Here is a 108,317-nt window from a genome sequence, read left to right on the forward strand (position 1 = left end):
TATTAGTTAATAAGAGACATTAGGCGTTCTCGTTACAAGTAGCTCAAGTCACCGTGACATTTACGCACATTTTGCAAATACTATTAATGAGAATCAAAAGTATTGCAACCATAACAAGCAGTATAGCAACAAATAGTATAGACATGATTCCCACCCAATGATGCTGTCCCGGATTACAAACGAACCCCCACCTTTCATACTTCCCAAGGATAGATTTTTTATGTCGGCATTCATGGTTGTACGTGTATCAAATGTTCTTGTGAAGTACGATTACTCTCCATTATAGATCTTAGGCCCAGAGACAAAGCAGGACTGGGGTGTTAAATCTAACAACTGTCTTTAAAGCCTCAGCTCGTATGGATATGTTTAGTTGGATTATTGGGCAATTGTTCATCAAAATAAAACCGCGGGCCGGTAACCCGCTCTGTAGTACGTTGCTTCTGCAGATTTAACTACAGAATATAAAATGGAACGTAACGTAATTGATTCTTCAGCATAAAATGTTTTCCCTTACCATTTCTCAATCTTTGTCTCTATAAATTTCCCCCTTTTCGGCAATCTTGCGCGTTTTACCTAAGATCCACATCTTGTCTTGTTAGCATTGTATGCCTATCGCGAGACATCTGCTCTTCTAATCTAAGTTTAATTTGATTAATATTGCACATAATGATACAAAGAAAATCATAACACATTGTACGGAAAGCTACAGCGAAAACTAAGCTCCCCCCAACCCCTCCAATACCTCCATGTAACCAAGAAATCGTCCCCTTAGTTTAAGAGATTATTATTATAGATAATTCTGAACAAGTATTATTTCTCGCTAGCCCGCAATTATCCCAATTTCGGCGTTAACTCAACGCTAAATTTTAGAATTCCAAATTATATTTCCCTCTCTATTTTAATTTTAATCCCTCTGATAGGTTTCAGTGTGTTGTCTGTATCCGGATTGTTTCATTAATTTGTACTGAAGAATTTGGGACTTTTCAATATGGATTTTTCACTTGCTGAAGGAGAAGTGTTTGGTTCAAGAAAGGAAGGAACACAGAACTATTAGACTGGACTGTTCAAGACATCATTTTCGGAAGTTTGACCAAGTTCCAAAGGTTTTCCTTCAGGCTGTTTCGCAGCCTAACTGAGACGATGTACTTCCGCGGAGATAAGGGGCGATGTTAAAGGTAAGACAGCTACCCAGAAAAGCCTTGAAAATTTGTGGGAAACTGTCATAAACATCACATGCCAGAGCATCGGCTTGTTTGAACCATGGGAATAGGAAAGAGTGAAAAGTACAAGCAGCTTGTTTTGGCCAGCGAGAATGGGATAAGAGCAAACATTTTGAAGTGAATGGAGGAGACAGACCAGACACAGACTAGGAGAACACCAAGAGGCATGTCAACGGAAAATTAACCCCGCAGTCTCCTGAAGGAGAATAATTTGACCAATCCGAGTTTCGAGTTGTACTACAGACTAATTTGCAAGCATCTCTATCTGTTAATCTGTTGAGTTTTAATGTCAATAAAACCAATGTTAGAAAAGTTTAAAGTGTTAGTTGGTCTTACCTCTGGATTATTCTAAAGAGTAAAGATAAAGGCAAACCCTCTGCCCTCGACAGGCTGTATAAGATTAATTTCTCTATGGAGCATGTGTCAGTGCTAGTTGGCTCACGCACAACATACACTGGTATCCCAAGCCCTACACTCCTAATTTAGTTTAAAGTAATTTTCAGGATTTAATTTTTCCATGCCATTTGCAATCTTACATTCTCCTGTAAAATCACCCCTCGGTTCCCATTATTCCATGCTGGAAAGTACAGGCTTGAGTAACTATATAATGCCCCCAGCAGGTTAAAACCAATCTGTAATGCTGTTAAGTTCTCAGTCCATTCACATGAATGAGTACCACTGTAACGATAATACTGTGTCAAAATCAGTAATGCTTGTAATCGATACTAAACTGGGGGGTGCTGTTGCTCCTTTTCTCAAATCTTGCCTGCAGTTCATATTTGTTTCAGAAGTAGCGCTGTTCCCCTTTAAGTATTATCTTCCGGTATTATCTCTGGATGTTATTAATGCCACAAAAACATTATTAAATCGTGCCAAGAGGAAATGGCCACTACAAACAAGGTGCTTAACAATTTTAATATGTTAAATCTCTTATGATTTTGCTGATATTTAACCGGAGGAAGTTGTATCGCATTCAAATATTGTCGTTCTCACAAGGTGGGCATCTCAGTTTTGTATCTGCCAACTCCTCAGCCTGTAGTACAGAGAATAAAATCAAAAGATGGAATAAAAATAGGGACATTATGACTTTAAAATGACGAATAAATTACATCGTTGTGTCCTCCTCCAAATACCTTTATCTTCTAAACTACTTAAGCCAAAGACTACCGTCAGGAATTTCATTGGGGTTCTCCCGATTGGAGGCAGTAACTTTAGGGGAATATCAGCGGAAAAACCATCTCTGTAGTTTTGGGCATCTCCCGCTGAAGTTATGGTGCCCAATCAGGAGAACCCCTGAGGAAATGCAATCCCTGCATTTGGTCTTGACTCTGGATGCACAATGCCACGGAAGATTGATTATACATGTAATAAAAATCTTATATCTGCATGCACTTCCGGCCTACAAGATCTTTTTTTTACTGTTGCCACAATTTTATCACAATTTTCTGTCAATTTATTCCCATTATAAATCCTATATCCACATCTATAATGGAAACTGCCCATTTAAAGTTGTAACGTTATAATTACAGCCCGTGGCAGTGGCGGCTCCGTAGTGTCTCCGGTGTGCACCTCCCAGCCCCTTGGCCTGCACTGCAGAGAACCTCCTATGCTCCAACCAGTTCTACGTTTCCGCTTCTCAAGTTGCTGGGTGTTTTGCTATTTAAGTATAGATACTAATATCAAATTAACATATTGTATCAAAATAAGGGCAGAATGCATGACTTCAAATCGAGTCTGAAAAGTGCCTCCACGGCTTGATTCAATTATCCCTCGTCTGCTAATCATGGGGGTAGATCTTGACTTTGTGCGATAGAGTAAAACAGGTGATAGCGAGTGGGCAGCCCGTTTTACAACTCTTCAGATTTTTATTTCCATTGACTACCCATTTAAATAAAAATCGGGAGAGATGTAAAACGGGCTGTCGACTCGCCATCGCTTGTTTTACACGATCGCAAAACGACAAGAACCACCCCTCCATTTCACTTGGACTAAACTTGGTTTTTACAGCCCATGCACAACGCCATGGGAGATCGACTATTGCTTCATATTTATTCAATATAAATTGTATCAAGTTTAAACACATAATATATCAATAACGTAATACTAGATACGAGCAATATAAGACCAAATATCGATGTAACATATGCAGAATTTATATAATCAGACACCAAATACCACCACAAGCTCCGAGTCACGGTGACTTTAGACTACAGTGTAAAACGCGCGATATCGGCTTGGCCGCCCGTTAAACACCTCTAACGATTTCCAATCGCCAAATGAGTGTCATCATTCCAAGTTCATGGACTGTCAGCATCCCTCTGACAAAAGTTTGTAGCGCATTGCAATAGCGCAGATATAGCAGACACATCTGCCAAAGAATATATACACTCGACAGAGGGAATCGTCTCCAAAGCTACATTCTCAGAAGGAATTGATAGTGAATTGTTTTACCCGCCTGGTGCTTTCAATCAGAGATCTCCACTACACCATCTCCAATAATGGCCCGTGAATTTTAAGATTTCAAAATATATACGAGTGTAAAACGATAATGGAGCAAATCCTGCACAGAAAGCCGTCTGTCCTGAGGTCCCGAAACGAATTTTTTAGATGGTCGTTTCAGGTGGAATATTTCTCTTCATTTCCCATTGCAACTAAAATGTTCATGAATATTATGATATAAACATGGAAAGTGTTTTGAGATGTACAAGCACTGTGAGACTGCGCACGAAAATATGCAATTAAATGAAAAATGCTACGGATTGGATCAAAATGTGCAACAAAAATGTAGGAGGTAAATTATTTCTATTTCTCTTTTTGTTTATTAATAAATCAAAGTACGCAGAAACACAAAACACGAATACAATTCGTTATCTTCCTGGTAATTTGAGATTAATTCGACACCAGTCAGAATCTGACAGCTTCTGATTGGCGTCAAGGTGCAGACTGATTTGCATAAATAAGGAAAACGCGGTCGCACCCCTTCACACGGTTGATAAGCAGAGTTCGAGAGGAAGTTTAGAACCCATTTCATCTGCACATTGTCGCCGTGTCTGAGCTTCCGTAATTTTTTACAATGTCTTACTGGATCCGCATTGTCAGTACGCTGGTGATTTGCGTAGTTTGTGAGTAATTTGCTTTCAATGCCTGATTAGATTTCACCTTGATGAATATTTGCTGTGAGGTTTCTTACCCCATTTTCATTACAAATGATTGCTCTCATTGTCCTGCCTCTTTTCCAATCATTCTCCTTATTTTCAGATTTAAACGCCTCGTTCGATGTCAACTTCTCCGGGAAAAAACGTCCAACTGAGTTGTACACTGTCTGGTGCCAATTTAGGAAGCAACTGGGTCTCCTGGTACCAGCAGATTCCAGGGAATACGCCCAGGCTTCTAGTCTGCTATTGGTCCGGCAGCACCATTTACAGGGGCCCGGGTATTTCAGAACGGTTCTCCGGCTCCGTATCAGGCAACACGGGAATATTTACAATGTCTAATGCACAATCTGAGGACGCTGCGGACTATTACTGTGCTATGTGGTCTAACGGTATATTCTTCGGGAAAGGAACACGACTGAGTGTTGGCAGTAAGTAAAAGCCTTTCATTTGTACAGTTCTGTTTTTGTTTACTTTAGAACAAAACAATAAGCTGCATGATGTATATTATTGGCTCGATTTAATTCCATTTAAAAGTGACATTTTCGAATGAATCATATTTTTAACGGGCCTCCCCTGGTACTTCAATTGGAAGTAACATTGCCTAAATGGAGAACTGAACGGTCCAGTTTTAGAAGGATTCCACCTGTTATTACTTCCGGTTGCATCTGCGCTGAATTAACTTATCACAAACCAAGATAAGAATTGGACTCCACATCGCCGAATTAGGCTGTGGGAAAGATCGTTCAAGTTAGTCGCTCTTGATCGCTTCCTAGTGACTCAGTTGGAAGGTGCGTTTTGTGCATCTCCGCCGATGATAGAATCGAACTGCGTATGATGCCCTGTCACAAATCCTACTGACAGTCACTGTGTAAGCTCACAGGAGAAGTACAGGAGAGTGACTGGCGTCCGTGCAAACACAGTCCAGTGGAGGTCAGCTTTGTTTAGGAGAAGAATGCAAATTAGAAGGAGACAAATTCTACAAAGTATCTTAAATTCAGGCTCCAATGTTATACCCTGGAAGTTTCCGAACGGCAATTTGATTTGAACCAATTCCTGAACTGCTTTAGCATTGATTTGAAAGGACTAATATTAATCATAATCAAAAGACTGGAATTTCTAAAATACTTTATGAAAACTTATTTTATATTCCTGAAATGGTAATGGGTGTCAATACTGACAATGTAAATGGAGAAAATTAGCAAACAGTAGAGATTTCCTCTGGCTTTGTGTTAGCTACATTATAACCCGTTCATGTCCAGCGCTCTTACATTTGCCCTATAATAGCCAGAAGATTAAAGTTTCCAACAACGTTTACGACGTGATTAATAAATGGAAATTGGAAGATATCCCCTTTCCACCAATTAAAATTATTGTAGCTGAAATATTCCTATGGTTGAGTAAAATATTTGGGATGGGGGAAATTATGCTGATCCCTATTTTAGCGGCATCATGCGCAACAGTAACCACCTGCTAAAAAAAATAGCACGCAGAGGAAATGTCTGAATAAATGAACCAACGGACGCCGTTCGGCTGCGGCTATGTCAAAGCAATCCATTTCCGCGTTCAACTGGCACTGTGCGTTAAACTGGTGGGGACGACTTTTATGTTCAGTATTGGTTTTTCAGATATTTAAAGGGGAGTAACCACTTTAGTTTAAACAGCTTAATGCCTTTGTTAAAATAAGAAGAATTTCATACCAATGTTTTAGCGCGTTGATATACGAATTTTCAGAGCCAAATTTTACTCTGAATGCCGTTTTAAACCAAACGTGGGCGGTGAACAAAAGATGGTGCCGGGCAAACAGTAAATCCCCGATTTATTGACGTTGAATTCCCCCTCGCTTATAATTCTGTACTTTTTACAGTTTCATATACTAGCTTGCATATTTCTCCCCGCTCTTCCTTAAAACTATTTGGAGATCTGTAGTATATCTGAGTAATGAGACAGATTCCTTCCTAGCCTTCATCTCAATCCAATAACATTGATAATCGCTGTCTGCTTAATATGGATTTTGAAATGTATGTTTCATTTTTTAAAATCGCGTTGCTTTTGGGGTATGATGTGAGATAATAACGCGGGCTCACACTCACAGTGTGTGGAATGTGGGTATCCTATAGTGAAAAAAATTGTGGAATGCATCATGGGGTCAGCGCAAGGAAACATGGACAAGTTTCAACTTAACTCAACAAAGCAACTGTAAAAATTTAAAATCCTATCAGTAAAATTAAAGTGTGTGTTTAATATGAGTTCAGCACCAACCTTTAATAAAACTCGTTTATATTCTGCTTGAAGTATTACAATAGAAAGGCTGGATTTATCGGCCCAAATAATGACGCGGCATATAGACTAAAGTTACTTGTAAAGGCAAGATTCACAGGTCCACTGCAGAATCCTGATCCAAACTGTTAGTTGTTTCAATGCACCGAGTAGTAATTCGAGAAAGCAGATAATACAAACATGATTATAAATGCGTTTACGCTGCAAATTTAGTGTCGGCGCGAAGTGATTTCTGCTTGCCAATGACAAAAGCAGTTAGATTTTACAGCGGAATAGATGTTTTATCCGTATTACGTTGGCTGTATACCTGTACACTCCGGACATAGGGGTTGTCCCTATATTCATCCAATATATAACTCATATGTTGGTCTCTCCTTTTGCGGATTTAACAATGGAACCATGTGAACGCATCACAATAAGATTTAAGTAGGGTCAATGGGGTAGGTCTTGACTTTGCGACAATGTGAAACGGGTGATAACGAGTCGGCAGCCGGTTTTGCTCCTCTCCAGGTTTTTATTTAAATTCAAATCAACAGAAATAAATTCGGGAGAGATGTAAAACGGGGTGCCGACTCGCTTTCAACCGTTTTACTCTATCGCACAACGTCAAGATCTAACGCAGTATATTTAATGAAAATTATTGACCGGTGTGCTAGAGCTGGTAAATGTTTAAAGTGCCCATAGTATGACTGGAGTATTTTGAAACAAGTATAAAGCAAAGGGATCCATTATTATATTAAATGCATTGATGGAATACGAAATATTCTATTTTGATAAAATCTAAACCTTCAACCGAAGCAATTCCCCAACGCGACTAAACCCTGTTCTTTTTTTAAAAATAGGTCCACAGGAACCATCGGTGTCCGTTCTTCCGCCTTCATCGGATGAAATCACAACAAAGAACATGGCGACCCTGGTGTGTTTGGTGAACCGTTTTAAGCCGGGTGCTGTGGAGATTGAATGGACTGTGGATGGCAGTGTCAGAGGGAATGGTGTTGAGACAAGTCGCATCCAACAGGAGACGGACAACACGTTCAGTGTGAGCAGTTATCTGACTCTGTCAGCCTCAGAGTGGAACTCACACGAGCTTTACTCCTGTGTCGTTAAACATGAGACTCAGGCAAACCCGCTTCAAACAAGCATCGCGAGATCCAGCTGTATCTGATTTCACAAACTGTACTTGACCGAGCTGAGAAAGTTTGTTTATTACCATTCAATTCTTTCATGTAACAAAAAGGGTAGAAATTTATTCCATTTCGGAGGTTTAAGAAAAATAACCATTGTGGTTTGAACTTTGTCTTTTCAGATCTGATAATTTTAAATACTCTTCCATCAAAAATTGTCAGTGTTAACTGAAAACACAATTTATGTTATAACATCCAGTAAAGATGCATTAAAAGGCAACAATATGACTATTGCATCCTAAGTATTTGTTTATTGCTAATCTATTCGAATATAGCTATTGAATAAAATCATTGATGCAATACGGGTTTTGGTGTCTTTTATTTCTGATGCAAAAGAAGTCAAATCTATAGTGAAAGTATTTTAGGCTTTATTGCTTTTTGTGTTATTAAAGCTAACGTAATAAAGTGTGCAAAGTTATCTCAAACGAAGCAGTGTGTGACTGATGTGTCGATACTGCGGTAGACATATACGGTGGGGCGGCCGTGGGCGAGTTCACACTCACACAGGTTAACTTGAGGGATTATTGATGTCGGTTCAATATGTCCAGTCGTACTACCCAACTCATAGCGGGTGAAATTGGTCTTGGGTAAATGCGCAAAATGGGCAATAGCAAATTGGGAGTCCGTTTTACACTGCAGCCCGATTCCCTTCTTCACTGACTTTAAGAGACCAATTTCACCCCCATGGTTTAACTTAATGGGGTAGATTTTAATCTTTCCGCCCTCAATAAAGCAGTAGATCAGCCGCAGTTTTGTAGCCGCTTGATTTTGATTTCCACTGAAATCAATGGGACAAAATCGGGCGGTGTCTATAACTGGCAATGATCTACAACTCTCTAAGGGCAAGTTGAAACTATACCTGGTATTATTCATTAATGTCCAAATAAGTATAGACAAAGTCAACAACAACTTGCATTTATGTAACGCTTTTAACGTAACGTAGGCGTCACAAGGAAGCCACGGGAGGAAATAATGGGGTAGAAATTCGTTTGGGCCTGTTTTCGAGCCTCCCGAAATTGGGCCTCGGGCATTATCTACAACATCGGGGCGAGATGCCTCCCGATCGCGGAACCACAGGCAGGTCACCGGAGGAGAGAAATTCATTTCGTAGGTTCCCAGAAGGGCTTGCATTGATGAACAGGCCGCGGGGGGAGGGGTCACCAGGTCTGTGGACTCAGGGGAAGCACTGCTGCTTATCCTGGCTACACAGAATATATTTTAAACTTTTCTTTAGTTGGCCGCCGCAGGGGCAACTGAAGAATCCTGAGCTGAGCATGCTGGATCGCTGCTTCCCTCATCAGGAACACATTTCGTTGAGGGGTCCTTCAACAGGTGTTAGGCCGCTCATTAATATATTTAAGGTCCCAAACTCCTCTTAAAAAACTAGCAGAAAGACCAACGCCTGCACAGCTTGGGCGTAGTCTGTCACTGCTAAATTAGTATGCTTTGCGCCCATATTACGCCCGGAAAACAGGCTCAAGGCATACCAATTCCTACCCCGTTAGGAGTGGTGACCAAAAGCTTGGCCAGAAGTGGGTTTTAAGGAGGGTCTTGAAAAAGGAGAGGCAGGTGGAGAGGCTAAGGTAGTGAATTCCAGACCATAGAGCCGAGATGGCTGAAGGCACAGCTCCCATTCGTGGCAGGAAGGGAATGGAGGATGTAGAAGGTACCGAGTTAGAGACTTGCAGATTGCACGGAGTGCTATAGGGTTGGAAGTCGTTATAGAGATACAGTGAGGTGAGGCCAGGAAGGGATTTAAATATGTGGATAACAATTTTAAATTTGAGTCATTCGATGACCACGCACAAATCTAGGTCAGCGAGCACAGCTTAATGGTTGAGCGGAACTTAATGCAGAGTATTGGATGTGCTGAGGAATATGGAGCTTCGAGAATGTGCGTTCGGCCGGGAGAGCAATGAAATCGTCTGCAGGTGAAAAAGACAAGGATCGGGGTTTCAGCAGCAGATGGACTGAGGCAGGGGCGGAGGCGGGTGATTTTTCAAAGGCAGAGACGGCGGCCTTTGTGATGTAGACAATATGTGGTTGAAAGCTCAGCTCCAATTCAAATAGGATGCCGAAGTTACAAACAGTCTGGTTCAACCTGAGACCAAAGAAAGGTGGAAGCGGTTGGGAGCATAAAGATTTTGTGGTTGGGCTGAACACAGTGGTTTTGGTCATGCCAACTGGACGGAATTGTGGCTCATCCAGGACTGGACTAAAACAAGCAGTATGACAATGCAGAGCCATAGCAGGGGTCGAGCTTGGTGCTGGAGAGTTAGAGCAGTATGGATGTGGTACCTGAACCCATGTCTTCAGATAATGTCGCCAAGTAGCAGGCAGGTAGGTGAGGAAGAGGAGGAGCCCAAAAGCAGATCCTTGGGGGGACCCAGCGGTAGGTTGGAAGTGGGTAAAGAATCCATTGCTGGAGATAGTCTGGCAACGATTGGATAGATAACAGTGGAACGAAGGGAAGGTAGACCCACCTAGGTGAACAACAGAGAAGAGGCATTGGAGGAGGATGGCGTGGTCAACCATGTCAAAGGCTGCAGAGGGGTCGAGAAGAACAAGGACCATTGTCACAGTCAAAGAGGATGTCATTTGTGACTTTGGTTAGCGTAATTTTAGTGTTGTGGAAATCTGACTGTAGAGATTCAAATGCGGAATTGCAGAAAATATAGGCATGTATTTTGGAGGTCACAACATGTTCAAGGACTTTGGAGTGGAAAGGGAGGTTGGATATGGAGCAGTAATATGCAAGGACAAAGGGATCAAGGGGTTATTTGAGGAGAGAAATGATAATAGCAGTTTTCAAAGGGAGGGGGACAGTGCTTGTGGAGAGGTAACCACTTACAATATTAGCTAGCATGGGGTTAGAATGGAAGTTAGGTGGTCAGCAGGTTAGTAAGAATGTGTCAAGGGAGCAAAACGTAGGTCTCATGGACAAGGTGAGCTTAGAGAAAGTATGAGGGGAAACGCGAGAGAAACTAGACAATGATATGGTTGCAGGGCTAGGAAAAGTTGAAGGGGAAAGCAGTGGAGACAGCTGAACGAACGGCTTAAATGTTAATTGAAAAAAGTTCATGAGCTCATCACACTAGTCTAAGGCAAGTTAATAGAGGAATATGTTGATTTGAACTAAATCGCAGGACCTACTACTTCCAAATTACCAGTGTATTGTCAGGAAATATATGCCACTACAGGCAGCATCATAATCTCCATGCAGGCTCATTCTGCTGCATAGGTAGGCTCAACATGCATGATCGCTCCGCCAGTTACACCCGCATATTGGAGCCTATTTGATATTCCTTTTTCACCAAAGTAAAAACCTCTACAATCAGAATAAATGGTGCCGGACAGCTGTGCAAAGGGAATGCGACCAAATCTTTGGGGCCTGATGAGTTGTATCTGAGGATTCTCAAGGAATTATGGGAGTAAATTGAAGGAACTCCAGCATCAATATTCCAGAAATCACCGAATACTGGAGAGGTCCTGGGTACTGTAGAAAGTCAGATATTTTTGAAAAGGCGGCAATAGTGAGGAAGGGTACGACAGGCCAGTGAATTTGCCCTCCATTGTGGGTAGAGCTACGAAAACCCTTACTAAAGATAAGATCATGGAGCATCTGGGTAGAACTAAAATCATGAAAGGTCCCCAATATGGGCTCTTGCAGGGCAGGTCTTGCCAATCTAACTTACTATTTTTCTTTGAGGGTGTGACAAAGGAGCTTGATCGAGGTACGGCAGTGTATGCAGTGTACTTGCATTTCATACAGTTCCTCTGAAAAGGCTGGTGCTGAAAATAAAGAATGCAGGAATCAGTGGGAATATTTTACAGTGGATATGTATTTGGTAGATCGATAAAGCCCAAAGGGCGGTGATACACGGATTGTTATCAGCCTGGGCGAATGTTACCACTGCAGCCACGGGCACAAAGGCTAAATTTGTAGCTGATACAAAGCTAATTAAGTTGGTAGACTCCAACGCTGAACAGGATAAGAAAGAAAAAAAGAAATAGGAGCAGGAGTAGGCCATACGGTCCCTCGAGCCTGCTCCATCATTCAATAAGATCGTGGCTGACCTTCGACCTCAACTCCACCTTCCCGCCCGATCCTCATGTCCCTTGGTTCCCCTAGGATGAGATACACGAGGGTTTGAATATACTTGAAAATTGGGAGACAGGTGACGGATGAATGTCAATACAGAGAAATGCAAAGTGCTTCATATAGGGACTCAAAAACACGGGAAAGAAGGAAGGTCTAATTGTTAGAGGTTGATTGCTATGAATAGTCAACTACTCGATTATCATTGATCATGCGAGTATCAGGATGGTAGAAGGAGAATTAGATGGACCGTGGTCTTTTTTCGTCTACCAATTCCTATGTTCCTAAACGTAAATTAATAAATACACTATAATTACAACAGATAATGAGGAAATATTCAAAAAAGAAATGATAAGAAAGGAATAATCAGCAAGAAAAACAAATTCCAAAACGAAAGGCGGTGGGAAGCGATAACTAGCAGGAGATGTCATCGATGTCGAACGGCAAAAACAAAAAAAAATGTTCATGATGGAAAGGTGAGAGTAAGAACACTAACGGACAGCCAAAGGAAACGAGTGAAAATTGGGAAGTGGCATGAGGTAGAGAACGCAACAATTGATACGAGAGACTGGAAAGATCGATTGATTAATAAAACACGAACATGGAGCAGGGGATTAGCCACTACTTAAGGAGGTTCAAATGATTGAGCAAGTTATCCGTGTTAACAATATTAAGCAAAGTACGATACGAGTACGGTAGCATACGAAGTGTAGGTATAGTAATTATAGGGTTAACAGGCTAAATTCCAGGTCCGGTCAGCAAAAGCTGTAAACTAAGAAATCTTGTGGGAAAGAGGTGAGAAAGAAATATGAAGTGGTGGCCGGACTCCAAGATGTCTGGTGGAGAAGTGATAAGCGTCAGGGTTGAGTGAAGGTTTGGACATGAGAAATGTCTTACGAGATAAGGTAGTACAGAAGTGCGAGGCCAGCCTTATTGTTCAGGCATGTGAAACGTCCAGCCAACAATACTGCAATACGCATGCAGGGTAAGGGGGCGTGGCCTACGTGACCCCGGGAATACTCACGTATTACCCCGACGTACGTCAGAACCTCACCTCGCGTAGTTTTAAGGTACTCACCCTACGTTAATCCTACACATTGAACAGTATAAAGATAAATGCACCAGTACACCTCAGGAACTCTAACTAGTCTTGCACTGGGCTACTGTATGCAGTCAGAGGACTCAGTTTGCGAACTTCCGACGAGTTCCTTACTTGTGGGTATAAAATTGATACCAATCTCATAAGTACCGCGTATGTTGGAGATGTATCATTTGATAAATGAAGTGTAGTGATCAGCTATCTTTCTGTCCTTTGAGTCCACGAGCCATATCCTTAAAAGGGTAAGGATTGTCCTAAAGTACTGGCGACAGCGGCAGATAAATGAGCATTTGAATGTTTAGTTTGGGACTGGCCACCTCTTCCAAGGCAGAATTCACATATTACCAGATTCGGGTTTTAGAATGGAGAAACTGGGGGAATACGTAAATCGGTACATGAAACGACAGGACCCCGGAAGGCAGGAGATCTGGTGGCGAAAGCCGCCTTCTTGAACCAATTAGCCCAGATTCTCGAAAACGATTTCTTGGATACCCCCAAGAAGGACTGGACTGAAGTTGCCCTCATACAAAAATTGTTTTCCGTTGCTAAGGCTCTGTCGGACGGGTACGAGAGTGTAGTGGTTATATTACTGGACTAGCAATCCAAAGGCCTAGACTAATAATCCAGAGACTATGAGTTCCAATGCCACCATGGTAGTTTGACAATTTGAACTCTTCTAAAAAACTGGAATTAAAAGATGGTACCAGTAAAAGTGACTTTGAAGCTGTTGGAGTGTGTATAAACCCACTGGTCCATCACTGTCCTTTAGCTAAGGAAAACTACCACCCTTACCCAGTCTGGCCTATATGTGATTCCAATTCCACGCTGTAAGGTTTTTTCTTTCCTTACTGGGCTTCAAAGGTAAGAAACAACGAAGACTGACTCAAGAATGTCTTAAAACATTCCAAATAATTTTATTAACAATAAAACTCACGACAGTTCTCCAGATTGGGTGCATCCCTTAAATAGAATGGCTTGCTGAACAGAGTGACGACGGGAATTTGGTGAGAGTGGGAATTCTCTGGTAAGTAGTGGGTGAGCAGTACAGAAAATTTGCTTTTATCAAACTAAAATTTAGTTAGTTTTCTCATGTAAAACAAGCTTTAAAAACCGCCAGTCTGTTGCAGTCGAAGTAATTGGGTCCCTCACCAGGTTTTAAGTATTGTGTTTGGAATACAATAATTAAGACCTAGTCAGGGGCCCAATTACGTTGACTGACTAGCTGCATCTAGTGTATTTCCGAAGGTATATATTAGAGGGATATCTGCAAAAGTACAGAGCTGCAGCACACAGCTGGGCGAGAGTAGCGTCAATCAGCTAAACAAGTGGTTTGCTAAATAGAGTGACAACAGGAATTTGGTGAAGATGGGAATTACGCGCAGAGGGGAAGAAGGTATCCCTGATACCTGTGAGGATAAGGAGGAGGATTGCGCTTAGGACAGCCACAATACTGACCTTGACACTGTAAAGCAGAGGGCTGTTCAAAGCGGGGAGGAGCAGAATGGAAACGTAGTATTATAGGGGATTCAACAATTAGGGGGATAGATAGCATCCTCTGCAGCGACAATCGAGAATCCCGAAGGATGTGTTGACTAACTGGTCCCAGGGAGAGGGATACCTCGATGCAGCTGGAAAGGAATTTGAAAAGTGAGGTGGAAAATTCAGTTGTTGTGGACCATGTTGGGACCAATGGCACAGCGAGAAATAAAGGAGGTAGTCCTGCTGAGGGAGTATCAGAAATTAGGAGCTAAATTAAAAGGCAGGACCTCAAGGGTGGTAATGTCAGGATTATTACCCAAGCCACGTGCTAAATGGCATAGGGAAAAACAGATCAGGAAGGTGAACACGTGGCTAATGGAGTGGTGTGAGAAGGAGTGGTTCCATTTCATGGGACACTGGCACCAAACTGGCACAGGAGGGAACTGTACCGTTGGGTCAGGATGCACCGGAACCGGGCCGGGACCAAGGTCCTTGTGGAAAGGATAAATAGAGTTGTAAAAGGGCTTTAAATTAGTAAATGGAGGGTGGGTTCAGTCAGAAACAATCGTAAAAATGAAAGTTTAAAGATGAAAAAAATGGATAAGAGCAGAGTTCAGGTCACAAGGTGATATAGATGCTCCAGGTGAAGGATATACTAAAATAACTGAAGTAGCTGCAGCGGGAGTGACAAATAAGAAATGAGTTAAATTAAACAACGTGAGAAAGGCAGGATCAGAGCAGAAGGGCAGTTTAGGGTCGCTTGCCCAAATAAGAATTTATACACTAACGCATGGAGTATAACAAATAAATTGAATGAATTAGAGTCTCATACAGCTTACAGGGTATGACATGGTGGCCATTATTGAGACATGAATGTAAGCTAGTCGTAATTGGGAGCTTATAGGGTTTTTAGAAAGGATAAGGAAACTGGAAGAGGATGGATAACCTTATTGATTAAAGATACTGTTACAACATTAGTAAGAGATAATATAGGTAAGGGATAGCAATCAGAGGAGACTCTATGGTTAGAATTGAGGAATAAGAGAGAACTTAAAACTTCAATGGAAGTTGCCTACCGGCCTCCTGGCAGCAGCAATGAAGTGGCAGAATGTATTAATTCAGAGACTAGAAAGGCTTGTAGCAAATGCGGAGTTGTTTTAATAGGAGACTTTAATTTTCATATGGATTGGGAAGAGCAGAATAGCTCAAGTCAAAAATGTAGTGAATTTCTTGAGTGCATTCGAGATAGTTTTCGAGAGCAATATGTTCTAGACCCAACAAGAGGGCAGGTTACACTAGATTTAGTAATAAGTAATGAGCCAGATTTGGTTAATAATCTAACAGGAAGGGAACATTTATCTAATAGTGATCATAATATGATCGAATTCAATGTTAAGTTTGAAAAGGAGAAACTTAACATGGTTACTAAGATTCTTGATTTTAGTAATGCTAACTTTAACGTATAATGATGTGGAGATGCCGGTGATGGACTGGGGTGGACAAATGTAAGGAGTCGCACAACAGCAGGTTATAGTCCAACAGCTTTATTTGACATCACAAGCTTTTGGAGCTTTGCTCCTTCACCTGACGAAGGAGCAAAGCTCTGAAAGCTTGTGATTTCAAATAAAGCTGTTGGACTATAACCTGCTTTTGTGCGACTCCTTACATTTAACGTATAAAGCAGAGACCAAAGACAACAAACTGGTGAAAACTGTTTTCTGGTAAAACTGCAGATGAACTGTGGGAGGTGTTCAAAAATAATTTAGCTTAATACAGGACCATTATATACCCAGAAGGGGCAAAAGCATTTCTTACCAAATAAAACAGCCACGGTCGACAACATAACATAAAACTAAAGGAAAGACTATATAAAAGTGCACAGAATAATTTAGATCCAGGGGATTGGGGGAGATATGAAGAACAGCAAGGGAAGGTAAAAAAGATAGTAAGAGCTGCAAACAGGGAATACAAAAAGAAACCTGCGAGGGATAGCAAGATTAACACGTAAAGATTTTACAATTATATTAGAAGAAAATGGGTAGTCAAGGGTAATGTGGCCCTTTAAAAACAGATGCGGGTAACGTTACAAATGAAAATAAGTAAATGGCAAACTTGTTGAATAATTACTTTTTGTCAGAAATCACAGTAGTGGAAGAGGATAATATACCTGACATTCCCGTGAGACTAATAATGAATCAAGGAATGGAACTCACTAACGTTAACGTTAGCAAGAAAAGAATATTAGAAAAATTAATGATACTAAAGACTAACAAATCCCCAGCACCTGATGGTTTCCACCCCAGAGTTTTAAAGGAAGTAAGTGAGGAAATTGCAGACGCTTTAGCCATAACCTTCCAAAGCTCTCTCGATTCAGGAATTGTCCCTTTAGATTGGAAAAATGTAAATGTAATTCCTGATGTAAGAACGGTGGGAGAGAGAGAGAAACCAGGAAATTATGGAACGTTTAGTCCAACATCTGTTACGGGGAAGTTATTAGAATCTATAAATAAGGAAAAAGTGCCTCAACACGGAGAGAAATTTGAGCTGATTGGAAAGAGCCATCATGGATTTGTAAAGGGTAGAACATGTCTAATGAATCAAATTGAATTTTTTGAGGAAGTAACTAAAGTCGTAGACAGGGGAATGTCTATGGATATAGTTACATGGATTACCAGAAAGTATTCGATAACGTTCCACATAATAGACTGTTAGCTAAAATTAAAGCTCATGGAATTGAAGGAAAATTACTGACCTGGTTATGACTTTTGTTAGATGGTGGAAAACTGAGAGTTGGGATAATGGGTATGTAATGGGTATGATTTGGAAGTAAGTGAATAGTGGTTCCCTCAAGGGCGTGTGCTGGGGCAAAAACTGTTCACTATATTTATTAATGTCTTAGATATTACAATAGAGAGCCATATATCCAAGTTTTGCCGATGACACAAAGATTGGTTTCATAGTATGTAGTGTCGATGGGAGCATACAATTACACAGGCAGTGATAGATCAAGTGAGTGGGCAAACTGTGGCAGTTGGAATTCAACGCAGGTAAGTGTGAGGCCGCCCATTTTGGACCAGAAAAGGATAGATCCGAGTATGTTTTAAATGATGAATGGTTAGGAACAGTGAGATCCAAAGAGATTTGGGGATCCATGTACACAGATCACTAAATGCACAAAAAAAATCAAAAAGTCTACTGGAATGTCAGCTTTTATAACTCGAGGGCTAGAATATAAAGGGGGGGGGTTCGACAGCTATACAAGGCCCTGTTTAGACCACATCTGGTGTAATGTGTTCAGTTCTGGGCACCATATCTTTGAAAGGATATATTGGCCTTGGAAGGAGTGCAGCGCAGATTCACCAATATATTACCAGGGCTCCATGGGTTTGAATATGAGGAGAAATTACATAAACAAGTCTTGTATTCCATGGAATATAAAAAGTTAAGAGGTGATTTCATTGGGGTTTTTCGGATTTTAAAAGGAATTGATAGGGTAGATAGAGAGAAACCTTTTTTCGCTGATGGGGGTGTCTATAAGAAGGAGACATAACATTAAATTCAGAGCGAGGCCATTCCGGACAGAAGTGAGGAAACACTTCGTTACGCAAAGAGTGGTAGACGTGTGGAACTCACACCACAAAATGCTAGCTCAATTAATAATTTTAAATCTGAGATCGATAGATTTTTGCAAGCCAAGGGTATCAAGGGATATGGAGCCAAGGTGGGCCGATGGAGTTAGGCTAAAGGTCAGCCATGATCTCATTGAATGGCGGAACAGGCTCGAGGGGCTGAATGGCCTTCTCCTGTTCCTATTTTGCTATATTCCAATAAAGATTCCATACAACCTTATGTGGGAAGTACAGCCCAGAAGCAAGATGATCATATCCTTCTCCTGAGAGAATGAAGGGATTAATTGTTTGTCGACAACTTCTTATTTAAACGCTGCTTGTGGTCTCCTGAAAACTCTGCCTGTTTTTACATCTGTTTTGCTCTTTATCTGTTGCTGGGCAGAATAATTTGTTGTTTTCCTTTCAGTTCTCACAGTCCAGCAGACAGCTGTCTTATATTTAACTTGGTTATCTCTCATTGTCAGCAGAACGAGTCAGTCCCCTTGGCTACAGACTGACGTCTTAAGGCAGTTTGGAGCAAGATCCAGCATGTAATCTACTGCGATAGGCTTTGCTCTGTTTGTCTTTGACATTAATTGAATTGTTTTGTATGTTGCAGTTTAACTTTCTGACTGAATTATTTACACAGAATATAATAATTACTACAACAGGAAATTCGTGTTTAACTAACTTGATTGAGTTCTATGATGAAGTATGGAGAGATTTGATGAGGGTCGTGCGGTTGATGTTGTGAAAATGGATTCAATCAGAAGAGATGTAAAACGGACTGTCGATTCGATAACAACTGTTTTAAACTGTCGCGCAAAATATACCGCATGTTGCACTTGGACTACGCTTGGTCTTTACTGCCCATGCACAACGCCATGGGCGATCGTCTAGTATCATCGAATCATAAGAATCATAGAACGTTACGGCACAGAGGGCGGCCTTTTGGCCCATCGTGTCCATGTCGGCCGAGAAAGAGCCATCCAGCTTAAGCGAACTTTCCAGCACTTACTCCGTAGTCATGTAGTTTACAGCACCTCAACTGATCATCGAAGTACTTCTTAAATGAGTTGAGGGTTTCTGTCTCTACCACCCTTTCAGGCAGTGAGTTCCAGACCCTTACCAGCCTCTAGGTGAAAAAAAGTCTCCTCAGCTCCCCTCTAATCCTTCTACAATTACTTTAAATCTATGTCCCTTGGTTGACTGACCCCGCTGTTAAGGGAAATAGGTCCTCCCTATCCACTCTATCTCGTCCTGTCATAATTTTTTGCCCCAATTAAATCTCCCCTCAGCCTCCTTTGTTCCAAAGAAAACAAACCATGCCTTTCCAATCTTTTCTCATAGCTAAAATTCTCCTGCCCTGGCAACATCCTCATAAATCTCCTCTGCACCCTCTCTAGTGCAATCTTTCCTGTAATGTGTTGACCAGAACTGTACGCAGTCCTCAAGCTGTGGCCGAACCAATGTTTTATACAGTTCTAGCATAACCTCCCTGCTCTTCTATTCTATGCCTCGGCTAATAAAGGAACGTGTCCTATATGACGTTTTAACCACCTTGTCTCCCTGTCCTGCTAACTTCAGGGATCTTTGGATGTGCATTCCAAGGTCTATCACTTCGTCGACACCTCTCAGTATCCTCCCATTTATTGCATACTCCCTTGCCATTTTTGTGCTCCCCAAGTGCATTACCTTACACTTCTCTGGATTGAATTCCATTTGCCACTTTTCTGCCCACCTGACCAGTCCATTGATATCTTCCTGCAGTCTACAGCTTTCCTCCTCACTATCAACCACACGGCAAACTTTGGTATCATCTGCAAACTTCTTGATCAAGCCTCCTACATTCAAGTCCAAATAATTAATATATACCACAAAACGCAAAGGGCCTAGTATTGAGCCTTGAAAGATCCCACTTGAAACAGCCTTCCAGTCGCAAAAACACCCGTCAACCAATACACTTTGCTTCCTGCCACTGAGACAATTTTGAATCCAACTAGTCACTATCCCTTGGATCCCATGGACTTTTACTTTTTTGCCCAGTCAGCCATGTGGGACCTTGTCAAAAGCCTTGCAAAAATCCATGTACACTACATCAAACGCATTACCCACATCAAACCTCGTTGTCATCTGCTCAAAAAATTCAATCCAGTTCGTCAGACACGACTGTCCCTTGACAAATCCATGTTGACTGTCCTTGATTAACCTTTCTAAATGACGATTTATGCTGTCCCTCAGAATCGATTCCAATAATTTGCCGACCAGCGAGGTGAGACTGACTGGCTTATAATTACTCGGTCTATCTCTTTCTCCCTTTTTAAACAACAGTACAACTTTCGCAGTCCCCCAATCCTCCAGCACCATGCCTATAGCCAGGGAGGATTGGAAAATGATGGTCAGAGCCTCCTAAATGTCCTCCCTTGCTTCTCTTAATAATCTGGGATACACTTCATCCAGGCCTGGCGATTTATCTACTTTCAAAGATACTAATTCCCTTAATACTTGCTCTCTCACTATGCTTATCCTATCCAACATTTCACACTCCTTCTCCTTAACTACAATGTCTGCATCGCCCCCTCATTTATGAAGACAGACGCAAAGTATTCATTAAGAACCATACCCACATCTTCCGCCTCCACACATAGGTTACCTTTTTGGTCTCTAATAAGCCCTACTTTTTCCTTCGTTATCCTCTTGATCTTTATGTATTTAGAATTGGGTTTTCCTTACTACATATTAATTATACATCAATTATATAAAGTTTAAACACATAATATGTCAATAACATAATGTCAGACACAAGTAATAAAGTACCCAATATGGATTTAAGATATGCAGAATTTATAATATCAAACACGAGACACCACCACAAGGTCCGACTCACTGTGACTTTAGAGCATTGTTTAAAACGTGCGATATCGACTTCGCCGTCCGTTAAACACCTCTTCCGAATTCCAATAGCAAAATAAGTGTCATTATTCCAAGTTCATGTGCTGTTAGCGTCCTTCTGACAAAAATTTGTTGCGCATTCTAATAGAGCAGAGATATCAGGCACATTGAATATATACACGAGATAGTCAGAATCGTCTCCCAAAACTACATGCTCAAAAAGAATTGACAGTGAATTGTTTCATCCGCCTGGTGCTTTCAATCAGAGATCTCCAATACCATCCCCAATAATAGCCCGTGAATTTTAAGATTTCAATATATATATAAATGTAAAATGATAATTGAACAAATCCTGCACAGAAAGCGGTCTGTCGTGAGGTCATGGTTCCGAAACGAATTTTTTAGATGAACATTTCAGGTGGAATATTTCTCTTCATTCTCCCTTGCAACTAAAATGGTCACGAATATTATGATATAAACATGGAAAGTGTTTTGAGATGTACAAGCACTGTTTTTAATTTAATTGCGCAGAAAGTGACGCAATTAAATTAAAAATGCTACGGAGTAGGTTAAAATGAATTACAAAAATGTACGAGGTAAATTATTTCTATTTCTCTTTATGTTTATGAATAAATCAAACTACGGAAAAACACAAAACACGAATACAGTCCCTTATCATCATGGTAATTTGAGATTAATTCCACACTCAGTAAGAATCTGGCAGCTTCTGATTGGCGTCAAGGTGCAGACTGATTTGCATAAATAAGGAGCACGCGGTAACACCCCTTCTCACGGTTGATAAGCAGAGTTCGAGGGGAAGTTTAGAACCCATTTCATCTGCACATTGTCGCCGTGTCTGAGCTTCCTTAAATTTTTTACAATGTCTTACTGGATCCGCATTGTCAGTACGCTGGTGTTTTGCGTTGCTTGTGAGTATTTTAATTTCATCTCGTGATTGGACTTCATCTTATAAAATATTTGATGGCAAATTTCTTACCCAATTTTCATTACAAATGATTGCTCTCACTTTCCTGCCTCTTTTCTGATATTGCTCCTTCTTTCAGATTTAAACGCGCAAGTTACAGTAAACCAGCCTCGTTCGATGTCAATTTCTCCGGGAAACAACTTGCAAATAAGTTGTACTCTGTCTGGTGCCAATTTGGGAAGCAACGGTGTCTCCTGGTACCAGCAGATTCCAGGGAATACACCCAGGCTTTTAGTCTACTATTGGTCCGGCAGCACCATTTACAGGGGCCCGGGTATTTCGGAACGGTTCTCCGGCTCCGTATCAGGCAACACGGGAATTCTTACAATGTCTAATGCACAATCTGAGGACGCTGCGGACTATTACTGTGCTATGTGGTCTAACGGTTTAATCTTCGGGAAAGGAACACGACTGAGTGTTGGCAGTAAGTAAAATCCTTTCATTTGTACAGTTCTGTTTTTGTTTACTTTAGAATAAAACAATAAGTTTCATGATGTATACTATTGGCTCGATTTAATTCCATTTAAAAGTGACATTTTCGAATGAATCATATTTTTGACGGGGCTCCCCTGGTACTTCAATTGGAAGTAACATTGCCTAAATGGGGAACTGAACGGTCCAGTTCTGGAAGGTTTTCACCTGTTATTACTTCAGGTTGCATCTGCGCTGAATTAACTTATCTCAGACCAAGATAAGAATTGGTCTGCAGGTCGCCGAATTAGGCAATGGGAAAGAACGTTCAAGTTGCTTGCTCTTGATCGCTTCTTAGTGACTCAGTTGGAAGGTGCGTTGTGTGCATCTCCGCCGATAACAGAATCAGTGACAAATCGTACTGACAGTCACTGTGTAAGCTCACAGGAGAAGTACAGGAGAGTGACTGGCGTCCGTGCAACTACAGTCCAGTGGAGGTCAGCTTTTTTAGGAGAAAAATGCAAATTTGAAGGAGACAAATTCTACGAAGTATCTTAAATTCAGGCTCCAATGTAATAATCTGGAAATTTCCTAACGGCAATATGATTTGAACCAATTCCTGAACTGCCTTAGCATTGATTTGAATGGACTAATATTAATCATAATCAAAAGACTGGAATTTCTATAATACTTTATGAAAACTTACTTTATATTCCTGAAATGGTATTGGGTATCAATACCGACAATGTAAATGGAGACAATTAGCAAACAATAGAGAGATTTCCTCTGGCTTTGTGTTAGCTACATTAAAACCCATTCAAGTCCAGTGCTCTGACATTTGCCCTATAATAGCCAGAAGATTAAAGTTTCCAACAACGTTTACGATGTGATTAATAAATGGAGATTGGAAGATATCCCCTTTCCACCAATTAAAATTATTGCAGCTGAAATACTCCTATGGTTGAGTAAAATAATTGGGATGGGGGAAATTATGCTGATCCCTATTTTAACGGCATCATGCGAAACAGTAACAACCTGCTAAAAAAATACCACCCAGAGGAAATGATTGAATGAATGAACCAACGGACGCCGTTCGGCTGCGGCGATGTCAGAGCAATCCATTTCCGTGTTCAACTGGCACTGTGCGTTAAACTGTTGGGGACGACTTTTATGTTCAGTATTAGTTTCTCAGATATTTAAAGGGGAGTAACCACTGTAGTTTAAACAGCTTAATGCCTTTGTTAAAATACAGAAGAATTTCATACCAATGTTTTAGCGCGTTGATATTCTAATCTTTCAGAGCTAAATTTTAATCTGAATGCCGTTTTAAACCAAACGTGGGCGGCGAACAAAAGATGGTGCCGGGCAAACAGTAAATCCCCGATTTATTGTCGTTGACTTCCCCCACGCTTATGATTCTGTGCTTTTTACAGTTTCATATACTAGCTTACATATTTCTCCCCGCTCTTAAATCTATTTGGAGATCTGTAGTATACTTGAATAACGAGACAGATCCCTTCCTAGCCTTCATCTCAATCCAATAACATTCATAATCGGTCTGCTTAATATGGATTTTGAAATGTATGTTTCATTTTTTTAAATCGCGTTGCTTTTGGGGTATGATGTGAGATAATAACGCGGGCTCACACTCACAGTGTGTGGAATGTGGGTATCCTACAGTGAAAAAAATGTGGATTGCATCATGGGGTCAGCGCAAGGAAACATGGACATGTTTCAACTTAACGCAACAAAACAACCGTAAAAATTTAAAACCCTGTCAGTAAAATTAAATTGTGTGTTTAATATGAGTTCAGCACCAACCTTTAATAAAATTAGTTTATATTCTGCTTCAAGTATTACAATAGAAAGGCTGGATTTATCGGCTCAAATAATGACGCGGCGTATAGACAAAAGTTACTTGTAAAGGCAAGATTCACAGGTCCACTGCAGAATTCTGATCCAAGCTGTTAGTTGTTTCAATGCACCGAGTAGTAATTCGAGAAAGCAGATAATACAAACATGATTATAAATGCGTTCACGCTGCAAATTTAGTGTCGGCGCCAACTGATTTCTGCTTGCCAATGACAAAAGCAGTTAGATTTTACAGCGGAATAGATGTTTTATCCGTATTACGTTGGCTGTATACCTGTACACTCCGGACATCGACTTTGTCCTTATATTCATCCAATACCTAAATCATTTGTTGGTCTCTCCTTTTGCTGATTTAACAACGGAACCATGTGACCGCATCACAATAAGTTTTAAGTAGGGTCAATGGGGTAGGTCTTGACTTTGTGTGACAATGTGAAACAGGGAATAACGAGTCGGCAGGCTTTTTTGCACCTCTCCAAATTTTTATTGAAATTCAAGTCAATGGAAATAAAATTCGGGAGAGATGTAAACGGGGTGCCGACACGCTTTCACCCGTTTTACTCTATTGCACAAAGTCAAGATCTAACCCAGTATATTTAATGAAAATTATTGGCCGGTGTGCTGGAGCTGGTAAATGTTTAAAGTGCCCATAGTATGACTGTAGCATTTTGAAATAAGTATAAAGCAAAGGGATATATTATTATATTGAATGCATTGATGGAATACGAACTATACTATTTTGATAAATCTAAACCTTCAACCGAAGCAATTCCCCAACGCTACTAAACCTTGGTCTTTTTTTTTTAATAGGTCCACAGGAACCATCGGTCTCCGTCCTTCCGCCTTCATCGGACGAAATCACAACAAAGAACATGGCGACCCTGGTGTGTTTGGTAAACCGTTTTAAGCCGGGTGCTGTGGAGATTGAATGGACTGTGGATGGCAGTGTCAGAGGGAATGGTGTTGAGACAAGTCGGATCCAACAGGAGACGGACAACACGTTCAGTGTGAGCAGTTATCTGACTCTGTCAGCCTCAGAGTGGAACTCACACGAGCTTTACTCCTGTGTGGTTAAACATGAGACTCAGGCAAACCCGCTTCAAACAAGTATCGCGAGATCCAACTGTATCTGATTTCACAAACTGTACTTGACCGAGCTGGGAAAGTTTGTTTATTCCCATTCAATTCTTTCATGTAACAAAAAGGGTAGAAATTTATTCCATTTCGGAGGTTTAAGAAAAATAGCCATTGCGGTTCGAACTTTGTCTTTTCAGATCGGTTAATTTGAAATACTCTTCCATCAAAAATTGTCAGTGTTAACTGAAAACACAATTTATGTTATAACATTCAATAAACATGCATTAAAAGACAACAATATGACTATTGTATCCTAAGTATTTGCTTATTGCTAATCTATTCTAATATAGCTATTGAATAAAATCATTGATGCAATACGGTTTTTGGTGTCTTTTATTTCTGAAGCAAAAAAGTCAAATCGATAGTAAAAGTATTTTCGGCTTTATTTTTTGTGTTATTAAAGCTCACGTAATAAAGTGTGCAAAGTTATCTCAAACAAAGCAGTGTGTGACTGATGTGTCGATACTGCGGTAGACATATACAGTGGGGCGGCCGTGGGCGAGTTCACACTCACACAGGTTAACTTGAGGGCTTATTGTTGTCGGTTCAATATGTCCAGTCGTATTTCCCAACTCATAGCGGGTGAAATTGGTCTTGGGTGAATGCGCAAAATGGGCAAAAGCAAATTGGCAGTCCGTTTTACACTGCAGCCCGATTCTCTTCTTCACTGACTTTAAGAGACCAATTTCACCCCCATGGTTTAACTTAATGGGATAGATTTTCATCTTTCCGCCCTCAATAAAGCAGTAGATCAGCCGCAGGTTTTGGAGCCGCTCGACTTTCATTTCCACCGAAATCAATGGGACTAAATCGGGCGGTGTCTATAACTGGCAACGACCTACAACTCTCCCAGGGCAAGTTGAAACTATACCTGGTAGCGTTCATTAATGCACAAATAAGTATAGACAAGTCAACAACAACTTGCATTTATGTAACGCTTTTAGCGTAACGTAGGCGTCACAAGGAAGCCACAGAAGGAAATATTGGGGTCGAAATTCGCGTGGGCTTGTTTTCGGGACTCCGGAAATTGGGCCTCGGGCATTATCTACAACTTCGGGGCGAGATGCCTCCCGATCGCGGAACCACAGGCACCTCATTGGAGGAGAGAAATTAATTTCGTAGATTCCCAGAGGGACTAGCATTGCTGAACAGGGCACAAGGGGGAGGTGTCGCCAGGTCTGTGGCCTGATGGGAAGCACTCCTGCGTATCCTGGCTGCACAGAATATATTTTAAACTTTCCTTTCGTTGGCCGCCGCAGGGGCAACTGAAGAATCCTGAGCTGAGCATGCTGGATCGCTGCTTCCCTCATCAGGAACACATTTTGTAGAGGGGTTCTTCAACAGGTGTTAGGCCCGTCATTAATATATTTAAGGCCACAAAAGTTGTGCGAAATATTTAGCAGAGAAACCAACGCCTGCACAGCTTGGGCGTGGTCTGTCACTGCTAAATTAGAATGTTTTGCGCCCATATTACGCCCGGAACGCAGGCGCAAGGCATACCAATTCCTACCCCGTTAGGAGTTTGTGACCAAAAGCTTGGCCAGAAGTGGGTTTTAAGGAGGGTCTTGAAAAAGAAGTGACAGGTGGAGAGGCTAAGGGAGCGAATTCCAGACCATAGGCCATCCAGGGCCTAGATGGCTGAAGGCACAGCTCCCATTACTGGAAGGAAGGCAATGGAGGATGCAGAAGGTACCGGTTGGAGACTTGCAGATTGCTCGGAGTGCGATGGGGTTGGTAGAGGTTCTCGAGATACAGTGAGGTAAGGCCATGAAGGGATTAAAACACGTGAATAAGAATTTTAAATTTGAGGCATTCGGTAATCACGTGCCAATCTATGTCAGTGAGCACAGCTTAATGGTGGAGCGGAACTTAATGCAGAGTTTTGGATGAGCTGAGGTATATGGAGGGTCGAGGATGTGCGTTCGGCCAGGAGAGCTTTGAAATACTCGAGTCTGCAGGTGAAAAATACATGGATGGGGATTTCAGCAGCAGATGGGCTGAGGCAAGGGCGGAGGCGGGTTATTTGACAGAGGTAGAGATGGAGGCCTTTGTGACGGAGAGGATACTTGGTTGAAAGCTCAGCTCCAATTCAAATGGGATGCCGAAGTTATACAACAGTCTGGTTCAACTGAGACCAGGGAGAGGTGGAAGCGGTTGGGAGCATAAATATTTTGTGGTGGGACTGAACACAGTGGCTTTAGGCTTGGCATCTGGAGTAAATTGTGGCTCATCCAGGACTGGATTAAACAATCAGTAGGACAATGCAACGCCATTGCAGGGGTCGAGCTAGGTGCTGGAGAGTTAGAGCAGTTTAGATGTGGAACCTTCAGATAATGTCGCCGAGCAAAAGCATGTCGATGAGGAAGAGGAGGGTCCCAAAAACAGAACCTTGGGGGGCTCCAGGGATGGGTGGGGAAGGGAAGAGAATCCATTGCTGGAGATATTCTGGCTATGATTGAATAGGTATCAGTGGAACCAAGGGAAGGTAGTCCCACCGAGGTGAACAACAAAGGAGAGGCATTGGAGGAGGATGGCGTGGTCAACCACGTCAAAGGCTGCATAAAGGTCGAGAAGAAAATGGAGCAATTATCAACCATGGTCACAGTCAAAGAGGATGTCATTTGTGACTTTAGTTAGGGTTATTTTGGTGTTGTGGTTGGTGTGGAAATCTAATTGTCGTGATTCAAATGCAGAGTTGCAAAAAATAAGGACATGGATTTGAGAGGTGACAACATGTTCAAGGACTTCAGAGTGGAAAGGGAGGTTGGAGATGGAGCGGTTATATGCAAGGACAGAGGGATCAAGGGTTTTTTTGAGGACGGGAGTGATAATGGCAGTTTTCAAAGGGAGGGGGGCCAGTGCTTGAGGAGAGGCAACCACTTACAATATTAGCTAGCATGGGGTTTGAATGGAAGTTAGGTGGTCAGCAGTTTAGTAAGAATGTGTCAAGGGGCATTAATAAAGGAATATGTTTATTTGAACTAAATCGCAGTAACTACTACTTCCAAATTACCAGTGCATTGTAAGGAAATATATGCCACTACAGGCAGCATCTTAATCTCCATGCAAGCTCATTCTGCTACATCGGTAGGCACAACATGCAGGATTGCTCCTCCAGTTGAGCCCGGATATCGGAGCCGATTTGATATTCCTTTTTGACGAAAGGAAAAACCTCTCAAATCAGAACAAATGTCGATCAGCTGTGCAAAGGTAATGCGACTAAATCTTTGGGGCCCGATGAGCTGCACCGGAGGATTCTGAAGGATTTATGCGAGGAAATTGAAGGAACTCGAACATCAATTTTCCAGAAATCACTGAATACTGGAGAGGTGCCTGGGGACTGTAGAAAGGCAGATATTTTTGAAAAGGTAGCAAAAGTGATGCAGGGAGCTACAGACCAGTGAATTTGCCGTCCATTCTGGGTAAAGCTATGAAAACCCGTAGGTTCATGAAAGAGAGGTCTTGCCAATCTAACTCACTGGTTTACTTTGAGGGTCCGGCAGTGGTTGTGGTGCACTTGGATTTCATAACGTTCCTCTGAAAAGGCTGGTGCTGAAAATAAAGAATGCAGGAATCAGTGGGAATATTTGACAGTGGATATGTATTTGATAGATCGATAAAGCCCAAAGGGCGGTGATACACGGATTGTTAACGACCTGGGCGAATGTTACCAGTGGAGCCACGGGCACAAGGGCTAAGTTTGTAGCTGATACAAAGCTAATCAAGGTGGTAGACTCCAACGCTGAACCGAATAAGAAAAAAAAGAAATGGGAGCAGGAGTAGGCCATACGGTCCCTCGAGCCTGCTCCATCATTCAATAAGATCGTGGCTGACCTTCGACCTCAACTCCACCTTCCATCCCAATCCCCATGTCCCTTGATTCCCCTAGGATGAGATACTCGAGGGTTTGAATATACTTGCAAATTGGGAGACAGGTGACAGATGAATGTCAATACAGAGAAATGCAAAGTGTTTCTTATAGAGACACAAAAATACAGGAAAGGACTATTACTTAAATGTTTCAATTGTTAGAGATTGATTGCTATGATTAGTCAACTATTCGATTATCATTGATCATGCGAGTACCAGGATGGTAGAAGGAGAATTAGATGGACCGTGGTCTTTTTTCGTCTACCAATTCCTATGTTCCGAAAGGTAAATTAATAAATAAACTATAATTACAACAGATAATGAGGAGATATTCAAAAAAGAAATGATAAAAAAGGAATGATCAGCAAAAAAATCAAATTCCAAAACGAAAGGCGGTGGGAAGCGATAACTAGCAGGAGATGTCATCGATGTCGAACGGCAAAAACAAAACAAATACTCATGATGGAAAGGTGGGAGGAAGAACACTAACGGACAGCCAAAGGAAAAGAGTGAAAATTGGGAATTGGCATGAGGTACAGAACGCAACAATTGATACGGGAGACTGGAAAGATCGATTGATTAATAAAACACGAACATGGAGCAGGGGATTAGCCACTGCTTAAGGAGTTTCAAATGATTGAGCAAGTTATCCGTGTTAACGAGAGAAAGCAAGGTAAGATACCAGCACGGTAGGTTACTAACGAAAGGTACAGTAATTATAGGGTTAACAGGCTAAATTCCAGCTCCAGTCAGTAAAAGCTGAAAAATAAGAAATCTTATGGGAAAGAGGTGAGAAAGAAATATGAAGTGGTGACCGGACTGCAAGATGTCTGTTTTCTTTTATTCGTTCATGGGATGTGGGCGTCGCTGGCGAGGCCAGCTTTTATTGCCCATTCCTAATTGCCCTTGGCAAGGTGGTGGTGAGCCACATTCTTGAACCGCTGCAGTCCGTGTGGTGAAGGTACTCCCACAGTGCTGTTTGGAAGGGAGTTCCAGGATTTTGACCCAGCGACGATGAAGGAACGGCGATATATTTCCAAATCGGGATGGAGAGTGACTTGGAGGGGAACGTGCAGGTGGTGTTGTTCCCATGTGCCTGCTGCCCTTGTCCTTCTAGGTGGTAGGGGTCGCGGGTTTGGGAGGTGCTGTCGAAGGAGCCTTGGCAAGTTGCTGCAGTGCATCCTGTGGATGGTCACAATGCAGCCACTGTGCGCCGGTGGTGAAGGGAGTGAATGTTTAGGGTAGTGGATGGGGTGCCAATCAAGCGGGCTGCTTTGTCCTGGATGGTGTCGAACTTCTTGAGTGTTGTTGGAGCTGCACTCATCCAGGCAAGTGGAGAGTATTCCATCACACTCCTGACTCGTGTCTTGTAGATGGTGGAAAGGCTTTGGGGAGTCAGGAGGTGAGTCACTCGCCGCAGAATACCCATCCTCTGACCTGTTCTTGTAGCCACAGTATTTATGTGGCTGGTGCAGTTAAGTTTCTGGTCAACGGTGACCCCGAGGATGTTGATGGTGGGGGATTCGGCGATGGAAATGTAGTGAATGTCAAGGGGAGAAGGATAGACTCTCTCTTGTTGGAGATGGTCATTGCCTGGCACTTGTCTGGGGCGATTGTTACTTGCCAGTTATCAGCCCAAGCCTGGAAGCTATCCAGGTCTTGCTGCATGCGGGCTCGGACTGCTTCATTAATTGAGGGGTTGCGAATGGAACTGAACACTGCAATCATCAACAAACATCCCCATTTCTGACCTTATGATGGAGGGAAGGCCATTGATGAAGCAGCTGAAAATATTCGGGCCTAGAACACTGCCCTGAGGAACTCCTGCAGCAATGTCCTGGGGCTGAGATGATTGGCCTCCAACAACCACTACCATCTTCCTTTGTGCTCGGTATGACTCCAGCCACTGGAGAGTTTTCACCCTGATTCCCATTGACTTCAATTTTACTAGGGCTCCTTGGTGCCACACTCGGTCAAATGCTGCCTTGATGTCAAGGGCAGTCACTCTCACCTCACATCTGGAATTCAGCTCTTTTGTCCATGTTTGGACCAAGGCTGTAATGAGGTCTGGAGTCGAGTGGTCCTGGCGGAACCCAAACTGAGCATCGGTGAGCAGGTTATTGGTGAGTAAGTGCCGCTTGGTAGCACTGTCGATGATACCTTCCATCACTTTGCTGATGATTGAGAGTCGGCTGATGGGGCTGTAATTGGTTGGATAGGATTTGTCCTGCTTTTTGTGGACAGGATATACCTGGGCAATTTTCGACATTGTCGGGTAGATGCCAGTGTTGTAGCTATACTGGAACAGTTTGGCTGGAGGCGGGCAAGTTCGACACTTCTGGCTGAAGATGGTTGCAAACGCTTCGGCCTTGTCTTTTGCATTCACGTGCTGAGCTCTTCCATTATTGAGGATGGGGATGTTTGCAGAGCCTCCTCCTCCGGTTTGTTATTTAATTGTCCACCACCATTCACGACTCGATGTGGCAGGACTGCAAAGCTTTGATCTGATCCGTTGGTTGTGGAATCGCTAAGCTCTGTCTACAGCATGTTGCTTCCACTGGCTAGCATGCATGTAGTACTGAGTTGTAGCTTCACTGGGTTGACAGCTCATTTTTAGCTACGCCTGGTGCTGCTCCTGGCATGTTCTTCTACACTCCTCATTGAACCAGGGCTGATCCCCTGGCTTGTTGTCAATGGTAGAGTGAGGTATATGCCGAGCCATGAGGTTACAGATTGTGCTGGAATACAATTCTGCTGCTGATGATTGACAATAGCGCCTCATGGATGCTCAATTTTGAGCTGCTACATCTGTTCTGAATCTTTCCCATTTAGCACGGTGATAGTGCCACACGAGGACTGTGCGGTGGTCACTCCTACCAATATTTTCATGGACAGATGCATCTGCGACAGGTAGATTGGTGAGGACGAGGTCAAGTAAGTTTTTCCCTCGTGTTGGTTCGCTCACCACCTGCCGCAGGCCCAGTCTGGCAGCTATGTCCTTCAGGACTCGGCCAGCTAGGTCAGTCGTGGTTCTACAGACCCACACTGAGTGATGGACATTGTAGTCCCCCACACAGAGTCCATTCTGTGCCCTTGCTACCCTCACTGCTTCCTCCAAGTGGTGCTGAACATGGGGGAAGACTGATCCATCAGCTGAGGGAGGACGATAAGTGCTAATCAGCAGGAGGTTTCCTTGCCCATGTTTGACCTGATGCCATGAGATTTCATTGGGTCCAGAGTCAATGTTGAGGACTCCCAGGGCCACTCCCTCCTGACTGTGTATCACTGTACTGCCACCTCTGGTTGGCCTGTCTTGCCAGTGGGACAGGACATACCCAGGGATGGTGATGGAAGAGTCTGGGACATTGGCCGAAAGGTATGATTATGTGATTCGGCTATGTCAGGCTGTTGCTTGACTAGTCTGTGGGACAGCTCTCCCAATTTTGGCACAAGTTCCCAGATGTTCGTGAAGAGGACTTTGCAGGGTCGACTGGTGGAGGAGCGATAAGCGTCAGGGATGAGTGAAGGTTTGGCCATGAGAAATGTCTTACGAGATAAGGTAGTACAGAAGTGCGAGGCCAGCCTTATTGTTCAGGCATGTAAAACATCCAGACAACAATACTGCAATAAGCATGCATGTGAACGGGGAGTTGGTCTGCCTGACCCCGGGATTACTCAGGTATTACCCCGACGTACGTCTTAACCTCTCGCACTGCAGGCGTGATAAGGTACTCCCCCTACGTTAATCCTACACATTGAACAGTATAAAGATAAATGCACACTTGAACCCTAACTAGTCTTGCACTGGGCTACTGTATGCAGTCAGAGGACTCAGTTTGCGAACTTCTGATGAGTTCCTTACTTGTGAGCAAAAAATTGGTACCAAGCTCATACCTACTGCGTATGTTGGATATGTATCATTTGATAAATGAAGGGTAGTGATCAATATCTTTCTGTCCTTCGAGTCCACGAGCCTTATCCTTAAAAGGGTAAGGGTTGTCCTAAAGTACTGGCGACCGCGGCAAGACTCTAAGATAAGTGAACATTTGAATGCTTAGTTTGGGACTGGCCGGCTCTTCCAAGGCAGAATTCACCAGATTCGGTTTTTAGAATGGAGAAATTGGCGGAATACGAAATCGGTATATGACACGACAGGGCGATGGACCCCGGAAAGCAGGAGATCTGCTGGGCAAAGCCGACCCCTTGAAAAAATTAGCCCAGATTCTCGAAAAGGATTTCTTGGATACCCCAAAGGACAGGACTGAAGTTGCCCTAATACAAAGATTGTTTTCCGTTGCTAAGGCTCTGTCGTACGGGTACGAGAGTGTCGTGGTTATGTTACTGGACTAACAATCCAAAGGCCTAGACTAATAATCCAGAGACTATGAGTTCCAATGCCACCATGATAGTTTGACAATTTGAAATCTTTTAAAAAACTGGAATTAAAAGCTGGTACACGTAAAAGTGACCATGAAGCTGTTGGAGTGTGTATTAACCCAACTGGTTTATTATTGTCCCTTAGCTGAGGAAAACTACCACCCTTACCCAGTCTGGCCTATATGTGATTCCAATTCCACGCTGTAAGGTTTTCTCTTTCCTTACTGGACTTCAAAGGTAAGAAACAACGAAGACTGACTCAAGAATGTCTGAAAACATTCCAAATAATTTTATTGATAATAAAGCACTACAGTTTCCAGATTGAGTGCTTCTGCTAAATTGAATGGCTTGCTAAACAGATTGACGATGGGAATTTGGTGAGAGTGGGAATTCTCTGGTAAGTAGTGGGTGAGCAGTACAGAAAATATGTTGTTATCAAACCAAAATTTAAGTTAGTTTTCTCATTTAAAAATTCCTTTAAAAACTGCAAGTCGGTGGCAGTCAATGTAATTGGGTCGCTCACGAGGTTTTAATTATTGTGTTTGGAATACAATAATTAAGACCTCGTCACGGACCCAATTACATTGACTGACTAGCTGTAACTAATGTGTTTCCGAAGGTATATATTAGAGGGATATCCGCAAAAGTACAGAGCTGCAGCACACAGCTGGGCGAGAGCAAGGTGAATCAGCTGAACAAGTGGCTTGCTAAAAAGAGTGACAACGGGAATTTGTTGAGGATGGGAATTCGGTGCAGAGGGGGATGTAAGTATACCTGATACCTGTGAGGATAAGGAGAAGGATTGCGCGGAGAACAGCCGCAATACTGACCCAGGCACTGTAAAGCAGAGGGCTGTTCAAAGCGGGGAGGAGCAGAATGGAAACGTAGTAGTTTTTGGGGTTTCAACAATTAGGGGGATAGATAGCATCGAGAGTCCCGAAGGATGTGTTGACTACCTGATCCCAGGGGACGGGATACCTCGATGCAGGTGGACTGGAATTTGGAAAGGGAAGTGAAAGATTCAGTTGTTGTGGCACAGCGAAAAATAAGGGAGGTGGTCCGGCTGAGGGGGTGTCAGAAATTAGGAGCTAAATTAAAAGGCAGGACCTCAAGGGTGGTAATGTCAGGATTATTACCCAAGCCACGATCTAAATGGCATAGGGACAAACAGATCAGGAAGGTGAACACGTGGCTAAAGGAGTGATGTAGGAAGGAGGGGTTCCATTTCATGGGCCACTGACACCAATACTGGGACAGGAGAGAGCTGCACAGTTGGGACAGGCTGCACCAGAACCGGGCTGGGACCAAGGTGCTAGTGGAAAGGATAAATATAATAGTAAAAGAGCTTTAAACTAGTAAATGGAGGGTGGGTTCAGTCAGAAAGTAAAATGATAGAATAAAGATGAAAAAAATGGATAAGAGCAGAGTTCAGGTCACAAAGTGATATAGATACTCCAGGTGAAAGGAATACTAAAATAACAGAAGTAGCTACAGCAGGAGTGACAAATAAGAAATGAGTTAAGTAAAACAACGTGAGAAAGACAGCATCAGGGTAGAAAGACAGGGTAGGGTCTCTTGCCCAAATAAGATTATAATATATAGTAACGCATGGAGTATAAGAAATAAACTGAGTGAATTAGAGGCTCAATACAGTTTAGAGGGTATGACATGGTGGTCATTATTGAAACATGGATGAAAGCTAGTCATAATGAGGAGTGAAATATTCCAAGTTAGAGGATGTTTAGAAAGGATAAGGAAACTGGAAGAGGAGGATGGGTAGCCTCATTGATTAAAGATACTATTACAACATTAGTAAGAGATAATATAGGAAAGGAAATACAATCAGCGGAGACTCTACGGTTAGAATTGAGGAATAAGAGAGGACTTAAAACTTTAATGGAAGTTGTCTACCGGCCTCCTGGCAGCAGCAATGAAGTGGCAGAATGTATTAATTCAGAGACTAGAAAGGCTTGTAGCAAACGGGGAGTTGTTTTAATAGGAGACTTTAATTTTCATATGGATTGGGAAGAGCAGAACAGCTCAAGTCAGAAATGTAGTGAATTTCTTGAGTGCATTCGAGATAGTTTTCTAGAGCAATATGTTCCAGGACCAACAAGAGGGCTGGTCACACTAGATTTAGTAATAAGTAATGAGCCATACTTGATTAATAATCTAACAGTAAGGGAATATTAATCTAACAGTGATCATAATATGATCGAATTCAATGTTAGGTTTGAAAAGGAGAAACTTGACACAGTTACGAAGATTCTAGATTTTAGTAATGCTAACTTTAACGATATAAGGCAGAGACCAACGACAACAAACTGGTGAAAACTGTTATCGGGTAAAACTGTAGATGAACTGTGGGAGGTGTTCAAAAAATAATTTGGCTTAATACAGGACCAGTATACACCCATTAGGGGCAAGAGCACTTCTAACTGAATAAAACAGCCACGGTAGACAACATAACATGAAACTAAAGGAAAGACTATATAAAAATGCAAAGAATAATATAGATCCAAGGGATTATGGGAGATATGAAGAACAGCAAGGGAAAGCAAAAAAAGACAGTAAGAGCTGCAAACAATGAATATGGAAAGAAACTTGCGAGGGATATCAAGATAAACACTTAAAGAATTTACAATCATATTAGAAGAAAATGGGTAGTCAAGGGTAATGTGGCCTTTTAAAAATAGATGCAGTTAACATTGCAAATGAAAATAAGGAAATGGCAAACTTGTTGAATAATTACTTTTTGTCCGAAATCACAGTCGTGGATGAGGATAATATACCTGACATTCCAGTGAGACTAATAATGAATCAATGAATGGAACTCAATGAAGTTAACGTTAGCAAGAAAACAGTATTGGAAAAAATAATGATAATAAAGACTGACAAATCCACAGCACGTGATAGTTTGCACCCCAGAGTTTTAAAGGAAGCAAGTGAGGAAATTACAGATGCTTTAGCCATAATCTTCCAAAGCTCTCTTGATTCAGGAATTGTCCCTTTAGATTGAAAAATTGTAAATGTAACTCCATTATGTAAGAAGGGTGGGAGAGAGAGAAACCAGGAAATTATAGAACGTTTAGTCTAACATCTGTTGTGGGGAAGTTATTAGAATCTCTAAATAAGGAAAGAGTGCCTTAACACGGAAATAAATTTGAGCTGATTGGATGGTGCCATCATGGATTTTTAAAGGTTAGGTCATGTCTAATGAAACAGATTGAATTTTTTGAGGAAGTAACTAAAGTCGTAGACAGGGGAATGTCTATGGATGCAGTTACATGGATTTTCAGAAGGCATTCGATAACGTTCCACATAATAGACTGTTAGCTAAAATTAAAGCTCATTGAATTGAAGGCAAATTATTGACCTGGTTAGAATTTTAGTTGGATAGTAGAAAACAGAAATTGAGATAATGGGTACGTATTGGGTATGATTTGGAAGTAAGTGACAAGTAGTCCCCTCAAGTGTATGTGCTGGGGCAAAATCCATTTACCATATTCATTAATGACTTAGATATTACAATAGAGAGCCATATATCCAAGTTTTGCCGATGACACAAAGTTTGGTTTCACAGTAAGTCGTGTAGATTGGAGCATAAAATTACAGAGACAGTGGTAGATTAAGTGAGTAGACAAACTGTGGCAAATGGATTTCAACGCAGGTAAGTGTGAGGCCACCAATTGTAGACCAGAAAAGGATAGATCCGAGTATGTTTTAAATGGTGAAAAGTTAGGAACAGTGGAGATCCAAAGAGATTTGGCGACCCATGTGCACAGATCACTAAATATAATAGTCAGGTACATAAAAAATCAAAACGTCTACTGGAATGTTAGCTTTTATAACTAGAGGGCTAGAATATAAAGGGAAGGAAGTTTTGCTACAGCTATACCAAGCCCTGGTTAGACCACATCTCGGGAAATGTGTTCAGTTCTGGGCACCACATCTGTGAAAAAATCTATTGGCCTTGGAAGGAGTGCAGCGGAGATTCACCAAAATGTAAACACGGCTCCAAGGGTTTGAATATGAGGAGAAATTACATAAACAATCTTGTATTCCCTGGAATACAAAAAGTTAGGAGATGATTTGATTGAGATTTTAAGGATTTTGAAAGGAATTAATAGGGTAGATAGAGAGAAACCTTTTTTCGCTGGTGGGGGAGTCTCTCACAAGGAGACATAACATTAAAATCAGAGCGAAGCCATTCAAGAGAGAAGTTAGGAAACACTTCTTTACGCAAAGAGTGATAGAAATGTGGAACTCTCTCCTACAAAATGCAGTAGATGCTAGCTCAATTAATTATTTAAAATCTGAGATCGATAGATTTTTGCTAGCCAAGGTATCAAGGGATATGAAGCCAAGGTGGGTCGATGGAGACAGGATGAAGGTCAGCCATGATCTCATTGAATGGCCGAATAGGCTCGAGGGGCTGAATGGCCTTCTCCTGTTCCTATGTTGCTATATTCCTATATAGATGCCATACAACCTTATGTGGGAAGTACAGCCCAGAAGCAAGATGATCATATCCGTCCCCTGAGAGATTGAAGGGATTAATTGTTTGTCGACAATTTCTTCTTTAAACGCTGCTTGTGGTCTCCTGAAAAACTCTTCCCGTTTTTACATCTTTTTTTGCCCTTTATCTGTTGCTGGACAGAATAATTTGTAGTTTTCCTTTCAGTTCTCACGGTCCAGCAGACAGCTGTCTTATCTTTTAACTTGTTTATCTCTCATTGTCAGCAGATTGAGTCAGTGCCCTTGGTCACAGTCTGACCCTCTGAAGGCAGTTTGGAGCAAGATCCAGCACATGATCTACTGCCATAAGCTTTGCTCTGATTTTATTTGACATTAGTTGAATTGTTTGTATGTTGCAGTTTAACTTTCTGACTGAATTATTTACACAGAATATAATAATTACTACAACAGGAAAATCGTGTTTGACCAATATGATTGAGTACTTTGATGAAGTATGGAGAGATTTGATGAGGTTAGTGTGGTTTATGTTGTGTATATGGATTTTCAAAAGACATTTAATAATGTACCACACAATAGACTTGTAAGCAAAATTAAAGCCCATGGGATTACAGGGACGGTGGCAGAATGGATATAAAATTGGCTAAGGGACAGAAAGCAGAGAGTTGTGGTGAACGGTTGTTTTTCAGACTGGAGGGAAGTATACAGTTGTGTTCGGCAGAATTTTGTATTAGGACTGCTGCTCTTCTTGATATATATTAATGACCTGGACTTGGTTATACAGGGTATAATTTCAAAGTTTGCAGATGATACGAAACTCGGAAATGTAGTAAGCACTGTGGAGGATAGTAACATGCTTCAAGTGGACATAGACAAACTGCTGAAATAGTCAGACACATTGGCAGATGAAATTTAACGCAGAGAAGTGTGAAGTGATGCATTTTAGTGGGAAGAATAAGTCAGCCAATATAAACGAAATGGTACAATTTGAAAGAGGGTGCAGGAACAGAGAGACCTGGGGGTGTATATACACAAATCTTTGAAGGCGGCAGGAGAAGTTGAGAAATCTGTTAACAAAAGATATGGGATCCTGGGCTTTATTAATAGAGGCAAGGTAGTGATGCTAAACCTCTATAAAACACTGGTTAGGCCTTAGCTGGAGTATTGTGTTCAATTCTGGGCATCACAATTTAGGAACGATGTCAAGGCCTCGGAGAGGGGGCAGAAGAGATTTACTGGAATTGTACCGGGGATGAGAGACTTCAGTTATGTGGAGAGACTGGAGAAGTTAGGGTTGTTCTCCTTAGAACAGAGAAGGTTAAGAGGACCTTTGATACAGGTATTCAAAATCATGAACGGTTTTGATAGAGTAAATAAGGAGAAACTGTTCCCAGTGGCAGAAGTGTTGGTAACAAGAGCAAACAGATTTAAGGTGATTTTCAGAAGAACCGGAGGTGACATAAGGAAACATTTTTTTACGCAGCTATTTGTTATGATTTGGAATACACTGCCTAACAGGGTGGTGGAAGCAGATTCAATAATGACATTCAAAAGGGAATTGGATAAATACTTGGGGAAGAACTTTATCGTGCCCTGGGAAAAGAGCAGGGGTGTGGGACTAAATTGATAGCTCTACCAAAGAGCCTGCGCCAGTATGATGGGCCGAATGATCTCCATTTGTGCTCACCAAACCTGGTACCCAAGGGTAGATATTCCATTCCCCATGTCGGCAATATTTGTTGCATATGCATCAGATCTTCTTGTGAAATGCTACTACTGTCTATTATAGACCACAGGCTTAGAGACAAGCCAAGAAAGAAGTGGTCAAATCGTACAACTGTCTTTAAAGCCTCAGGTTGATTACTTGGATTATTGGGGAATTCTTCATCTAAGGTAAAACTCCAGGCTGGTAATTAACTCTGTAGTATGTTGTTTCTGTAGATTTAATTACAGAATATAAAATGGAACTTAACGTAAGTGATACTTTCACATAAAATGGTTTCCCTTAGTCTTTCTCAATCTTAGTCTCCAACAGCTCCCCTTTTTTGTGCGATCTCGGGGTTTTTACCGAAGATCCACACCTCATGTTATTAGCTTTACATACTCATCACGAGCCATTTGCTCGTCTAGTCTCGGTATAACTTGATTAATATTACACATCATGATACAGACAAGGAAAATCGTAATACATAGTACAGAAAGCTACAGTGAAAACTAAGCACCCCCGATACTACCATATTACCGAGAAATTGTCCCCTTACTTAAAAAAATTATTTTTCTGGAAAATTTTGAATCGGTATAGTGTCTGCCTCGCCCTCAATTATCCTAATTTCGCCGTTAACTCAAGGAAACTCAACGCTGAATTTTAGAATTTCAATTTATATTTCCCTCTCTACTTTAATTTCAATTCCTCTGATAGGTATCAGTGTGTTACCTGTATCCGGATTGTTTCATTAATTTGTAGTGAAGGATTTTGGACTTTTCAATATGGATTTTTCACTTGCGAAAGGAGAAGAATTTGATTCAACAAAAGATGGAACACAGAACTGTTAGTCTTGGCTGTTCAAGACAGCATTCTCTGAAGCTTGACCAAGTTCCAAAGGTTTTGCTCCAGACTGTTTAGCAGGCTAAATGAGAAGATGTACTTTCGCGGAGATGAGGGGCGATGTTAAAGATAAGACAGCTGCCCAGCTTGGCCTTGAAAGTTTGTGGGCAACTGTCGTAAACATCAGTGTCGGCTTGTTTGAACAATGGGAAAGAGAGTGAAAAATACCAACAGCATGTTTTGGCTACCGAGGATGGTATATGAGCAGTCATTATAAAGTGAATGGAAGAGACAGACCAGACACAGTCTAGGAGAACACCAAAAGGTACGTCAGCGGAAAATTAACCGCGCAGTCTCCTGAAACGGAAGCATTTGACCAATCTGAGTTTCGATTTGTACTGCAGACTAATTTGCAAGCATCTCTATCTGTCAACCTGTCGAGGTCTAATGTGATTAAAACCAATTTTTAGAAAAGCTCATAGTCTTGGTTGATCTTACCTCTGGATTACCATGAAGAGTGAAGAGAAAGGGAAAAAACACGACAGTATGTAAAAAAAATTGGTTTCTCTATGGGGGATGTGTCAGTGCACTATTTAAAAGTTAAAATAATTATTGAAACAGTGTATGCCCTCAGTCTCCTGAAAAACATTAACCATTTCATGTAGAGGTGATGTCCACGTGATTGATCATATCTGCGACCCATTCTTCAGTGCACCTTCATCGTATATTCCGCATACTGGTCGCCTCACGCACAACATATCACATCTGCAAACGCATAGGTATCCCAAGCCCTAATTTAGTTTAACATAATTTTCCGGATTTAATTTTTCCATTCAATTTGCAATCTTACATTCTCCTGTAAAATCACCCCTCAGTTGCCATTCTTCCAGGCTGGAAAGGATATGCTTGAGTAACTATATAATGCCCCCAGCTCGTTAAAACCAATCAATAATGCTGGAAGGTCCTCAGTACATTCAAATGGATGAGTACCACTACAACGATAATACTGCAGCAGTATCAGCAATGCCTGTAACAGATGCGAAACTGTGAAGTGCTGTGGCACCTTTTCTACAATCTTGCCTGCAGTTCATACTTGTTGCAGAAGTAGCGCTGTTCCACTTTAAGTATTATATTTCTGTGTTATCTCTGTTTTAATGCCACAAAAACATTATTAAATCGTGCCAAGAGGAAATGGTCACGACAAAAATGAAGTCGGAACAATTTTAAAACATTACTATTGGATTTCTTATGGTTTTGCTGATATTTAATCAGAGGAAATTGCATGTCTTTCAAATATTTTCGTTCCAACAAGCTGAGCATCTCAGTTTTGCATCTGCCAGCTCCTCAGCGTGTAGTGCATAGAATAAAATCAAAAGATGGGATAAAAATAGGGACATTATGTATGACTTTAAAATGGGGAATAAATTACATCTTTGTGTCCTCGTGCAATTACCTTCATTTTCTAACCACTTAAGCTGAAGACTACCGTCAGGAATTTCATTGGGGTTCATCCGATTGGATGCAATAACTTCAAAAGATCAGCGGAAACACCATCTCTGCAGTTTTTGGCATCTCCCGCTGAAGTTATGGTGCCCAATCAGGAGAACCCCGAAGGAAATTCACCCCCTACATTTCGTCTTGACTCTGGATGCACAATGCCACGGAGAATTGAGTACACATGCAATAAAAATCTTATATCTGCATGCACTTCCGGCCCTACAAGACCTTTCTTACTGTTGTTAAAATTTTATAACAATTTTGTGTCAATTTATTTCCATTATAAATCCTTTGTTCACATCTATATTGAAAACTCTCTATGTAAATTTGCAACATTATAATTGCAGCCCCTGGCAGTGGTGGCTCTGTAGTGTCTACATTTTGCACCTCTCAGCCCCTTGGCCTGCACTGTAGAGAACTTTCTGTGCTCCGACCAGTTCTACTTTTCCGATTCTCCAATTGCTGGACGTAAGTATCAATAATATCAAAGTAACATATTATTTAAAAATAAGGGCATAATACATGACTTCAAACGAGGCTGAAATATGCCTCCATGCCCTGATTCAATTAACCCTTGCCTTCTAACCATTGGGGTAGATCTTGACTTTGTGCGATAGAGTAAAACAGGTGATAGCGAGTCGGCAGCCCGTTTTACATCGTACCAGATTTTTATTTCCATTCATTCCATTTTTAAAAATCAGGAGAGATGTAAAACGGACTGTCGATTCGATGTCAACTGTTTTAAGCTATCGGGCAAAGTCAAGATCTACTCCATGTTGCACTTGGATTACGCTTGGTCTTTACTGCCCATGCGCAACACCATGGGCGATCGACTAGCATCATAGAGTCATAAGAATCATAGAAAGCTACGGAACAGAAGGAAGCCATTCGGCCCATCCATGAGGGCCGAGAAAGAGCTAGCCAGCTTAAATCCCAATTCCAGCACTTAGTTTCAGCACTTCAAGTGAACATCTATCTACTTTGTTTAATGAGTTGAGGGTTTCTGACTCCACCACCCTTTCAGGCAGTGAGTTCCAGACCCTTACAACCATCTGGGTGAAAAAAATCTCCTCAGCTCCCCTCTAATCCTTCCACCAATTACTTTAAATCTATGCCCCCTGGTCATTGACCACACTGCGAAGGGAAATAGGTCCTCCCTATCCAGTCTATCTAGTCCCGTCATAATTTTATATACCTCAATTAAATCTCCCCTCAGCCTCCTTTGTCCCAAAGAAAATAAACCAAGCCGATCCAATCTTTTCTCATAGTTAAAATTCTCTTGCCCTGGCAACAACCTCAGAAATCTCCTCTGCACCCTCTCCAGTGCAATCACATCTTTCCTGTAATGTACCCTTCCATTTATTATGTACTCCCTTGCCTTGTTTGCGCTCCCCAAATGCTTTACCACACATTTCTCTGGATTGATTTCCATTTGTCACTTTCCTGCCCACCTGACCAGTCCATTGGTATCTTCCTGCAATGTACAGCTTTCTTCCTCACTATCAACCACACCACCAATATTTATATTATCTGAAAACTTCTTGATCAAGCCCCCCATATTCAAATCCAAATCATTAATATATACTACAGAAAGCAAGGGACCTAGTACTCAGCTTTGAGGGACCCCACTGGAAACAGCCTTCCAGTCCCAAAAAACAGCCGTCAACCATTACACTTTGCTTCCTGCCACTGAGCAAATTTTGGATCCAACTAGCCACTTTCCCTTGGATCCCATGAGCTTTTACTTTGTTGACCAGTCAGCCATGTGGGACCGAGTCAAATGCCTTGCTAAAATCCAAGTACATTATATCAAACGCATTACCCTCATCAAACCTCCTTGTTACCTGTTCAAAAAATGCAATCAAGTTAGTCAGATACAACCTTCCCTTAATAAATCTATGCTGACTGTCCTTGATTAACCCGTGCCTTTCTAAATGACGATTTATTTTATCCCTCAGAATCGATTCCAATAATTTGCCCACCACTGAGGTTAGACTGACTGGCCTATAATTACTAGGTCTATCTCTTTCTCCCTTTCTAAACAACAATACAACGTTAGCAGTCCTCCAACCCTCCAGCACCATGCCTATAGCCAGGGAGAATTGGAAATGATGGTCAGAGCCTCCACAATTTCCTCCCTTGATCCTCCCTATAGCCTGGGGTACATTTCATCCAGCCCTGGTGATTTATCTACTTTCAAAGAAACGAATCCCCTTAATACTTCCTCTCTCACTAGGTTTATCCTATCCAATAAATCATACTCCTTCTCCTGAACTACAATCTCTGCATTCTCCCCCTCTTCAGTGAAGACAGACGCAAGGTATTCATTAAGAACCACATCTTCCACCTCCACACATAGGTTACCTTTTTGGTCTCTAATAGGCCGTACTCTTTCCTTCGTTATCCTTTTGCTCTTTATGTATTTATAAAACATTTTAAAATTTTCCTCACTACATATTACTACATATTGATTTTACATCAATTATATAAAGTTTAAACACATAATATATCAATAATGTAATGCTAGATAAAAGTAATATGATACCAAATATTGATTTAAGATATGCAGAATTTATAACATCAAATATGAGACACCAACACAAGGTCCAACTCACTGTGACTTTAGGGGATTGTGTGAAACGCGCGATATCGGCTTGGCCGCCCGTTAAAACCTTTTCCGATTTCCAATAGCAAAATAACTCATTCCAAGCTCATGTGCTGTTCGCGACCTTCTGACAATAGTTTGTAGCGCATTCTGATAGCGCAGAGATATCAGGCACATCTGCCAAAGAATATATACACAAGATAGTCAGAATCGTCTCCCCAAGCTACATGCTCAAAAGAATTGATAGTGAATTGTTTCATCCGCCTTGTGCTTTCAATCAGAGATCTCCAATACACCATCCCCAATAATAGCCCGTGAATTGTAAGATTTCAATATATATATAAATGTAAAATGATAATGGAACAAATCCTGCACAGAAAGCCGTCTGTCGTGAGGTGTTCGGCCCGAAACGATTTTTTTAGATGGACGTTTCAGGTAGAATATTTCTCTTCATTCTCCCTTGGCAGCTAAAATGGTCACGAATATTATGATATAAACATGGAAAATGATTTGCGATGTGTAAGCACTGTGAGACTGCGCACAAAGTGATGCAATTAAATGAAAATGCTACGGAGTGGATTAAAGTGGATATTAAAAATGTATGAGGTAAATTATTTCTATTTCACTTTATGTTTAAGAAAAACTCAAAGTACGCAAAAACACAAAACACGAATACCATCCCTTATCTTCCTGGTAATTTGAGATTAATTCAACACTCACTAAGAATCTGGCAGCTTCTGATTGGCGTCAAGGTGCAGACTGATTTGCATAAATAAGGAGCACGCGGTAACACCCCTTCTCACGGTTGATAAGCAGAGTTCGAGGGGAAGTTTAGAACCCATTTCATCAGCACATTGTCGCCGTGTCTGAGCTTCCTTAAATTTTTTACAATGTCTTACTGGATCCGTATTGTCAGTACGCTGGTTTTATGCGCAGTTTGTGAGTATTTTAATTTCATCTCCTGATTAGACTTCATCTTTAAAAATATTTGCTGGCAAATTTGTTACCCCATTTTCATTACAAATGATTGCTCTCACTGTCCTGCCTCTTTTCTGACATTGCTCCTTTTTTCAGATTTAAACGCGCAAGTTACAGTAAACCAGCCTCGTTTGATGTCAACTTCTCCGGGAAACAACGTCCAAATCAGTTGTACTCTGTCTGGTGCCAATTTAGGAAGCGAGGTTGTCTCCTGGTACCAGCAGATTCCGGGGAATACGCCCAGGCTTCTAGTCTACTATTGGTCCGGCAGCACCATTTACAGGGGCCCGGGTATTTCAGAACGGTTCTCCGGCTCCGTATCAGGCAACACGGGAATTTTTACAATGTCGAATGCACAATCTGAGGACGCTGCGGACTATTACTGTGCTATGTGGTCTAACGGTATATTCTTCGGGAAAGGAACACGACTGAGTGTTGGCAGTAAGTAAAATCCTTTCATTTGTACAGTTCTGTTTTTTGATAACTTTAGAACAAAACAATAAGTTGCAAAATGTATACTATTGTCTCGATTTAATTCCATTCAAAAGTGGCATTTTCGAATCAATCATATTTTCAACGGGCTTCCCCTGGTATCTTAACTGGAAGTAACATTGCCCAAATGGGGAACTGAACGGTCCAGAATTTCTATAATACTTTATGAAAACTTATTTTATATTGCTGAAATGGTATTTGCTGTCAATTACGACAATGTAAATGGAGACAATTAGCAAAGAGGAGAGAGGTATCCTCTCGCTTTGTGTTAACTACATTATAACGCGTTCATTTTCAGTGCTATTACGTTTGCCCTATAATAGCCAGAAGAGTAAAGTTTCCTACAACGTTTATGACGTGATTAATACATGGAGATTGGAAGATGTCCCCTTTCTACTAATTAAAAATATTGTACCTGAAATACTCCTATGGTTGAGTAAAATAAATCGGATGGGGGAAATTATGCTGGTCCCTATTTTTAGAGACCATGCGAAATAGTAAACACTTGCTAAAAAATAATACCACCCAGAGGAAATGACTGAATGAATGAACGAACGGACGGCGTTCGGCTGCGGCTATATCGGAGCAATCCATTTCTGTGTTCAACCAGCACTGTGCGTTAAACTGGTGGGGGCGTCTTTTGTGTTCAGTATTGCTTTTGCAGATATTTAAAGGGGAGTAACCACTTTAGTTTAAACAGCCTACGTCCTTTGTTAAAATAAAGAAGAATTTCATACCAATGTTTTAGCGCGTTGATATTCTAATCTTTCAGAGCCAAATTTTACTCTGAATGCCGTTTTAAACCAAACGTGGGCGGTGAACAAAAGATGGTGCCGGGCAAACCGTAAAGCCCCGATTTATTGTCGTTGAATTCCCCCTCGCTTATAATTCTGTGCTTTTTACAGTTTCATATACTAGCTTGCATATTTCCCCCGCTCTTCCTTAAAACTATTTGGAGATCTGTAGTATATCTGAGTAGTGGGACAGATCCCTTCCTAGCCTTCATCTCAATCCAATAACATTGATGATCGCTGTCTGCTTAATATGGATTTTAAAATGTATGTTTCATTTTTTTAAATCGCGTTGCTTTTGGGTATGATGTGAGATAATAACGCGGGCTCACACTCACAGTGTGTGGAATGTGGGTATCCTATAGTGAAAAAAATGTGGAATGCATCATGGGGTCAGCGCAAGGAAACATGGACAAGTTTCAACTTAACGCAACAAAACAACCGTAAAAATTTAAAATCCGATCAGTAAAATTAAAGTGTGTGTTTAATATGAGTTCAGCACCAACCTTTATTAAAATTCGTTTATATTCTGCTTGAAGTATTACAATAGAAAGGCTGGATTTATCGGCCCAAATAATGACACGGCATATAGACTAAAGTTACTTGTAAAGGCAAGATTCACAGGTCCACTTCAGAATTCTGATCTAAAGTGTGAGTTGTTTCAATGCACAGAGTGGTAATTCGAGAAAGCGGATAATACAAACATGATTATAAATGCGTTCACGCTGCAAATTTAGTGTCGGCTCCAAGTGATTTCTGCTTGCCAATGACTAAAGCAGTTGGATTTTACAGCGGAATAGATGTTTTATCCGTATTACGTTGGCTGTATACCTGTACACTCCGGACATAGGGGTTGTCCTTATATTCATCCAATATCTAATACATATGTTGGTCTCTCCTTTTGCTGATTTAACAACGGAACCATGTGACCACATCACAATAAGATTTAATTAGTGTCAATGGGGTAGGTCTTGACTTTGTGCGACAATGTGAAACAGGTGATAACGAGTCGGCAGCCGGTTTTGCTCCTCTCCAGGTTTTTATTTAAATTTAAGTCAATGGAAGTAAAATTCGGGAGAGATGTAAAACGGGGTGCCGACTCGCTTTCACCCCTTTTACTATATCGCACAAAGTCAAGATCTAACCCAGTATATTTAATGAAAATTGTTGACCGGTGTGCTGGAGCTGGTAAATGTTTAAAGCGCCCATAGTATGACTGGAGTATTTTGAAACAAGTATAAAGCAAAGGGATCCATTATTATATTAAATGCATTGATGGAATACGAAATATACTATTTTGATAAAATCTAAACCTTCAACCGAAGCAATTCCCCAACGCGACGAAACCCTGTTCTTTTTTTAAAAATAGGTCCACAGGAACCATCGGTGTCCGTTCTTCCTCCTTCATCGGATGAAATCACAACAAAGAACATGGCGACCCTGGTGTGTTTGGTAAACCGTTTTAAGCCGGGTGCTGTGGAGATTGAATGGACTGTGGATGGCAGTGTCAGAGGGAATGTTGTTGAGACCAGTCGGATCCAACAGGAGACGGACAACACGTTCAGTGTGAGCAGTTATCTGACTCTGTCAGCCTCAGAGTGGAACTCACACGAGCTTTACTCCTGTGTAGTTAAACATGAGACTCAGGCAAACCCGCTTCAAACAAGCATCGCGAGATCCAGCTGTATCTGATTTCACAAACTGTACTTGACCGAGCTGGGAAAGATTGTTTATTCCCATTCAATTCTTTCATGTAACAAAAAGGGTAGAAATTTATTCCATTTCGGAGGTTTAAGAAAAATAGCCATTGCGGTTCGAACTTTGTCTTTTCAGATCGGTTAATTTGAAATACTCTTCCATCAAAAATTGTCAGTGTTAACTGAAAACACAATTTATGTTATAACATCCAGTAAACATGCATTAAAAGGCAACAATATGACTATTGTATCCTAAGTATTTGCTTACTGCTAATCTATTCGAATATAGCTATTGAATAAAATCATTGATGCAATACGGTTTTTGGTGTCTTTTATTTCTGATGCAAAAGTAGTCAAATCTATAGTGAAAGTATTTTAGGCTTTATTTTGTGTGTTATTAAAGCTCACGTAATAAAGTGTGCAAAGTTATCTCAAACAAAGCAGTGTGTGACTGATGTGTCGATACTGCGGTAGACATACACAGTGGGGCGCCCATGGGCGAGTTCACACTCACACAGGTTAACTTGAGGGCTTATTGTTGTCGGTTCAATATGTCCAGTCGTATTTCCCAACTCATAGCGGGTGAAATTGGTCTTGGGTGAATGCGCAAAATGGGCAAAAGCAAATTGGCAGTCCGTTTTACACTGCAGCCCGATTCTCTGCTTCACTGACTTTAAGAGACCAATTTCACCCCCATGGTTTAACTTAATGGGGTAGATTTTCATCTTTACGCCCTCAATAAAGCAGTAGATCAGCCGCAGGTTTTGGAGCTCCTCGACTTTCATTTCCACTGAAATCAATGGGACGAAATCGGGCGGTGTCTAGAACTGGCAACGATCTGCAACTCTCCCAGGGTAAGTTGAAACTGTACCTTGTAGCGTTCATTAATGTGCAAATAAGTATAGACAAAGTCAACAACAACTTGCATTTATGTAACGCTTTTAACGTAACGTAGGCGTCACAAGGAAGCCACTGAAGGAAATATTGGGATAGAAATTCGCCTGGGCCTGTTTTCGGGACTTCGGAAATTGGGCCTCGGGCATTATCTCCAACTTCGGGCCGAGATGCCTCCCGATCGCGGAACCACAGGCAGCTCATTGGAGGAGAGAAATTAATTTCGTAGATTCCCAGAGGGACTAGCATTGATAAATTGGACGCGGGGGGAGGGGTCGCCAGGTCAGTGGACTCAGGGGAAGCTCTCCTGCTTATCCTGGCTACACGGAATATATTTTAAACTTTCCTTTAGTTGGCCGCCGCAGGGGCAACTGAAGAATCCTGAGCTGAGCATGCTGGATCGCTGCTTCCTTCATCAGGATCACATTTTGTAGAGGGGTCCTTCAACAGGAGTTAGGCCTCTCATTAATATATTTCAGGTCCCAAACTCCTCTTAAAAATTTAGCAGAGAGACCAACGCCTGCACAGCTTGGGCGTAGTCTGTCACTGCTAAATTAGTATGCTTTGCGCCCATATTACGCCCGGAAAACAGGCTCAAGGCATACCAATTCCTATCCCGTTAGGAGTGGTGACCACAAGCTTGACCAGAAGTGGGTTTTAAGGAGGGTCTTGAAAAAGGAGAGGCAGGTGGAGATGCGAAGGGAGTGAATTCCAGACCATAGAGCCGAGATGGCTGAAGGCACAGCTCCCATTCGTGGCAGGAAGGGAAAGGAGGATGTCGAAAGTACCGGGTTAGAGACTTGCAGATTTGTCGGAGTGCTATCGGGCTGGAACAGGTTACAGAGGTACAACGAGGTGAGGCCATGAAGGGATTTAAATATGTGGATGAGTATTTTAAATTTGAGTCATTCGGTGAACACGCGCTAATCTTGGTCAGTGAGCACAGCTTAATGGTTGAGCGGAGCTTAATGTAGAGTTTTGGATGAGCTGTGGAGTATGAAGCGTCGAGGATGTGCGTTCGGCCAGGAAAGCTTTGAAATCGTCCAGTCTGCCGGTGAAAAAGACAAGGATGGGGATTTCAACATCAGATGTGCTGAGGCAGGGGCGGAGGCGGGTGATTTTTCAAAGGCAGAGACGGCGGCCTTTTGATGTAGATGATATGTGGTTGAAAGCTCAGCTCCAATTCAAATAGGATGCCGAAGTTACGAACAGTCTTGTTCAACCAGAGACCAAGGAAAGGTGGAACCGGTTGGGAGCATAAAAATTTTGTGGTGGGACTGAACACAGTGGTTTTGGGCTTGCCAACTGGACGGAATTGGGGCTCATCCAGGACTGGATTAAAACAATCAGTAGGACTGCAGAGCCATAGCAGGGGTCGAGCTTGGTGCTGGAGAGTTAGAGCAGTATAGATGTGGTACCTGAACCCATGTCTTCAGATAATGTCGCCAAGTAGCAGCAGGTAGTTGAGGAAGAGGAGGAGCCCAAAAGCAGATCCTTGGGGGGCTCCAGCGTCGGGTGGAGGTGGGTAAAGAATCCATTTCTGTAGATATTCTGTAGATATGATTGGACAGATAACAATGGAACCAAGGGAAGGTAGACCCACCTAGGTGAACAACAGAAAAGAGGCATTGGAGGAGGATGGCGTGGTCAACCATGTCAAAGGCTGCAGATAGGTCGAGAAGAACAAGGACCATGGTCACAGTCAAAGAGGATGTCATTTGTGACTTTGGTTAGCGTAATTTTAGTGTTGTGGTTGGTGTGGAAATCTGATTGTAGAGATTCAAATGTGGAGTTGCAGAAAATATGGGCATGTATTTTGGAGGTGACAAATTGTTCAAGGACTTTGGAGTGGAAAGGGAGGTTGGAGATGGAGCAGTAGTGTGCAAGGACAAAGGGCTCAATGGGTTATCTGAGGAGAGAAATGATAAAAGCAGTTTTCAAAGGGAGGGGGACAGTGCTTGAGAAGAGGTAACCAGTTACAATATTAGCTAGCATGGAGTTAGAATGGAAGTTAGGTTGTCTGCAGATTCGTAAGATTGTGTCAAGGGAGCAAAACGTAGGTCTCATCGACAAGGTGAGCTTAGAGAAGGTATATGGGGGAACACGAGAGAAACTAGACAATGATACGGTTCCAGGGCTAGGACAAAGTGGAAGGGGAAAGCAGTAGAGACAGCTGAACGAACGGCTTAAATGTTAATGACAAAAAAGTTAATGAGCTCATCACACTAGTCTAAGGCAAGTTAATAAAGGAATATGTTTATTTGAAATAAATCGCAGGACCTACTACTTCCAAATTACTTGTGTATTGTCAGGATATATATGCCACTACGAGCAGCATCATAATCTCCATGCAGGCTCATTCTAATGCGTCGGTAGGCACAACATGCATGATCGCTCCGCCAGTTGAACCTGGTTATTGGAGCCTATTTGATATTCCTTTTTCACGAAAGGAAAATCGTCTACAATCAGAACAAATGGTGCCGGACAGCTGTGCAAAGGTAATACGACCAAATCTTTGAGGCCTGATGAGCTGTATCTGAGGATTCTAAAGGAATTATGGGAGTAAATTGAAGGAACTCCAGCATCAATCTTCCAGAAATCACTAAATACTGGAGAGGTACCTGGGGACTGTAAAAAGGCAGATATTTTTGAAAACGTGGCAAAAGTGAGGAAGGGAACGACAGGCCAGTGAATTTGCCCTCCATTGTGGGTAGAGCTATGCAAACCCTTACTAAGATAAGATCATGGAGCATCTGGGTAGAAATAAAATCATGAAAGGTCCCCAATATGGGCTCGTGCAGGGCAGGTCTTGCCAATCTAACTTCCTTGTTTTCTTTGAGGGTGTGACAAAGGAGCTTGATAGAGGTACGGCAGTGTATGCAGTGTACTTGCATTTCATACAATTCCTCTGAAAAGGCTGGTGCTGAAAATAAAGAATGCAGGAATCAGTGGGAATATTTTGCAGTCGATATGTATTTGGTAGATCGATAAAGCCCAAAGGGCGGTGATACACGGATTGTTATCGGCCTGGGTGAATGTTACCACTGCAACCACGGGCACAAGGGCTAAATTTGTAGCTGATACAAAGCTAATCAAGGTGGTAGACTCCAACGCTGAACAGGATAAGAAAGAAAAAAAGAAATAGGAGCAGGAGTAGGCCATACGGTCCCTCGAGTCTGCTCCATTATTCAATAAGATCGTGGCTGATGTTCGACCTCAACTGCACCTTCCCGCCCGATCCCCATATCCCTTGATTCCCCTAGGATGAGATACACGAGGGTTTGAATATACTTGCAAATTGGGAGACAGGTAACGGATGAATGTCAATACAGAGAAATGCAAAGTGTTTCATATAGGGACACAAAAATACGGGGAAGAACTATTACTGAAATGTTCTAATTGTTAGAGATTGATTGCTATGAATAGTCAACTACTCGATTATCATTGATCATGCGAGTATCAGGATGGTAGAAGGAGAATTAGATGGACCGTCGTCTTTTTTCGTCTACCAATTCCTATGTTCCGAAAGGTAAATTAATAAATACACTATAATTACAACGTATAATGAGGAAATATTCAACAAAGAAATGATAAAAAAAGGAATGATCAGCAAGAAAAACAAATTCCGAAACGAAAGGCGGTGGGAAGCGATAACTAGCAGGACATGTCATCGATGTCGAACGGCAAAAACAAAAAAAAATGTTCATGATGGAAAGGTGGGAGTAAGAACACTAACGGACAGCCAAATGAAACGAGTGAAAATTGGGAAGTGGCATGAGGTGGAGAACGCAACAATTGATACGGGAGACTGGAAAGATCGATTGATTAATAAAACACGATCATGGAGCCTGATAAGGGTCAGGGTTGAGTGAAGGTTTGGACATGAGAAATGTCTTACGAGATAAGGTAGTACAGAAGTGCGAGGCCAGCCTTATTGTTCAGGCATGTGAAACGTCCAGACAACAATACTGCAATACGCATGCAGGGTAAGGGGGGCGTGGCCTACGTGACCCCGGGAATACTCACGTATTACCCCGACGTACGTCTTAACTTCACCTCACGCAGTTTTAAGGTACTTACCCGACGTTAATCCCACACATTGAACAGTATAACGATTAATGCACTGGTACACCTCAGGAACTCTAGCTAGTCTTCCACTAGGCTGCGGTATGCAGTCAGAGGACTCAGACGAGCTCCTTACTTGTGAGCATAAAATTGACACCAATCTCATAAGTACTGCGTATGTTGGATATGTATCATTTGATAAATGAAGGGTAATGATCAGCTGTCTTTCTGTCCTTTGAGTCCTCGAGCCATATCCTTAAAAGGGTAAGGATTATCCTAAAGTACTGGCGACAGCGGCAAAATGTACTCTGGGTGGGGGACTTCAATGTCCATCACCAAGAGTAGCTCGGTAGCACCACAACTGACCGAGCTGGCCGAGTCCTGAAGGACATAGCTGCTAGACTGGGCCTGCGGCAGGTGGTGAGCGAACCAACACGAGGGAAAAACTTACTTGACCTCGTCCTCACCAATCTACCTGTCGCAAATGCATCTGTCCATGACAGTATTGGTAGGAGTGACCACCGCACAGTCCTCGTGGAGATGAAGTCCCGTCTTCACACTGAGGACACCATCCAACGTGTTGTGTGGCACTACCACCGTGCTAAATGGGATAGATTCAGAAAGCATCTAGCAGCTCAAAATTCGGCATCCATGAGGCGCTGTGGGCCATCAGCAGCAGCAGAATTGTATTCCAGCACAATCTGTAACCTCATGGCCCGGCATATTCCTCACTCTACCATTACCAACAAGCCAGGGGATCAACCCTGGTTCAATGAGGAGTGTAGAAGAGCATTCCAGGAGCAGCACCAGGCGTACCTAAAAATGAGGTGTCAACCTGGTGAAGCTACAATTTAGGACGACATGCATGCCAAACAGCGGAAGCAACATGCTATAGACAGAGCTAAGCGATTCCACAACCAAGGGATCAGATCAAAGCTCTGCAGTCCTGCCACATCCAGTCGTGAATGGCGGTGGACAATTAAACAACTAACGGGAGGAGGAGGCTCTGCAAACATCCCCATTCTCAATGATGGCGGAGTCCAGCACGTGAGTGCAAAAGACAAGGCTGAAGCGTTTGCAACCATATTCAGACAGAAGTGCCGAGTGGATGATCCATCTCAGCCTCCTCCCGATATCCCCACCACCACGAAAGCCAGTCTTCGGCCAATTCAATTCACTCCACGTGATATCAAGAAACGGCTGAGTGCACTGGATACAGCAAAGGCTATGGGCCTCGACAACATCCCAGCTGTTGTGCTCAAGACTTGTGCTCCAGAACTAGTTGCGCCTCTACCCAAGCTATTCCAGTACAGCTACAACACTGGCATCTACCGGACAATGTGGAAAATTGCCCAGGTATGTCCTGTCCACAAAAAGCAGGACAAATCCAATCCGGCCAATTACCGCCCCATCAGTCTACTCTCAATAGCACTGTCGTCGACAGTGCTATCAAGCGGCACTTACTCACCAATAACCTGCTCACCGATGCTCAGTTTGGGTTCCGCCAGGACCACTCGGCTCCAGACCTCATTACAGCCTTGGTCGAAACATGGACAAAAGAGCTGAATTCCAGAGGTGAGGTGAGAGTGACTGCCCTTGACATCAAGGCAGCATTTGACCGAGTGTGGCACCAAGGAGCCCTAGTAAAATTGAAGTCAATGGGAATCAGGGGGAAAACTCTCCAGTGGCTGGAGTCATACCTAGCACAATGGAAGATGGCAGTGGTTGTTGGAGGCCAATCATCTCAGCCCCAGGGCATTGCTGCAGGAGTTCCTCAGGGCAGTGTCCTAGGCCCAACCATCTTCAGCTGCTTCATCAATGACCTTCCCTCCATCATAAGGTCAGAAATGGGGATGTTCGCTGATGACTGCACAGTGTTCAATTCCATTCGCAACCCCTCAGATAATGAAGCAGTCCGAGCCCGCATACAGCAAGACCTGGACAACATCCAGGCTTGGGCTCATAAGTGGCAAGTAACATTCGTGCCGGATAAGTGCCAGGCAATGACCATCTCCAACAAGAGAGAGTCAAACCACCTCCCCTTGACATTCAACGGCATTACCATCGCCGAATCCCCCACCATCAACATCCTGGGGGTCACCATTAACCAGAAACTGAACTGGCCCAGCCATATAAATAATGTGGCTACGAGAGCAGGTCAGAGGCTGGGTATTCTGCGACGACTGACTCACCTCCTGGTTCCCCAAAGCCTTTCCACCATCTACAAGGCACAAGTCAGGAGTGTGATGGAATACTCTCCACTTGCCTGAATGAGTGCAGCTCCAACAACACTCAAGAAGCTCGACACCATCCAAGATAAAGCAGCCCGCTTGATTGGCACCCCATCCACCACCCTAAGCATTCACTCCCTTCACCACCGGCGCACTGTGGCTTCAGTGTGCACCATCCACAGGATGCACTGCAGCAACTCGCCAAGGCTTCTTCGACAGCACCTCCCAAACCCGCGACCTCTACCACCTAGAAGGACAAGAGCAGCAGGCGCATGGGAATAACACCACCTGCACGTTCCCCTCCAAGTCACACACCATCCCGACTTGGAAATATATCGCCGTTCCTTCATTGTCACTGGGTCAAAATCCTGGAACTCCCTTCCTAACAGCACTGTGGAAGAACCGTCACCACACGGACTGCAGCGGTTCAAGAAGGCGGCTCGCCACCACCTTCTCGAGGGCAATTAGGGATGGGCAATAAATGCTGGCAAGAGTGTAGTGGTTATATTACTGGACTAGCAATCCAAAGGCCTCGACTAACAATCCAGAGACTATGGGCTCGATTTTCGCGTCGGGTTTCCAGCGGGTTTCCAGCGGGGTGGCCCCGAAAATCCCGATATCCGGTCACGTGACCGGATCGCGACGAAATCCCGGCCACTTCCGGGTACCGCGCTGACGTGCGGGGCTGCGCGCGCAAGCCCCGCTGGTGGGAATCCCGCAGGCAATTAAAGCCAGCGGGGTTCCACTTGAGAGTACTTACCTTGCTTGTTGAGGTCATTTAATGAGCTGAAGCAGCTGTCAAAAGAGGAAGTGTGGGATTTTAGGTTCAAGGCAGTGAGTTTCACACACTGGGGGAAACAGTCTCTCTCCAACCAGGCGTGTTGCAGCCAGCAGCCTGTGGCAGGTGGCAAGGTGCACTCCACGGGGGAGATCCCTCACCCACGCAGGAGGCCACCGCGTCACATAGGGCAACCCCTGCCCTCCACCACCCCCCGCCAAGCCGGAGGAGAGACCGACACGAAACCGCAGCCCCAGTCCGAGGAACCACCCACCTACCCTGCACAACCCCTCAGACCAACACCTGCCAGATGGGTGGTGCGTTGACATCGTCGGAGGACGAACAGCATGACCAGCCCCAGCAGCCTCGCAGTCCACGCCATCCGCCTCGGAGACGTGGAGCCCCCCAACACGGTGCAGTGGCACACCCACCTGCACAGCAGGAGGGAGGGCAACCGCAGAGAGAGATGCGTCAGAGGAGGCACTACCCTCCGCACAGGGTGTACAGAGCGAGGGTCAGCTTCATGGACCTCTCCGAGGAGCAGTGCATACGTCGGCTCAGATTCAATCGCCAGGTAGTGGCCGACATCTGCAGCCTCCTTAACGACGAGCTGCTCCCTGATGGACCAAGCAGCATCTTCTTACCTGTCGCCGTCAAAGTCACCACTGCCCTCAACTTCTTCGCATCCAGTTCCTTCCAGGGTGCCACCGGGGACATCACCGGGGTCTGTCAGTCCTCTGCACACAAGTGCATAAGGCAGGTCACCGATGGGTTGTTCCGCAGGGCCTCGCACTACATCAACTTCGCCATGGACGAGCGCAGCCAGATGGAGAGGGCGGTTGGATTCCATGCCATGGCTGGCTTCCCACGGGTACAGGGTGTAATCGACTGCACCCACATCGCAATACGGGCACCTCCGCATGAGCCAGGGCTGTTCATAAACAGGAAGGGGTATCACTCCATGAACGCCCAGCTCATCTGTGACCACCGCCAGAGATTCCTACACGTGTGCGCCAGATACCCCGGCAGCTGCCACGATGCCTTCGTCCTCAGGGAGTCCGCCGTCCCGCCCATCCTGCAGGCACCCAACGCCGGCAACGGCTGGCTCCTCGGCGACAAGGGGTATCCCCTACACACGTGGCTCATGACACCTCTGAGGAACCCCATCACCGAGCCGGAGCGTCGGTACAATGACAGCCACACTGCTACCAGGTCTACAATTGAGCAGACCATAGGGCTGCTCAAGATGCGCTTCAGGTGCCTTGATCGTTCTGGGGGAGCGCTGCAATACACACCATTCAGAGTGGGACGAATCATAGTTGTCTGCTGTGCCCTGCACAACATGGCCCAACAGAGAGGGGCGCCGCTGGAGGAGGCCCCATCCACAACCGCCACCCACATTGAGGACGGCGAGGGCGAGGAGGAGGAGGAGGAGGAGGAGGAGGAGGGGGAGGAGGAGGAGGAGGCGGAGGAGGAGGACGCACCAGAGGATAGTGGACGACCCATGCGCCGAACCACGACTCACCGGGATGGTCGCCGGGCCAGGGAGGTACTCATACGTCAACGGTTCTCCTAGAGTCAGACACTGCGAGGCACTCGCATCTCCTCACCTGCACATGCGAGCGGCCATACCAGCCCCCTCCACTGAAGAGTGCTGCCAGTACTCCTGCACCCACAGCAGTGTGCCCAATGGGCGGCAGCAGGTGTTCGCCGTCATGATGGCCTCCACGGAACGCACCTATTGCACAGGCCGCGGAAGAATGGACGAGAGGTGGCAGGAGTGGTGAGAATAGAGTATTTAATATGTACAATGTGACATGATATAAAAAAAAACTGTACAAATTAATAGACACCCTGGTGTATTCCCTTTGTGCTTATAACGCCTTTGGATTTCTTTTGCGGGTACCCCTACGTGGTGCTACCCCTGTGGCTCCAGCAGAGGTAGTGGCAGGTTGCTCGTATTCTCGCCTTGACCGGGTAGATGCTTTTGGCGGACGGCCCCTGGGTTTCGTTGCCCGTGAGGGCACCTCCACAGACTGCTCCTCCTGCACCGGGGCAGGGGCAGACTCGGCCACCTGGAGAGGAGGCACCATTGCGGGTACTGGTTGAGAGGTGGGCAACGGGTGGGACGTGGGGGCGCCTTGAGAAGCGTCCCTGCTTCCATGTCCCCGGTCACCATCATCCCTCTCATGGCCTCGGCCCACATCACCCCTTCCACCCTGCTGGACGGCAGTTTGGATGGCATGTGTGAGGCCTTGCAAGGCCACCCCTAGTGTATCCGTCAGCCTGTTGATGGCGGCGGAATGTTGCTCACCCTGAATCCGTACAGACGTTGTCACGGCCTGCAAGAACTCGATCTGGAGCTGTGCGTGACGCTCGAGGGAGGCCAGCCTGTCCTCCACCGCAGACAGTCCCGCACCTACCCGCGACACTGTGTCGCCGGTACCCTCCTGTGCCTGCGCCACCAATGCCCGCATGCAGGAGTTGGACTCCTCCATCGCCTGCGCAATTGTGGACAATGCGCGCGGCACCTCTCCCAGTACCTCAGCAATTAGCTGGTGCCCCTCGACGACTCTCCTTTTCACTGGTGGCCCCCTGGGTTCAGCAACTGGGTCCGGCTGAGCAGAGCCTGGAGATGAGTGCTCCCTCCGACGCGGACCCTCCGCGGCTGCCCCTGCCACCAGGGTCTGCTCATACTCACTCGTGCGCGGTGACTCACCAAGTGCTACCCCAACTAGTTGGCGAGGGGGACCCACCGAGGTGCGTGTCTCTGCGCTGGTGGATGGTTGGCTCTGATGTGACGATGCACCCTCAGAGACCGCCAGGTCCTCTGAGGAATCGCCCTCCTCGATCGCTTCACTCGCAGACGGCCCTGCAAGAGAACAGAGGGCACTATCAGGCATGTGGACCAACTTTACGGTGCGCCTGATGGCAGGTGATGATGCGGCCACTCGCGATCATGGGTGTTGAGTGTCAGCTTTCCCTTACCGGCCGTTTCTGCAGCGACACACTCGCCATCAGCCACCGACAGGCAATGTCTCGTGCGGGCGAGGTCGAGCGCCTCCACCTCGGCGTCGGTGAGCTCTACCACTTGCGGCGGGCCACCTCCGGTGCGTGCCCTTTCACGATTGTTCTTGCTCCTCTTCTCCTGTCAAGGCAAAACACAGATGTGTGAGTGGGTGCGTATTGCATTGTGAGACGCATCGAGCATCGGTGTGGGTGGGTTGAGCGTGGCGCAGATGAATGGGAGGATGCGTGTGCCATGTGCCCATCCCATTGCATGGGGATTGGGGTGTGTGGTAGTGTTCGGGTGGGGACAGGGACGGTGGGTACTTGCGGGCACGGCGAGGATGGTGAACGAGTGGCTGTGAGGATTGCTGCTGGAGCGCAGTGGTGGCTCTGCAGGAGGGGTTGTGATCTATTTGGCGTGATGGTGGGGACGGGCTGTGGGAGGGTGCGTTGGTGTACTCACCTTGCCAAACCTAGTCAGGTCATTGAAGCGCTTGCGGCACTGCTCCCAAGTCCTTGGGGTGTTGGCACTGCTGCTCACCTCCGCCGCCACCTCTGCCCATGCCTTCCTGGTGGCGGCGGCAGGGAACTTGCGTCCATCCTCCGGGAAGAGCGTGTCCCTCCTCCTCCTCACGCCCTCCAGCATCAGCTGCAGCGCAAGGTCGGAAAAACGGGGTGCAGCCTTTCCCCTTGGCTGAGCCATCATCAACAGCCTAATGATTGCAGCAGGAGGGGCTTTGGAAGACTGCCCCTTTAAGTGGAGCTCCTACATCACGTCGACGGCACTGCGCGTGCGCCGCCGGCCGGCACGCAGCTGGGGAGCGGAGAACCCGGAAGCAGGACTTAATCTGTTCAATTATCCCGCGATCGCGTGGGGGACGCACGCAATTAGCCGTCCGCGTTTTCCACGCTCCCGGAGGACCACCCGCTGGGAACCCACAGGCCTGCTAAATTCGAGCCCATTGTCTTTGACCCCCGCCACAAGCTCTGTTCCCTAGCCACTGATTCCATCCCACTCCCTTGCCATTGTCTCAGGCTGAACCAAACTGTCCTATTGGGTCCTGAGCTGAGCTTCAGACCCTATATCCTTTCCGTCGTAATGACCACCTACTTCCACCTACATAATGGGCTCGATTTTGGCGTCGGGTTTCCGGCGGGTTTCCAGCGGGGGGGCCCGGAAAATCCCGATATCCGGTCACGTGACCGGATCACGACGAAATCCCGGCCACTTCCGGGTACCGCGCTGACGTGCGGGGCTGCGCGTGCAAGCCCCGCTGGTGGGAATCCCGCAGGCAATTAAAGCCAGCGGGGTTCCACTTGAGAGTACTTACCTTGCTTGTTGAGGTCAGTTAATGAGCTGAATCAGCTGTCAAAAGAGGAAGTGTGGGATTTTAGGTTCAAGGCAGTGAGTTTCACACACTGGGGGAAACAGTCTCTCTCCAACCAGGCGTGTTGCAGCCAGCAGCCTGTGGCAGGTGGCAAGGTGCACTCCACGGGGGACAGCCCTCACCCACGCAGGAGGCCACTGCGTCACATAGGGCAGCCCCTGCCCCCCACCACCCCCCGCCAAGCCAGAGGACAGACCGACACAAAACCACAGCCCCAGTCCGAGGAACCACCCACCTACCCTGCACAACCCCTCAGACCAACACCTGCCAGATGGGTGGTGTGTGGACACCCTCAGAGGACGAAGAGCATGACCAGCCCCAGCAGCCTCGCAGTCCACGCCGTCCGCCGCAGAGACGTGGAGCCCCCCAACACGGTGTTGTTGCACGCCCACCTGCACAGCAGGAGGGAGGGCTACCGCAGAGAGAGACGCATCGCAGAGGGCACTACCCTCGCCACAGGGTCCACAGACCGAGGCGCAGCTCCCCGGACCTCTCCGAGCAGCAGTGCACAGGGAGGCGCAGATTCGCTCGACATGTAGTCGTGGAGATCTGCAGCCTCTTTCATGCCGAGCTGCTCCTGGCTGGCCCCAGCACCAACTGCTTACCTGTCACTGTCAAAGTCACCACTGCCCTCCACACCTTCTCCTCCGCATCCTTCCAGGGTGCAGCCGGCTACACCGCCGATGTCTCTCAGTCATCTGCGCGGACGAGCCCTGCAAATACACCTGCACCTACTCTGCAGTAACACGATGGGTGGCATCAGTGGTGGGTCCTCATAGTGATACCCAGGAGCGGGCATTATTGGACACAACAGACAGGATTCGCGGAGACATGGCAGTGGTGGTGTCAATATAATGTGTGCTGTTTGTTGCTCTGAAATTCAATATAGGTAACACCCATGACAAACCCTCAGACACCCTTGTGCACCCCCTTCATGCTCACGACACGTTTGCCTTACGCTGCCTACTGCACATATGTGATGCATGCCCTGTGGCTGCAGCACAGGTGGTGGCAGGTTGAGTGAGGCTGGCCGTGAGGGAGATGCACGAGAGGGTGAGTATGGGATGGAGCAATGAGATTGTATGAGGATTGGGTCGCGTGTTAGTGGCAGGATGAGTACTGGCGAGGTGAGTAGGTGGAGGTAAGATGAGGATGGGGTTTGAGTGGGTATGAAGGGTGATGTGACAGAGTAGTGTTGGCGGTGCCGAAGGAGATGTGGGGTGGGGGCAGTGTTGTGGCAGACGGAGTGTAGGGGAAAGACTTCGTGTTCTCACTGCGGCTGACCTACTGCGGTCATTGCAGCGCCTCCTGCACTGTATGCAGGTGGGCGATATGTTGGTGGCGCAGGTGACCCCCTCTCCCACCTCGAGCCAGGCCTTCTTGGTGGCAGAGGCAGGCCGCTTCCTCCCGCCCGCCGGGTGGAAGATCTGTGTCCTCCCCCTCCTCCTCACCCCATCTGATGATACCTGGGGTGAGGCATCATTAAACTGGGAGCAGCCTTTCCCCTGGGCTGCTCCATGCTGCAATTTGTTCCATTGGTTGCAGCATCTGTCAGTGGAGGACTGCCCCTTTAACTAGAGAGCCTCCAGCTGACAGATCGTACTGCGCGTGCGCAGCCCGACCGACGCGCAGGCCTGCGCCATGGACCCCGGAGGAGCAGGTAATTGATTCCTATTAGTGTGTTGCCTGCTACGATCGCGCGGGCAACCCACTAATTTCGCGGAGCCTGTTGACCACGCTCCCGGAGGACCACCCGCTGGGAACCCGCAGGCCTGCTAAATTCGAGCCCAATATCTCCCGTCTCTGCCCCTTCCTCGGGCCATCAGCTCCTGAAACCCTCATCCATGCTTTTGTTACCTCTAGACTCGACTATTCAAATGCTCTCTTATTTTCCACCCTCCATAAACTTAAGCTCATTCAAAACTCTGCTGCCCGTACCCTAACTCACACCAAGTCCCGTTCACCCATCAACTCTTTGCTCGCTGACTTGCACTGGCTCCAGGTCTGCCAACAACTCAGTTTTAAAATGCTCAACCTCATGTTCAAATCCATCCATGACCTTGCTCCCTCCCTATCTCTGCAATCTCTTCCAGTCCTACAACTCTCCGAGCTCCACATTCCTCTAACTCTGGCCTTTTACGCATCCCCCACTTCATTCGCCCCACCACTGGCGGCCGTGCCTTAAGCCATTAACGCCCCCCTAAGCCTCTACGCATCTCTACCTCTCTCTTCTTTAAGCCTCTGCATAAAATCTACCTCTTTGATGAAGCGTTTGGTCGCCTGTCCTAATGCTTCCTTCTCAGGATCGGTGTTAAAGTTTTGTCTGATTATGCTCTTGTGAAGTGCTTTTGGGCGCTTTACTACCTTTAAGGCGCTATATAAGTGCAAGTTGTTCTTGTTGTTATTATGTTATATTATGTTGTCATACATCTTGCTTCTAGCCTTCTGTAGCCTTGGTAATCTTACCAAGATGATGGGGAGCATGGAGCGTGCAATTAGCAACTATTAAAGGAAGTTCTGTGATGCTCCAAATCTAGCCTCTTGTGAATCATACACTTCTTTCACCCCAACATTGGCTGCCCTGCTTTCAGCCGTATAGGCCCTAAGCTTTGAAGTTCCCTCCCTAAACATCTCCACCTCTCTTCTCTTTTAAGACTCTGCTTAAAACCTACTTATTTGACCAAGCTTTTGGTCTCCTATCCTTACGTCTCCTTTTTTGACTCTGTGACAATTTTATCTGATTGCGCACCTGTGAAGTGCTTTGGGATGTTTTACTAATTTAAAGGAACTATATAAGTGCAGATTTTTGTTGTTGTACAAATAATTCAGCAAGTTACCCTGATGAGTTGAGACGCAGTAAACCTCTTGTACCATATATAAGCAATTGAGGCCAGTCAGCTCGTGTTTCTGCTGTGATCCACCTATAAACTACCACCTACTGGTGTCATAGAATCATAGAATCATAGAAGTTACAACATGGAAACAGGCCCTTCGGCCCAACATGTCCATGTCGCCCAGTTTATACCACTAAGCTAGTCCCAATTGCCTGTACTTGGCCCATATCCCTCTATACCCATCTTACCCATGTAACTGTCCAAATGCTTTTTAAAAGACAAAATTGTACCCGCCTCTACTGCTGCCTCTGGCAGCTCGTTCCAGACACTCACCACCCTTTGAGTGAAAAAAATTGCCCCTCTGGACCCTTTTGTATCTCTCCCCTCTCACCTTAAATCTATGCCCCCTCGTTATAGACTCCCCTACCTTTGGGAAAAGATTTTGACTATCGACCTTATCTATGCCCCTCATTATTTTATAGACTTCTATAAGATCACCCCTTAACCTCCTACTCTCCAGGGAAAAAAGTCCCAGTCTGTCTAACCTCTCCCTGTAAGTCAAACCATCAAGTCCCGGTAGCATCCTAGTAAATCTTTTCTGCACTCTTTCTAGTTTAATAATATCCTTTCTATAATAGGGTGACCAGAACTGTACACAGTACTCCAAGTGTGGCCTCACCAATGCCCTGTACAACTTCAACAAGACATCCCAACTCCTGCATTCAATGTTCTGACCAATGAAACCAAGCATGCCGAATGCCTTCTTCACCACCCTATCCACCTGTGACTCCACTTTCAAGGAGCTATGAATCTGTACTCCTAGATCTCTTTGTTCTATAACTCTCCCCAACGCCCTACCATTAACGGAGTAGGTCCTGGCCCGATTCGATCTACCAAAATGCATCACCTCACATTTATCTAAATTAAACTCCATCTGCCATTCGTCGGCCCACTGGCCCAATTTATCAAGATCCCGTTGCAATACTAGATAACCTTCTTCACTGTCCACAATGCCACCAATCTTGGTGTCATCTGCAAACTTACTAACCATGCCTCCTAAATTCTCATCCAAATCATTAATATAAATAACAAATAACAGCGGACCCAGCACCTATCCCTGAGGCACACCTCTGGACACAGACATCCAGTTTGAAAAACAACCCTCTACAACCACCCTCTGTCTTCTGTCGTCAAGCCAATTTTGTATCCAATTGGCTACCTCACCTTGGATCCCATGAGATTTAACCTTATGTAACAACCTACCATGCGGTACCTTGTCAAATGCTCAAATGCTTTGCGGGGGATGAGTGTTTTGGTTTGTGTAACAAAAGGGAAGGTCAACCTTGTTTTTTTGTATCACCCACCAATAGGAATTGCGCCCCTGGGAGCGCGTAGTAATTGAGATCCCGGAGGATGCCGTGGTTCCTGTAATTTTCTGTAGTTTTCCGCTTCTGAGCTTGTCAGCGTCGCGATTACCGCTTATTCACGTTAAGGACGTTAAATCGCAGAGTGATGACCACAGAAGCGGAAATGCCCGAACCTTTTTGTGTCTGCAGGAGAATCCATGAAATTGCCGCAAGCGATGCTTGGTGGGGCAGGCTGTGAATGGCCACAGATATCGAAAGATGCCCGAGAGGGTGGAATTTTGCCAAGGTCCTCGTAACCGACAGGGCCTCGTATAGAACGGGGAGTCTTACCGAAAATTCGTGAACAAAACGCCGCGATTTTCCGATATGACGGCCGTTGTCTTGGTGACACCATTCGTGGCGAGGAGCCCGATGTTTAATACAAAACTGACTGCCTATTGGGAGGAGGAATTGTAGCTACACCGGGAAGGAAAGTCCCATAGTAAGCCAATCTGAAAGGTGAAATGGAGCACGGGTAGCCGGATTTTCAGGTATTGCCGTTGGAAATGGGGTGAAGTAATTTTTTCCAGGCCTTACTTACACTTTTCCTTCAGTATTTTTGAGTCCTGCTTAATAACGCAGGGCATGCTGCATAAACTGGAAGCTGCATTGTTTTGGGCACCAATGTAGGAACGTAACACAGCCAACCTGCCGTCGCGAAAAAGCTGCGGCCCCATCTCTGGGACTCGTGACCTACTGCTGGTGACCTGGGAGAGGGAGTGTTGGGTGCTGTGAGACGCTGGAGTTTCTACTATCCGAGAACTGGCAGTAATTTCAATACAATTTATACATGGATGGCCGCTAAACCAGTAAGCGGACACTTCTATAAATGCAGGTCCCTTCTTGCTTGCTTTGAAGCTTCAACCACCTATGGAAATATTTCAACTTTCTGTTTTGGGGCTAAATCCATTTCTAATTCAATCTGAGAAGGTAGGACAAGTCGGATTTTTCATTATTGTGATTAATACAGTTACGCTGATAGACTGGAGAAGCTGGGATTGTTCTCCTTAGCGCAGAGAAGGTTGAAAGGAGATTTGATAGAGGTATTCAAAATCATGAAGGGTCTAGACAGAGTATAAAGAGGGAAACTTTTCCCATTGGCGGGAGGATCAAGAACCTGAGGACATAGAGTTAAGGTAATTGGTAAAAGAACCAAAGGCAACATGAGAAAAAGCTTTTTTACACAGCAAGTGGTTAGGATCTGGAATGCACTGCCAGAGGGGATGGTGGAGGCAGATTCAATCATGGCCTTCAAAAGGGAACTGGATAAGTACTTGAAGGGAAAAAAATTGAAGTGCCACTGGAGGAGGGCGGGGGAGTGAGATTAGCTGGATTGCTCTTGCAGAGAGCCGGAATGGACTCGTTGGGCCGAATGGACTCATTCCGTGCTGTAGCCATTCTATGATTCTGTGATTCTATAATCGGATTTGTAACACTAAATCACATAATATGTAAGTGTTGACATATACTATAATTGCTCTCTGACTATTTATGTATACATTTTCTAAATGCTGCTTTAATCCATGTTGGAATTACATCAAATATGCTAAATACAAACTCACAGTTTATTAAACAAAACGTTTTGTGATTAAATGCCCTGTTGTGAGAAAAAGTGAGGGATAACTTATTTCGATGTTCGATTTCTGCTTGTGCTAATTCTTTACTAAGATGTAATAACGACTGTACATCAAGTTAAATTGGATGGAAAAGATGGAATGCATGTTATCAATTGCTATCAGTGCTAAACAGAATCGCTTATTCCCCCAACTGTCCACTCACAAAACATACCACGGCTAATAAACGAATATCATTATTTATTGAACAAATGTTTCTACGTCACAATTACAGGGTTAAAGTTTTCTGCCACAATGTTGACAGATTTAAGTCACTATTATAGGCCAGACGCGTGCAAATAGAAAGAAATGCATTGTGAATATCTAAACCCCGTTTTCAATCATAAACGCCATGAATAACAGTTTGCACCGAGTGGGCGGGTTTTCTCTTTCACTGGCAGGCTGATCTCTCGATGCTTTGCTTGAGTTGAGACCCGAGAGACTCATGTGTAACCCCGCAGGTGTACACTTGGTGTGAGTTCCAGTCGGTGGCGGACAGGGTCAGATAACTGCTCAGACTGTACGTCTGATCGGTGTCCCGTACGGCCTGAGTCGTCTGGACACCAGTGTCCGTGATCTTGCCGTCTACGCTCCACGATACTTCCACCGAACCCGGGAAAAAATTATTCACCAAACACACCAGGGTCGCCGCCTTTGCAGCAGAGATCTGATCGGACGCCGGCGGGAGGAGGGATACCGAAGGGCTGGATGTCTCTCGATCTACAATGAAAATGATTGTGTTTAATAAAGAAAGAAACTGCAATCGTATAATACACACGCGTATAATGCAACCCCTTGCTCAGTGGTAGCACTCTCGGTCTACGAGTCAAAAGGTTATGGGTTCAAGTCCCACTTCAGAGACTGGAGCACAAAATTTAGGCTGACACTGCAGTGCAGTTCTGAGGGAGTGCCCCACTGCAGGAGGTGTCCTCTTTAAGATGAGAAGTTAAATCGAGGACTGGTCTGACTTCTCAGTTGCACGTAAAAGATCCTATGCCACTATTTCGAAGAAGAGCAGGGGAGTTCTCCCTGGTGTCCTAGCCAATATTTATCCCTCATCTAACATCATTAAAACAGATTATCTGGTCATTATCACACTGCTGTTTATGGGATCCTGCTGTAGGCAAATTGGCTGCCACATTTCCGAAATTACAACAGTGACTACACTCCAAAAGAACTTAATTGGCTATAAACCGTTTCCTGAAGTCGTGAAAGGTGCTATATAAATTAAAGTTCTTTATTTTTCGCCCATAAATCACAGCAACGTAATATGAAAGTGATCACATTCTTTGAAACAAATGGCCAGACCCTTTACTGTCAATTTGACGTATTTCTATGGAACAAATCTAAAATCACTAGATAAATACAACGCACAATAAGAGATGTTGTCATCCGTCTTCTAGTTTATAGCTGTGCCCGTGTGAATGGACGCCAATCCAGCCTCCCCACAACAGCTATTACATGCAAGTGTGCATATTTGCGCTCAAATCATATTAGATCAAAATCGAAACCGTCAAATCTCAGCAGACTTTTATATATCGGAGCTCCAACCAGTAAAACAACGTGGCTTTCAAAAGGGAATTGGATAAGTACTTGAAGGGAAAGAAACTGGAGGGCTACGGGGAAAGGGCGGGGGAGTAGGACTAACTGGATTGCTCTTGCACAGAGCCGGCATGGTTTTGACGGGCCGAATGGCCTTCTTCTGTGCTGTAACCATTCTAAGATTCAATGGCCCTCACAGGGTTAATCCTTTCTTTACAAACGGATTATTCATTGTATATAGTACAGAAAGGAAATCTTCCCACACAGGGAGCAAATTAAGGTTAACTGCTACACAACGTTTAGTTTCCGAAGAATAATAATCTCCAAATATTGATCAACGTTTTGTTGCCGTAAATCTCGGGGATGATGGTCACAAACAGAGCACTAAAATGTTTACTACCTTGAAGGATATTACAATATATATAACGCTGGAAAAATAACCTTTACACCGTTTCTGCAAAGTTTACGCCGAAGATTCCGCAAGTAATCCAGAAAAAAAGCTCGGTGGAAACCCTATCGTGCACACCCCCTAACTTTTGGTTGAAATCAAAACTATTTTCCAATACTAATACTAAATAATAAGTACAACGCACAATAAGAGATGTTGTCATCAGTGTTCTAGTTTAAAACTGTGCCCGTGTGAATGGACGTCAATCCAGCCTCCCCACAACAGCTATTACATGCAAGTGTGCAAATTTACACTCAAATCATATTAGATTAAAATCGAAACCGTAAAACCTCAGAAGACTTTTATATATCGGAGCTCCAACCAGTAAAACAAAACCGACTAGTACAGATGTCAATGTGTTCAACAATTGGAGGAGTTTTCTGTCTAAGCTCTATATGTGCCGAAATCGCAACCCGCCTCTTTATAAACGATTTCGTTACACATAACGTACAGAGGAAACCTTTCCCCTGGTGAAAACAGTATCTGTTATCAAAAGAATGTCTTGAGCTCGGTATTTTTAAGACATTAAAAAGCTTCTAATGATTATTGCACTGGCCATTCGTAATTATCCCTCAATAATCGAGCTAAAATTTTCAGTGCACCAGGGATTAAAGGAGGCGCTCATATATTGTTCTGTCTGTCTGCCTGAACTCTTATTTTATCTGTCTTTCTCTTTGTCTTTCTTCATCTCTCTGTCTCTTTCTCTCTCTCTCTCTGTATTTGCATATTTGCTATTTGTGCGACGCTTTCAATTATGTTTTCAAACACAGATTATTACAATCTATGAAATATTTCTATTGTTCGCTGTCTCTGCTCGAAGGGGAAAACTAATCATAGAATAAAACCCATCGTTTCCTTTACGATTTGAAAATGTGATTGTTTTCATAGAAGCATAGATTCTTACAGCACAGAAGGAGGCCATTCTCTAGTAGTTTCCCCACCACTGACGCTAGACTGATTGGCCTGTAGTTACTAGGTTTATCCCTCTCACCTTTTTTGAATAGGGATATAACATTTGCAATCCTCCAGTCCTCTGGCACCACTCCCATATCCAAGGAGGATTGAAAGATTGTGATCAGAGCTTCTGCTATCTACACCTTTGCTTCCCCCAGCAACCAAGGATGCATCCCATCTGGCCAGGGGACTTGTTAACTTTGAGTGATGCCAACCTGTTCAGAACCTCCTTTCTATCTATTGTTATCCTTTCCAATTTCTCTATTCCCTCTTCCTCTGCTGCGACAATAACTTCACCCTCTGCTTTTGTGAAGACAGATGCAAAATATTCATTCAGTACCTCTGTCATGCCCTGTGCCTCCTTCAAGAATATTTCTTTTTTTGTTCCTAATCGGCCCCACCATTCCTTTGACTATCCTTTTACTTTTTACGTTTATAAAGATTTTTATGTTACCCGCTAATCTTTTCTCATACTCTCTCTTTGCCTTTCTCATATCCTTTTTTCAATTACCCCCTGCGTTCTCTGTATTCTAAATGTTTTTCTATTGTATTCTGTACCTGACATTTGTCAAAAACCTCCCTTTTCTGTTTTATTTTAACCTATATTGCCTTTGTCATCCAGGAAGCTCTAACTTTGGATGTCCCATATTTCCTCCTTATGGGAAAATGCTTGGTTTGCAGCCGAAGTATCTCCACCTTGAAAGCCTGCCAATACTCATTTACACTTTTCCTAGCCAATCTTTATTTCATTTGTTTCTAGATCTCTCCTCAAATTACTGAAATTGGATCTCTTCCAGCTGGATATTTTCAACTTTGATATTTCTTTGTCCCTTTCAATAACTACTTCAAAACGAATTACATTATGATCAATATTACCCAGATGTTCTCCCACTGAAAAACACTCCACTTTTCCTATTTCTTTCTCCAGTACTAGATCCAGCATTGCTTCCTTCCTCGTTGGGCTAGAAACATACTGATTAAGAACGTTCTCCTGTTCACATTTTAGGAATTCTTCACCCTCCTTGCCCTTTACACTGTTTTCCCCTGGTCTATATTAGGGTAATTGAACTCCCCTGCTATTAGTATTACGGCTCTATTATTTTTACATTTTTCTGAAATTTGCCTACAGATTTGCTCCTTTATCGCCTGCTCATTATTTGGGGGTTTATAGTAAACACCCAGCAACATAGAAGTTCCTTTTCTGTTCCTTAACTCTAACCAAATAGATTCAGTCTTTGAACCCTCTAGTACATCATCCCTCTGCAGCACTGTAATGTTATCCTTGATCAATACTGCCACCTGCTCCTTCACCGCCCCCCCCTCCCCCCCCTCCCCCCCCCCCCCCCCCCGCTCTTGCCCATGTTTCAGCCAGGTCTGCATTATGGCCACTATATCACAACCCCTTTTGGTTACTTGTGCCTGCAGCTCATCAACCTTATTTGTAACACTCCTCGCATTAACACACATGCATTCGGATATCATGCTGTCCGACTTTGCTTTTTCCCTCCATCTAATTCCTGTTCTTTCTACACTGTTCTTTACTCTGTTGCTGTTTGCCCCTCCTAGTTTTCTATGCACCTAGTCTCTCCTCTCTGCTGCTACGTCCTGGTTCCCCTTCTCCTGCCAAATTAGTTTTATATCCCTAATAAACGAATTTAAACATTCGTTATAACCTACAGCATCAAGTGTCTTACCTGCCTCATAATATTATATTAATAATCAAAACGAGAATATCCATTGTACAGAATGAATCAAGTAAAAGTTACTTACTCAGAACAGTCAGCTTGGTGCCTCCACCGAAGTAAAGCACACAGTGCTACAGACCCATTCAAAAAGATCCTGCAACAGAAACTCGCAGAGTTAATTTATGACATTGAAACAAGCAAGTATCCTACTGGGCATAACTCTTTTATATGGTATTAGGGTATATGCCATCATTGCAAGGGGATTGGAGTACAAGAGTAAGGAAGTCTTGCTGCAATTATATGGGCTCTGGTGAGATCTCACCTGGAGTACTGTGTACAGTTTTGGTCTCCATACCTAAGTAAGGATACACTTGCCTTAGAGGGGGTTCAACGAAGGTTCACTAGATTGATTCTTGAGAAGGGAAGATTGTCCTTTGAGGATAGATTGAATAAAATGGACCTATGTTCTCTGGAGTTTAGAAAAATGAGAGGTGATCTCATTGAAACGTATAAAATTCTTACAGGGCTTGACAGGGGAGATGCTGAGAGGTTGTTTCCTCTGGCTGAAGAGTTTAGAATTAGGAGTCATAGTCTCAAAGTAAGTGGTCGGCCATTTAGGACCGAGATGAGGATAAATTTATTCACTCAGGCGGTTGTGAACCTTTGGAATTCTCTACCCCAGAGGGCTGTGACTATATTCAAGATTGAGATCGATAGACTTTTGGACACTAAGGGAATCAAGGGATATGGGGATAGGGCGGGAAAGTGGAGTTGAGGTCGAAGATCAGCCATGATCTTATTGAATGGCAGAGCACCTCGAGGGGCCATATGGCCTACTCCCGCATTTATTTCTTATGTTCTTATATAGTTCTGAAACGTGCTGAATACGAAGCTTGCTCAGTAATCTCCGAAAGCGTTAAATGGCAATATAATGCCTCACAGACAACATACCAAAAATTTCAGCAAATCCGGGTAAACAGTTTATGTCGACAACAGGATGGTAACTTTGGAAAATGGGGCGTTTCTTTAGTTGTCCCAGGAAAATCAGGAGTGGGGAGTGGGCGACCAGTCCTGTGCAGGGTTTTTGTATCAGTCCTGTGCAGGGTTTATGTATCAGTCCTGTGCAGGGTTTTTGCATCAGTCCTGTACAGGGTTTATGTATCAGTCCTGTGCAGGGTTTATGTATCAGTCCTGTGCAGGGTTTTTGCATCAGTCCTGTACAGGGTTTATGTATCAGTCCTGTGCAGGGTTTATGTATCAGTCCTGTGCAGGGTTTATGTATCAGTCCTGTGCAGGGTTTATGTATCAGTCCTGTGCAGGGTTTATGTATCAGTCCTGTGCAGGGTTTATGTATCAGTCCTGTACAGGGTTTATGTATCAGTCCTGTGCAGGGTTTATGTATCAGTCCTGTACACGGTTTTTGTATCAGTCCTGTGCAATTTTCCTCCATCGTGCGCAGAGCTTTTCCACCAACCACAGTAATAGTCGGCGTCGTCCTCCGGTTGAACGCCGCTGATGGTTAAATATGCGGCGTTGGTTGCCGACTGACTCCTTCCAGAGAATCGATCAGGAATTCCGGTACCCCTGCTATCACGGTTAAGATCATGGTAGAGTAGAAATATAGGAGCATTCCCGGGTTTCTGCTGGTACCATCCTATGTCAGAGTTGCCCAAGGTATCACCAGACACGCTGCAACTTATTTTAACCGTTCCTTCCGGGGTGATAGATAACGATTGCGGTTGAGTTAATGTAATCTCCGCGTTTGAACCTATAAAAAGATCGAGAAATATTAGAGGGTGAGCTTCAAATCATCAATAACGTCACTTTATATCTCTATACAACAAAACATTGTTCACAATGAATCCAGTCAAACGTTTCCTGAATACTTACAGACTGCGCAAAGTATCAGCGTTGTGATGACACGGACCCACCCCGACATTATGAATTGAGTTTGTCTCAGCAACCTCGCCAGTTTGCAGGGAGAAGGTGTTGTCTACCAGGCTCCCCTGGTCTTATCAATGGTATGAATGAGGGCGGGTTACCACGTTGTCCTTAATTATGCAAATGAACGCTGACGTTACAAATCCCAGTTGAGCACCTATGATCGTGTTCAGGCCTTTACGCCACAAGACTTCCAAACTGCAGATGGCGATATTGGATAACAGGACCGATCTATATTGTGATGTTGTGCATCACAATCAAGATTTGTTAATGTTAAGTACAGGGACGTGCTGAAATTGCTGATTGTGTAAACTATGTAAGTCATAATTTTTGACAAAACTCAGTAGGGTATATATTTTTGATCTTTCCTTCTACACAGGCCACATGTAAGCATTAGGAAGCAAAATTAATCAGTATTTGCGCCTTCTCTAAAGACACTTGTCCTAAATGTGCAACAGATAACAACAATCTTCATACACTTAGAAATCAATCCGCAAAAATTCAGCTACATTGCTACAAACTATAGCTTGATGATATTTTATCTTTCCAATTAAATAACTTTTTATGAAGAATTTAAAGATGTTAGCCCATTATGGTTTATTTGAACCGTTTCTGCCTGGTACATTTACGCGAAGAAGTGTCAGTAATGCTCTTCGCTGAAAATAAAACGATGCTTATTGCCATAAGATGATATGAATCGATTCCCTACAAATTAGGAAACGATTACTTGACCGTAAACCGATTGTTGGCACAAGGATCACATCCTAACGAGGATGTAATTAATTGTATCAGGCGGCTCTTGTTGACCTTTGAGCGATAGGGACGTATTTTGATGAACCAATAAGGGTGACACTGGGTTGCACCAGGGTCACCAGACAAGAATGAGCGCTACTTTTAGGGCACCACTAATAAAAGAAGAAATCAAATTAAAAGAACCACAGCACAAGCAAAACAACCCCAACAAAAGCAAAGGTAACCTTACCAACTAAATCATAAATAAAAACAGAAAATGCTGGAAATACTCAGCAGGTCAGGCAACATCTCTGGAGAAAGAAATAGATTTAACGTTTCAGGTCGATGACCTTTCGTCAGAACTGGAAGAAGTTAAAGATTTAACAGTTTTTAAGCAAGTACAGTGCCAGGGAAAGTTGGGGGGGGGGGAGGAATGTGTGGGGACGAAAGAACAAAAGGGAAGGCCTGTGATAGAGTGGAGGACAGGAGTGGTTAAATGACAAAAGGGATGATGGTGCAATGCAAGGAGGGTGGGAATGGGACAAGTAAAGAAACGGAAGATGGGTCTAGATGAGTTGTAAATAACAACAGCAGAACCATTACGAGCACCTGCTGTCCGAAAAAAATGGGAGTAGTGGTTATGATCTGAAGTTATTGAAATCATATTGATTGAAGTTATTGAGTCCGGAAAGTTGTAAAGTGCCTAAACAAAAGAGGAGGTGCTGTTTCTCGAGTTTCCATTGACCTTCATTGGAACAGGGGGAAGGAGACCAAGGCCAGAGAGGTCAGCATTGGAGTGGGATGGAGAATTAAAATGAAAAGTGACCGGAAGGTCAGGGTCACGCTTGCCGTCTGAACGGAGATGTTCAGCAAAGCCATCACCCTGTCTATTATATCTACTATAGTAGCTTATCCACTATAAATCCAGGGACTCCACAGCTGTCTTCATTACACTTCCTCCCACCCACTTCCTGTAAGGACTCTGTTCCATTCTCCCAGTTTCTCCATCTCCCTCACATCTGTTCTGACGATGCCACCTTCTACACCAATGCTTCCGACATGTCTTCCTTTTTCCTCAACCGAGGATTCCCCTCCACTGTATTGGACAGGGTCCTCGACCGTGTCTGTCCCATTTCCCGCACTTCTGCCCTCACCCCTTCCCCTTCCTCTCAGAACTAAGATAGAGTCCCCCTTGTCCTCACCTTCTGCCCCACCAACCTCCACATTCAATGAATCATCTTCCATTATTTCCGCCACCTCCAGCACGATGCAACCACCAAACACATCTTCCCCTCCCCTTTCAGCATTCAGAAGGTACCATTCGCTCTGTGACACCCTGGTCCACTCTTTCATCAACCCCAACACTAACCCCCCTTCCCACAGCACCTTCCCGTGCAAGCGCAGGAGATGCAGCACCTGCCCTTTCACCTCCTCCCTTCCCTCCGTCCACGGCCTCAAACACTCCTTCCAGGTGAAACAGCGATTTACTTGTACTTCTTTCAATTTAGTAAACTGTATTCGCTGCTCACGATGCGGTCTCTTCTACACTGGGGAGACCAAACGCAGATTGGGTGATCGCTTTGGTGAACACCTCCATTCAGACGGGAAGCGTGACCCTGACCTTCCGGTCGCTTGTCATTTTAATTCCCTGTCCCATCCCACTCTGACCTCTCTGTCCTCTGCCTCTTACACTGTTCCAAAAAAGCTCGAGGAACAGCTTTCAATTAGGCACTTTACAACCTTCCTGACTCAACATGGATTTCAATAACTTCAGACCATAACCACTGCTCTCATTTTTTCGGACAACAGGTGCTGGTCATGGTTCTGCTGCTGCTATTTACAGACCCTCTAGACCCATCTTTAGTTTCTTTACTTGTCCCATTACCACCCTCCTTGCCTTGCACCATCATCCCTTTTGTCATTTAATCACTCCTGCCTATCCACTCACCCTATCCAACTTCCCCTTTGTTCTTTCCTCCCCGCCCCCCCACCCCCCACCCCACCCTTTGCCTTGCTCTGTGATTGCTTAAAAACTACCCAGCCTAATCCCACTTTCCAGCACTTGGTCCTTAGCCTTGTAGGTTATAGCACTGCAAGTGCATATCCAAATGCCTTTTAAATGTGATGAGAGTTTTTTCCTCTACCACCCTTTCAGGTAGGGAGCTCCAGACCCCCACCACCCTCTCGGTGATTTTTTTTTCCTCAGCTCCCCTCCAATCCTTCTACCAATTACTTTAAATCTATGCCCTCTGGTTATTGAACTCTCTGTTCAGGGAAATAGGTCCTTCCTGCCCACTCTATCTAGACCCCTCATAATTTTATACTCCTCAATTAAATCACTCCTCAGCCTCCTCTGTTCCAAAGAAAATAACCCCAGCATTTCCAATCTTCCATCATAGCTAAAATTCTCCAGTCCTGGCAACATCCTCATAAATCTCCTCTGCACCCTCTCTAGTGACCAGAACCATAAGCAGTACTTAAGTTGTGGCCTAACTAATGTTTTATACAGTTCTAGCATAACCTCCCTGCTCTTATATGCTATGCCTCGGCTAATAAAGGAATGTATCCCATATGCCTTCTTAACCACCTTGTCTACCTATCCTGCTACTTTCAGGGATCTGTGGACATGCACTCCAAGGTCTCTCTCTTCCTCTACACCTCTCAGTATCCTCCCTTTTATTGTGTATTCCCTTGCCTTGTAAGACCTCCCCAAATACATTACCTCACACTTCTCTGGATTGGATTCCATTTGCCACTTTTCTGCCCACCTGACCAGTCCATTGATATCTTCCTGCAGTTTACAGCTTTCCTCCTCACTATCAACCACACAGCCAATTTTTGTATCATCCCTAAATTTCTTAATCATGCCCCCAAAATTTAAGTCTAAATCATTAATATATACTACAAAAAGCAAGGGGCCTAGTACTGAGCCCTGCGGAACCCAACTGGAAACAGCCTTCCAGTCACAAAAACATCCATCAACCAATATCCTTTGCTTCCTGCCACTGAGCCAATTTTGGATCCAATTTGCCACTTTCCCTTGGATCCCATAGGCTTTTACTTTTTCGACCAGTCTGCCATGTGGGACCTTGTCAAAAGCCTTGCTAAAATCCATGTAGACTACATTAAACACGCTAACCTCATCGACCCTCCTTGTCACCTCCTCAAAAAATTCAATCAAGTTAGTCAGAACCGACCTTCCCTTAACAAATCCATGCTGACTGTCCATGATTAATCCGTGCCTTTTTAAGTGAAGGTTTATACTGAACGTCAGAATTGATTCCAATAATTTGCCCACCACCGAGGTTACACTGACTGGCTTGTAATTCCCATGTATATACCTTTCTCCCTTTTTACACAACGGTATAACATTAGCAGTCCTCCAATCCTCCAACACCACGCCTATAGCCAGGGAGGATCGGAAAATGATGGTCGGAGCCTCCTCTATTTCCTCCCTTGCTTCTTTTAACAGCCTGGGATACATTTCATTCGGGCCTGGTGATATACCTACTTTCAAAGATGCTAAACCCCTTAATACTTCCTCTCTTCCTATGTGCATCCGATCCAATATTTCACACTCCTCCTCGTTAACTACAATCTCTGCATCGTCCCCTTCTTTTGTGAAGACAGACGCAAAGTATCCATTAAGAACCATACCCACATCTTCCGCCTTCACATATAGGTTATCTTTTTGGTCTCTAATAGGCCCTACTCCTTCCTTAGTTATCCTTTTGCTCTTTATGTATTTATAAAACATTATTGGGTTTTCCTTAATTTTACTTGCCAGTATTTTTTCATGCCCTCTCTTTGCTTTCCTAATTTCCTTTTTAATTTCACCCCTGCACTTTCTATACTCCTCTAGGCTTTCTGCAGTATTGAGCTCTCGGTGTCTGATATAAGCTTCCCTTTTTTGCCTTATCTTACCCTGTATGCTCCTTGTCATCCAGGGGGCTCTAGATTTGGCAGCCCTACCCTTTTCTTTGTGGGAATATATTTATTCTGAACCCTTTGAATCTCCCCCTTGAATGCCTCCCACTGCTCTGACACTGATTTACCTTCAAGTAGCTGTTTCCAGTTTACTTTTGCTAAATCACTCCTCAGCTTTGTAAAATTGGCCTTTCCCCAATTTAGAAATTTTACTCCTGTTCTATCTTTGTTCTTTTCCATAACTATGCTAAATCTAACTGAATTGTGATCACTACAAATAAACCAATAACTCGCACGGATATTCTCCATTCCAACCTTTATGTGAGGCACGATGGGTTAATAAATCTTTCTTTCCCACCTGTCAATTATCCTATGAACAGCTGAAACCACAGTTAATATTGTCGTTCCATGGCCGCTTCGCAACCTTCGCGGATTATGGGGAATTAGGAAAGCCCCTTTTCACATGTATTGGGTAACTAATCAATATGAGTGGTACTTTTCAGGGTTTCTTTTCAGCCATGTTTCCACAGAAAGGATTCGATTTTTAAAGCAAAGTGTAGTTACACAAGTTTTTAAAAATGAGTGGAATGGTCAATAATATGCTAATATCTACCCTTTAAGATTAAATTCATCAAAGGTCATAAACAACAAGCAATTCATTAGTCTATCTCTACAATACACACCTCACACCCACTGTGTTGGGAAATCTCTGGTTCAGGGTGCCCAAAAGTGGCTGTCTGACCCTCCCCTTCCAGCTGTTAAGAAAGGATTTAGACAATACACAAACAGACACTGATAATCACGTCCCTAAACCGAAAGCTGTGATGGAAAGTTTTCGCCAGGCACAAAAGGTTAAAATGTAGAAAGACAGGTAGGAGTCATTTTGTTATGTCAAGCAGAATCACCCATTCATGTATTATAACATGAAGACAAATTGTACTGATTAAATCAAGTGAGTCTGATCCTCATTGTTATAATCTATGTTCGCTTTCTGTGAAATAAAACAATATATGGATTGTTTCTGCCGTCATCTTTCTTTTTCATTCTCTGGAAATGGACATCGCTGGCAAGGCCAGCATTTACTGCCCGTCCCGTTTTGCCCTTGAAAAGGGGTGGTGAGCCTTCTCCTTGTAGTGAAGGTACTCCCACAATGATGTTAGGTTGGGAGTTTCAGAGTTTGACCCAGGGATGATGAAGGAACAGATACATGTGTCCAAGTCGGGATGGTGTGTGACTTGGAAAGGGACTTGGAGGTGATGGTGTTCCCATGCTGCTCCTGCCATTGTCCTTCTAGATGGTTGAGGTCGCGGGTTTGGGAGCTGCAGTCGAAGAAGCCTTGGCGAGTTGCTGCAGTGCACCCTGTGGGTAGTAGACACTGCAACCACGGTACGCTGGTGGTGGACGAAGCGGATGTTTATCTGGTGGATCGGGGCCAATCAAGTGGACTATTTGGCATTACGATACAGACAGTCCTTGCCCACCTGGAGCAGTGTAACCTCCTGGGACATGCAAAAAATCAGATATAAACGCAAGCCAACTACAGAAAAAAATCTGAGAAACTCCTTTCTAATCCCTTTAGGTAATCGTAACTAGTCCCGGAGCCCACATTTACCATGAATTATATTACAGCACCCCACCCCCCCCCCCCCCCCACCACCCCGCACCTTGTACGAAATGACCTACTTCCCACTCAGAAACAGGTCCAGCTCGCTCTTGGAGATATACAGTGAATCAGTGTTCACCTCACAAACCGGCAACCTGTTCCTCGGAAAAGAAGCACTTTCGTGACTTACCCGATCAGTAAGGAGAAATGGTGGTGGGGTGTTCATGTGGTATACTGCCTGTAAGGGAATAGAGTGAGCTATTCATTGGGAATGGCTGCCGGATCGATTGACAAATGGATCAGCCCATGGTAGACTTCAAAGTCATAGACAGATTCGAGTCCTAGAATACTCTTTTCTTAGGAAAACGGATAGTTATGTGTCTTAAGGGCACATAGTACAGAATAGTAAATAGTCCACCTGGAGCTACAGCAGAACATATTGAATACAATTTAGAAGGGATATTGAAGGGGACAGTAAGGTACCCAGTGGCAGTAGTCCACATTGGGGCAAACAACACAGGTAAAATAATATAATAGTCTTAAAAGCCACAGGAAGAGGATCACTTCAAAGCTCACTGATAACAAATGCAACGCAATGTTCTCTGGTAGACTTTTGGTGTTTGGCAAAGCAGATGATTTCATCAATAAAAATGAGGATGCAAATCAGCGACTGGCAACTTGGTGCTTTTACCGAATGCTAACTTCATAACTAAATCAGAGCATTTCTAGAGGTGTTTGCAAGTGTCTTCAGCAAAAGCTGCGAGTGGATGATCCTACTTAGCCTCCTCCTGAGAACCCCACCATCATAGATATCATTGTCCACCTAAATCGGTTCACTCCATGTGAGATTAAGAAGTGTCTAACTGCACTAGACACATCAAAGACTATAGGCCCTGATAACAGCTGGAAACCTATACAGTTGAGCTAGCTGTTCCCCTAGCCAAGCTCTTCCAGTACAAATAATGATATTTTAGATGATGTCTGAGGTATGCCCTTTCCAGAAATAAACATAATTAATCTAACAGAGCCAATTTACTGTCCTATCGGCTGATTCCCAATCATCGGTAAAGTGTTGGAAGGAGCCATTAATAGTTCCATCTAGCAACACCTATTCAACAATAATCGGCTCATCATGCTCACTTTAGGTTCCACCAAAACTACACAGCTACAGACTCCATCACAGCCTTGATGCAGCAATAGCCGGATGCAAGAGGAGTCGTAAAAATAGCTGCCCTCGACATCAAGGCCGCATTCCACTATGTATGGCACCAAAGAGCTCAGGCAAAACCTAACTCAAGGGAATCAAAGAGAAAACCCTCCGGTGGTTGTAGTCATACGTGATACAAAGGAAGGTGGTTGTGGTTGTTAGAGACCAGTCATCAGAGCTTGTCTGCTCCGCTCGCTTCAGCACTTGAATGTTGTGATAAGCCATTAAACCTTGCACAAGCACATGACTAGATCAGCCTATAAACGACATTGACTTCTGCTAATTCCACAACAGTATGCGCGTCTCCCTGCGTAACGTTGTCTTCTCAGATAAGCGATTTTTCCTGTTAAATTCCATGGAAACCAATTGTTAGATATCCAGTGATATTTCCGCTAAGTGTAGAGTGTTCAATCCACACTCAGCCACCTCATCGAAACAGTTTGCTGGAATAGTAACCAAATAGAAGTTTTGCAAAATATCGTAAATTCCTTAAGCATTTCTGAAGAACCCTGTAATTTCAAGTGCAAACCAAAATAAATCAATAATTTATATTGGCTACTTTTATGCACATGCACAGTGTAGAATGTCATTAGACATTGAACTGGAAAGTGCAACCCACAGCTGCTCTGTAAGAGTGGAACAAATTGCCTTCCGCAACAAAAGTCGCAAATCAAATGTGTTTTAAGTTCCTCCGTCATAATTGACATGGTTCTGCACTATAGGTCTCAGCCCTTCACCTAGTTCTGCACTATGGGTCTCAGCCCTTTCCCTAGTTCTACACTATGTGTCTCAGCCCTTTACCAAGTTCTGCGCTAAGGGTCACAGCTCTTTACCTGGTTCTGCATTATGTGTCTCAGCCCTTTACCTAGTTCTACACTACGGATCTCAGTCCTTTACCTAACTCTGCATTAGGCGTCTCAGCCCTTCCCCTGGTTCTGTATTATGTTTCTCAGCTCTTTAGTTCTGCACTATGCATCTCAGCCGTTTACCTAGTTCTGCATTATGGGTCTGCATTATGCCCTATAATATTCTTAATCGTAATCTAAACCATCGATAATAGAATAGGGCGATATTAATTTGATAGAGTTTTAGTCAAGTACACAAAATTACCAGCTCTTAATTAATCTAAGATTACTTAACTGGAACGTTGTCTCCATTTGATACTCCTTTAACACGAATCTATTTATATATTAGCAATATGGCATTTCATTTCACCGAAGGCAAATAAAAGCAAATCTGTAACACTGGAATCTATAATGTAAAACAATCTGTGTCAACAGTTTCTGAAAGCTCCGAGCTCCTGATAGTCTAATTCCGTTGTCTATGGAAAATGAACAACCTTCCTGACACAACAGATTGCATATTGCTTGTCATCAGTTTAGATGGTCCAATTGCGTTTTGCCGTTTCATTAACGATTTGCATAGATACAGGACAGGCGTGTTCACAGGTTTGATAAAAAGAGATAAGAACATAGAAGATAAGAAATGGAAGCAGGAATAGGCCATACCGCCCCTCGAACCTGCTCCATCATTCAATCAGATCATGGCTGAATTTCGACCTCAACTCCACTTTCCTGCCCAATCCCCATATCCCATGATGCCCCTAGATTTCAAAAATCCATCGATCTCAGCTTTGAATATATTCAATGACTCAACATCCACAGCCTTCTGGGATAGAGAATTCCAAAGATTCACAAGCCTCTGCATGAAGAAATTCCTCCTCATCTCAGTCTTGAATGGCCAACCCCTTATCCTGCGACCATGCCCTCTAGTTCTAGACTGTCTAGCCAGGGGAAACAATCTCTCAGCATCTGTCAAGCCCCCTCATAATCTTATATGTTTCAATGAGATCAGCTCTCATTCTTCTAAGCTCCAGAGAGAATAGGCCCATTCTACTCATAACTCAACCCTCTCTAGTGAACCTTCGTTGCATTACCTCCAAGGCAAGTATATCCTTCCTTAGATAAGGAGACCAAAACTGTATGCAGGACTCCAGGTGAGGTCTCACTAAAGCCCTGAACAACAGTAGTAAGACTTCCTTACTCTTGTACTCCAACCCCCTTGCAATAAAGGCCAACATGCCATTTGCTTTCCTAATTGCCTGCTGTATCTGCATACTAACTTATTGTGTTACTTGTATGAGGACACCTAAGTCTCTCTGAAAACCAACATTTAATAGTTTCTCACCATTTAAAAAATATTCTGTTTTCCTATGCTTCCTACCAAAGTGAATAACCTCACATTTCCCACATTATACTCCATCTGCCACCTACTTGCCCACTCAATTAATCTGTCTCTATCCCTTTACAGACTCTTTGTGTCCTCCTTACAGCTTACTTTCCCACCTAGCTTTGTATCATCAGCAAACTTGTATACATCATACTCGGTCCCTTCATCTAATTCATTAATATAGATTGTAAATGGCTGAGGCCCAAGCACTGATCCTTGCGGCACCCCACGAGTTACAGCCTGCCAACCTGAGAATGACCCATTTATCCCTACTCCCTGTTTTCTGTCCTTTAATCAATCCTTTATCAATGCTATTACCCCAACCCCATGAGTCCTTACCTTGTGTAACAACCTTTTATGTGGCATCTTATTGAATGCCTTTTGAAAATCCAAATATGTTACATCCACTGGTTCCCCTTTATCTACTCAGCTAGTTACATCCTCAAAAAACTCTAATAAATTTGTCAAACATGAATTCCCTTTCATAAAACCATGCTGACTCTGCCTAATCATATTATGATTTTCTAAGTGTCCTGTTACCACTTCCTTAATAATGGATTCCAGCATTTTCCCGACCACCTATGTCAGGCTAACTGGCCTGTTTTCTCTCTCCCTCCCTTCTTGAATAGCGGGGTAATATTTGCTACCTTCCAGTCCACTGGGACCGTTCCAGATGGAGAAACAAATAAACAATCCCTTTCACCTGGATACCATCGACATATCTGCTTTCATTTAACTCTTCACAATGTCTGAGTGAGTCCCTGATGCCGTAGTACTGATATTTTTTATGTCGGGTAAATATGGTACGCAAGTTTGATTGCGGGTTGGGATCGCTGTGAATAACGATTTATTGCACAGTATTAGCTAGTGACTGAAGTGTGTGAAGCTCACATCTCTTCTTTTCATAGGATCAATCGCGCAGATTACATTAAGCCAACCAGTATCTGTCCACTGCCCCAGGACGAAACGTCGAAATAAGTTGTACAGTGACCGGAATCAGCTTGGCAAAGCTGCTGTATTCTGGTACCAAAAATCTGCGAATGTTCTTCAGTATATTCTGTACCATAATGCCCACACTGTAAGCAGAAGCTCAGGTATTCCAGATCGATTCTCCGGAAGATGTAGCTCGTCAACCAACGCTGGATATGTAACCATCAGTCAGGTATAATCGGAAGTTGAGGCGAACTAATACTGCTCTGCGTGGATTGGCTCCATTGATCCGTACAACTTTGGAACAAGGACCAAGCTGACTTTTCCGAGTAAGTACATTTTCTTCGTGCTGTTAGAGATGGGTTTGTTATTTATAATTACACTCCTCAAATCAATAAGGTCCTAAACATTAATAATCAGGTGTCACAGATTTATTAAGTATACAGTCAATGTATAATAGTACTTAAACCTACACGTCTGCAACCGAACCTGATCATTTAGTTGAGGGACTCAAACGTGTTGGAGTACTGAGCTTAGGCCATTATGAATCGAAATACTCATTAGAAACAGCCAATTTTTATACATTTCTCTTACTCCCCTCACGTGACAATCCACATAATTCTGCAATACATAATTATATAAAAGTTAAAATGCAACTCCATCTAATGAGAATTTAATTGAATTATCTCTTGTCAATAACTTTAGTTTTCCAAACGGGTACAACTCTGCTACTGCGTTATCTTATCGATAGTTACATTCTTGTTAGATATAACTGCTATTCCATCAAGTGACACTTTTAATTATAATTCTGTCTTTGATTCAGTACCATTCCATATCAATCAATCTCCTCCTTCTACATAAATTCCAATTAAAAAGGATGACGTAAACCTAGATGTTTTCTTTTGCAGAACTAAATGTTTTTCCTGCACTTATTATCAACATTAAAGTTCTCGGAAATATATGAATCTGTATGCAATGGCAAGTCTTTTAATTAGGTTTACTGAAGTGACTAAACTGACCACTGCTACAGTCAGTTTTGAATCGATACTTTAAATTGACATAAACGTCCCTGCTTAACAGGCAAAGGTTAAAGATTAATATTACTACAACATAAAGAGAAATCAACAGTAGTATAATATTAGTTGACTTCAGTCAGTCTGATCAACCCTTTCCTTAAAGTCCAATCTGTTCCTGTACTCATGGCAAAGGCTTGTTTCACTTATGGTTTATATACAGACAGAGTTGTGTATGCCTGACCTACAAATTCATTCTGATTTCTTCAATTGTAATAATGGGGAAAGATCTTTCCAAAAGTCAAAGTATAAAATTAGTCCACGGCCAATAAAAAACTGCAGATTATCCTTTTCTGACCTTCCCTTGTCAGTATTATACAAAGGGACAAAATATCAAAAGCTTATTTTAAACTAGGAGAAATACCACTCCTATTTTACTGATTAATTTCCCTCTTGTGGACCTTTCTCCATTGGATTGCAATGATTCGAATGATGTTGTTTGAGTCCAAAAGGACACAGCATCAATTAGTCTGTTTATATCGTTAGTACATATTTTACCCCTAGAGTCAGAGCTGCTCTTTTTAAGACGGATTAGATAACTAAATCCTGCGGTGTAGTATTTATATAGCACCTTTCATGACCCAGAGAAGTCCCAAAGTGCTTCACAGGCAATGAAGTATTTTTGAAATGTAGTCACTATTGTAATAGATGCAAACATGGCAGCCAATTTGCACACTCTGAGGTTCCATAAACAGCAATTGGATAAATGACCAGATAATCTCTTTTTGGTGGTGTTGGTTAAGGAAACAATGTTGATCAGGACACCTGGAGAACTTTCCTGCTTCAAGAAGCACCACGTGAGAGAGCAGATGGGGCCTCCGTTTAACCCCATCCAAAAGACTATGCCTCCAACAATGCAGCGCTCCCTTAATACTGCACTGAGGCGCTGGAACCCGCAACCTTCCAGTTTAGAGGTAGGAGTAGAGCCACCAAACCAAGGCTGACACTATGGGGTAGATCTTGACTTTGTGCAATAGTGTAAACGGGCGATAGCAAGTCGGCAGCTCGTTTTACACCTCTCCTGATTCTTATTGCAATTGAAGTTAATTTAAATAAAAATCAGGAGAGATGTAAAACGGGAGGTCGATTCGCTATCACCCGGCTTACATTGTCGCATAGATAGGATATACCCCTATGAATTTTCCTAAGTTCCCTGGCGTATTAGGCCCCTAAAACAGCAATTAGTGTGGTCGACACAGGAATCTGCAGGTTACAGACAGGGATGTGAGGTCAGGAGATACAGTATTATTAAAGGGATGGAAGACAGCTTGCTTCAAATGTTACTGCTCCGGGTGGAATCTGGCAATAGGAACGCAAAATTATCCGAAATTTTGGGACGATCCGAATAAATGTCAGAGAGTAAATGATCTCCACAAGGTGTGTAATAATACACCGGCAGTTTGTTCGGTTTTTTTTATTGCTTTGACTTCGGGTCGTTTTTTCATTTCATTGAGCTATTTTATAGGAACAAATGAAATAGCCTATGAACAGAGCGGGAGTGTGTGCTGGAATATTTCATAACCTGTTTTCAATGAGAATTAGTGTTCGAAATATTTGGAGATTTAACTATTTTGTTTATAGAAATTTCCATTTTCAAGACACTGGGAGAAATTGCATAGGATTTGTGCCGTCTTTCAGGAGTTTCCGCCGAAGTTACGGCAGACGAGTGGGAGAACCGCTTCGGATTACGTACCGATTACCCCAATTCTCTGTCTCCTACCTCCTAACCAGTTCCTTATCCATGCCAATAGGTTGCCTCTAATTGCAGGCACTTTAATTTTTGCTAACATTCACTTGTGTGGAAACTTATCCAATGCCTCCTGGAAGGCCATATAAATAACATCCATAGACATTCCCTTATCTACCATGTCAAAAAATTCAACTAGGTTGGTGAGAAATTACTTATCCTTTACAAATCCATGCTGGCTCTCTCTGATCAGTTCATGTTTGTCCAGGTGCTCAATCACTCTGTCCCTAGTGATAGATTCGAGTAACTTCCCCGCAGCAGACGTTAGGCTAACAGGCCTATAATTTCCTGGTTATTCTCTCCCAGCCTTCTTAAATAATGGAGCGACACTGACAATTTTCGAATCCTCAACAATTCCTTAATCAAGAGAGTTTTGGAAGATCATGACTAAAGCATCTGTAACTAAGCTGAATTTTCATTTCTAATTCGCTTGTTTTATTCCTTAAGCTACGTGTATTTGTGTACAGAACGATGATTTGGGCTACAAATCCTACTCTGCCCTTTTGCCCTGATGTTGTTTTTCTCACACTTTTTAAACTTACCACACGTCTTGATTTTCATCACTTCTATTGTATTATCAGCTATTTTGTTATTATTTCTCAAACCTCCCTTTCCTCTCCAAAGTCCTGGAATGTGTTCTTGCCTCCCAAATCCATGCCATCTTTCCCTCAATTCCATGTTTGAAACTCTCCAATTTGGTTTCTGCCCATACCACAGCAATGAAACAACCCTAATCAAAGTCACAAATGACATCTTATGTGACTATGACCATGATGCACTATCCCTTCTCATCAATCTCGAACTGTCTGCAGCCTTTAACATGGTTGGTCATATCATCATCCTCCAACACCTTTCCCCCGTTGTCCAGCTCAGAGGGACCACCCTCGACTGGTTCCATTATTATCTATCCAGTAGTAGCCAGAGAATCTCCGGTAATGGCTTCTCTTCTCATCCCTACAATGTTACCTCTGGAATCCCCCACGGCTTGTAAGGTGGGGGAAGGGGATGTTAATATCGAGGCCCATGGCTTCGGTCTTCCCAATATTTAATTGAAGGAAATTTCAGCTCGTCCAGGACTGGATGTCGGACTAGCATTCTGACAACACAAAGGTAGTGGAGGGGTTGGTGAGGTATAGCATCAGTGTACATGTGAAACCTGATGTTGGGCTTTCGGATTATGTCACAAGTGACAGCAGGTAGATGAGAAATAGGAGGAGCCAAGCATAGATCCTTGGGGGACTCCAGAGATAACAGTGCAGGGACAAGAAGAGAAGGCATTGCAAGGGACAGTCGGGCAGAGTGAGCATTGGAATTCGCATCGCTTAAAGACTTCCCACAGTTGCAGGGCTCCATAGATTGCACACACGTGGCAAGCAGAACACCCCGACCAGCCAGGAGCATTTGTGAACCACAAGGGCTTCCGGTCCATCAATGTTCTCCACCCATAGAAAGAAGTTCATGCAGGTCTGTGCACAGTTCCTTGGGATGCCTTCATACTGCAGCGGTCACATAGCCCCAAAATGTTCATAGCTGGGACAAACCTGACAGGATGGCGCTTGGGAACAAGGGATACCGGTTGCAACCGTGGCTCATGAGGGAGTATTGTGCACAGTTCTGGTCACCACATTACAGGAAGGATGTAATTGTTCTGGAGAGAGTGCAGAGAAGATTTACAAGAATGTTGCCAGGGCTTGAAAATTGCAGCAACTAGCAAATTTCAAGCCCTGGTAGAGGCAGGGACCCTCAACTCTTTTAAAAAGTACCTGGACTTGCACCTAAAGTGCTGTAAGATGCAAGGCTACGGACCGGGTGCTGGAAGGTGGGACTAGAATGGGCACCTGGTTGTTCTATGGTTCTATGGGAGGCTAGATTGACGCCCATCCATGCGGGTAGAGCTATAAACTAGAATACTGATGGAAACATCTCTTTTGCTGCATTCCACGAATTATTTGGTATCAGTGTTAGGACAGGATTTTGATTTCAACCAAAAATTACAGGATTGTGTGTGAAAGTAACACGATAAACACAAAGGGATAGGATTTCCACGGAATTTTTCCCCTGATATCTTGGGGATATCAGGGGAAATTATATATTACTTTAAAATTGCAACCGTAAAATCTCAGCAGACTTTTATATATCGGAGCTCCAACCAGTAAAATAAAACGGACGAGTGCCGACGTCAATGCGTCCAACAACGTATTGGAGAACGTATTGGGGGAATTTTCTGTCTGAGCTCTATATGTACCGCAATCCACCTCTTTATAAACGATTTCGTGACACATAGCGTACAGAAGACATCTTTCTACTGGTGAGAAACAGTATCGGTTATCGAAAGTAAACCATAAGCTGGGTATTAGGTTCGGGACATTATGAATCTCCGAATAATTATTGAACTCGTCATTCGAAATTAATATCCCCCAATGATCGCGTTAAAAATTTACGGTGCACCAGTAATTAAAGGAGACGCCGTTATTTTCTCTCACTCTCTATCTGCTCGTCTCTCTCTTCCTCTCTGTCTCTCTCTATCTGTCTGTCTCTCTGTGTTTGATTTTGCATATTTGCTATTTGTGCGATACTTTCAATTATGTTTTTAAACATACAATCTATGAAACATTTCTTTTGTTCGCTGTCTCTGCTCGAAGGGAGGAAATTAATCATAGCATATAACCCATCGTTTGCCTTACGCTTTCAAAACCTGATTGTTTTATATCACTAATAAGCGAATCACTGTTTAAACTTTGGTTGAGAACTACACCTCCAATTGTATTATCTGCTTCATATTATTGTAATAATCCAAATGAGAATTGATTTGACTATCTGCTGTATAGAAGGAGAAAAATATCCTGCCGAAGTGCTTGTACAGAATGCATCAAGTAAAAGTTACTTATTCAGAACAGTCAGCTTGGTGCCTTTACCGAGGTAGAGCTGCGCCACAAACCACAGTAATAGTTGGCGGCGTCCTCCGATTGAACACCACCGATGGTTAAATATACGGCGTTGGTTCATGACTGTTTCCTTCCAGAGAATCGATCTGGAATTCCGGAACGCTTGACCTCATGGTCAAGATCTTGATAGAGTAGAAATCGAGCAGCATTCCCGGGTTTCTGCTGGTACCATCCGATGTCAGAATTTCCCAAGGTACCACCAGACACGCTGCAGCTTATTTTAACCGATCGAGCAATTTTAGAGGGTGGACTTCAAATCATCAATAACGTCAGTTTATATCTCTATACAACAAAACATTGTTCACAATGCATCCATGATGACACGGACCCACTCGGACATTATGAATTGAGTCAGAAACGTCGCCAGTTTGCACGGAGATCTGGTACCCCTTGTTTTATCAATGATATGGATGAGCGCGCATTACCACGTTGTCCTCAATTATGCAAACGAACGCTGACGTTACAGTTATTATTAAGAAGGATTAACAATCCTTGGTAGCATTAATAACACCAAACAGCAAGCATTTATGTCACTGTTACAAACCCCAATTGAGCATCTATGATCGTGTTCAGGCCTTTACACCACAAGATTTCCAAACTGGAGATGGCAACATTGGATTGTAGAACCGATCTATATTGTGATGCTGTGCACCACACGCAAGATTTATTAATATTTAGTACAAGGACGTGCTGAAAACACTGATTGTGTAAAATGTGTAAATAAGTTCTCATTTTTGACAAAACTCAGTAGGGACATATTTTTGACCTTTCCTTTTACACATGCCACATGTAACCATATGGGTGCAATTTTAATCAGCATTTCCGCCCTCTCTAAAGACACTGCTGTCCTAAATTTCCAATGATAACGATAATCTTCATACATTTAGAAATCAATCCGTAGAAAGTCAGCTACATTGCTACAAACTGTAGCTTGATGATATTTTATCTTTACAAGGAAATATTTTTTACGACGAATTTAAAGATGTTAGCCCATTACGGTGTATTTGAGCCGTCTCTGTGGACGCGTCAGTAAAGATCTTCGCTGAAAATAAAACGATGCTTATTACCATATGATATGAATCGATTCCCTACAAATTAGGAAACGATTATTTGGCTGTAAACCGAATATTGGCACAAAGACCAAGACAGTAGAAATAATAATGGGGAATAAGGAAATGGCAGAGACATTAAACAAATATTTTGTATCCGTCAACACAAAAAACATACCGGAAATAGTGGGGAACCAAGGGTCTCATGAGAGTGAGGAACTTAAAGTAACTAAGGTTAGTAAAGAAAAGGTACTGGCGCAATTAATAGGACTAAAAGCTGACAAATCCCCTGGACCTGATGGTCTATATCCTATGGTTCTAAAACAGGTGGATGAAGAGATAGTGGATGCATTGGTTTGATCTACCATAATTCCCTAGATTCTAGATAACTCCCATAGTGGATTGGAAGGTAGCAAATGTAACCCCGCTATTCAGGAAAGGTGGGAGAGAGAAAACATGGAGCTATAGGCCAGTTAGCCTGATATCAGTAGTTAGGAAAATGCTAGAATTATTATTAAGGAAGTGGTAACAGGGCATTTGAAAATGATAATATGATTGGGCAGAGTCAACACGATTTTATGAAAGGGAAATCGTGTTAAACAAATCTATTAGAGTTTTTTGAGGGTGTAACTAGCAAGGTAGATAAGGGGGAACCAGTGGATGTAGTATATTTGGATTTTCAAAAGGCATTCGATAAGGTGCCACAACAGACGTTGTTACACAAGATTAGAGCTCATGGGATTGGGGGTAATATATTAACAAGGATTGAGGATTGGTTAACGGACAGAAAACAGAGAGTAGGAATAAACATGTCATTTTTGGGTTGGCGGATGAGGGGACCGAGTGTAATGTATCCAATTTTGTTGATGATGCAAATCTAGGTGGGAAAGTACACAAAGAGGCTGCAAAGAGATATAGACAGGTTAAGTGACTGGGCGAGACGGTGGCAGATGGGGTATAATGTAGGGAAATGTGAAATTATCCACTTTGGTAGGAAGAATAGAAAAGCAGAGTAATTTTAAGAAGTGAGAAACTAAGAAATGTTGGTATTCAGAGGGTTTTCGGTGTCCTTGTACACGAATCACAGAAAGTTAACAAGCAGGTAAAGCAAGCAATTAGGAAGGCAAATAGTATGTTAGCCATTATTGCAAGCGAGTTGGAGTATAAGAGTAAGGAGGTCTTGGTGCAATTATATAGGGCACTTGTGAGACTACACCTGGAGTACAGTTTTGGTCTCCTTACCTAAGGAGGGATGTTCTTGCTTTAAAGGGGCAACAAAGGTTCACTAGATTGATTCCTGGGATGAGAAAGTTGTCCTATGAGGAGAGATTGAGTAGAATGGCCCTATATTCTCTGGAATTTAGAAGAATGAAAGGTGACCTCATTGAAACGTATACAATTCATAGAGGGCTTGACAGGGTAGATGCTGAGAGGCTGTTTCCCTGGCTGGAGAGTCTAGAACTAGGGTCATAGTCTACCAAGATAAGGAGTTGGCCATTTAGGACCGAGATGAGGAAACATTTCTTCATTCAGAGGGTTGTGAATTTTTGTCAGTCTCTATCCCAAAAGGCTAGGGATGCTCAGTCATTGAGTCGAAGACTGAGATCGATAGTAATTTGGACACTAAGGGAATCAAGGGATATGGGGTTATGGCGAGAAAGTGGAGTTGAGGTAAAAGATCAGCCATGATCTTATCGAATGATGGAGCAGGCTCGAGGAGTCATATGGCCTACTCCTGCTCCTATTTCTTATTTTCTTATGTTCTAACATGGATGTAATTAATGGTATCAGACTGCTCTTGTTGACTTTTGAGTGATAGGGGCCTATTTTGATGAACTAATAAGGGTGACATTGGGTTACCCCAAAGTCACCAAACAAGAATGAGCGCTACTTTTAGGGGACCACTCATAGAAGAAGAAAACATATGGTCCAATCAAACTAAGGGAAGCTCAACATAAGCAAAACAAGTTCCAACTAAAGCAAAGAGAACCTTCACTACTAAATCATAATATTGTTATCAGCGTCTATAAGACACTCCATGCCCTGTGGTGCCCACCGTTCGCAAAAGGTCTCAAGCATACCAACAGACACCAGGCCATAGTAGAGTTTAAAAGACACCGATATGTCTTAATCACCTGAAAACAATATCTTAAAGTGAAAGCTTTAATCTAATTTATACCACACATTGATGACTGTTTTCTTCAATGCAAACATCAGATACTTCAGCAGGAAAAATGAAACATCTGACATTGACATTATTTCTGGAGTGAGGGAGCACGGAGTAGCTGCTATCGACGGAGTCTGGTTTCGACAGAGTCTATAATTGGGAATTTGGTGAGTGAGGGGATTTTTAAGGGTTGATCTTTATCTAAAATTTGACTAAGTTTGGCATCAAGCATTTAACTTAAATTTAATCTTAACTTGCAGTTTTCAGTTAGTGGTAAACAAGCAGCCTGAAGTGGCAGTTGGTCACCTAATTAATTAGGTGACTGGTTAGGACTGGTAACCTACTGTCAGCTGGGGCTGACTCAGGTGATTGGCATTCTAGTGAGCATAAATTCAGAAGGGTTTTGCTAACGCACGGAGTAAGGGAGGAAAGAGTAGCAGCTATCGACGGGGAGTCTGGTTTCGACAGAATCTATAATTGGGAATTTGGTGAGTGAGGGGATTCGGTGCAGTAAGGGGTGAGGTGCATTTGTTTAGACAGCACAGCAGAGCAGAGCGTACCGAGAGCGGGTCACAGCAACAATAAAACAAAACTACTGTGTGACGTCACAGGTAAGGCAGGTAGGTGGTTGGTGGTGAGTATCCCTTCTGTTTTAGGACTGTGGGCTAAGTATCTTATAGCATAAAACTAAAAAAAAAAATTTTTAAACTAAACTTACATTAGTTATAGCAAGTACTGTTTTTTAGTGAATCAAGGTCCCTAGTGTAGTTAACATTCTCCAAATTAAGAGTAATATAAAGGAGTAAACTCCTTAAAGGGAGTAACTAACGAGCTTAATCTAAGGCAAGTCATGGCAGCAGAGCTCGCACCCGTGATATGCTCCTCCTGCACTATGTGGGAAGTCATGGACACTACAGGTGTCTCTGGCGACCATGTGTGCAGGAAGTGTGTCCAGCTGCAGCTACTGGCTAACCACATTTCAGAGCTGGAGCTGCGGGTGGATTCACCTTGGAGCATCTGCGATGCTGAGATTATAGTGGATAGCACGTTCAGTGAGGTGGTCACACCGCAGGTAAAGATTACGCAGGCAGAAAGGAAATGGGTGACCACCAGGCAGAGTAAAAGTACTAGGCAGGTAGAGCAGGAGTCCCTTGGGGCCATCTCCCTCAAACAGATATTCCGCTTTGGATATTGTTGAGGGAGATGGCTTATCAGGGGAATGCAGCAAGATCCAAGACCGTGGCACCACGAGTGACTCAGCTGCACAGGAGGGGAGGCAAAAGAATGGGAGAGCAATAGTGATAGAGGATTCCATCATAAGGGGAACAGATAGATGTTTCTGCAGTTGCAAACGTGACTCCAGGAAGGTATGTTGCCTCCCTGGTGTTGGGGTCAAGGATGTCACAGAGCGGCTGCAGGACATTCTGAAGAGGGAGTGTGAACAGCCAGAGGTCATGGTCCATATCGGTACCAACGACATCGGTTAAAAAAAGGGATGAGGTCCTGCAAGCAGAATATAGGGAGTTAGGAAATAAAAGCAGGACCTCTAAGGTAGTAATCTCAGGGTTACTCCCAGTGCCACGTGCCAGCGAGAGCAGAAATGGGAGAATTGACCAGATGAATGCGTGGCTTGAGAGATGGTGTAGGTGGGAGGGGTTTAAATTCCTGAGGCATTGGGACCAATTCTGGGGAAGGCGGGACCTGTACAAGCTGGACGGGTTGCACCCAAGCAGAACCGGGACCAATATCCTCGCGGGGGCATTTGCTAGTTCAGTTGGGGAGGGAGGTGGGAACCAAAGGGCAGGTACAGATAGGACAAATTCAGACCAGGAAATGGGAAGTAGAAAAACAGTTAGTGATGTAGTTAGCGACTTAGAAAGGCAAAAGAAGCAAACGTTAAATAGTGTTAAGCACAGGAATTTGACGGGGTTAAAGGGTATATACTTCAATGCAAGGAGTATTACAAACAAAGCAGATGAGCTAAGGGCACAGATAGACACATGGCAGCATGATATCATTGCTATAACGGAAACCTGGCTTAAAGAGGGGGATAATTGGCAGCTCAATATTGCTGGATATACAGTTTTCAGGCCGGATAGAGTGGGTGATAAAAAAGGATTATTGGGTAAAGAATCAATTACAGTTGTGAGAATGAATGATATGCTAACTGGATTATCAATCGAGGCCATGTGGATTGAGTTAAGAAATAAAAAAGGGGCAGTCGCACTACTAGGAGTGTACTTTAAACACCCGAATAGCGAAAGGAAGATGGAAGAACAAATATGTAGGCAAATTTCTGAGTGCAAAAATAAGGTGGCAATAATAGTGGACTTCAACTACCCTAACATCAACTGGGATTCAAACAGTGTGGGTCCAGCCTGTGTCCAATACAGTCATGATGCCTTATGTATCACCCCCTACCCACCCAGAGCCATCTAACCTCTTGGGACTCACGAAAAATCAGATAAAAACCCAGGCCAACTATGGGAAAAAAGCTGGAAAATTCCTCTCGGATGCCTTTGGATGATCGAAACTAGTCCAGGAGACAATATTGATCCTGCCTAATATTACAGGGTACCTCCTTCGTGTAAGAAATGATCTACTCCCCAGCCAGATACAGGTCCAGTTGTCTTGTAGTTAAAGAGTGAATAAGTGTTCACCTGACAAGCCGGCAATCTGTTCCTCAGGTCTATTGTTCACTGGGAAAAGAAGCACTTATGTGCTTTATTCGCTCAGGAGGGAGAAGTGGGTGGGGTAGACTACCTGCCTGGGGAGAGGGTGAGCTGCTAATTGGGAATGGCTGCAGGATCGATGGAAAAAATGGGTCAGTCCTTGGTGGACTTCAAAGTCACAGACTGATACGAGTCGTAGTGTACTCTTTGCTTAGGAAAGTGGATAGCCATGCATGCGGCAAGAATAATAATTAGCCCACCTGGGGCTACAGCAAAACATGTTGAATAAATCTTAGAAGGGATATTTAAGGTGACAGGAAGGTACCGAGTGGTATTAGTCCATGTAGGGGCAAATAACACAGGTAGAAATAATATAATGGCCTTTAAAGCCACAGACATGAGGATCACTTCAAAGCCCGTTGATAGTAAAAGTAATTCAATGTTCTCTGGTAGACTTTTGGCGTTTGGCAAAGGAAGTGAGTTCACCAATAAAAAAGATAAGAACAAAAGAAACAGAAGCAGGAGTAGGCCATATGGCCGCTCGAGCCTACTGCACCATTCAATAAGATCATGGTTGATCTTCGACCTCAATTCCACTTTCCCGCTCGATCCCCATATCCCTCAATTCCCTTAGAGTCCAAAAATCAATCGATCTCAGCCTTGAATATACTCAACGACTGAGCATCCACAGCCCTCTGGGGTAGAGAATTCCAAAGATTCACAACCCTGTGAGTGAAGAAATTCCTCCTCATCTCAGTCCTAAATGGCTGACCCCTTATCTTAAGACTATGCCCCCCAGTTCTAGACTCTCCAACCAAGAGTAAATCAAAGACTGGCAACTTGGTGATTGAACCTAATGCTACCTTCATAACTAAATCAGAACATTTCTAGAGGTGTTTGCAAGTGCCTTCAGCCAAAGCTGCAGAGTGGATGATCCTACTTAGCCACCCCCTGAGAACCCCGCCACCATACATATCATTGTCCATTTAAATCGATTCACTCCATGTGAGATTAAGAAGTGGCAAAGACTATAGGCCCTGATAACATCATAATTGCAATGCTGAAAACCTATGCACCAGAGCTAGCTGTCCCCCTAGTCAAGCTCTTCCAGTATAAATAATGAGATTTTGCAAGATGGCCGAGTTAAGTGCTGTCCAGAACAAACACAGAATAAATCTAACGCAACCAATTTACTGTCCTGTTAGCTGCCTCCCAATCATCAATAAAGTTTTGGAAGGAGCCATTAATAGTTCCATCAAGGAACGCCTATTCAACAATTGCTGGCTCAAAATGCTCAGTTTAGGTTCCAACTGAACCATTCAGCTCTAGACTGCATCACTGCATTGATGCAGCGACAGCTGAATGCAAGAGAAGATGTGAAAATCGCTGTCCTTGACACGAAGATAGTATTTTACTAAGCATAGCACCAAAGAGCCCTAGCAAAACCTAAGTGAAGGGCGTCAAAGGAAAACTACTCCAGTGGCTGGAGTCACACCTGACGCCAAGGAAGGTGATTGTGATTCTTGGAGTCCAGCCATCATAGTCACAGGACATCATTGCAGGTCTTCCTCAGGAAAGCATCTTCAGCCCCCCATCTTCAGCTGCTTCATCTATGGCCTTCCCTCTGTCATAAGGTCAGGAATGAGACTGTTCGCTGCTGATTCTTTAGTGTTCATCTCCATCGGAATTCCGATAATGATGGAGCCCACATTAGCCTACATCAGGATCTGGATAACATCCAGGCTTGGGCTGACACGGCAGGTAACATTTGCAGGATAGAAAACAACTAATACCCATTACAGGCATTATACCAGTTGCTTGCCCCGGGGATTGGTGCTGGGACCATAAGAACATAAGAAATGGGAGCAGGAGAAGGCCATACGGCCCTCGATATTTGTAAGCCATACGGCCGCTCGAGCCTGCTCCGCCACTCAATAAAACTACTACTGCTTCTAGTTTACATCAATGACATGGTCTCAGAAACGCAGTGCAAGTTGGTACAATTTGAACATGATCAATGGAATTGGAAGAGGCAGCTCTTAAAGTACAGAATGAACTGTGTTAGTTTTAGACGTCTGAGTGAGGAGGAAAACTGGGGTAGCTTGGCCTTTTCAGCCTTCAAAGTAGACATCTGATAGGTGATTTTATAGCGATATTTAAGATAGTGAACTATCTGGAAATGATAAAGCTGGAAAATTACTTTAAATTAAATTGAAAGTAGGATAATAGGCCACAGATTCAACAAGATGTATTTACACATCGACTTTAACGTGAAAAAGCCACAAGGCGAATCCCAGAGGCATAATACAAATATTGAACACCAAGTCAAAGAAGTAGGTTTTAGGAGGTGTGACCAAACGTTTGGTCAAAGAGGTAGGTTTTCAGGAAAGGCTTAAAGGAGGAGTGGGAGATGGAGACGTGGAAGGGGTTAGGGAGAGAATTCAAAAGCGCAGGGCTTAGGCGTCTGAAGGCACGACTGCCAATTGTAGGAGGAGGGTACAAGATAGGGAGTGGCAAGGCCATGAAGGTATATAAATTACCTGGAGAAGCTATTATTACAGCTTGCAATGCTAAGTCAATTACGCAGCATTTGCTGGACAATAGATAGTCCAATTTGGGATATTTCTATTTGATGCGTCAAGTAATAGACGCTAACAGATGTGGACTAATTGGGGGTAATGTTGACTTTGTGCGATAGTGCAAAATGTGTGATAGCGAATCGGCAGCCTGTTTTACATTTCTCTCCATTTTTATTTCCATTGACTTCACACCTAGCCTGCTCCACTCTCTACAGCACTTGAATGTTGTGGTATGCCATTCAGTCCTTGCACAAGCACATGACTAGAACAGCCTATAAACCACACTGACTTCTGCTAATTCCACACCAGTAGGCGCATCTCCCTGCGTAACACTGTCATTTGAGATAAGTGTTTCTTCCTGTTAAATTCTATGGAAGCCGATTGTTAGATGTCCAGTAATATTTGCTTTAAGTGTAGAGTATTCAATCCACACCCTCAACCTCGTCATCAAAGCAGTGCGTTGGAATAGTAACCTAGTAGGACTTATGCAAAATACCGTAAATTCCTTATTCATTTCTAAAGGACCATGTAATTTCAAGTACAAACCAAAATAAATCTCTAGTTTATATTGGCTCCTTTTAGGCATATGCGCAGTGTAGAATGTCATCAGACATTTAACTGGAGAACGCAATCCACAACTGCTCTAAGAGTGGATCAAATCCCCTTCCGCAACAAGTCGCAAATCAATTGTGCTTTAAGTTCCTCCGTCATAATTGACCGAATTCTCCACTATGGGTCTCAGCCCTTCACCTAATTCTCCACTAATGGGTCTCAGCCCTTCACCTAATTCTCCACTAATGGGTCTCAGCCCTTCACCTAATTCGCCACTATGGGTCTCAGCCCTTCACCTAATTCGCCACTATGGGTCTCAGCCCTTCACCTAATTCTCCACTAATGGGTCTCAGCCCTTCACCTAATTCGCCACTATGGGTCTCAGCCCTTCACCTAATTCTCCACTAATGGGTCTCAGCCCTTCACCTAATTCGCCACTATGGGTCTCAGCCCTTCACCTAATTCGCCACTATGGGTCTCAGCCCTTCACCTAATTCTCCACTAATGGGTCTCAGCCCTTCACCTAATTCGCCACTATGGGTCTCAGCCCTTCACCTAATTCTCCACTAATGGGTCTCAGCCCTTCACCTAATTCGCCACTATGGGTCTCAGCCCTTCACCTAATTCGCCACTATGGGTCTCAGCCCTTCACCTAATTCGCCACTATGGGTCTCAGCCCTTCACCTAATTCGCCACTATGGGTCTCAGCCCTTCACCTAATTCTCCACTATGGGTCTCAGCCCTTCACCTAATTCTCCACTAATGGGTCTCAGCCCTTCACCTAATTCTCCACTAATGGGTCTCAGCCCTTCACCTAATTCTCCACTATGGGTCTCAGCCCTTCACCTAATTCTCCACTATGGGTCTCAGCCCTTCACCTAATTCTCCACTAATGGGTCTCAGCCCTTCACCTAATTCTCCACTAATGGGTCTCAGCCCTTCACCTAATTCTCCACTAATGGGTCTCAGCCCTTCACCTAATTCTCCACTAATGGGTCTCAGCCCTTCACCTAATTCTCCACTAATGGGTCTCAGCCCTTCACCTAATTCTCCACTATGGGTCTCAGCCCTTCACCTAATTCGCCACGATGGGTCTCAGCCCTTCACCTAGTCGCATAATATTTTCAAAAGCAATCTAAACTCTCGATAATAGAAAAGAGCGATATTAATTTTATAGAGTTTTAGTCGAGTACACAAAATTGTCGGCCCTTAATTAATTTAAGATTACTTAACTGGAACCTTATCTCATTTGATACTCTTCTAACACGAATCTATTTATATATTAGCAATATGGCAATTAATTTCACGGAAGGCAAATAAAAGCAAATCTGTAAAACTGGAATCTATAATGTAAAACAATCTGTGTCAACAGTTTCTGAAAGCTCCGAGCTCCAGATAGTCTAATTCCGTTGTCTATGGAAAATTAACAACATTCCTGACACAACAGACTGCATATTGCTTGTCATCAGTTTGGATGGTCCAATTGAGTTTTGCCGTTTCATTAACGATTTGCATAGATACAGGACAGGCGGTAACGCCTCGTTCACAGGGTTGATAAAAAGAGATGGCGAAACAGATAAACGATCCGTTTCACCTGGATATCATCGACATATCTGCTTCTATTTAACTCTTCACAATGTCTGAGTGGCTTGTTGTTGTCACCGTGCTGATACTTTTTATGTCAGGTAAATATTCGAACATTTGATTGCAGGTTGGAATCGCTGTGAATAACGATTTATTGCGCAGTATTAGATAGTGTCTGAAGCTCATACATCTATTCTTTTCACAGGCTCAAACGCTGAGGTTACATTAAGCCAACCACAGTCTCTTTCCACTGCTCTGGGAGGAAACGTCGAAATAAGTTGTACAGTCACCGGAGTCAGCTTGGGAAACGCAGCTGTATCCTGGTACCAGCAAAAATCTGGGAATGTTCCTCGGTATATTCTGTACCATAATGCCCAAACTGTAAGCAGAGGCTCCGGCACTCCAGATCGATTCTCCGGAAGAAGTAGCTCGTCAACCAACGCTGGATATTTAACCATCAGTCAGGTGCAATCGGAGGATGAGGCGAACTATTACTGCGGTGTATGGATTAGCTCCATCAATGCTTTTGCCTTCGGGACAGGCACCAAGCTGACTTGTCTGAGTAAGTAACTTTACTTCGTGCTGTTAGACGAGATGTTATTTTTAATTTACTCCTCAAATGAATAAGGTTCCAAACATTGAAAATCAGGTGTCTCAGATTTATGAAGTATATAGCACATGTATAAGAGTACTTAAACATACACACAAAAGGCAATACTTACAACTAAACCTTGCTAGTTTAGTTGAGGGATTCAGACGTGTTAGAGTTCTGAGCTCAGTATCTGACGTCTTATGAATCGAAGTACTCATTACAAACAGACAATTTTTATACATTTCGCTTACTCCATCCACGTGACAATCCATACAATTCCGTATTACATAATAGTTATAATACAACTTATCAACTTAATTGACTTGTCAATAACTTCAGTTTTCCTTACACAAGCTATTTTTTCGTAGACTGGTACAACTCCGCTATTTCATTATCTTATTGATACTTCGCTCTTGTTGCATAGAATTGCTATTCCACCAAATTAAACTTTTAATTATAAGTCTCTCTTTGATTCAGTACCATTTCGCAGCAGGTAATCTCCTCCTTCTGCATAAATCCCAATTAAAAAGTATGACTTATACCCAGATGTTTTCTTTTGCAGAACTAACTGTTTCTCCTGCACTTATCAACTGATAAAGTTCTCTGAAATATATGAATCTGTATGCAATGGCAAGTCTTTTAATTAGGTTTACTGAAGTGACTAATTAACCACTGCTGCAAGGTCAGTCCTGAATCAATAGCCCATTGGTGCTCTCAATTGACTTAAACTTCCCTGCTGAAAAGGCAATGGCTAAGGGTTATAATTACTACAATATGAAGAGAAATCAATAGTAGTATAACATTAGTAGACTTCAGGACAATCTGATTAACCCTTTTCTTAAGTGCAATATGTTCCTGTACTCGTGGCAAAGGGTTGTTTCACTTACGGTTTATAAACAATTGTGTACGCCCGATCTACAAATTCATTTTGATTTATTCAATTGTAATAATGGGAGGAAGGTCTTTCCAAAAGTCAAAATATAAAATTATTCCACGGCCTATGTTTCAACGGTCATTACCCTTTTCTGTCCTTCCGTTGTTGGTATTGTTAAAAAAAAAAGGCAAAACATCCAAGCTTATTTAAGCCAGGAGAATTACCATACCCTTTCATTGATTAATTTCCCTCTTCTCTTAATTTCCCCATTGGATTGTAACGATTTAATTGTTGCTATTGGAGTCAAAAAGGACACAGCATCAATTAGGCTGTTTATATCGTTAGTCCATATTTTACCCCTATAGTCAGAGTTGCTGTTTTTAAGAGGGTACAGATAATTCAATCCTGCGGTGTAATATACACTTAACAGGATTGAATTTGCATTTATATAACGCCTTTTACAACCTCAGAACGTTCTGTAGTGTTTCATAATCAATTAATTACTTTTGAAGTATAATCACTTAACTGGAGGAGGGCTAATTTCAGTGAGTTAAAAAGGGATCTTGCCCAGGTGGATTGGAATCAAAAATTGATAGGCAAAACAGTGATTGAACAATGGGAGGCTTTCAATGAGGAGATGGTTCGGGTACAGTGTAGACACATTCCCACGGGCGATGGGGTGGGGAGAGGAGGGACATCCAAATCTAGACCTCCTTGGATGACTTACAGTATAGAGATTAAAATGAAACAGAAAAAGGAGGCTTAAGACAAGTGTGAGATTCATAATACAGTAGAGAACCAAGCAAATACAGAAAGTACAGAGGAGATCTAAAAAACAGGCATAAGAGGGGCAAAGAAAGAGTATGAGAATAGGTTAATGGCTAACATAAAAGAGAACCCAAAAGTCTTTTATAAACATATAAATAGTAAAAGGATGGTCAAAGGATGGGTGGGGCCTATTGGGAACAAAAAATGAGATCATGTGGAGGCAGAGAACATGGCTGAGATACTAAATAAATACTCCAAATCGGTCTTCACTAGAGAGGAGGATGCTGCCAATGTAGCAGTAAAGGAGGAGGTAGGAGCGATATTAGATGGGATAAAAAGAGATAAAGAGGAGGTACTTAAAAGATTGGCAGTACTCAAAGTAGAAAAGTCACCCGGCCCAGATGTGATGCATCCTAGGTTACTGAGGGAAGTAAGAGTAGAAATTGCAGAGGATTCGGCCACAATCTTCCAATGCTCCTTAGATATGGGGGTGGTGCCAGAAGATTGGGGGATTGCAAATGTTACATCCCTGTTCAAAAAAGGGGATAAGGATAAACCCAGCAATTACAGGCCAGTCAGCCTAACATCAGTGGTGGGGAATCTTTTAGAGACAATAATCTGGGACAAAAGTAATTGGCACTTAGAAAAGTATCAGCTAATAAATGAAAGTCAACACGGATTTGTTAAAGGCATATCATGTTTGACTAACTTGATTGAGTTATTTGATGAAGTCACAGAGAGGGATAATGAGGGCAATGCGGTTGACATTGTGTATATGGACTTTCAAAAGGTGCCACATAATAGGCTTGTCAGCAAAATTCAAGCCCATGGAATAAAAGGGGCAGTAGCAGCATGGATACGAAATTGGTAAAGGACAGAAAGCAGAGAGTAGTGGTGAACGGGTGTTTTACAGACTGAAGGGAAGTGTACAGTGGTGTTCCCCAGGGGTCAGTATTAGGATCACTGCTCTTTCTATATGAACGACCTGGACTTGGATATACAAGGTATAATTTCAAAGTTTGCAGATGACATGAAACTCGAGAATATAGTAAACAATGTGAAGGATAGTAACAGACTTCAAGAGGACATAGACAGATTGCTGAAATGGGCAGACACATGGCAGATGAAACTTAATTCAGAGACATGTGAAGTGATACATTTTGGTAAGAAGAATGAGGAGAGGCAATATAAACTAAATGGTACAATTTTAAAGGAGGTGCAGGAACAGAGAGCCCTGGGGTGTATGAACACAAATCTTTGAAGTTAGCAGGACAAGTTGAGAAGGTTGTTTAGAAAGCAAATGGCATCCTGGACTTTATTAATAGAGGCATAGCGTACAAAAGCAAGGAAGTTATGCTAAACCTTTAGAAAATACTGGTTAGACCCTAGCTGGAGTATTGTGTTCAATTCTGGGCACCACATTTTAGGAAACATGTCAAGGCCTTAGAGAGGGTGCAGAACAGAATGGTACTATGGATGAGGGACTTCAGTTGTGTGGCGAGACTGGAGAAGCTGGGTTGTTCTTAGAGCAGAGAAGGTTACGAGGAGATTTGATAGAGGTGTTTCAAAATCATGAACAGTTTTGATAGAGTAAATAAGGAGAAACTGTTGCCAGTGGCAGAACAGTCGGTAACCAGAGGACACAGATTTAAGGTGATTGGCAAAAGAACCAGAGGCGGCATGAGGAAAATCTTTTTATGAGGAGAGTTGTTATGATCTGGAATGCACTGCCTGAAAGCGTGGTGGAAGCAGATTCAATAATAAATTTCAAAAGGGAATTGGATAAATACTTGAAGGGAAAAAAATTACAGGACAATGGGAAAAGAGTGGGGGAGTGGGACTAATTGGATAACTCTTTCAAAGAGCCGGCACAGGCAAGATGAGCCAAATGGCCTCCTTCTGTGCTGTAACACATACGATACTATGATAATATAGGGAAGTGTAGCCGTTATTAGGCACACAGCAAGGTCCCAGCAATGAGATAAATGACCACATAATATCACCTTGGTGGTGTTGTTTGAAGGATAAATGTTGTCTGGGACACCAGGAGAATGCCCTGCTCTTTTTCAAGAAGCGCCATTGAGAGGGCAGATGGGGCCTCGGTTTAACCTCATCCAAAAGAGTAAAGCTCCAAAGGTGCAATACTCTCTCAGTGCTGCACTATGATGTAAGCCTAGATTATGCACACAAGTCTCTGGAGTGGGGTTTGAACCCACAATCTTCCAATTGGGAGGTAAGAGTGCGACCAGTGAACCAAGGCTGATATTATGGGGTATATCTTGACTTCATGCGGTAGTGTAAAACCAGTCAATTGAAATAAGAATCAGAAGAGATGTAAATCTTGCTGCTGATTCACTGTGACCTGTTTTACACTATCGCACAAAGTCATAAGAACATAAGAAAGAGGAGCAGGAGTAGGCCATACCGCCCCTCGAGCCAGCTCCGCCATTCAATCAGATCATGGCTGATCTTCTACAGCAACTCCACATTCCCGCCTGATCCCCACATCCTTTGATTCCCCGAGAGTCCAAAAATCTATCCATCTCAGCCTTGAATATATTCAAAGACTCAGCATCCACAGCCCTCTAGGGTAGAGAATTCCAAAAATTCACAACCCTCTGCATGAAGTAATTCCTCCTTATCTCAGTCTTGAATGGCCGACCCCTTATCCTGCGACTATGCCCCCTAGTTCTAGTCTCTCTAGCCAGGGGAAACAATCTCTCAGCATCTACCCCATCAAGTCCACTCATAATCTTATATGTTTCAATGAGATCACCTCTCATTCTTCTAAACTCTAGAGAGTAAAGGCCCATTTTACTCAACCTCTCTTCATAGGAAAACCCTCTCATCCCAGGAATTAATCTAGTGAACCTTCATTGCACTGCCTCTAAGGCAAGTATATCCTTCCTTAGATAAGGAGACCAAAACCATATGCAGTTCTCCAGGTGAGGTCTCACTAAAGCTTCCCTACTCTTGTACTCCAACCCCTTGTAATAAAGACCAACATGCCATTTGCTTTCCTAATTGTCTGCTGTACCTGCATACTAACTTTTTGTGTTTCTTGTATGAGGACACCTAAGTCTCTCCAGGAACAGCAACATTTAATAGTTTCTCACCATTTAAAAAATATTCTGTTTTTCTATTCTTCCTACCAAAGTGGATAACCTCCCATTTCCCCACATTATACTCCATCTGCCACCTTCTTGCCCACTCACTTAATCTGTTTATATCCCTTTGCAGACTCTTTGTGTCCTCCTCACAGCTTACTTTCCCACCTAGCTTTGTGTCATCAGCAAACATGGATACATTACACTCGGTCCCTTCATTTAAGTCATTAATATGGATTGTAAATAGCTGAGACCCAAGCACCAATCTTGCGGCACTCCACTAGTTACAGCCTGCCAACCTGAGAATGACCCATTTATCTCTACTCTCTGTTTTCTGTCCTTCAACCAATCCTCTGTCCATGCTATTACCCCCAACCCCATGAGCCCTTACCTTGTGCAACAACCTTTTATGTGGCACCTTATCCAATGCCTTTTGAAAATCCAAATATACTACATCCACTGGTTCCCATTTATCTACCCTGCTAGTTACATCCACAAAAAACTCTAATAAATTTGTCAAACACGATTTCCCTTTCATAAAACCATGCTGACTCTGCCTAATCATATTATGATTTTCAAAGTGCCCTGTTACCACTTCTTTAATAATGGATTCCAGCATTTTCCCGATGACGGATGTCAGGCTAATTGGCCTGTAGTTCCCTGTTTTCTCTCTCCCTCCCTTCTTGAACAGCGGGGTAACATTTGTTACATTCCAGTCCATTGGGACCGTTCCAGAATCTAGATAATTTTGGAAGATCATAACCAATGCATCCATTATCTCTTCAGCCACCTCTTTTAGAATCCTAGGATATAGTCCATCAGGTCCAGGGGATTTGTTGGCTTTTCGTCCCATTAGTTTGTCCAGTACTTTTTCTCTAATGATATTAATTGTTTTAAGTTCTTCATGCTCATTCACCCCTTGGTTCCCCACTATTTTTGGTATGCTTTTTGTGTCCTCTACTGTGAAGACAGATACAAAATATTTGTTTAACGCCTCTGCCATTTCCTAATTCCCCATTATAATTTCTCCTGTCACAGCCTCATAGGGACCAACATTTACTTTTGTTACTCTCTTCCTTTTTACATACTTGTAGAAACTCTTACAATTCGTTTTTATATTTCTTGCTAGTTTACTTTCATATTCTATTTTCTCCCCTTTCATCAATTTTTTGGTCGTCCTTTGTTGGTTTCTAAAACTCTCCCAGTCCCAGGCTTATTATTCTTCTTGGCAACATTGTAGGCCTCTTCTTTCAATCTAATACTCTCCTTAACTTCTTTAGTTAGCCAGGGGTGGATCACTTTTTCCGTGGAGTTTTTATTTCTCAATGGAATGTATATTTGTTGAGAATATTGAAATATTTATGTAAATGTTTGCCATTGCTTTTCAGCTGTCAAAGCCTTTAATTTAATTTCCTTATCTACCTTTGACAACTCGCCCTTCATACATGTAATTGGCTTTATTTAAGTTTAAGTCTCTAGTTTCTGACTTAAGTATGTTACTTTCAAACTCAATGTGAAATTCTATCATATTATGATCACTCTTCCCCAGAGGTTCTTTTACTGTGAGATTACTAATTAACCCTATGACGTTAATAATACAAGATCTAAAATAACCTGTTCCCTGGTTGTTTCCATGAAGTATTGCTCTAGGAAACCGTCTCAAATGCATTCCATTAACTCATCTTCCAAACTACCTTTGCCAATTTGATTTGCCCAGTCTATATGCAGATTAAAGTCCCCCCATGATGACTGCATTTTCTCTGTTAGAAGCTCCTATTATTTCATGATTAATACTCTGTCCAACAATATTGCTGCTATTAGGGAGCTGGTAAACTACTCCCACCACTGTTTTCTGCCCCTTGTTATTTCTAATTTCCACCCATATTGATTCTACTTCCTGATCTTCTGAGCCAAGATCCTTTCTCACCAAAGTCCTTATGTCATCCTTTATTGTTGGGGCTACATCCCCCCCCCCCCCTTTTCCATTCTGCCTGTCTTTTCTAAATGTCATGTACCCTGGAATATTTAGTTCCCAACCTTGGTCATTTTGCAACCATGTCTCTGTAATGGCTATTAGGTCAAACCCATTTATCTCTATTTGTGTAATTAATTCATCTGTCTTGTTATGAACGTACAGCTCTGTGCATTCAGGTAAAGAGCCTTTAATTTTGACTTTTTACCATTTTGCCTGCTTTGACCTTACTTGTTGCTGCACATTATTGATAAACTCTCTGTCCCTTCCTGCCACACTCTGCTTATCTTTACCCAAATCACTACACTGCTCTATTGTCTTAACTTTTCTCATTAGATTTCTAAATTTCCCCTCACCTGACCCCTCCTTCCCGAACCCCCCTTTTTTTTTAGTTTAAAGCCCTATCTACAGCCCTTGTTATTCCATTCGCCAGAACGCTGGTCCCAGCCCGGTTTAACTGGAGCTCCCTCTTTC

The 108,317-nt window shown here is 43.2% G+C and overlaps 3 protein-coding genes, 1 pseudogene and 1 gene segment (V, D, J or C); 4 read left to right on the plus strand and 1 right to left on the minus strand.

Annotated features, from left to right (window-relative positions):
• Positions 1-4,219: 4,219 nt before the first annotated feature.
• On the plus strand, positions 4,220-8,063 carry LOC137342342 (Ig kappa-b4 chain C region-like). The segment is given in 3 exon segments: positions 4,220-4,342; positions 4,479-4,803; positions 7,495-8,063. Coding segments are annotated over 2 exon segments (630 nt in total).
• A 13,752-nt stretch (positions 8,064-21,815) lies between these two features.
• LOC137342343 (immunoglobulin lambda-1 light chain-like) lies at positions 21,816-25,691 on the plus strand. Its single transcript, XM_068006280.1, has 3 exons — positions 21,816-21,942; positions 22,078-22,422; positions 25,092-25,691. Exons 1-3 carry the CDS (start codon positions 21,894-21,896, stop codon positions 25,412-25,414), a joined length of 717 nt encoding a protein of 238 aa, XP_067862381.1. The 5' UTR covers positions 21,816-21,893; the 3' UTR covers positions 25,415-25,691.
• A 19,912-nt stretch (positions 25,692-45,603) lies between these two features.
• LOC137342344 (immunoglobulin lambda-1 light chain-like) lies at positions 45,604-49,038 on the plus strand. The gene is made up of 3 exons (XM_068006281.1): positions 45,604-45,727; positions 45,863-46,207; positions 48,419-49,038. The coding sequence occupies exons 1-3, from the start codon at positions 45,679-45,681 to the stop codon at positions 48,739-48,741; spliced, it is 717 nt and encodes a 238-aa protein (XP_067862382.1). The 5' UTR covers positions 45,604-45,678; the 3' UTR covers positions 48,742-49,038.
• Positions 49,039-67,148: 18,110 nt separating this feature from the next.
• LOC137341978 (immunoglobulin lambda-1 light chain-like) lies at positions 67,149-73,592 on the minus strand (annotated as a pseudogene).
• A 26,953-nt stretch (positions 73,593-100,545) lies between these two features.
• The window catches only part of LOC137342345 (immunoglobulin lambda-1 light chain-like), a 9,046-nt gene continuing 1,274 nt past the window's right edge, over positions 100,546-108,317 (plus strand). The window contains exons 1-2 of the mRNA XM_068006282.1: positions 100,546-100,631; positions 100,736-101,092. Coding sequence (XP_067862383.1) covers positions 100,583-100,631; positions 100,736-101,092 — 406 coding nt within the window. The 5' untranslated portion in view covers positions 100,546-100,582. The remainder of the gene's footprint in view (positions 100,632-100,735; positions 101,093-108,317) is intronic.

The sequence above is a fragment of the Heptranchias perlo genome, chromosome 25, assembly GCF_035084215.1.
Source record: "Heptranchias perlo isolate sHepPer1 chromosome 25, sHepPer1.hap1, whole genome shotgun sequence".
In the NCBI taxonomy this organism is placed as follows: domain Eukaryota; kingdom Metazoa; phylum Chordata; class Chondrichthyes; order Hexanchiformes; family Hexanchidae; genus Heptranchias; species Heptranchias perlo.

What these genes read in the sequence shown, in the direction of transcription:
- LOC137342343 (XM_068006280.1), top strand. Translation starts at nt 21,894, where the DNA reads ATGTCTTACTGGATCCGCATTGTCAGTACGCTGGTGTTTTGCGTTGCT. An exon ending in GCTGGTGTTTTGCGTTGCTT is followed by an intron (nt 21,943 to 22,077) that starts GTGAGTATTTTA and finishes TCCTTCTTTCAG; the next exon opens with ATTTAAACGCGCAAGTTACA. An exon ending in AACACGACTGAGTGTTGGCA is followed by an intron (nt 22,423 to 25,091) that starts GTAAGTAAAATC and finishes TTTTTTTAATAG; the next exon opens with GTCCACAGGAACCATCGGTC.
- LOC137342344 (XM_068006281.1), top strand. Translation starts at nt 45,679, where the DNA reads ATGTCTTACTGGATCCGTATTGTCAGTACGCTGGTTTTATGCGCAGTT. An exon ending in GCTGGTTTTATGCGCAGTTT is followed by an intron (nt 45,728 to 45,862) that starts GTGAGTATTTTA and finishes TCCTTTTTTCAG; the next exon opens with ATTTAAACGCGCAAGTTACA. An exon ending in AACACGACTGAGTGTTGGCA is followed by an intron (nt 46,208 to 48,418) that starts GTAAGTAAAATC and finishes TTTTAAAAATAG; the next exon opens with GTCCACAGGAACCATCGGTG.